This window comes from Phocoena phocoena, chromosome 5, assembly GCF_963924675.1.
Source record: "Phocoena phocoena chromosome 5, mPhoPho1.1, whole genome shotgun sequence".
In the NCBI taxonomy this organism is placed as follows: domain Eukaryota; kingdom Metazoa; phylum Chordata; class Mammalia; order Artiodactyla; family Phocoenidae; genus Phocoena; species Phocoena phocoena.
This window is the reverse complement of record NC_089223.1, coordinates 35,543,632-35,687,810: the sequence shown is the minus strand read 5'-3', so window position 1 is coordinate 35,687,810 and position 144,179 is coordinate 35,543,632. Positions and strand designations below refer to the sequence as shown.

At 38.4% G+C, this 144,179-nt stretch overlaps 1 protein-coding gene across 2 annotated transcripts; it reads left to right on the top strand.

Moving 5' to 3' along the window:
- Positions 1 to 31,731: 31,731 nt before the first annotated feature.
- KLHL2 (kelch like family member 2) lies at positions 31,732 to 142,978 on the top strand. Of its 2 annotated transcripts, XM_065877310.1 has the most exons (15): positions 31,732 to 31,742; positions 33,595 to 33,720; positions 48,215 to 48,321; positions 64,428 to 64,549; positions 92,623 to 92,785; positions 116,730 to 116,839; positions 121,164 to 121,280; positions 122,463 to 122,612; positions 127,617 to 127,734; positions 135,079 to 135,276; positions 135,649 to 135,750; positions 136,921 to 137,049; positions 137,684 to 137,824; positions 140,320 to 140,463; positions 141,869 to 141,897. In XM_065877310.1, the coding sequence occupies exons 2-15, from the start codon at positions 33,683 to 33,685 to the stop codon at positions 141,895 to 141,897; spliced, it is 1,668 nt and encodes a 555-aa protein (XP_065733382.1). In that variant the 5' UTR covers positions 31,732 to 31,742; positions 33,595 to 33,682. The 2 variants fall into 2 exon arrangements, with proteins under 2 accessions (XP_065733382.1, XP_065733381.1); XM_065877309.1 differs by lacking the exons at positions 31,732 to 31,742; positions 64,428 to 64,549 and having other exon boundaries at positions 33,660 to 33,720; positions 141,869 to 142,978.
- Positions 142,979 to 144,179: the final 1,201 nt, after the last annotated feature.

Sequence of the window (144,179 nt, the reverse complement as noted above, 5' to 3'; positions counted from 1 at the left end):
AAAATGTTTTGCAACATGATGCAAAACAGAGGGCTAAAAATAAAAATATATAAATTACACATATGTAGGAGGAAAAAAGACAAAAGAAAGTTGAGAAAAGAACAGGAAATTTACAAAAAGAAGAAATCCAAATGACCAATAAAGCATATGAGATGTTTAACCTTACTAGGTAGGATCAAAACTAGCCAATAAAATATCAATGAAATATAACTTTTTGGCCCAGTTGACAAATATTAAAAGGTTAATGATATTCAGAGTTGGAGATGGTTTCAGGAAATGGATACTTTTATGTCCTATTGGTGGGAATGTCAGTTGATACAATGTTGCTAGAGGATAGTTTGTCAATATGCATAAAAATGACCAGAACCCCTCACATATAGGAATCTATTCAAAAGAAATAAATAAATAAGTGAGAACAGGTGTCACCAAAGGATACTCATTGTGGCTTTGTTTATAGTAGTAGAAATTCAGAAACAGCCTAGATAATTAAGTAAACTATGGTACATGGATTCAAAGGAATATACTGCAGCCTGTCCAACGAGAAAGTAGCTCTATATTGTTGGGTATGGAAGAATGTCTGGGACAAATGGCTGACTGAAAAGAAGTGTGTTTCAGAATAGCCAGTACAGTGTGATTTCCTTCAGGTAAGATAGTATTTGTCTGCAAATGTGTAGATATGCATAGAGAAACATTGGAGGGTGTCACCACACTGTCAGATGCTTCCTCTGGGAATTTTGGTATATTTTAATTTTCTTCTTTGTACCTTTCTCTCACGTTAGAATTTTGTTCATAATGAGCATGTATCATATTTTAAAAACAATAAGCTAGTTTTCATATATTGACCGTAAAGGCAGCTCCTTTCAGCGTGGCAATGCATGTGTTAGCAATGTGGCACAGATATGGGAGCAGTGATCATGTCAAGGACATTTCTCCTTTAAAACACTCTCAGTCTAAAGAAAAGTATAAAAAAGCTCAGAGTGTAGAAGAGATATTGGGAGGGATTTAATACAGGGTGATTTGTACGGAGTCAGATAACTCTGTACCCAACAGTTTTGCCTCAAAGAGTTCACCTAGCATCTGTGTATCCCACTAAAACAGTCTGCCAGCAAAATTTATACTCAGATATACCACATTTATACTCAAAAGTGACATTCACTGTTCAAATTAAATCTCTTGAATTGGTACATATTCCTGTGGTGAAATATCTGAAAACAAGGTCAGGGAAACCATCGCTGACTCTCACGGAGGAAGCTTACATTTGCAGTCAGAACCATCACTGACTCTCATGAAGGAAGCTTACATTTGCAGTCAGAGGACAAATGTATCAAAGGACAAAAAAATAGTATCAGGCAATAGTATTGGGCAAGGCCAAATACATAGCACATTATTGCCAGAAACAAGGGTTGGTAATGGAACTATCAAATATATTTCCAGAGGATATTATGCTCCAGGGGAAATGGAATAGATTTAGAAGTAGATTTGGTCTTCCCTTCCCTGACCTGAAGCATTTCTGAGCACCAGCAACTATTAGGCAAGATCTCCATACTATTGGAATCAATAAACGTGTGTTTTATGTTTCACAAATACTTATTTAGGATTTATTTTTTTCATGTAATTATGCCAACAGGCAACCTCTAAAGAAAATGCTATCTTTAATAAACTTCCTTGACACTGTAGATTGAGTCATATTTCATATTCTACTACAACCTTGAGAAGTTCTAGGTTCTGCTGTCTTGAATTCTATTTCCAGTTGCAGCACTATTTTGCTGTTGCGTTTGGACAAACTCTTTTATTTCTAAGATTTGGTCAGCACAATTTGAAAAAAAAGAGAGCAAGAGCATCTCCTTATTTCACAGGGGGTCAGTAAAGGTTAATGAAATACTATTGATAACCATTTTTAGGAAAAAGGGAGAAAATGCTATGCATATGTTTATTGCATATTGATAACTAAAAGGAAAAATATAGTCCCACAAATAAAAAGCATGTGTAAACTTTAATACCTTCAATGTTTCAAATTCATAGATAAATTCAGTCTCTATGCTTTGCCGAGAAGGTTAAAAAACAAAAAACCCTCAGCTTTAGAAACACCAAAGTTCCCAAGGTCATATAAATGCTAAGAAGGCAAACTTTCCACATTGTTCCACTGTTGCTCAGCCTTATCCCTTAGTCACTGACTTCTGGCTCTCATTGTTTCAGGAATGTGCATAATCCAGTTTGGTATAAAAACTGAAATGCAGAACTACATATTTTGGAAAGTGGGATTGAAAATAGAAAACTCGTTTAGACTAATCAAAAAGTTCTTTAAATTCTGTTTTGCACGATGGGAAACACAAGGATTATCGTGGGCTGCTAGTTTTTATTAGTTAGAACATTGAAAGTCATTACTGCAGGGTTCTAGAAACATCTGTAGAATCTCTAAGAAATCTGAACATTTTCCCCAGGGACCAATTAAGTTCCTATTTTATAAGCAAAGCTCTCAGTTTAATGCAGTTTCGGACACCTACAACAACTTTCCCTTTAGAATTTCTTTTTCAATTTTGGCAGATTTACTAACCAAGCTCCAGGGAGCAGTACAGTTGCACCAGTGATTCTCAAGGGAGGCCATGTGGGAGGGTAGACAGACAGTCAATCCCCACCTTCCTCACTCAGGGCTGGCTGAGAATCTCTAGGTGTATGTAAGTGAGAAAAAAAATTCAATTATAAGTTTACATTTTGGGGGAAATACTCTTTAAGTTAAAGAGAGAGGGTAAAACTCTGGGAAAAAATAGGTGTACAGGTTAAAAAGCTTGAGAAGCATTAATAAATACTGAACATTATTGTAAAAGAAGGAGGGTTAAAAAGAGCTGGTCATTTAGTTGGGATCTGAAGGAAATTTTCTTAGTAAAAGGGGTGACAGAGGGACGGGGAGATCTCCAGCACCCAGTGTTCCAATTTCCTCCCTTCCCACGCCTGTCTGCTCACAGCAAGCTGTGAATTTGGAAGACAGAGCTGCAACTTGATTAGCTTCATTAAAGGCCAAGTTCGGTTGAAATCATGGGCACTGCATTTCAGAACTGAAACAGAGAAACATAACCCTTGCCAAGTGGCAATTACAAAAGGTTAAGGATTTTGATTGGGCCTAAAGGTGACTGGGAAAGTAAAGATAACAAAGTAAGGAGAGGGAGGGAGGGGGACAGAGAGACAGAGAGAGAGACAAAGAGAATCAGAAAGAGACTGGGTGGGGGTGGGGAGAACCCTGTGGGAGAGAGCCCAAGCAAGCTCTAGAAGAGAGGGAGAGAGAAAACTAAGAAAATGTTTTCTTGAATTTTAAGTTTATGAAGAAACACAGAATCTCTAACGATAGGTCATCATACAATTAAGTGTTTAGTAATCAATAAAAAATGCTGTTCACTACAATGCACAGGGATTTAGCATTTTAAGGTAACAAGTCTACTGCTGCCAAAAGCTAGAATTACAAGTAGTGTTCAAAAGCATGTATTATTTGGAGGCAAGCAAGTAGCGTAGCAGGCACACACACATTTTCATACTCTAACCATTTGCTGCACAGTAATTACTCTAAACTGCTAGAGAAATACAGAGTGTCCCTGGAGAACAAATAGGGACACTCCACCTATATCCCATGGAAGAAGACATTTTAAGCGTCACTTCTGGAAGGACAATGCTTGTGTCTTTGGGGTTTCTCATGACCTTTCTTTGCAGGCCATGTGGTACAACTGGGTCACTGTGCAGTGATGCCTGTCAGGGTTGACTTATCTGGGTTAAAATATGGTCCGTTAAAAGTCATCCGTAGGTGGGTAAAGGTGCTTACCACAATTATTCAGAATTATTGTCTGGAAGACTCAAGTGAATCAAAGTCTGATTTATAAAGTTCTTTTTGAGATCTACAAGTTTGTGTTTTAAAGGTCCCCTGGAATATGGGCTAATTCCCACAAAACTTCCAAGGAGAGTGTCTTTGGGACCTTTATAACAGACAGATAAAAATCATTTTTAATTTGTTTTCATTTACATGCAAATAAATGCTGCCACAGAATTTCAAGGGTGCTGGAATGTTCTTCTTGAGGAAGGCTAATAGTCCCCTCTGGATTTTCTTTTATTAATAATTTACTTAACAAACACTTTCTTCCGAAAAAATACAAAGGTGGTGATCTTACCATTGTAGAACTATCCCATCTTCTTAAACACTAAGTTTCTTTAATGAGAAATTTCTGGTATCCTCCTTATTACCTTTATCACACAAGAATGGTAATTGTGTCATGTGTATCAACCTGTGGAAAACAGTCCAGATGGCCGTTCCCTATGGTTTGATTAGCTATTTCTAGAATATTCATTTCAACATTAAACAAGATTTGGGAAAATTCTGTGGGTTTATTTAGCTAATAAATATTTATCTGAATCTTTTTCCACATGAGCAATGTGTTGGGAGATGGTGTAGACAAAGGTAAACATCCAAAACATTCTTTGAAAGTGATAATGAGAACAAAGTAGAACCTAGTAACGTTGGAGGGGGAAGCAGAACCACCCAGCAAAGCCAGGCTGGAGCAGCTCCCCCAGAAGCTTGTGGAGTTGAGAATTAATGTCATGAGGCCCTGAACTGTGGCTAGTTTCTATGCAGCATCCTCACAGCAGTGTTGAAAAATACACTTACATAAGCTGTGATCATTTCATTATTAACTTAAAGAGGATAAATGGGAGCAAATGGAGGAAGACAAAAAGTGGCATAAAAGGGAAGGCGAGTGGGAAAAATCTTGGTCAAGATCCAGAGTTCAGCTGGAATCTGAACAACACACGGGAACAAGAGCTGAGCTGGGGGAAATCTTCTACAGCCTCCAGTCCTTGCTTTTAGAGAGGAAGATACTGGATCTCGGGGAAACGGAGTCACAAGCTCACACCATGACAGAAGCAGGTCTTTTATCTTTCCCCATCCATTATTGCTGGGTGGAAACCCTACCCATCCTTCAAGGCTCAATTCAAAAGCCACCCCTTCCTCGTTTCTCTTAACTAAAATTGTCTCTTTCGCCTCTGAATTTCTACAGATTCCTGAATTCTCTGATTTAAAAGAGCAACAGTTTTGTGTTGCTCTGTGTTGCTTGTCCTGGTGTGCTGTCCTTTCTTTTCTTGTCCTGGGCTGCTTCTCAGCTGAGGCCTGCTGGTGCTGGAGGAGAGAGGCTTACATCTACTTCAGGACACTACTCATGTGTGTGCAGGCAGGAAGGCTGTTTTACATAGAGGGTTGTCTTGCTGGAGGGAAAAAAAGAAAAATAAGGAAATGTGCCTGGCCCCATCCCGTCATCCCTTCTTTTCAGTAAATGACCTTCATAAATTCTGTTTTATGTCTTCCTATTCCTATGAACCCAGGCGCTAGCTTATTTAAGGTTTCCCCTCAGAGCATTCTATTAGCTCTATGCTATGATCCAAAAAAAAAAAAACAAAAACAGAAATCCCAGCACCTGTGGGAGACCAGAAGCCAGATGACTTCAGCTTTTCTCTGTTTCCACTTTGCATGACAGGTAGTAACAGACATGGCATGACATTGCTGGGGTCACAGGGCCACAGTGGTCATGTGTAGTGACTGACAGGGAATTTAAAAGTAAGAAAGAAGCATCTATAACTTTTGCTATTATTATTATGCTAAAAGAGAGCTCATTATGTATCATGTTTGAAGGGAAGACGGTTTATACCTAAAGGAGGAATTAACAGCTCGATAAAAAGAGATGTCATCTCTTGTCAGTGAGCTTTTGTGAATTTAGAAATCCTGATGAGTGAGTCACTCAAAAGTCCCAATGGGTAACATTGTTAATCTGTCTCTTCTTCTCCAGAGAAATCAGATACAAGAGACTTGAAATAAAAACTAAAGTCCACCACCCATCACATATCTGAAGAAACTAGTGGCAGAACAGTGATAGACCAAAACAAAATAAAACAAATAAGCAGGTCCAATTCCAAGAAATAGGGACAGTGTACTTTAGTTGCTGCAAAGTCCTGGAAAGCAAAGCAGATAGTCAAATTGTCACCTCCTTGGGGAAGAAGCTGTGTTTTGTTCACCGGTGAATTCCCTGTTCACTCAGCAGCGCAGAGGAGGAGCTCAGTAGATGTCTGGTGCATTAAAAACTTTTAGGCACACTTGGTCTAGGAAAGGTCAGCACATGCCTGTGTTCTCTCCAGGAGCGAGCCAATCTTTTCTGTTCTGTGCACTTCACCAAATTGGTAACAGGAAAGCAGATGCCCTCCATCTTTTGTACTATCTGTTCCAAGCCTGGGTCTCACAGTAATTTATTTCCCTTTCTTTCTACTGAGTGAAAATTGATGACTTTTCTAGTAAACGATGTATGTCTCCATTGCCACTAAAAATGACAAATCAAAAGGCCAGCAGGGCCCCTATTTTTCATGCCTAGACACTATTATTGGTTGGAATGTGGTCCTTGAGTTTAAGGGTTTCATTCCCAAACCCTGGGGCACCGGGTGTCAGGGGAGCACCCCCTGAACTAAGTACTCATCCCTCCTGTTGCTGCTGTGGACTTCTCTGCCTTTCACACCAGCAGAGCCAGACAGCTCTGTCTAGAGAGCCTATTACTTTTTAAAAAATAAAGTATTCATGTTCAGAAAATCAATATATTTTACTGTTAAAAGTGATGGTAGAGAACTGTATGGAGTAAAAAGGAAGAGTTCCAACCCTTTGCCATTCTGTCATCAATCCATTCACCTGAGGTCACAACAGAAATGTCTTGAAAGATTCAGACAGATTATGTCAGGGCCCGTGTTTGAAGGAAGAAAAACCTTGCATTCAAAATCATTCTGTCGGGCTTCCCTGGTGGTGCAGTGGTTGAGAGTCTGCCTGTCGATGCAAGGGACACGGGTTCGTGCCCTGGTCCAGGAAGATCCCACGTGCCGCGGAGCGGCTGGGCCCGTGAGCCATGGCTGCTGAGCCTGCGCGTCCGGAGCCTGTGCTCTGCAGCGGGAAAGGCCACAGCACTGAGAGGCCCGCGTACCGCAAAACAAAAAACAAAAAACAAAATCATTCTGTCTACAAGGCTTCCAATCATTCATCTTACAGCTCTGTTAAACCCTGATCAGGTACTCTAGAGGATCTTTAAGTGATGATGCCCGGCACGCCCGTGTGGGGTACATCCCACCCATGTACACCTTGTACTCCTCTCCCCACTCGTGGATCCCTGGGAGCGGGTGTGTGGTGTGGGCGTGCTTCGTGTGCTTGACATCTATAAATACACTCAGAGCTGCTCAGAGCCTCTCACTGGTATTTCAGCACATTCACTCTTCCCGGTTTTTACATACATCCGCACCCTCACAAAAAGGAGAAAAGCAGAACTTTATTTCTGCTATGATGACCATGACTCCAGATAAATTGCTACGAAACCAGATATCGCTTTTAAGTGTACCTCATTTGTCTGCAGCCACATAGAGCACACTCTGCTCTCACTCTGTTGCCTCCACCTCTCTCAGTGCCGGCTTCCATTTATGCCTCCACCTGGCTCTACAGTTTAGTTCAGGGTTTATTTTTCTCCCAGCCTGTAGCTCTGACTCCATTTCTTGGCTAAAGCTTTATTCTCTCCTTTTCCCAGGAATCCCACCCAACAAGTCCTCTACCTGCTGCTGCCCAGACCTGCAGTCACAGTCTACACTGACCTGCATAGCGTTCCGGGCCTGTCACCCTCTGTCCCTTCTCACCCTCTGGACTCACTGCCTGGTTCCTCCTCAGTCTGTGGAGAGGGACTGGGTCCAGACCTTGGCTTTGCCTCCTGCTGGGTATGGGCTACTCAACACGTGTTGGCTTCAGTTTCCTCATCTGAAAAATGGGGATATTTCTAGGGCCTACCTCTCGGGGTTTTTATGAAGACTGTGGTAGATTGCTGAAATACTGGCAAACCCAGTGAGTCATGCCTCCCTGAACACATGCCCTTGGGAGATCCCCTCCCACATTGATTTTTTGTTTGACCATGTGGTCTCTTTGGCCAGTGGCAGAAGCAGAGGCTTGATCAGTGCCTGCCCATTGAGTTTTTACACTCTCTGGCTTGCTGCTGTTTTGAACCCAGCCACCACCCAAAGAAGCCTGGGTAGACCTCCTGGATGATGAGAGACACCTGTTCAGCTGACCCCCACCCTACCCCACCTCCCCTTGGTCAACTACTAGACATGTGAATGAGGCCACTTGGGACTAATCAGCCTGGCTAACTTGCCAAGTGATTGCAAAAACATGAATGATTCCAGCTGACACTAAATGGAGCAGAGATGAATTTTACCAACTAAATCCAAATTGCCAACCCACAGAATCTTCAGCAATTAAGTGGTGACTGAGTCATTAATTTTTGGAGTGGTTTGTTATGTGGCAATAGATAGCTGATACAAGACAAATGAGTTTTTCTATGGTACATGAAAGGTATTTAGAAAAGTATCTGGCACAAGGTATGTGCTTGTGTCGGTAGTTGTTTATTATTCTTTATCAGTGGTTCCAGCCATAATGGTGATCTTGGAGACTTGTGAATACGCTAAGCCTTCTTATATTCCTGTACCTTTGCACATGACTAAAACTTTCATGTCTGCATTCATTGACCACCTACCTCCTCCTTGTCCCTTGAGCAGGGGGTTATTAAAAATATTTAAGAACTGGGATGGCATGGGCAGCAAGCAATCAAATGTGAACGACCTGAATGTCAAGTCTGTCTTTGAGTCTCAGTTCAAGCATCCTGCTGCCTGGATTATTAGAGCACCTCATATGATTTCCTTGCTTCTGCTCTCACATTCCCCATCCCATAGTTTGTTCTCAACATAATTAGCTTTTAAAATGTAAATGATCAGTTAAAAACATAAGTCAGATTATGCACCCTCTCTCAAAACTGTGCAGTGGTTCTCGGGTTCACTCCAAGTAAAATCTAAGGTCCTTAAAATGGTCTGAGCCCTCTGTTCCCGCCCCTTACCTCTCCCACCTCCTCTCATCTGCTCGCCCCGCTTACACTCTGCAACAGCCACGCTGGCCCCCTTCTTCAAAGCTTCCTACCTTAGGGACATTTTTCTAGCAGTTCTTTCTGCCTGGAAAGACTGTCCCAAAGGAAGACTTGCGTCCCTGCCTCACCTCTGCCAAGTCTGCTCAGATCTCACTTTCTCAATGAAGCCTAAGCTGACTCTCTTATTTAATACTGCAACCTGCTCTCTCCTGCCACGTTACACTCCCACTCACCCCTGTGCCCTATCATCTTTTGTATCAGTCAGGGATCCACTAGAGAAACAGAACTAGAAGGAGATCTATATCTATGAAGTCGGCTTCTGCAGCTGTGGGGTCTGGCTAGGCAAGTCCAAAACTCACAGGGCAGGCTGTCAGGAAGGGGCAGGCTAGCACTTGTCCACAAGAGCCAAAGCTGCAATCCACAGGGGGAATTTCTTGTTCTTAGGAAAGCCTTAGTTCTACTCTTCAGGTCTTTCAGCTGATTGAATCAGGTCTTCCCAGATTATCTAGGATAACCTTCACAAGAACACTTTAATTAGTGTTTGATTGGATAACTAAGGACTATACCCTAGCCAATAGGCACATAAAATTGACCATCATACCTTCTAACATCCTGTATAATTTTCTAATTTTTACATCAATTGTCTGTCTCCTCTACTAAAAATAAGTCCCATGAAGGTTGGAGGCCTTTGTTTTGCTTGCCGACGTATTCCACAGTAAACATTCAACAGGTACTCATTGGACGAAATAACATCACACCCTCAAGAAGTCTTCTCTGACTACGCACTGTTCCCCCAAGAGACACCCACATCTGCTAAATTAGGTGTTGCTCTTCTTCTCATTTACCTAAAGTTAGTTAAATCCACCCACTTCAATCAGTCCAATTTAACCTTACAGGATAGAGCACCAGAAATAACTAAATATCTTATATTTTATTTGTTTAACTTTTCTCTTTGCTCACATTAGTCTCTTATTTTGCATCTATTCCTTTAGCTTTCTTCTGATTCCTTCTCCTACTCTACTTTGACGGGTTGGGACAAATACAAAGAAGGATTGTTACAGTTAAATGTACATATATAAAGAGCCCTTGAGCACAAGGCCAAAGGCAGTGGCAAGTTGTTAGACATCTTCACCTGCAGAAATAGTCTTTCAATTTAGCAGCATGCATCCATAGTTTTACCAGCATTTCCTAAGCACCAAATATGTCAGACATTGTATAAAACATTGAGACCACAGACAGAAAAGTCAAGGTCTCTGCCTTCAAGTTGTTTATAGTTTAGTGCAGAATGATGAAGTGATGTCCTGGGGATTGAATCTAGCCCTTATTCATTATTATCAACAGTTCAACTCACACATTGTTGGTCTATGTGGTATTTGATATTTTAATTAGTTATTAACATTGGAAAATTAGAAGATTTCACATAAAAATCAGACTTTTGGGCTTCCCTTGAAATATGAGAGGATCTAGCATCATTGGTGCTAGCTGCTCAGATCCAAGGAGGAGCTGTTCATGGAGCACGACTGCTCCATCTTTAGTTCCCCATCTTCCCTACCAGTGCTTTCTCAACATCATGAGCAGATGCCAGTTGCTGTCTGTCATCCTACACCTGGCCTGATCTGGTCATTTAGGTTACCTTCCTGGCTGCCTGTGGGCATCTGGGTTATTTTAGATCTCTAGACTAGTGAGTTGCATTTGATAATACACTACTAAAACACTATTTAACTCTGCAAAATAATTCTGCTTCTATGATATAATTTGATATTCATAGTAAATGTCAGACTTAGGCCAAGTATTAGTTCCATTTTTCACAAGAGGTAATGAAACTTTGGAGAGGTTAATTTACTAGTCTCTACTGTAGAGGTGATTCTAGAAATCAAATTTCCTGGTGAGTCATCCTAAGTCTGAGGGGTATTGAAAAGGGATCTCACCCCTTCCTCAACTTTCTTCCCTACAAGACTTCAGACTGAAGTAGTCAAAGATTGGGGAGGGAAAGAAAAATTAACGCAAAGTTAAGTTTGGAATTTTGACTATTAACTTAAGACTGAGTTGTGGCTTGTTAGGACTATAATTGGCTGAAGGACTTTTTATTATCTAAGAGTTATGGGCCTGACACTTCACCTTAGGGCAGGAAAAGGTAACACCAATGAATACATATTTAAAAGGACAAAAATTGCATTTTCTATACATTTAAATTGTGTCATATTTGTTTAACTTACCCATTATACACAGAGATGCACGCACACACACACACACACACACACACACACACTTTTCTCCTTGTACATGACTAGATCATACCATACAGAATATTTTGTTACTCCCTTTTTCCTTCCAACGGTATCATCTTTTTGTGACGTTAAGTAGTCTTATCATGTAACAATTTTAATATAATATGGTGGTATTATAATAACATTTCTCCAGTTGCCTTTTGATCAATTTAAATTTCCAATTTATTATTGTATGAATATACTGATTTAATATTCTGGCAGCTGACTTATTATATGCATCTATGATTACTTCTTTAGGATAAATTCCTAGAAATGGAATTCCTAGAAGATGTGTCCTGTCACAGGACACATCTAGCTTTATAAATTTTTGATGCATATGTAATGTCTCCTCTATCAATGCCCTTCCTTCTAAAATCTCCCAACAAGCCTGTCCACTTCAGCCAGATAAATCTCACCAAATTCACACTTGCATATTTTACTCCCTTGTTAAAGAGCCTCAGTGTCTTCTAGCTTATTAGATCAGTTTCAAACCACCACTCACTCAGGCTTTGGGGTTCTCCTGGCAAAACACCTTGCCTACCTGTCCAACCTCACTTATTACTTTTCAACTCCAGTTAAAGCAGATCTATAATTTCTCTCAGGTGAACTATTTGTTTTTTCCTTCCCTGTATGAGGAAACTGCTCCCTTTCTTCTCCACTAATGTAGATCCTATAAATCTCCCAAAGCCCAGATCAAATTATACCTCTTCCAGAAAGGGTTTCTGGGATAATCCCACCCCAAAATTATCTTTTTACTCATGAATCTTATTCCCCTATCATTTTAGGTATGTATATCTCATTTCCTCAGGGTGGGCAAGCTCTTCCCAGGCAGGTTAATTTTTGAATCTGTCTCCAAAGCAAACACAGAGCTAGGTGCTGAATCTTAAAAAGGACTGTAAAAGTGTGGATTGAGTTGCTGGAGAAAGTTTTGAAATCTTCCCCAAATGCCTTTAGAATTGGTCATACTCCATATGAAATTGGGTGAATAAACTGGATGAGTTTTCAGAGTGGCTTCAGTCATCCTTTTCTAATAACATGACTATAAAAGTTTTTGATGCAATATAAATAATTTTTAGCTAGTCATCTGAAAGACACTTTTGCTTACTTGCAAAAATTATTTGGCATGAAATTCAGTATATGAGAAAAAAAATCTCTCAAAAATGATTTAATCACCACAATTACAAAGTAGTTAGTGGTGGTCATATGACACAGATTTTGAAAACCACATCAGTGAGATTCCATTGTGTAAAGATGTTTTTATTCACAGATTATAATATAAAATAGAAACAATTAATTTAAAAATTACCCTAGACACTGAACATTAAAAAAACTTTAGTTCATTTAAAAATACGTAAATTATTTTCATTCCACTCCTCCAAAAGTATGGTACTTCACTGTTCCAAAAATACTACACATTCAAATAAACTGTAATTATGAACATATATAGCTTCTCACAGTTAGAACTTTAAAAGTGGATTATGCTAAATAAAATGCATGTTACTGAAATATTTATACATGCTTTAAAGTAAATCATTATAAATAGGCATGTAATTACTACAGTTTTAGGAAGGTTTAATCAGGAACTAAAACATTAAAGAATAAAATTTCAGCAGCTTTTGACCAACATAAAATGCACAGATATTCTTCAAGACCTTCCTCATACCCTGAGTTTCAAAGAGAAAGCCTTCTTCTTAGACGAAGTAATTGGAATAAAAAATTATGGAGAGAAAAAGTACAGATTGAAACAAAAGATATGAAAAAAACAGAAATAGAGAATCTAGAAATACTAAGGATTTCTGGAAATGTAAGTTCAATTTTAAAAAACTAATTTATACTGGGGAAGCAGTGACTTTGAATCTTGCTCCCTCAGGATTAGAGTAAAAATAAGATTTACAAAAGAGTATGTCTGTTTTGGTGAGAGGAGAGGGAAAAATTGTCTGTGGTACTAAGATGCGATGGAGTATCTATTTGGCAGGGTACTGTTTAATGTAATGCAACAGCCAAACTTCTGATGTTCAGAATCTTCCCTGAAATTAGCATCAGTTAAAATTCTGGATGCATTGGCAGCTGGCAGCTCAGCTCCCCCTGCCTGGGTCCCGCAGCTACAGCAAATTGGCAGTAAGGCTTCCTTAGCAGTTACTAACAGGCTAACGGTACAACACAGCATGATTCCTCTTAGGTAAAGCAAACAAATACAAACCCTTGTATTTATATATGTACCTCACATGTTTGTAATTGTGTAGAACAATATTTGAAAAGACACACATAAAACCATTAACATGTGTAATCTCTGTTTACACAGAGGGGATTGGAGGAGAGGCTGATGGATACTTTCATTCTATGGTTTGAATTTTTACTATAAGAAAGTAAGCATGTATTTTTGCACAACTTTAGAACTTAAAATTAAGAAAGCAACACTGGCATGCCAACCTATGTAGAGAGAAATGTGAAGAACGTACAGGAGAGGTTTTTTTTTAATTAATTAATTTATTTGGCTGCGTTGGGTCTGCATTGCTGCCCATGGGCTTCCTCTAGTTGCAGTGAGCAGGGGCTACTCTTCCGTGCTGTGTGCAGGCTTCTCATTGTGGTGGCTTCTCTTGTTGTGGAGCATGGGCTCTAGGTGCGTGGGCTTCAGTAGCTGTGGCACGCAGGCTCAGTAGTTGTGGCTCTTGGGCTCTAGAGCGCAGGCTCAGTAGTTGTGGTGCACAGGCTTAGTTGCTCCACGGCATATGGGATCTTCCTGGACCAGGGCTTGAACCCATGTCCCCTGCCTTGACAGGTGGATTCCTAACCACTGTGCCACCAGGGAAGTCCCCATACAGGAGAGTTTACATCTTTTTTTTTTGAGGTTACATCTTGTAACAAAGAAGCTCCCCACAGAAAGTTGCCCTATCAGTTTCTTTAAGGGTCAATAATTTTATGAGTGATTCTATCTTTGTACCAAGTATCCTTGTCCTGGCTTATCTACAATTTCTTGCTGGACATTCTGCTTGGATATCTTGCCATTACTTACAACTTGGCAGGTCTAAAACCACACACATCCTCATGTACCTCATGTGACTTTCTTCTTTTTATCAATTCTGTCTCCATAGTCTCAGGTTGAAAACCTTAGGATATTTGACTACCTTACCTTCTTTGCCCTCATTTCAAATTAGTTATCATTCTTATTCCGTCTTTGCCATTTGGCCATTCTTTTTTTTTTTTTTTTTTCGGTACGTGGGCCTCCCACTGCTGTGGCCTCCCCCGTTGTGGAGCACAGGCTCCAGACACGCAGGCTCAGCGGCCATGGCTCACAGGCCCAGCCGCTCCGTGGCATGCGGGATCTTCCCAGACTGGGGCACAAACCCGTGTCCCCTGCATCGGCAGGCAGACTTCCAACCACTGCGCCACCAGGGAAGCCCCTGGCCATTCTTTTTCATTTATAGCACGCTATTCTACTTCAAGTTTTATCTACTCTTGCATGAAATCTTGCAGTAGTTTCCCAACTAATCTCTCCTACCTGTCATTAATTTTGCACACCCATGCCAGATTAAAAGTCTTAACAGTAGAGTTTGTTTATTCTGCCTGCACACACACACACACACACACACACACACTCACACACAGACATACTCCTCCAGTACTTGACTATTACTCCACATAAAGCCTAACATCCATTCAAGGATCCCCAGGATCTGACATTAACATTAACATCTTGGCTTTTTCTTAATACCCCACCCTTGGAATCGTTTGCCTAAAATCTCCTTTACTGTCCACTGAACATGCTCTCGTTTCCTACTATGTGCCTTTCTCTTTCTTACGTGCTTAAGTCAGCATTCATCTTATTTGTGAAGACTTTCTTGTCTGGTATTTTTGTTTAATTAATTTGGTTTAAACATTGAACTTACTTCTTGTATCTCAAGTTAGTTACAAATTTCTTAAAGGTAGAATCCTTGCCTTAAGCTTTTTCTTATTTATATCACCCCCTACTACCCACCTATCACAGTGTATTCATCAAAGAAATCATTCAGCAAATGTTGGCCGACTGACTGACTGAAATCAAAGAAAGTTTCTCTGTGTCTTCCTTATTTCCGGGGAGCATTGATTTTATGCTTCCAAAAGTAAAAAGAAATGAAAACTAACATATAGATGTAGTTTATATCTGTTAAAATGCACATTGCGTGAACTTGAGTTAAAACCTATGCTTCTAGAGGTTAACTTTTTGGTTGGTGTACACAGTAAATCATGCCAGTTTGTTCATCCAACAGTATTGCTGTGGGCATACTATTTGCAGTACTTTCTAGGCCCTGAGGGTATGGCAGTAACTAATCAGACAAAATCCATGCTTTCATAGAGTTTACATTCCAAGGGAGAAGACAGACAATAAATGAAAAAATAAGTAGAACACATAGTTTGTCAAGTTGTGATAAGAGCTTTGGGGAAACATAAATCAGGAAAGGAGTTTAGGGAGTGCTGGGGGTGCAGAGGTAGCTGCAACTTGAAATAGGGCTGCCAGTATTTCCCCTATCTGGCACAGAAAAAGGTTGATATAATACCTAAGTATAATACAGTACAATTAAGATTGGCTTGAATCAGTTTGCCTCAGAAAATATGACTAGGAATATTTTTCTCATGATTTACTTTTAGTTGGCTTTTAACAAGGACTTCAAAATGGCAGCTTAGGTTCATTTTTAGTTCAATGAAGAATAGTTCTCATACATATGCAGCCTAGATTCAATCCTTTTCTTGGATTGGATTATTACCAAGATCTTAACAAGAAAAATGAAGAAATATGGATGCCTCAAGAATTGACTAACCACTTATATCCTGCATTAAACGTGCTTCTGTGCATCCAGAAGCTGATTTTTAGTACCAGATCAGGAATGAGAAAGGATTTCTTGGCAAAGTATCTTTACTTGCAAAAATAATTCCAAGACTTGGGCTGAACTCAAATTTTAGGATTTATGTGGAAACTCAAGACTTATCTTTTCACATTAGCATGTGATCAATTTGAACAAATAATACAAACTCCTAGAGGTTTGGTCTCAAAAGGTCTAGACTTTAAGAAGAATATTTTTCATCTTTCTCAGCCTGGTCCTTTATTAAAGCATTCCTTTGACAGTGTTATACAGAAATACCTCTATTAATGAAAAAGACACATTTCAACATCACACTTAGTTGTCAAAAATGTTGTGATTGAAATAATATAGAAGGCATTGGAATGCACTTTAGGAGGAAGGAGAATAGGGGATACGGTATGAAGGTATTATTTGGCTAAAATAATAGCATGAAATAATACCAGTATTGCCCATTGTATTATAGTGTAATCCACTAATCATTCTAACTGATAATTAATCAAACTTAGATAATTTCTAAGTTTGATTAGGGATGAAGAGAGGACAGTGGAGTCCTGCGGATGGTGAGGGTCAGAGGTGATAGATATATCAACACCATAAGGAAAAAAGTGAACACTGGGGGAAAGGAGAATGGCAAAAAACCCCTTATTTCACAATTTAGCTTAGGGTCCATGCTACTAACAGTCATCAGTGATGAACAAACAGAAACTGTGGGTAGAAGTGTGTGTGTGTGTGTGCGCGTAACCTGGGATGAATGACACCAAGCTCATAATGCTTTGCACAATTTATCAAGAACTTTTACTTGCTTTTTCTTCTCCTGGCATTGCTGACTGTGTAGATAGATGTTTAGTCCCAGATAATTCTATAATGAGGTATTACATCACCAGACTACATAAATAGATACCATATAACTATATACAAGTAAAAATAGATTAAGTAAATTTCCTTTTGTTAAAAAAGCACAGAGAAATTGCTTACCTGATATACTGAAGTCTATTTGGGGATACTTCCAACAGATTTCCAATTGAAATTTGCACTAAACAATTTGCTTTCATCTTTCCAGGAACCTCCGATACAGGATAATGGGCAGCTGTGTTGTGCTGGATGTAAGGTTTGTATCTTAAAGTTTACAGAAACAAAGAAGCAAATTTTGTAGAGTAAACTGGACTCATAGAAATGAAGGATTCCTTCAATTAAAGATTTTCTACTGGTCTGAAGCAGAAGACTCACATCACTGCATTTAACACCACAAAGCCTGTAATAAATACCTTCGTGTATTGACAAATCCTTTTGCTAAATAGCAGTCTCACAAGAATAATCTGAAATGCTTCATAATATATTACATACACTAAGCTGCTTCCAAATCAAAAGAATAAAAGCAAAAACCCTGATTTAAAGTTAGAAAAGCAACTCAAGTAATGCATTTTAGACTAACTCTTTAGGATAGAAACTAAAGCTTTTTAGAAGGTCTCCACCTTCTTTAATATGATTTTGTTTTTTTCTTTTTTGCCACGCAGCTTGAGGGATCTTAGTTCCCTGACCAGGGATTGAAGCTGGTACTAATCACTGGACACCCAGGGAATTCCCTAACATCCCATTTTTGAATGAGTGATGCTTTTCATCCTTGCTACCTTTACACTGGATGGAATCACAAAACAGACTCTTTACCATTTTATATATTCTTTGGTGAAATTGTCTTTTCTTTACAGGAGCAATTCTCAGTTCCCAGATTCTTGCCATGTGATATGTTTGTGCTTGCCATGTCATGTCATTAGTTCTACTGCACCATCTGATTTTGACTCAATCTAAGTAATTTTTTCTACCAGCTACTGTCACAGACTTGTTCCTCTGCATGGTTGCATCTTCTTTACCAGTGATGTATTCTAGCTACTTACCTTAGCTTTAGGTTATGGTTACTAATACAGCCAAGGAATTGTTCTATTTCAACAGTATAACAAATGAATGGACTTCTGTAATATCTCATCCCTCTTTGGGGGAGTGAAGAGCTCATCTAAAGAAGAATTGGTAGGTGGTCGGAGCTAATAACCTGAACAGGGAGTGGTCAAACACCTCAGCATGGCTAGTTAGCTCTTAGGCCAATGGGAATGGAGACAGGAAGTCCTTGGTGGCCTTGGGTAGCTACTCCTAATCTTTTACTTCAGAATATGGTGAAACTGACATACAAAGGAAGGCATATTAAAAGTTTTTTCCTCACAGATGGATTTGTGTTCATCCTATCAAGGTTTTTTGTTTATTTTTCTTGTGTTTGATGAGACAGAGTTAACTGTTGGGGCTATATCTGGCCAAGGACCAGTTTTGTGAAGTTACTTGGCCCACACAAAGATGAAAATAGAAAGTCTCGCCTCATAAATTGCTACTGCTCTTAAGCAGGTCTGCCTATGTCTGAAAGCTAAAGGTCCCATCACCGTCTTTTCAGAAAACAACAAAGGTTCAGTGTAAATTAACATTTTCAAATTGCTTCAAGATTCACAGATGAGATGTTGAGCTGTGGACCTAGTTCTTCCACTTCTCTGCATGGAGTGGGGTCAGGGCAGAGAATTGAATTAGGAACGCGAACGTCTTCAAATCTACCTGGTGGCCACCACACTAGGATACCAGATCTTGTGGGGCTGATATTTAACTCCTAGCAAGGTTGAGGGTAAAAAAGTACCCTTTCCCAGGCCTACAAATTTAGGGATGTGTGTGAAAAAGAAAAAGTTTGAGTAGACATTTAGCATGCTAGCTGAACTGGATTCCTTAAGAAGCAGAGAATTGTACCAGACAAAACTAATCCAGGGGAGGATGTGAAAGGGGCTATGGTTTGGAGTTGTGTGCCTATTGGTCAGATTGACATAGCCTCACTTTTCAGTATTCACTTGCATCTATAACACTATTTGGGGTGGGAAGACACAAAAGCATTAGAAGAATTTTATGTTTTTGTTTTGTTTTGTCCTGAAAGATCTCCTGAAATGGCTGATCGAACAGTCCTGCTCACTCTGCTTGCATGCAGAAGAAGGAGGTCAGGCCAAAGGATTGATCAAACTTAAGTTAGTGTGTATCTCTCGGGTTTAGCACTTAACCTCAATTCCTAGCTGAGTCAAGTATAACTGATGGTCATGGAAATATGCAGAAATAACGAAAGCAATGAACATTTATTAAGTGTTTCCCTTATACACTTAGTGCTATATGCTTTACTTTTTTTAATTTTAATTTAATTTAAATTTTTTTTTTGCGGTATGCGGGCCTCTCACTGTCGTGGCCTTCCCCGCCGCGGAGCACAGGCTCCGGATGCGCAGCCCCAGCGGCCATGGCTCACGGGCCTAGCTGCTCTGCGGTATGTGGGATCCTCCCGGACCGGCACACGAACCCGTAACCCCTACATCGGCAGGCGGACCCTCAACCACTGTGCCACCAGGGAAGCCCTAATTTTTAATTTTTAAATTTTATTTATTTTTGGCTGCATTGGGTCTTTGTTGCTGCCCGTGAGCTTTTTCTAGTTGAGGCGAGCGAGGGGGGGGGGGACTACTCTTCGTTGTGGTACACGGGCTTCTCATAGTGGTGGCTTCTCTTGTTGTGGAGCATGAGCTCTAGGGCGCGAGGGCTTCAGTAGTTGTGGCGTGTGGGCTCAGTAGTTGTGGCTCGCAGGCTGTGGAGTGCAGGCTCAGTAGTTGTGGCGCACGGGTTTAGCTGCTCCGTGGCATGTGAGATCTTCCTAGGGATCGAACCCATGTCCCCTGCATCGGCAGGCAGATTCTTAACCACTGCATCACCAGGGAAGTCCGCTATGTTTTAAATAGATTATTTTATTTAATTCTTACAATGACCTTATAAAGTAAGAAGTTTTATTATGGGTCTGAACAAAATCACCACTAACATTTGAGAAATAACTCAATCATGTATGCCCTCCTCATGGTGGGTCAATAATGCCAGGAGGTTATGGAAGGGTGAGTTCATGCTAAGCCTTACTAGATACAGCCCTTTCCTGGAACACGTCAGTAGGCTACCAAGACATTTCTCCTACCTCACTACTGCTCCCTTTTCTGTCTCCTTTGCTGAATCCTCCTTATCTTACTGTTTTAGTGTTGGAGTGCCCCAGGGCTCACTTCTTGGTCTCTTCTTTACTCTAATTACATTATCTAGTTGATCTCAACCAGTCCTTAAATACCACCTGTATGCTGCCAACCCACACATTTATGTCCACCCCAGATACCTAATTGTCTACACCTATCTTCACATGGATGTTTAACAGACACCTCAGACGTAAGCACGTCTAAATCAGAACTGGCAAATATGCTTCTTGCCCCACCAAATCTGTTTCTTCTCTATTTCCTCAATCTCAGTAAATGTCAACTCCACTCTCCCAAGAGCACAGACCAAAACCCTTGGGATCATCTTTCACTCTAGTCTTTCTCTTATATCTAATCTATCAGCAACTCTCGTCTGCTATATCTTCTCTCCATCACTCTGATCATCCCAGCCAGGTAACTCCTTGCTTGCTTTCTTGCTTCCCTAGATCTATGGCTCATATAGCAACATAAAAATCAGTTTTTATTATGAACCTTTTAAAACATACACATAAATATACATAAATGACTACCCCCATGCACTCATCACTCAGCATCAAAAATTAACATTTTGCCCATCTTCTTTCTTCTATTCCCTACCCTCCCTTTTTTTGAGGAGGATTTTAAAACAAATCCCAGCAAAGTCATCCTTTTAATGATCAAATCACGTTGCTCACAACTTTTCATTGTTCCTCTTCTCAGTAAAAGCCAAAACCTTTTTGATGGCCTACCACACCTGTGTGATCTGTTACAATTCCCCGACACCAACCCCTCCAACTGTCCCGTCCTGACTCTGCTTCAGTTACCGCAGAGGTTCTTAACCCTTAGAGGGCACCAGCATCCTCTGGACGTCTTGTCACAGCACAGGCTGCTGGGCCTCACCCCCAGAACTTCTGATTGAGATCTGAAGTGGGCCTCGAGAATTTGCATTTCTAACAAGTTCCCAGATGCTACCGCAGCCCAGCGGCATACTTGGGGAACCATCAGCCACACTGTACTCTTCCCTCTCTTCGATGGCCAGGAGTCTCTGCACTGCTCTTCCCTCTGCCCTGAGAACTCTGATTTACTCAAGGTTCGCTTTCTTCCATCTCTTTTAAATGACATGTTTTGAGAGGCCTTCCTTGACTACCATTTAGCATCCTGTTTCCTCGCCTTGATTATTTGGTATTTTCACGGCAGGCAGGCATCGTCGTTTTTCTGTTTCCCTTGTCACGTCCTGATGGACAGGTGCGCGGGCACGGAGACCTGGTTTTGCTCTGCATTCCATCCCAGCGCCGAGACCTCGCCCAGCAGGTGCAACGAGCGGATCACAGCCTGAGCGGGGAGGCTCCAGTTCCTGCTTGGGACCCTGGACAGGCGAGTCATTCCTTCTTGCCTCAGTTTCACCACCCGTAGAGGAAGGATCGGCTACGCCCACCCCTCCCGCCTCCGTGGCCGCAGGCTGGGAAAGGACAGTGCGAGCGCGCCTGTGGAGCGGGACAGTCAGGGAACGCGGAGCGGAGGGACGCCGTGCTTTCCGGCGAGACCGCACCCTTACGTCTCCAGCTCCAGCCTCTGGGCCGGCGGACCCACCCCGTACTTCGCGGTTGCAGGAAGGGGCGGTGCGGGGCGGGGTCTCGAGGGCCCGTCACACCCGGAAGTGCCCGCCTGCAGCCCCGCCCCCAGCAGCGCCGGCAGGCTGAGCGAGCCAGCCGAGCGGGGCTGGCGGAGCTGGGCTACCTCGGGGGCGGGTGCGGGTGCGGCGCGGGTGTAGCGCGGGTGCGGGGCGGCGGGCGGGCGCCCGGGCGGATGGGACGCGGCGCGGCGGGCGGGCTGGGCAGGCGTCCGCAGCTGGAATGGTGCTGGCGGCGGCGGGTGCCCGCGAGCTGAAGCCTGAGAGGAGCCGCCATGGAGATGCCGCCGCGGCCTCCCGCGTGAGTGAGCTGACGGGCGGCGGGCGGGGCCGCTGCGGCCGGGCAGGGCCGGCGGCGGGCCGGGCGGCGGGCGGAACCCAGCCTGGCTGGCGGGCGGGGCGTCACCGCGCGGTGTGCGGGGAGGGTCCTCCGCCGGTGAGCGGGAGTCTCGGGAGGGCCGAGCATCCGCGGGATGGAGACACAGGATGCGCGCGAGGCCGTCGGAAAAGGAAGCTGCAAAGTACAGACGCCGGTGCCGAGAGGAATTCCACTCAGCTTGCCTGCTTCTCCGAATTCCTAGCAAAATTCTGTCCGAGGAGCTTGCACATCACTCGGAACGAGCCGAGCCGCGGCTGAACAGGGCATGTGACCTCTTTTACCTGGCACTGCAGAAAATCATATCCAGAAATCACAGCATCTTCTGTTTCTTTGGCACCCTGGGCGAATTAGTTAGTGTACGACCTATCAGGCACAGGTGTCTTTTTGCTTAGTACCCAAGTACAGTCAAGACGACCTGCGACAAAATTGTTTCCAGAAATAAGCTGAACAATTATGTGGGAGACATTGAAGATATTGCATTATTCAATACAAGATTTTTTTTAGCATTTTGTTAAAAGTGGACTATAAATCCCCAGGAATTTTCAACATTTCAATTTTGATTTGCTTTCTTTAGTTTAACCTTTATGAAGTAACAAGAGCCCTTTGAATCTGACTTTTCAAACCGCCAAAAAATCTCATTCTAAGAACCGTGTACCTTTTCATGACAGCTCATTCTTGGAGCTTTATTGTTTTTCACTTAGATTTGGCCAGCTTCACTCCAGGGCAGTTGTATCACACCAGCCTCTTGTGGCTATTTGGCAGAATACCAGCCAAAATATAAATATTTGGCTTGGGCTGAAAATTTTTTTGATGTTGAGTCTTTTTAGGAGCGCTCATAGGATTCTGGCACTTTTAAAAAGTGCCTTACAGAAATTTTAGCTTGAGTGGAACAGGTCATGGAAATTTAAGGAGTACCTACGACTGTTCAATTGACCTTCCTGGGCTGGTAGGAATAAGAGCTCAGTTGCTTGGTGATGGCTGTCGCTTTGAAGACTTTGTCATCTGGTCATGTTCTTCAGCAGGTTTGGGAAGGCTCCTGAACCTCTAGGAAACGTGATGGTGGATTGTTAGCATCATGTGTGAGCACAGCATCAGCACATGAGTTCTGCCCAGGCTCAGAGGCACACAAGGCAGGAAATGCTACTTGTCTATAGACAACACATAGTATAGAGGGTATCCCACATAGGATGATATTTGTCGTAAACCTGCCCCCTTTATATCAGTTCCCTGCAGTCCCTGTTTTGCTTCTGGAGCAGAGGGAACTAAAGGAAAGAAAAGGGGGACCTTAGAATGCAGGTGAGGAAAGGGTGTGGAAAAGCAGGCTCTGGAGGGAGGGAGGAGAGATATTAAAAATCATTTAAATAGAGATAATTAAAATGAAATAAATGTGTGCATGCAAATATTGATAAACTGAATCTAAGACATCAACTAATCAGAATTTTGGTGTTCAGCACAGTTCTTTGCTATTGAGACTTCATCAGTAGTGCTGGAACAATGAGACTCTGAGATGTAATGGAAAGCCTGAATGCCAACAGGGATGAAAGAATAGTTAAAACCAAAACCCAAAAAACTCTGTTCAGCCATGGGTGGCTGAAGTTGGTGAGACTTTTGTTTCTGTTCATTTAATGGTAAATACAAATAGGTTTTGTTTTCATTTGGTCTATCTAGGAGTAGCCCTAATTCCAGAACTGTAGTGTTTTTTTACCTTTCTGTGCATCAGAATAGTTTTTCTTCCCACCCCTTGACCTATTTGCCTCTACTCCCAATAATTTTTTTTCCTTCCACACTGAATCATGGGTGCTGGATTTGAGAAATGGCAGTTCTTGGGGAAGGAGCTTTGTCAGGCCTCACTGTGCTAAAGCTTAGCTAGGTCAGAGGCCAGTGCAAGTTATTGGGCTGGCTCAGCTTTTCATAAGGTTAGATTTTTAGCTTGAGCTTAAAGGCAAAGAAAGTTGTTTGAGGTGGGCTTAAAGTGCCTTGGATGATGTGGTGGAAGCAGGGACTCAGATCCTCTTTGCATAAATGTCTGTTTATTAATTCATTTCTTCTGCAAATGTTTGCATGCTAGTTTCTCCCTGGCACTGAGTGTGATACTTTTGCTTGCCCTTCTCTTTTAACAGCCAGTTTTGCATCCTTTTCAAATCCCACCTTGCTCCCTTTCAGCCTGTTAGACATTGTCTTGGAGGGATGCAGGTGACTATTAGTCCAGGCTCCCTAGTTCCTTCAGATGGGCTTGTTGAGATTAGGTTTTTAAAATTTCTTCTGCTCTTTCTACTTCTTGCCTTCACGTTCTTCTCATCCTTTTTGATTCTCATGTTGATTGTCATGGGCTTTATATCTCTCTTATTTTTTGCATCCTTGAGTGTATGTGGCTTTTAGATTCTCCTGCATTTTTGGATCTGGGTGATATTAAGACCATGGGACATTTGCCTGACTGAACCTGAAAAGTGTTCAACTAAAATTATATGTAGGTTAGCAAAGGAGTTGTCTCAGGCAATAAACTGAGATGTGTGAAAGGAATTGTAAACTGATCAGCCCTGACCTCAGGAATGTTTTATACATTCTAGCTTTTATAGTTATTTTTGTAAAGGATTTTCATAATTACTAAGCTGAAGGAAGACTGTGAGTATAGGACAGAGTGCACCCCTTTGACCTCACTGAAAAGTTTTCTTGGCCTTCATTTTCCTACTGGCCCTCTTTCACAAGTTGGCTTTCTCCGTGTAGGCCTTGCTTTCTTGCTTTTCCAAACATGCCTCAGATATACAGCCATGTCTTTTTTCAGTGCATTCCACATCACTGGAAGCTCTTGAGCGTTAGAGGTGTTCAGCATAGGCAGACAAACATCTTGTTGACTGTATTCTGAGGGATTTAGGCAGCAGAAAATTAGTTGGATTAGAGCACAGATTCTCATATTTTTGGATTTCACTGACTGTAAAATTAAAAAAAAACTGAAGTCCAACATAGAATAGCTAAGTTTTTTGTTTAGCCAAGTTAAAAAAAAAAAAGATAAAATTATCAACTATCATCATCTTTTTGTAAAAGAAAGGACATTTTAGTGCCCCTCCCCCAATACAGGGAAGTACATAATCTCAGGCCAAAGGTTAGTTCTTAAATTGAGTACTTTTAGTTTTATGAAAACTTACACATTGTCCTCATTTTGTCACAGATCAATAAAAAGTTCATTGAAACCTGATGTTTGCGATCCACTGGACCAGATGACCTTTAATGTTCATTCTGATTCTAAGATTTAATTACTATGAATTTGGAACCTTGGCATGGGTTACCCCAGTATTCATTTGTTTGCCTTTTATAACCCTTTGGAATGTATTCTTGTTTTTGTTTAACTAGTCCTAAGTATAAATTGGGCACCTCTCTGATCATAGGTGAATCTCCTTAATGATAGACAAAGATGTTTAAAATATTCAGGAACGATAATGGCCCACATGGTGATGTTGAAAGAAGACGTGTGCATCAACATGTGTTGAAGTGTCATATATAAGGAAAAATTTGAGGTGCATTTGGGAACTTGAGAAGTGGATTCTGAAAATAGGTAGCATTTATGTAGTAGTCTCTGATTCTGGGAAATCACTCCTCCCCCTCCCACCAAATAGTCCTAAACCTTTTGTTTCTAATTTACATTTTCTTATGCACATAGTAGGCATCAGTAAATATTAGTAAGTGTGCTTTTGTGAAGGTGATTGTACATCTACTCAGCTGTGGTTGTTACGGAACTGCACAAAGAGTGTTTATGAAAGCAAGTGAAATTCTTTCTTAAGATCAGGCAGGAAGTTCTTTCAAGGTGATACAGAGAATGGAAATTGCCTTTCAGATGCTTTTCTATAGAATTCTACCAAATTCCAGATGTATTTACTGTTTACAATGAGAGAGTTCAGGTTTTTTATTCATATTTATTGGGTGCCTTCGGTGACCAGGCTTTGGGAATATCTCAGAAAACAAAACGAAGTCCCTTTTCCTCATGGTTGAAACTGACAGTAAACAATGGTTGAAACTGACAGTAAACAAATACATGATACAGTTACTGTAGTGGGTGGGTCTGTGTACTTTGTGTTGTGTACTTTTCTGTCTCGAATTTCAGGCTATGGGCATTTGCTAAAGTATTTTTCGACTAGTTCTTTTCACTGATCCTGCCTTGAAAAACACGCCCTTGCTTGCCATGACACTACTTTTTCTTGGTTTCCTGCTCTAGTTTTTAGGTTGTTAAAGGGTGATTTACTTTATTTATTTGATTACTTTATCTCATTTAATCTTGTCAACAGCCTACCTTATGAAGTGTAGGTCTCTTATTATTAGTTTTCAGAGGTTAAGTTACATTCCCAAGCTTATCAAGTAGAGGAGAAACTGGGACTCTAATCTCTCTCTGTTGATTGCTTTTTTGGCTTACATGGCTTCTGTTCGTTGGCAATAGCTGTTTCTCCCAGCTGCAGGCCTTGGCCAGTTCTTCTTTTCAGTCGACTATTAATCACTAAGTTGTGGCTTCATCTGTATCTTAAGCCTGGGCTTTAGATCTGTGCCTCAGTTTTGAATTTTGAGCTTCTTACGGAACATCTACCCTTAGCTCATACATCAGATTCAACATGTCTAAAACTGAGTTTTCATAATCTTTGTTCTCAAACTGACTTCCCTTTATAACATCTCCACTTAGTGGAATAATCATTCTTCTGGTCCTGGATATACAAAGCCTTGTAATGTTCTTTGATTTCTCTTTCTTTCGTCATCCTCCACATTTTATCAGCTCCCAGGAAGTGTACAGTGTTGGTTTCAAGTGTCCATTCTGATTGCTGATACTCTGATGATACTCAAGGTTTCATCCCTTGATACCTGGATTATTTCTCCTGTTGAACTTTTAGGTGTTCTCTCATCACCTTTCAGTCCACCTATTGTTTTTACCCCCCACCCCTCACCCCTGCAACATCGAATCAAGTCAAACACTTAACAAAACCATATATCTCAGCCAGGAAGTCTCAGCCCTCCATCATTTTGGCCTTATCTTATATGTTCAAAATCATTATGTGCCTTAACCTCCCAAGGTAAACTATACCTTATCACAAGCCAGGAGTCTCCAGCCTTTTCCTATCCTGTCCTCAGCTAAAACAACTTAGAATTCCTCCAAGGCTCAGTTGGAGCCCCATCCCCTTCACAAAGTCTTCCTTGTATACATCAACTCATTCTAGCTCCTCTTTGCAATTCCTATACTATTTATAATTGGTAGCACATAATCTTGCACTTGTGTACAGACTTCGTGCCATTCCCTGGTGGTTTCTGAAGTGCCTCCTCAGTTGGCTGGTAACTGGAGAAGGTTTCTGTGTTCAGCATCCTAATCCCTCACCCTGCTTAGTATAGGGCAGCAATGGGCTAGGCAGTGCTTACCTACTTGATTTATTAACAGTGGTGGTGGTCTGGAGTATTGCCAATAACTTTTAATTTAGTGTTGCAATTAAAAATGAAGAAGGCCAAGAAAATTCATAAAAATGTATCTCCATGTTCAGTTTAGCTCCTAACTCCAACATTTTTCTTCTTAACTGTGTTTACATTCACATAGTATTTAGTGCTTATACAGCTCCTGAGGCAAGTAGGTGAGGTATCACTATCTTTGACTTTCATATTACATTTCCTATTAGACAGATCTGTGGAATAACAAAAACCTTATTTTATAAGTACACAGTCTGAAGCCCAGAGAGGCTAAGGGACTAATCCAAGGTCACTTGGTTAGGATCTGCAGGCTAGGACTGCAGTTCATTTCTTGCAGCTGATTTTGCTCCTCTTCCAGTGCCTTTTCATTAAATGCTGGGAAATGTAGCCCAGTCAACTGAATATGCCAAGTCATAGTGCTGCCCCCTTACCAGCCAAGTGATGGTGATAGGAAAAGTGACAAAAGAAAGTTCAGAAACGAGAGTGATAAAAGACGTGGAAATGTTTGAAATGGATCATCAATCTTCTCCTCCCTATTTTAGCACCTCACAGATATCCCACTCTGACAATGCTGTGTTAATTGTTTATAACATATGCTTTAAAATAAGACTGATCTTGCATAAGACATGCTTTTACCCTGGTCGCTTTCCTGGTAGTAATCACTATCAGGGACAAAAAGTGCCAGGTTGTCCTCTGTTTGTCACGTAGGTTAGAGGGAGCGGGGTTGAACTGAAGCAGAGCATTTTACAGCTCTGTTGTTCTAGCATCAGAGAGCTTCGTCACCTCTGCACCTCAGAGTCCCAGCTACCTCCTCCTGCTGGTGTTTCTCTCGAAGGCCACATCCTGGTCCTGGGGGAGGACAGGGTGAAGGCCCCCCTCCATCCTCCGGAAGGTTCAGCACTCCACTTTAAGTGCTAAGCTGTTTTAGTAAAATTGAGCATGGCCAGCTTTTCTAGACTTTTCCTTTCCAGCTCTGGGAAATTGGAAACATAACTTTTAGAATACATGTACTATACTAATGTATTCAGTGGCATTGTTATGATGTTGTCTGTATGGTGGTCTGTGACTGGATAGGAGTTTTTTTATCTCACAAGATGCTTCATACTCAGTTCTAAAGGTCTGTGTACTGAAGGTCTAATTCAAGTTCTTACATGTCTGTAGGGCAGACATTAACATTATTTGGTAATATGACCATATGTTCATTGATTACAGTTAGTCTGCTGGGTCTGTAACTGATGAAAGTGTAAATTCCAAGCAGTTGAAAAAAATTTGCAGAGCAGGTCTTTTTGCATGTAGCTAATTGCAAAGACTGAAAGCACAACTCTACCACAAACCAAAATGTTTCCAGTGGAGAAAGCCTCCCACTTTTACAACCTCTAAGTAATAAGGTGGTTATTTGGGTGAGGTGAAGGATGTGAGTGCATTTTGTTAGGAAACTGTAGAGTGGCACAACAAGTATTAAAGTATGAGTTATGGTTGAATCTCTACTTCTTATATCCTGGACTTGTTATGGGAGCAGTGTTCTTATGATAATCAGCTTCCAAATGCAAGTTTAGCTCGGAAGACAGCAGAGAAAATAGAAGAGATATAAAGTAATGGAGAACTTCATAGCAGTATAACATGGATGGTGACTTTGAAAACATCAGCTGCTGACGTGAACTTGGCAGAAATTTATAAGTAATGGTGGGTGACTCATTGCAAGCAGGGGAGTCTTGCAGCTTTTGAGGTGTACAGGCAAAGGGGAGAGTAGAGATGGTGGCCACCCAGAGGCTGAGTATTTGTCCTGAATGTGAAAATGTCTGGTCCCCTGTTAAATTTTTCAGCTGCATCATTCACATGACTTACAGCATTATTTCCACCAGAAAACCTTGAAAACATAAACAACCTCTATTTCCTAAAGTGTTCGTTCTCTATCTGAGATGATTGTCCTGTGGTGGGAGGTAAGTGGGTGGTGGGGCATATTACATCACCTTCTTTTTTAAAAAATCATACATAGCTGTCTTTTCCCCCTACTCCTCGAGATGCTGTCATTCTGGTATGCCTAGACCTGTAAAAAGGGCTTGCCTGAATCTTCACATGAAGAGGGATGGTTATGGGTAGTTTAGAAAAATTGCTTGGGTCATGTGGTCCTTCTGTCCCCTCCATTGGAAATCACTATTCCAGAGCAAATAATATGCATCTAAAGAAACTGTATGTTATTTCTAAGATGTTCTCAAAATTTTTGCAGGAGGTTTAAACCTTTGGTTGGTTATGGAATCTTGACTGTTGGAAGGAGACAGCCCTTATTAGTGTCTTTGCCTTCTCTCTTGAGAATTCAGTTATTGGCAGTAGTGTGTTCTTAGGCAGAGTTAGAAAGTTACCCGGTCTGAGAAGCCAGCCTTACCTACAGCTAGGAATTTGTAGAAGAGTCGGTCGTGGAAGGAAAGCTTTTGGATTATCTGTTAGCAGTGTTCTGGGATCCAAACCCTTGAACCCTCAATTATTGTAGAATATGTGTTGTAACAACAGGCTATTGGGTAGTTTTAACACTGGTTATGGGATGTAGAGTTGGGGGAAAGACTTAAAAGTGAAAGCACCTTGAAAAAGTATCTCCTCCAGATAGTTTAAAGAAGACGGTTCTCATAGTGAGGAGCTTTTCTGGAAAAGGCTAGCCCTTCGCTTCACAAGGGAAGCAGGGAGGTGTAACTGTACTTACGGTGTAACTTAAAAGGTAAACCTTTCCCTCCCACTTGGTTGCTTTCTAGTGGATGTTCATCTTCCACATCTGTAATTTTGGACATGATGTATCATTTTCTGTTACTCAGTTCTGCTTCTGAAGGAGAGACCATCTGACACAAAACCATATAGGAATTAGAAAATTGTGGAAAGGACTTCAGTGTTGAAAATGAAGTCTGTGGCAGGGTGCTGCATTTGTAAGGGGCTCTCAGTACAGAGAACACTTAAAAGAATGCGGTGTTATTTCTTATTTATTTCTTTAAGCCTTCGAATGGAATCTTTTCTTTGCAGAGTTTCTGGAGTATTAGAGAAGTGGGAGCTGAAAATATTTAGCTTTAAGAAAGAAAGCAGCAATATAAACATTGGTTGTTGTATGGTATCTGTGTTAAAGTTAATTCTTTAATGCAGGAGGTTTTAATTCCCAATTTCTTAAGCAAATACGAACACTCTTGACTCTTAATGATATTCTTTGTAGGGCAGAGTTGCTTTCGTTTCCATTCTGAGCATAGAAAGGCCTTCTATGATAGTTTTGCCAGTCCTCGATACTATATTTTCCCTCTGTTGTAAACTTAAGTAATTAAATTTGAAGCAGATATAAATATCATTAACTTGCTACATATGTGGATATTTGGTGTTACGTGGTCAGAAAGTTTGTGTAGGTTGCATATATCTACATAATTTCCCCTTTTCCTACTGTTTTCTTAATGAAAAGGTGGTGGAAATGGCATTATGAGAATATGTCTTATACTAAAAAGTGTGTCCACACTTCCCTCTGCCAGATCTGGATGTTCTTTCTTTCTTGGCTTCTAGCTCTTTTTCTTAGGCCGGGTGTAACATCCCTCTGTGCATGTGCACGTGCGCACGCGGCCACAAGGAGTAGAGTGCACTGTCCCATTCTCCCACTCCAGCCGTGGACTCACCCACTGGAGGCAGCAATGGCACTAATTTGTTTGTAAGGTCCCTTTAGAAACTCAGTTGGTGGGGTAGCAGCTCTGATGTCCACTTCTAGTGGGTGAGCCCTCAAAGGATCAGGTATCCCTCAATAAGTGTTGATTCTGGGGGAGGGGGAACGAGCGAGGATAGCTTCTGTGGTTAATGCTGGCTTATCTTAATGTTCAAGTACCCGAGTTTCATGGCTTCATGTACTACATTTCTGTCTCCAGCTAGATTTTTTTCTCTCAAATTCTAGACTCCTGTGATCATCTGCCAATTTGAGAACATCTTCACTTGGAAGTCTGATATCTTAAAACCAACATGTGTAAAAACTGAGCCCTTGATCTTCCAACTTCCAGACTGGTTCTATCTGCAGCCTCCTCCATTCAGTTAATGGAAAGTCAATGCTTCTAGCTACTCAGGCTAAAAAACTTGGAGTTATTCAGACTTCACTGACATGGCACGTGCCTTCTGTCAACAGATCTTATTAGCACTCCTTTAAAATATATCCAGAACTCAGACACTTCTCATCACTGCTCCTGCCTCCACTGCTGCTACGCTGTTCTGAGCCACTGTCATCTCCTCCTGCATTACCCTTCTCAGTAGCTTCCCTCTTTTCATCTTTGACCCATAGAGACTATTCGCAACCAGCAGCCAAAATGATCCTTTGAAAACATAAGTTGGGTTGTGTCACTGTTCTGCAGTACCTTGCCATTTCACTCAGGGTAAAAGCTAGTGTACCCAAATTGTTTTCTGCCTCAATCTCTTTATCTGTTATATGGGGATAATAGTAATTAGCTCACTCAGGGTAAAAGCTAGTGTCCTACATGATCTGTACTCCCCCCTCCGGCCCTGCTCTCATGTCCTAGAACACACGAGGTGCATACTGGCCTTTGCTCTAGTTATTCCTTCTGTCTGGGCCTTCTCCCCCCTCCTGGTCCTCATTCTAATCTCAGTTCTCAATTTGGCCTGCCCTGATCACCCTGTTTAATACTGCAAGTTCCATCAGTCCATCACCATCACCCCCATACTCCTCACTCTCTTTACCCGGCCCTCTTTCTTTGTTCCGTAGTTCTTAACTTCTAACATGCCACTTACTCTACTGGTCTGTTGTGTGTATTGTCGATGCCCCCCACCCCCGCCCGCCCCCCGACTCCAAGCTCCCTGAGGACAGGGATTTTTATTTTGTTTATTGATCTACTCCTTGTGCCTAGAATAGTGCTTGGTACATAGTTGGCACTCAAAAATTATTTGCTGAATTAATAATATAATATTTAAAGAATGAATTATTCTTTCAGAAATGGGTCAGGAAAGGAAGAGGTGTGAAAAGAAATGGTGCAATAAATAATGATGTTTGCCTTTTGTTCTTTGTGTGATGTATATACAAGTATGATTTTTTTAGGCTTTATTTGGTATCCTAATTTATTAAACTTTAATAGCTTTATTAAGGTATAATTTACATACCATAAAATTCACCCATTATAATTGTGATCGTAGTAAATTTCTAGAGTTGTGCAACCATCTCCTCAAAAAGTTCCTTTTGTCCATCCATATGCAGTTAACCCTCCCCACAATGGCACCCTGATTTCATTTGTTAATTTTTTCGCTCCCAGACTTCGAAAGAATAATTTATACAGCAATACTAACATAGCTTTGTACTCTTAAAAATTACACATTTAAATATATTAACTATCCATTGCTTAATGTAGGAAATGGTATTGAACATTAGTGAAAAGAATGGCCTTGAGGGTCAGACTAGCTGCACTCTTATCAGCTCTACCATTTACCCAGATTGTTTTCTGCCTCAATCTCTTTATCTTTATATGGGGATAATAATAGTAATTAGCTCACAGAGTTGTTGTGAGGATTAAACAAACAATGAAAGAAAATTTAGTACAGTGTCTGCCTTAAAGTTAATACTCAGTAAACAGTTAAAGTAGGTCCAAAGTATATGGGGTGAATAACCTTGCAGGTAGAAAACAAAATTCAAATCAGATTCTAAGCTTCTGAAGTGTGTATAAAATACGACCCAGTTCCTGTCTTGGTTTGTAAATAGGCCCACTGCAGAATGTAAAAGCAGGTTAATTTCCAACAGAGAAAATCATTTCTCAGCATTTCTTCTGAAGGTATCTGCTAAACCATGTTTACTGAATTTTCTGTGCCCATCTTTGAGAGAGCTTTGAAACCAGGGAGGTAATTATCTACTTTTTTGTTAAAACCACAGTGACCATCAGAAAGTGTTCTGAATTGTTTTAGTCTTGGGTTGAAAAATGCTGTGAGACTTCCTCTAAATGAGTGGGGGAGAAGGGCATTCATTGTATCTCTCCTAGCCTGATAAGTCTGAACTAAGCTATCTTTAATAAGATCTTTTTCTGTGTTTTGTTATTTTCTTTTATGTACAGATGCACAAAGCAGGGTCATCAGAAGCCTCTCGATTCAAAAGATGATAATACCGAAAAACACTGCCCGGTGACAGTGAATCCTTGGCATATGAAGAAAGCTTTTAAAGTCATGAATGAATTAAGAAGGTATTATTACATTAACATACCTTTATTTTTCACTATAAAGTGAATATATTCCCCACACCTCATTTTTGCTTTGTTTGATACAGAGAACATTTAAAGCTTTTTCTGCAAGTTTTTTAAAGGAAGGAAGAAAGCAAAAATTTTATCAGAAGTGTGAATGGTATAAGGCTGCACTGTCCAATATGGTAGCCACTAGCCACATGTGGCTAGTCTGAATTGAGGTGCTCTGTAAGTGGAAAATACATAATGGATTTTCAAGACTAACTACCAAAAAAAAAGTAAAATATTTATTAATAAGTTTTAAAAATAATACATTTTGAAATGATATCAATTCTAATATTGGATATTTTGGGTTAAATAGAATTTTACTTAATTCTATTAAATTAATTTCACTTGTTTTTATTTTTAAATGGGATTACTAGAGAATTCTGACTTACATTATATTTCTATTGGACTGGCTGGTCTAGGGTTTCTAACTTATCATTGCAAAGCATATGAAAACTTTTATTAAATTTTTTTTTATTGAATAGTTAATTTATAACATCATATTAGTTCCAGGTGTACAACATAGAGACTCAACATTTTTATAGATTATACTCCACTTAAAGTCACCACAAAATAATGTATATATATCCTTGTGGCCTATCCATTTTATACATGGTAGTTTGTACCTCTCAGTCAAATCCACTACCCCTATCCTGCCTCTCCCATTCTTCTCCCCACTGGTAACCACCTGTGAGTCTGTTTCTGTTTTGCTATATTCACTAGTTCGTTTTCGTTTTTAGATTCCACATATGAGTTATAACATAGAATATTTTTCTTTCTCTGACTTATTTCATTTAGCATAATACCCTCTAGACCCATCCATGTTGTTGCCAATGGCAGAATCTCATTCTTTTTTATGGCTGAGTAGTATTCCATTGTGTGTATATACCACATCTTCTTTATTCATTCAACTGTTGATGGACACTTAGGTTGCTTCTACATCTTGGCTATTGTAAATAATGCTGCTCTGTACATTCAGATGCGTGTATCTTTTCGAATTAGTGTTTTCATTTTCTTCAGATGTATACCCAGGATTAGAATTGCTGGTAGTTCTATTTTCAGTTTTTTGAGAAACCTCCATAATGTTTTCTGTAGTGGCTGTACCAAGTTATATTCCCACCAACAGTGTAAGAGTGTTTCCTTTTCTCCACATCTTTGTCAACATTTGTTATTTGTAGATTTTTTGATGATAGCCATTCTGACAGGTGTGAGGTGATATCTCATTGTGGTTTTGATTTGCTTTTCTATGAAAATTACAGATGTTGAGCATCTTTTCATGTGTCTGGCCATTTGTATGTCTTCTTTGGAAAATGTCTATTCAGGTCTTCTGCCCATTTTTTAATCAGATTATGTTTTTGATATTGAATTGTATGAACTGTTTGTGTATTTTGGATATTAACAGCTTATCAGGCGTATCATTTGCAAATATTTTCTCCCATTTAGTAGGTTGTCTTATCATTTTGTCAATGATTTCCTTTGCTGTGCAAAAGCTTTTAAGTATAATTAGATCCCATTTGTTTATTTTTGCTTTTGTTTGTTTTGCCTTAGGAGACAGACAAAAAAATATTGCTATGATTTGTGTCAAAGAGTGTTCTGCCTATGTTTTTTTTCTAGGTGCTTTATGGTTTCAGGTCTCTATTTAGGTCTTTAATCCATTTTGAGTTTATTGTTGTATATGGTTTGAGAAAATGTTCTACTTTCATTCTTAACATGTAGCTGTTCAGTTTTCCCAGCACCACTTGTTGAAGAGACTGTCTTTTCTCCCTTGTATATTCCTGCCTCCTTTGTTGTACATTAATTGACCATAGATGGGCAATTCTTTATTCTGTTCCACTGATCTATGTTTCTGTTTTTGTGCCAATACCATGCTGCCTTGATTATGGTACTTTTTAGTCAGGGAGTGTGATACCTCCAGCTTTGTTCTTTTTTTCTCAAGACTGCTTTGGCTGTGCAGGGTCTTTTGTGGTTCCATATAAATTTTGGATTATTTGTTCTAGTTCTGTGAAAAATGTCATGAGTATTTTGATAGGGATTGCATTAAATTTATAGATTGCTTTGGGTAGTGTGGACATTTTAACAATATTAATTCTTCTAATCTATGTACATGGGCTGTCTTTTCATTTCTTTGTATCATCTTCTTTTCCTTCATCAATATTTTATATTTTCAGAGTGTAGGTCTTTCATCTCCTTGGTTAAGTTTATTCTTAGGTATTTTATTTTATTTTGGTGGATTTTGAATGGGATTGTTTTCTTACTTTCTCTGATAGTTCATTATTAGTATATAAAAAAGCAACAGACTTCCATATATTAATTTTGTCTCCTGCAAATTTACTAAATTCATTTGTTAGTTTAATATTTTATTGGTGGAGACCGTTAGGGTTTTCTATATATAGTATCATGTCATCTGCAAGTAGTAACAGTTTTACTTCTTCCCTTCCAATTTAGATTCCTTTTATTTCTCTTTCTTTTCTGATTGCTGTGGCTAGGACTTCCAATACTATGTTAAATAGAAGTGGCAAGAGTGAGCATCCTTGTCTTGTTCCTGATTTTAGAAGAAAAGCTTTCAGCTTTAATCGTTGAGTATTATGTTGGCTAACGGTTTATCATAAATGGCCTTAATTATGTTGAGATATGTTTCCTCTGTACCCACTTTGGTGAGAGTTTTTATCATGAATGGATGTTGAATTTTGTTGAATACTTTTTTTGCATCTATTGAGGTGATAATGTGATCTTTATTCTTCCTTTTGTTAATGTGGTATATCACATTGATTTATGGGTGTTGGACCATCCTTGCATCCCTGAAATAAATTCCACTTGATCGTGGTATGTGATCCTATTTATATATTGTTGAATTCGGCTTGGTAATATTTTGTTGAGGATTTTTGCATCTGTATTCATCAGATATATTGGCCTGTAATTTTCTTTTTTTGTAATATCTTTTTCTGACTTTGGTATCAGGGTAATAATGGTGGCCTTGTAGAATGAATTTGGGAGTGTTCAGTCCTCTTTAATTTTTTGGAATAGTTTGAGAAAGATAGGTATTAGCTCTTCTTTATATGTTTGGTAGAACTACCCTGTGAAGCCATCCTGTCCTGGACTTTTGTTTGCTGAGAGGTTTTTTAATTACAGATTTAATTTCATTACTAGTGATTGGTCTGTTCAAATTGTCTGATTTTTCTTGATTCAGTCTTGACAGTTTGTATGTTTCTGGAAATTTGTCCGTTTCTACTAGGTTGTCTAATTTGTTAGCATATAACTGTTCGTAGTATTCTCTTATGATTTTTTTGTATCTCTGTGGTATAGGTTGTTATTTCTCCTCTTTCAGTTTTTATTTTATTTGAGTCCTCTCTTCTTGCTGGTGAGCCTGGCTGAAAGTTTTATCAGTTTTGTTTATCTTTTAAAAAAGCTCTTGGTTTCATTGTTTTTTGTTTGCTTTTGTTTTGGTTTGTTTAGTCTCTGTTTTACTTATTTTCCCTTTGATCTTTATTATTTCCTCCCTTCTGATGACTTTGGGCTTTGTTAGTTCTTTTTTTTTAATTCCTTTAGATGTAGATTAGGTTGTTTGAGATTTTTCTTTTTTCTTGAGGAAGGCCTGTATCACTATAAACTTCCCTCTTAAAACTGCTTTTGCTGCATTCCATAGATTTTGGAAAGTTGTGTTTTCATTTTCATTTGTCTTGAGGTATTTTCTGATTTTCTCTTTGATTTCTTTATTGACCCATTGGTTTTTTTAGTAGCATGTTTAGTCTCCATGTGTTTGTGCTTTTCGCATTCTTCTTTTTGTATTTGATTTCTTGTTTCACGCTGTTGTGGTTGGAAAAAATGCTTGATATAATTTGTGTCCTCTCAAATTTGTTGAGACTTGTCTGTGGCTTAGCATGTGATCTCTCCTGGAGAACATTCCATGTGTACTTGAAAAGAAAGTACATTCTGCTGTTTTGGATGGAATGTCTTGTCTTGTAGATATCTTTTAAGTCCAACTGGTCCAATGTGGTATTTAAGACACTGTTTCCTTATTGATTTTTGTCTGGATGATCTGTCCATTGATGTCAGTGGGGTGTTAATGTCCCCTCCTATTATTGTATTATTGTCAACATCTCCCTTTATGTCTGTTAATATTTGCTTTATATATTTAGGTGCTCCTGTATTAGGTGCATATATGTTAATGAGTGTTACATCCTCTTCTTGTATTGATCTCTTTATTTATAATGTCCTTCTTTGTCTTTTGTTATAGACTTTGTTTTAAAGTATGCTTTGTCTGACATGAGTATTTCTACTCCTGCTTTCTTTTCATTTCCATTTGCATGAAATATAAGAAAACTTTTAGACAGAGAAAAATGTAAATCCCTCTTTGGTGGTGGTGGTGGTAGTGTTAGTTTTGGGGGAGTAGTGACCTGCCCATTGCTAAGTAATTCTCAAATATGTTAAGAGTCACCGCAGTGAAAGAGTGACTTTAAAAGTTGATTGAAAAACGAGTAGCTTTTTTTTAATTAAAAGACTAATGTATGTATTAACAGGCTTGGTTTTATTCTCTTAGCATTTTGTGAAAGATATATTTTCCCATCATTCCCTTTGTGAAAGTACATATATTTAAAAGCTTGGGCTAAGAAGGGAGTGACTTAAACTTTCCTTTAATCTCTCTATGCTATATCTTCCTGAAAGCTCATCCTTTTTTTTTTGTTCCATCATTTGTTTGTTTCTTCTTTAATTAAAGATTCAGTAAATATTCATCTGCTGGGTGCTGGAGATACAATGGTAAGCAAAACAGACATGGCTGCTACCCTCATGGGGCTTATGATTGACTGCAGGAAGCAGGCATTAATCAAAGAATCACACAAATAATTTACTGTAAATTTTAATGGCAGTAACTGCTACAGGGAGGGCTATGAAGTTAGATAACAGTGGTCAGGGAAAGCTTCCCTGAGAAGATAAGAATAATTGTGCTGAGATCGAAAGGAAAAGAGAAGTAAGGAAATGAAGTCAGGCATAGGGAATGGCAGTGTCCAAGTCTTGTGGTGGGAGTGAGCTAGCCTCCTGGAGGAGCTGAGGGGTAGCTGGAGTGCAGATGGCTGGGGGGTCATGGCAAGAGAGGAGGCTGAGTGAGTAGGTGAGGGCCAGCATTCTTAGAGCCTTCTGCATTTTGGTCTTTATCAGGAGTTGCCGTGGGAGAAGCCATTGGAGAGTTTTAAGCAGGGATGTGACATGATCAGATCAGATTTGTATTTTGAAAAGAACACACTGGCTGCTGGGTGGAGAGTGGATTGGAGAGAGAGAGATAAGAGAAAATTAAACTAAATAATGGATATTAGATTTGTTTCCTAGTGCTGCTCTGACATCAGTTTCAGTAAGTAGGTTTTCATTTAGTTTTGGGGAGAAAATATAGCTGGGATAATCCAGCAGGTCTGCCCATGCTGTTTCAGTTAATCTCGTTGCAAAAGTAGTTATTAGAATGTAAAATGCAGTCGTTATTAAGTGATACTGAAGGAAAAGTAAGAAAAATAGTCTGATTATTTTGAGACATTTTCTTTTTCTTTGAAAAATCTAGAAAGACTGACTTTTAATAGGTCTATTCATGTTACTTTTCCCCCCACTCCCATGGGGCTGGTAGCCAGACCTTCCACTGATGTGTGAGTGGGCCCCTGTTGATGAAGGTCTCAGTCAGTAAACTACAGGGAGGGCTACACCTAGCTCTCCTTCCTGAGGTGAATGACCCTAGTTTTTGGACAAACTCTTTGGCCTTGGGCCAGTTGTTTTACTTTTTTGAGCCTTAACTATAAAATGAGGGGAGTGGATGGAATGCAGTCTAAGGTTCATTGCTGCTCTGACGTTCTTTTGGCCTGTGAGGTTTTTTCCTACTTCCCTGCATGTGGTGCACCTTGTCTCATCCTGGGATTACTTAGCTGTAGCCGTCATTCAGCTGTTTGTACCATTTTGGGGGTGAACTATATGGCTGTGGAACAGTATGTTTTTGATCTTTGTGTTGCACCATTTCAGTAGCTAGCATGTAACCAGGCTAATAGTTAATGTTGATTTTCAGAATGAAGAATGACCTTTGAATAGCTGAGTCTTGGCTGCCACATCCACAACAAGGATTGTTTTAATGAAGTCAACGACTTGCTAGTGTTTTAAAAAATGAACTCTCTTTGAGGCTCATCAGCACTTTTTTTTTTTTTAATGTCACTCCCTTTTCTCTTACCCCTTATTGCCAATTTTATGTAATTCTGTTTTTTTTTTTTTTTTTTTGCGGTACGTGGGCCTCTCACTGTTGTGGCCTCTCCCGTTGCGGAGCATAGGCTCCAGACACGCAGGCTCAGCGGCCATGGCTCACGGGCCCAGCCGCTCTGCAGCATGTGGGATCTTCCTGGACCGGGGCACGAACCCATGTCCGCTGCATCGGCAGGCGGACTCTCAACCACTGCGCCACCAGGGAAGCCCTGTAATTCTGTTTTTTTAAAAATAAATTTATTTATTTATTTTTGGCTGTGTTGGGTCTTCGTTGTTGTGCGCAGGCTTTTCTCTCATTGCGGTTAGTGGGGGCTACTCTTTGTTGCAGTGCGTGGGCTTCTCATTGCAGTGGCTTCTCTTGTTGCGGAGCACGGGCTCTAGGAGTGTGGGCTCCGTAGTTGTGGCTTGCGGGTTCTAGAGCGCAAGCTCGGTAGTTTTGGCACATGGGCTCAGTTGCTCCGTGGCATGTGGGATCTTCCCGGACCAGGAATTGAACCCATGTCTCCTGCATTGGCAGGCAGATTCCTAACCACTGCACCACCAGACAAGTCCCAATAATTCTTAAAACAAACAAACAAACAAACAAACAAAATCTCTGAAGAAACCTACTCCTTGTACAGCTGAAAATCTTTTGTTATTTCCTGTCCTTGTGTCAACTTCCTGCTGCCAGAAATAGGTAGCTGAGAGTGGCTTCCTGACTTCTGGGAAGGGAGAACTTCCTTGTTCTCTCCATTCTGCTCTTGGGCTGTCACCTCTAATAGGTAGAATATCAGCTGTACCCTAGAGAGTGTTGTTATTAACTTTTGGCTAATGAAAGAGAAATTTTAGAAGTAAAAGTCACTTTTCTTTCAATTATACTTGGTGTAAGGTATGGTTATGGGAATAGGAGGGCAGGAGTTTTGTAAAGTTTAAGTTATAGAATTTTTTTTTAATATAAATTTTATTTATTTATTTTTGGCTGCATTGGGTCTTCGTTGCTGCCCATGGGCTTTCTCTAGTTGTGGCAAGTGGGGGCTACTCTTCGTTGCAGTGAGAGGGCTTCTCATTGCGGTGGCTTCTCTTGTTACAGAGCACTGGCTCTAGGCATGCAGGCTTCAATGTTGTGGCCCGTGGGCTTCAGTAGTTGTGGCTTGCCGGCTTTAGAGTGCAGGCTCAGTAGTTGTGGCGCATGGGCTTAGTTGTTCCTCAGCATGTGGGATCTTCCCAGACCAGGGCTCAAACCCATTACCCCTGCATTGGCAGGCAGATTCTTAACCACTGTGCTGCCAGGGAAGCCCCAAGTTATAGAATTATAACTTAAGTTTAACTTAAGAATTATAATTTAAATTTATAGAAATGGAATGTTACATTTTCTTTAAACTAGTTTTTCATTTCTTTTAGACAGGAGGCCCAGATATAGCTCTATGACCCAGTCCAATACGAGTTTGAATAACTTGCAATTATTGGTTTTAAAAACCCTGTGGTCACTTCTAAACAGTGTAGTCAGCAAGTATTTGTAAGTACCTGGTTCTCCTTTGAAGTCAGCTAGCACGCCCAGAGGCTGTGTGGGAGCCAGAGCCAGTGTCTGACGTGGCCCCTGCCTTTCGAGTGACCTGATTGTGCAGGAGATGTAGAGAAGAGGATGAGGTGGTGGAATATCGTGTGCAAAATGTGGGTCCTGAAAAGGATTCTCACAAGAGAAAGTCACAGAGGTGGTTTTGGTTGGGCCTGATAGGGATGCAGTAGGATTCATAAAAAGGACTGGAGAGGAAAGGCAGTTCCTGATCTGGATAATTGTACAAGTTAGGGATGGGCTAAATGTAACGTGTTTGGTAAAGTGAATCAAGAAGAGTTCATGCTAGGGAGTCTGTGGAAAAGGTCAGAATTATGGCAGGCTTAAACAGTGTGATTCATTGGGATTTAATTCCAAGGACAGTGGGAATCAGTGAAGGTTTTTGAGAAAGGGTGTAGCATCATAAGACTAATGATGTTGAGAAACAGCCTGGCAGCATAGTGAAAGGCGAGTCTTGTACAGCAACACATCTCTGGTGGGGAATTCAGCTCTGTACATTTCCTAGGTATGGCTTGGCAGGAGGAGGAGTTTTTCAAAGCACTAACACACTGACATTTTCCAAATCAAAGCAATAGACCTTTACAGAGTGCTTACTCTATGCAACACACTGTATTGGGCCTGTGGAGCAGACAGAGAAGCAGGCTGTACCCCGGACACACATTTGCTTGAGGACATTACACCGTGAGCTTTTTGAGATGACCCAAAAAGGAGCTGTCAGATTTAATGTTTTGTGTTTAAAATAAATTAAAAAAAAAAAAGTCTGTTTTCTAGGATATGGGATAAGACTGGACTTGAGTTTTAAAAGTTCCAATGAGCATTACTGGGGCGGGGCAACCTATTATTTGTTTAGAAGAAAGCTAATATTGATCCTTAAGTTGCATTTAGGAGTTGAAACTTTTCAGCAAGGATAAGTCTTATGAAGCAGTTTGAATGTTTGCCTATATATCACACAGAAGCCATAAACATTTAGTTGCAATAGCATTTCTTACATTCCAGAAGATAATTTAAACAGAAGATCCTGGATCCCTCTCTTAAGGGAATGCTTATTGTATTTTTCCCCCAGGACTTTTAGCCATTGTGGACCCAGATCATTACTAGGATTATATCTGTTGTGCATCTATGAAAACTTTGAGTTTGTGGCTCTTCTTTGGTTGTTTGTACTTCGTTGCTTAGGTAGCAAGTGAATTAAACAACAAACTGAAGTGAGACTACATTTTCATAGCTTTATATTACTGTTTTTGAAAGGGATTTAGGAAATTACACAGGGTGTGAATTTTTTTTAATCACTATGTATATGTATTTCTGTAGTAAAACGTTGTCAGTTTCTTTTGTTTTTATATTGTACTAAAGTAGAATATAAAACATTCCTTGAAGGACAGATAAGTTGGGAAGGGTCCCTAAATCAAGCAAACTTGTTTATTTAAGAAAGTTTAAGAGACATTTTGAAGCTAATGGTCTCAATTTAACTGGTAATCTTCTACAGTGTATCTTAAGTACTTGTGATAGATTTCTTATTAGGTGGTGTTTGTTGAGCATGGATAAAACCATTAAACATTTCAAAGATGTGAAGAATGGATGGTAGTGAATGAATTTGCTTCTGTTTTGTCTTCTCTTTCCTGGTGTGGGGTGCTGTGCTGCCTCAGGGTTTGCCTTCAGCATCCCCTCCTAAGTCAGAAAATCAGAAGATGCTACCTTGGCTGTTTTTCTTTTAAATTATTATAGCTAAGAGTATCTAGCTCATGTTTTGTTTCACCAAGTTTTTTGAAAAGGTAACTTTTAATAAGGAAGTTTTCTTTGTACATATTCTCCACTTTCTACATGTAGTCGAGCTTTTATCACACATGTTCAGAAACCCACTCCTGCCATTTCTGTTTCCCCTCTCTGAAATCCTCATCTCTCCATTTTGCCTCCTCCCCATCATCTTTTCCCTGTCACTCATATCTTCTTTCACTTTATTTCTAATTATTCTTTTCGCCTCCTCTCAACTGTGACCAAGTATTCTTAAAAGTCCTCAAATCTGGAGTTGTTACCTTCCCTTCTCGACAAATACTCAGTAATGTGCTTCCCCCCGACATCTTCCTGTGGCTTGGTTTTGTCACTTTTCCCTGTCATTCTGTTCTCTTGATTCTATGTGAGATTCTCTATTCTGGGATCCTTTTCTAGTTTAAGGCAGTTTCTAAATCACTGACTGTAGTAGGTTTTCATACGAGTTTCCAAGTTGACTGTCATCCTTTCCTGCTTCCTGTTAGAAAATCTCAGCAGGTGCAAATCTGTTGAAGGGGCTGTGCTGTTTTTCAGGGCTCTAATTGTGGTGGTGAGCCTTAGTAAGCCCAACAGCTAGGTTTTCCCTGTGCTTCACTGCCACAGAAATTCAAATTCAAACCATCATTGTTTTAAGATGAAGAAGGTGATGGTGGTGACACTTGTTATGGAGTTGTGTTGCTCTTCAAGATTATTGACATTTTAGCTAGGTTGCGTCTCCCTTGTCTGTAAATGACACTATCAGTTTTTGGAGGTTTGGTTAAATATAACTGATTTAAGTCAGTGATCAGGAAGCCTTTCACCTTTAAAACAGCTTGTTTTCATTCCCCACCTCCCTACTTTCTGAGCAGCCAGAACCTGATAAAGTAGCTGATCAGCAGCTCCGCATCTGGCTCATCCTGTGCTTCCTCACTAGCTTTTAACTTTCTTGGCTTCTGACCTCTTGCCTAACTTCTTTTTCTGTCTTGCTCTTGTTTCTTTATCCTAACACTGATGCTGCTCCAAAGATGCCTTTGGGCACATTCCGAGGCTGTGGCTTGTGTTTGCTCTGTGGAGTCTGGCTGAAGCTCATCTCAGCAGCCTAGCACCTCGGCGGTTATTCTGATTCTGCTCCATGTGGCAGGAGGTGCCTCCAGATCTCACACAGCCTGGCACCTGAGGAAGAAAGGTGGACAGATGCTATCAATGTAATCTCTCCACCACCCCCACTTCCAGTAGAAAGTAAATTCTTGTTTCGTGAAACTACCAATTATTTTAGATATGTCAGAGCCTAATGGCACATTTTACTTTAAGAAGATACACATTAGTCCCCCCTTATCCAAGGTTTTAGTTACTGTAGTCAACCACACTCTGAAAATATTAAATGGAAAATTCCAGAAATACACAATTCATAAGTTTTAAATTGAGTACTGTTCTGAGTAGTGTGATGAAATCTCACTGTCCTGCTCCATTCTGCTTGGGACATGAATCATCCCTCTGTCCAGTGTGTCCCGGCCGTTAGCCCTCTTGGTTATCAGGTTGACTGTTGCAGTATCACAGTGCTTGTGTTCAAGTGACCATTATTTTAACTCATAATGGCCCCAAAGCACAGGAGAAGTGATGCTGGCAATTCAGATGTGCCGAAGATATGCTGTAAAGTACTTCCTTTAAGTGAAAGGGGTGAATGTTCTTGACTTAGTAAGAAAAGAAAAAAAATCATATGCTGAGGTTGCTAAAGATCTATGGTAAGAAGGAATCTTCTATCTGTGAAATAGTGAAAAAGGAAAAAGAAATTTATGCTAGTTTTGCTTTTGCACCTCAAACTATGAAAGTTACAGCCACAGGGCATGATAATTGCTTAGTTAAGATAGAGAAGGCATTAAATTTGTTTAGTAAGATATTTCGAGAGAGAGGTTACATTCACATAACTTTTATTACAGTATAGTTATCATTGTTATATTTTATTACTAGTTACTGTTAATCTCTTACTGTGCCTAATTTATAAATTGAACTTTATAATGGGTATGTATGTGTAGGAAATAACATGGTACATATAGATTTCGGTACTATCTGTGGTTTTAGGGATCCACTGGAGGTCTTGGAATGTATCCACCATGATTAAGGGAGGCTTCTGTATATACAGCAGTGATAGGATTTTCTAGTCTTAGGAATTCATTTGTTTGATATCAGAAAACCAAAGGGTGTCTAGATATATTTGGGTATGATTCATTTTCAAAGCAATTCTTTTCTTGAGAAGGACCGATTTTCATGATGTTTCACTTGGGAGATGAGTGCCTATCTTTTTTTCTGTGTCATTTGAGTTTTACATAAGGCCTGTGTAACTCCTGTTATTCTCCACACTTGAGCTTAGAAGCAGTTTTCTTTCCAAAGCTTTCCTGTATGTTTGGGCTTGACCTGTCTCCTGTGTACTCAAACACCCGACACTTGCCCTAATAGCTATCAATTCATTTTGCAAGTACCTGTCACCTTGTCTTTTTCCCCAGCTCCACTGTAAACTCCTTGTTATCACGGACATTGTCTTGTTTACTGTGGTAAACTGACATAGTCCTTGGTGCCCAGTACGCACTTTAGATATTTGATGAATGAGTGAATAAATTCAGATTTTGCTAAGTAGCAACTTTATTTATACCATTATTCTGAAAGACTTTTTCTTCTATAGTCCATTCCCTCGTTAGATTTCACATAATAGGAATATAAACTCACCATGTAGACTTTGGGTATGGGTTGCTAAAACAAGTTTGTTATTTTTATTGCCGGATTTTATTTGTAGCCCTCCTCACCTAAAGTCATTCAGCTTCTTGTGAACATGCACACTTGGAATGAAGAGGTAAGGGCCAGAGTCAACAGACACACACACTGGCTGAATGATAAGAAGGTTGGTCAAATCTCTCTAGTCTGTGAGTGCTGTTTTAAAAACATGTTATTGCTAGAGACAGAAAGATAAAAAATTGAACACTAAAACTAAGCATGTCCTTGATCTATAATGTGGCATTAGACTCCACGTGACCTAACCCAGGGTGTGGCTGCATACTGGTTTGGCAGTGTTTTTACTCTATTAGTTAACTAACATCAGGTAATAAGCCGAGAAGGCCAAGATAATTATGTGATAGCCAGTGGGTGTTATGCTAGAAGGTTTGGATCAATGAGTAATTATAATTGAAGTTGAATGTAATCAATTATGTGATTTGGAGGCATTCAAGTGTAATTCCAATTATGTTCCATCTTGAAACCAGAACACTAAGAAGGATTATTGACAAAAGGAAAATAGACATAAAGATGCACTTGACTCACGTTTGAACTGTGTCCAGATGACCTGGTCACCGTAGGAAACCTGGATGGCCCTGCTGACCTCAGCATCCCTCTTCTCCTTCTCGCCCATGCTTCTTGTGCCACACACCCCGTTTGTGCTTTGCTGCTTCATGTCTCTGTCCAGCAGCATCTGCTGTTCTCTCTGTGTGGGGTTCTCTTGTCCTTCTCCATCCAGCTAACACTTACTTGTGTTTAGAACTCGGCTAAGGGCAGTAGCTGCAGGACACCTTTTCTGACCCCTAGTCTGATTTAGATGCTCCCCTGTTCCCCTAGCATCTTCACTCTGGCGCTTTCCACTTTGTCCTGTAATCCTTGCATTGTCAGTCCTTTCTGCTAGTCTCCTTAATGGCAGAGATAATCTTGCAGGACTTTGTTGAATTTGATTTTTTCTAACTATTCTTGTAGTGGTAGTGCTAAAAACCCACTAAAACCGGCTCTTTTATAAACTATATATAGAACTTTAAAAAATAGCTTCTAGTATACAGTATGTCAAATAATAATTGGGTGTTGTTTCTTTCTTTATATTCCCTGTTTTATTCAAGCTTTAACAAGTCTTAAAACCACATAGCTTTAGATGGTTTTGTGAGCCAGACTCCATAGATTTGAATCCGGGCATTGCCACTAGTGGTGACTTCAGGCTTCTTATTCATCTTTTCCTTGGTTTCCCCAGCTATACATTTTAAGGGTAAAAATCACAATAACATGGATCCCATAAGGTTTTGGTAGGGTCTAAGTGAAATAATACATGCAGGTGGAGCTCCTGTATAACACCTTCCTGAAAACACCACTGACTTCCCCCTGCTTAACTTGTGAACCCATGGAATTCATAGAATTGCAGAATGATTTTATCTGCGCAGAGCAGACTGTAGACTTTGTCAGTTTTCCACACTGATCTGGAGAAGCTACAGCTGAGTGATGGCCACCTCTTGAGTCTAACACGTGACCTGCCTGATGTCACATATGGCATCGTGACCTGTGCTTCAACTTACAGGGCACAGCATTAAAATTACATTTAATTTTATGTGTGATAATATTTTCTGACCTTGAAGAATGAGATATTTTGCATTGGGAAAATGTTCTGATTAAGTTAGACTTCAAATGCTCAAACGCCTTTCAAGCAGCAGGTGTAGTTGAATGTAATTTTACCTTTGCTTGATGACCTAGGACATTTTCTATGTCTGTATAGTTTTGATACTTTGACCCAATTTAGTTTTCTCCATGTGTTTTATTTTGTCTTTATCTTCGTGTCATACCACCATCTGCCACTTCTGCTGATGCAGTTCTTAATGCAAACAGCCTCCCCTTTTACACCCCATTAATGGTTTGCTGCCAGTAATTTATATTAGGTTGAGAAATCAGTAATCAAGTTTGGAAAGATTTCTCTATTAAACAAAGGCAAGATTCTGAGTGAGGGCCAAGGCATGTTGGCCTATGTCATGACTGTTTTCTATGTTCTTCATGTTTGGGTATCCTGTTTTTAAGGATGGAAATTTTTAGTTAGTTTTAACTTCAGAAAATTGGGCTTTTACTATAAAATTTTTGCATAGGGTGTTCAATACACTTACTCTTGTTATTAAAATTATTCTCTCCCTGTTTTGTTAACAGTCAGAATTTGCTGTGTGATGTCACGATTGTGGCTGAAGACATGGAAATCTCTGCTCACAGAGTGGTGCTGGCCGCCTGTAGTCCTTACTTTCATGCCATGTTTACAGGTATGAAATGTTTTAGTTATGGATGTTTATAAAGTGTATACAGATCTGGGCTTTTCTTTCCATATTTTCTTTCCTTATTAACATTTTATTGTTATGAAGTTAAGCATTGTAATAGAAGAAAATGCTCTTGCTTTGTTTTAAATTACTCCTCATCTTTGTTTTTCATTCTTGTAATGGTGTTGTGTACATACATGTGTCCATTACATACATGTATATGTTACATACAAATACAATTTTATGCTCAGTTTCCCCCCTTTACATTTATATTTGCATATATTGGCTAAGTTTGCCTTCTTGCCATTTATAACAGCCTTTGGCACTTTCTTATTTTGACAAAAGTAAATTGCTTTTACTGTTTCACATTTCTTCAAATGATTTTCACATTTGCCTCATCCAGTGTTTATAGTGAACAAAGAGATGTTTATTTAATGCCTTTTGATTCAGAAATATAAGAAAATAGAGTGGATACTTAGGCAACTGTAAAAATACATAAAATGATTTTAATATTTCTGGCAAAAAAGCAATTTGTGCCTGCCACACTGGAAGCCTTTAAAAATATAGTTGATGTACAATATTATGTTTCAGGAGCACTATATAATGGTTTGACATTTGCGTGCTTTATGAAATGATCACCACGATAAGTCCTTTAACCATCTGTCACCATACAAAGTTACTATAATATTATTGTCCTTATGCTGTTGTATATTACATCCCCATGGCTTATATACGTTATAACTGGAGGTTTGTATCACTTAACTATTCACCTAATTCTCCCACCCGACCCCACCCCCACCATACTCCCTTCTGTGAACTGTTTGTTCTCTGTATCTGTTGAGTGTTTTCATTTTATTTATTTATGTTTTTATTTCACATATGAAATCATTTGATATTTGTATTCTCTGTCTCACTTATTTCACTTAGCATGATACCCTCTAGGTCCATCCATGTTGTTGCAAATGGCAAGATTTCATTCTTTTTTAAGCCTGTTAATCCATTGTATATATATATACCACATCTTCTTTATCCATTTATCTATCAACGGACACAGGTTGCTTGCATTTGTTGGCTATTGTAAATAATGCTTTGGTGAACATAGGGGTGCACATATCTTTCCAATTACTGTTTTTGTTTTCTTCAGAAGTGGAATTTCTGAATCATATGGTAGTTCTATTTTTAATTTTTTGAGGAACCTCCATACTGTTTTCCATAGTGGTTGTACCAGTTTAAAATCCCACAAACAGTACACAAGGGCTTCCTTTTCTTTACATCCTCACCAATATTTGTTATTTATTATCTTCTTGAAAATAGCCATTCTGACAGGTATGAGGTAGTATCTCATTCTGGTTTTGATTTGCATTTCCCTGGTGATTAGTGATGCTGACTATCTTTTCACATGTCTGTTGGCCATCTGTATATCTTCTTTGGAAAAATGTGTATACAAGTACTCCTCCCATTTTTCAATTTTTTTGTTGTTGTTGAGTTGTATGAGTTCTTTGTATATTTTGGATAGAAACTCCTTACTGGGTAGTTCATTTGCAAATACCTCCTTCCATTTGGTAGGCTGCCTTTGTTGATAGTTTCCTTTGCTGTGCAAAAACTTTTTTTTTTTTTTTTTTTTTTTTTTGTGGTACACGGGCCTCTCACTGTGGTGGCCTCTCCCGTTGCAGAGCACAGGCTCCGGATGCACAGGCACAGCGACCACGGCTCACGGGCCCAGCTGCTCCCCGGCATGTGGGATCTTCCCGGACCGGGGCACGAACCCGTGTCCCCTGCATCGGCAGGCAGACTGTCAACCGCTGCGCTACCAGGGAAGCCCCCAAACCTTTTTAGTTTCATGTAGTACCATTTGTTCATTTTTGCTTTTTTGCCCTTGCCTGAGGAGAAAGATCCAAAAAATATTGCTAAGACAATGCTGCCTATGTTTTCTTCTAGGACTTTTATGGTTTCAGGTCTTACATTTAAGTTTTTAATCCATTTTGAGTTTATTTTTGTGCATGGTGCTAGAAAGTAGTCCAGTTTGATTCTTTTGCATGTAGCTGTCCACTTTTCCCAGCATTGTTTATTTAAGAGACTACCTGTTCCCCATTGCCTCCTTTGTTGGAGATTAATTGACCATATAAGTTTGGATTTATTTCTCTACTCTCTATTCTGTTACATTGATCTATGTATCTTTTTTGTGTGTTCCAGTACCAGACTGTTTTGATTACTGAAGCTTTGTAGTATAATTTGAAATCAGGGAACATGATACCTCTAGCTTTGTTCTCCTATCCCAAGATTGCTTTGGCTATTTGGGGTCTTTTGTGTTTCCATACAAATTTTAGAATTATTTGTTCTAGTTCTGTGAAAAATGTCATGGGTATTTTGATAGGGATTGCACTGAATCTGTAGATTACCTTAGGGTTTATGGTCATTTTAACAATATTAATTCTTCCAACCCATGAGCACAGTATATCTTTCCATTTGTTTGTGTCGTCTTCAATTTCTTTCATCAGTGTCTTATAGCTTTCAAAGTACAAGTTTTTTGCCTCTTTGGTTATATTTATTCTTAGGTATTTTATTCTCTGATGAAATTGTTAATAAGATTGTTTAATTTCTCTTTCTGATAGTTTGTTATTAGTGTATAGGAACACAACAGATTTCTGTATTACATTTTTATCCTGGATCTTTACTGAATTCATTTATTAATTCTGATTTTTTTGGTAGCATCATTAGGATTTTCTATATATGGTATCATGTCCTCTGTAGACAGTGACAGTTTTACTTCTTCCTTTCCAATTTGGATTCCTTTTATTTATGTTTCTTCTCTGATTGCTGTGGCCAGGACTTCCAAAACTATGTTGAATAAAAGTGGTGAGAGTGGACATCCTTGTTTTGTTCCTGATCTTAGAGGAAATGCTCTCAGCTTTTCATCATTGAATATGATGTTAACTGTGGGCTTGTCATATATGGCCTTTATTATATTGAGGTAGGTCCCCTCTATGCCTGCTTTCTAGAGAGTTTTTATTATAAATGGATGTTGAATTTTATCAATGGCTTTTTCTGCATCTATTGATATGATCATATCATTTTTATTCTTCAGTTTGTTAATGTGGTGTATCGCATTGATTGATTTGTGGATATTGAACCATCCTTGCATCCCTAGGATAAATTCCACTTGATATGGTATATGATTCTTTTGATGTATTGTTGAATTCAGTTTGCTAATATTTTGAGAATGTTTGCATCTGTGCTCATCAATGATATTGGCCTGTAATTCTACTTTTTTGTGGTGTTTTTGCCTGTTTTTTGTTAGGGTGATGCTGGCCTTATAGAATGTGTTCCAGAGTGTTCCTTCATCTTCAATTTTTGGAATAGTTTGAGAAGAATAGGTGTTAACTCTTTAAATGTTTGGTAGAATTCACATACTGGTCCTGGACTTTTGTTTGTTGGTAGTTTTCTAAATTACTGATTCAATTTCATTACTGGTAACTGGTCTGTTCATATTTTCTGTTTCTTCCTGATTCAGCCTTGGGAGATCATATGTTCCTAGGAATGTATCTATTGTAAATTGTTCATTTTGTTGACATATAATTGTTCGAAGTAATCTCTAATGATCCTGTGTATTTCTGTGGTTTAATTTGTAATTTCTCTTTCATTTCTGGATTATTTATTGGGCCTTCTCTTTTTCTTATGAGTCTGGCTAAAGGTTTATTAATTTTGTGTATCTTTTCAAAGAACCAGATCTTTCATCGATCTTTTCTGTTTTTTTAGTCTTTATTTCATTTATTTCTGTGCTGATATTTATTATTTCTTTCCTTCTACTAACTTTAGGTTTTGTTTATTCTTCTTTTTCTGGTTCCTTCAGGTGTAAGTTTAGATTGTTTTGAGATTTTTCTTATTTCCTGAGGTATGCTTGTATGGCTGTAAACTTTCCTCTTAGAACAGCTTTTGCTGTGTTCCATAGATTTTGGATTGTTGTGTTGTGTTTGGATTGTGTTTCTTTTTCATTTGTCTCCAGATATTTTTTTTATTTCCTTTTAATTTCTTCAGTGACCCATTGGTTGTTCAGTAGCATATTGTTTAGACTTCATGTGTTTGTGTTTTTTCATTTTTTTTCTTGTAGTTGATTTCTCTGCTCATACCATTGATATGATTTCAGTTATCTTAAATATATTCAGATTTAGTTTGTGGCATGTGATCTGTCCTGAAGAATGTTCCATGTGCACTTGAAAAGTATGTGTATTCTGCTGCTTTAGGTTGAAATGTTCTATATATATCAATATTTATGAAATCTGTCTAGTCTAATGTGTCATTTAATGCCATGTTTCCATATTGATTTTTTTTTCTGGATGATTTGTCCATAGATGTAAATGGGGTGTTAAAGTCCCCTACTATTATTGTGTTACTGTCAGTTTCTCCCTTTATGTTTACCTGTATTTGCTTAATGTATTTAGGTGCTCCTATGTTGGGTGCATATACATTTACAGTTGTTGTATCTGCTTCTTGGATTGATTCCTTGATCATTAAATGGTAATGTCCTTCTTTGTCTCTCAGTAATATCTTTGTTTTAAAGTCTGTCTTGTCTATAGAGACACAGATGTAGAGAACAACGTATGGACACCAAGGGGGGAAAGCAGGGGTGGTGGTGGTGGTGGTGGTGGTGGGATGAATTGGGAGATTGGGATTGACATATATACACTAATATGTATAAAATAGATAACTAATAAGAACCAGCTGTATAAAAAAGTAAACTGAAATAAAATTAAAAAAAAATAAAGTCTGTCTTGTCTGATGTACATTTGCTACCCCAGCTTTCTTTTCATTTGCATTTATGTGGAATATTTTTTCCATCCCTTCATTTTTAGTCTGTGTGTGTCTTTAGATTGGAAGTGAGTCTCCTATACGTAGCATATAGATGGGTCTTGTTTTTTAATCCATTCAGCCACTCTGTCTTTTGATCAGAGCAGTTTGTTCATTTACATTTAAAGTAGTTATTGACAAGTATGTACTTATTGCCATTTTGTTAATTGTTTTCTGGTCATTTTTTTGGTTCTCTTTTGTTCATTTTTTCTTTTGCTCTACTCTCTTGTGACTTGATAACTCTTTAGTGTTATGTTTGGACTCCTTTCTTTTTCTCCTTTTTTTTTTGTGTGTGTATACATCTATTAAAGGTTTTTGGTTTATTACCATAAGGTTCATATATAACAACTATGTGTATCTATATACGTGATTACTTTAAGTTGATGATCTCTTCAGTTCTAATGCATTGTAACAACCCTGTATTTTTACTTCCACCTCCCCATATTTAATGTTTTTGATGTCATATTTTACATCTTTTCGTTTTGTGTATTCCTTAATTATTTATTGTGGATATAGATGATTTTACTACTTTTGACTTTTAACCTTCCTTCTATCTTTATAAGTTGTTGATCTACGACTTTTACTATATGTTTGCCTTTACCAGTGAGAATTTTCCTTTCCTAATTTTCATGTTTCTAGTTGTGGTCTTTTCTTTTTCACTTAGAGAGATTCCTTGAACGTTACTTGTAAAGCTGGTTTAGTGGTACTGAATTTTTAAGCTTTTGCTCGTCTGCAAAGCTCTTTCTCTGTCCTTCAAATCTGAATGAGAGTCTTGCAGATAGAGCATTTGTGGTGTACATTTTATCCTTTCATCACTTGAAATATATCATGGCCGTCCTCCTGGCCTGTTAAGTTTCTGCTGAAAAGTAAGTTGACAGTCTGTGGGCATTCTCTTGCTGCTTTTAAGATTTTCTCTTTATCCTTAATTTTTGCCATTTTAATTATAATGTGTTGTGGTGTGGACCTCTTTAAATTCTTCTTGTTTGGGACTCTGTACTTCCTCTACCTGGATGTCTGTTTCCTTCCCTAGGTTAAGGAAGTTTTCACCTGCTATTTCTTCAAGTTAAGTTCTCTGCCCTTTTCTCTCTTCTTCTGGTACCCCTATAATGTGAATGTTAGTACGCTTGATGTTGTCCCAGAGGTCTCTTAAACTACCCTCATTTTATCAAATTCTTTTTTTTTCTGTTCATCTTGGGTGATTTCCACTAGTCTGTCTTCCACTCCTCTGTATCATCTAATATACTGTTCATTACTTCTAGGGTTTTTTTTTTTTTTTTTTCTGGTTATTTTATCTTCGGGTCTGTTTGGGGTGTCTTTGTATTTTCTAACCACTTATCAGTTAAAATTCTCACTGTGTTCATCCAATTCTTCTGCCAAGTTTGTGGAGCATCTTAATGATCATTACCTAGAATTCTTTATCAAGTAGATTGCTTTTCTCCATTTCATTTAGTTCTTTTTCTGAGGTTTTCTCTTGTTCCTTTGTTTAGAACGTATTTTGCTCTCTCATCATTTTGCCCAATTTTCTGTATTTATTTCTATGTATCAGGTAGGTTGGTTAAGTTTCTGGATCTTGGAGAGGTGGCCTTATGCAGTTGACATCCTGTGGGGCCCAGCAGCTCACTCCCCTCCTGTTCAGAGCTGTATGCTCTAGGGGTACCCCCTGTGTGACCCCTTCTGTTGTGGTGGGAAGAGTACTGTGGGCGGTCTGGTAGGCAGGGCTGGCCCCTGGCCTGGTTGGCTGCCAGGCTGTGCCTTGCACAGTGGCTGTGGTCAGACAGGGTGGGGTAGGCTTCCCATGTGGCTGTCTGCATGGTCTGGTTGGGGCACACAGCTGCTGCCAGCCCACTGGTGGGCAGGTAAGCCCCTGGCACTAATAGTCTATAGGGTGGACCCCAAAATGGCACTTGCTAGCACCAGTGTCCTTGTGGTAGAACGAGCTCCCTACAATGGCTGCCACCAGCATCAGTGACCCCAGGGTGAGCTCTTGCCTCTCTGGGAGGCTCTCTGAGATCAGAAGATAGGTCTGACCCAGGCTCCTTTCAAACTACTGCCTCTGTTCTGGGTCTCAGAGTATATGAGGTTTTGCACACACCCTTAACAGATGAGTCTCTGTTTCCTACAGCCCTCTTGCTCTCATGTAGCCAAGCCCTTCTGGCCTTCAAAGCCGGATGTTCTGGGAGCTTGTCTTCTCGGTGTAGGATTCCTAGACTGGGGAACCCAATGTGGGGCTCAGAACCCTTGCTCTTTGGGGAGAATCTCTGTAATTGTGATTATCATCTTGTTTGTGGGTTGCTGACCTGGGTGGGTGGGTCTTGACTAGGTCATGTCATTGCCCCTTCTATCCTTCTCATTGTGGTTCCTTTTCTATGTCTTCAGTTGTAGGAAATCTCGGCTAGTCTTCAGGTCATTCTCATTTATAGTTGCTCTGTGAGTTGTTGTAATTTGGTGTGCCTGTAGGAGCTGGTGAGCTCCAGGTCTTCCTACTCTGCCACCTGGCCACACCCTCCCTTAACCTCATTCTTAAAAAAACAAAATTTAAGCATACAGTACTGTACAAGGATATGAAGTTATTATCTGTTCCAACAATGAGCTTATAATCTTAGATTATTGGTAGGACAAATAAATACTTGTAAATACATATACAGTTATAGAAAAAAAAGCACAAATACAAATCTATTCATACTTTAGAAACTTAAATATATCCTGGGCCTAACGTTTTGCTAGATACTTCAAGGAATACAAAACAATATTAGCGTGCCCCAGTCCGGGAGGGTCCCATGTGCCATGGAGCAGCTGGGCCTGTGGGCCATGGCCGCTGGGCCTGCGCCTCCGGAGCCTGTGCTCCGCAGCGGGAGAGGCCACAGCAGTGAGAGGCCCATGTACCGCCAAAAAAAAAAAAAAAAAATTAGCAGACTTCCTGTCCCAGTAGTTTATTATATCACTGGGGAAATGAGATGTGTACACTTTAAATACATAATAGTTTATGGAAGATCTGTGTGTGCAAAGGAGTAATACAGATGGTGAGGACTGTGATGGGCAGCATTGAGAGAAGGATATCTGACATTTCTTGAAACATAATAAATGTAAAGGTTTACACAGATGAAGAAAAGTGCAAAAAGCAATGTGGAGAGAATGGGCTTAGTGTTTGGGAGTAGAGAGCAGTCTGGAGGCATCTCACTCTTCAGCCTATTACATTCTGGCTGTTCTGAACTGAATTAAATAATCTGGATTCACTTCAGTCTTATGGTTTACATCTTATTTATTACTCCTGGAGTCTTTTCTAAACAGAATCTCTAGTTGGTAAAAGGAGTATTTGATCTGCATTAGCCTAATTTAGGAATTCACTAGTAAAGTGCTGCCCCTGTAAGTGACCTTCTTTCAGGTGACACTGTTACTGCCACTTCCTTGTCAGAGTTACTGGATCTTTGGGATCATTAATCACTTCATCAATCTGGGCTTCAGTTTCCTCTTCTGGAAAATGGGGATGATAATATTTACTTCCTAGGATTCTTATAAAGATTAAGTGAGATCATGTATGTTAGCCCTTTATTTGGCACATAGGAAATGTTCAATTAATGTTGGCAGTAATTATCATGATTATCATTATTATTTTTTACCCTCAATTCCTAAATGTCTTTATATTGTAAGAATATAAGATTGAAAATGTCTTACACACAGACTTTTTTTGATAAATGTTTTATTTTCCAGTTACAAAATATAGTGATTAACTTAAAATTACAAGATCAGGGTTAGTTTCCTTTCCCTTCAAAAGATGATACTTAGAGTCTGCAGACTCCCTGAGCCTTCGACATCCAGAGACGCTGGAGATGGGAGATCTCATTATGTCTCTATTTTTCTTCTCTGTTTACTTAAGAATCTGAACTATATTTCAGCTTCCCTCTTTTCTTTCTTTTCTCTCTTTTTCTTTTTTTTTTTGCCTAATGGTTCTCACCTCTTCATGTTTCAGCTAACATGCAATTTCTGAATAAGTGAGTTTTGCTTAATGATGGGAATGAGGCCCTGAAGATGTCTTGATTCTATAAGTATTCCTAAGTATGTATCTCAGTTAACTGGTGGGTGGGTCCTTGCAGTTCAGCCTGTTTCTGCCTGAGAATACTTGGTCAAATCTTAGATTGCTAGGTGCTAAAGTAGATACAAAATAGGGATTTTGTGTTAATTTCTGACACATATAAAATGTGAATTGAGTACCTCAATTGTGATTTTTTTTTACAACTTTATTGAGGCATATTTTATATTGTAGTGTTCAGTGAGTTTTAGTAAATTTACTGAGTAGTACTTCCATCACCATAAATCAACTTTAGAACATTTTTGTTCCCACATAATAATTTTGAGGTTCATCCATGTCATAGTATGTATCATCAGTCTGTTCCTTTTTATTGCTAAGTAGATTCCATTGTATGAAAATGGCACATTTTGACTATTCATTTACCAGCTGATGGACATTTATGTTGTTTCCAATTTTTGGCTATTAAGAATAATGCTGGGGACTTCCTTGGTGGTGCAGTGGTTAAGAATCCACCTGCCAGTGAAGGGACATGTGTTTGATCCCTGGTCCGGGAAGATCCCACATGCCGCGGAGCAGCTAAGCCTGTGAGCCACAACTACTGAGCCTGTGCTCTAGTGCCTGCAATCCACAACTACTGAGCCTGCGCACCACAGCTACTGAAGCCTGCATGCCTGGAGCCCGTGCTCCGCTACAAGAGAAGCCACTGTAGTGAGAAGCCTGCACACTGCAACGAAGAGTAGCCCCTGCTTGCCACAACTAGAGAAAGCTCATGTGCAGCAATGAAGACCCAATGCAGCCAAAAATGAAATAAAAATTAAAATAAAGAATAATGCTGCTATGAATTCATGTGCAGTTCTTTGTGTGGACAGATGTCTCATGGTGGTAGATACCTATGTGTGGAATTCCTGGGTCATATGGTAAATTTATATTTAACTTTTAAAAAATTGCTATGCTATTTCCCCAATTGGCTGCATCATTTTATATTCCTATGTTATGTATGACTGTTGCCCTTTCTCTACATCCTTGTCAACACTTGCTGCTATCTTTTTTTTTTTCAATTGTGGTCATTCTAATGGGTGTGAAATGGCATCTCTTATAGTTTTAATTTGCACTTCCCTAATGACTAATGATGTTGAGCATCTTTTCATTTGCTTATTAGTAAGCTAGACTTTTATGATTCTTCAGCAATGGATGCTATTTACCTTTCTGGCAATCTTTGTTCATTTTCTTCTTTTGAATCCACTAAATAGTCAGCAGTTTGGCAGAGATTAGATTAGATTTTTTACCTAAAGAAGACATGAAAATCTGGTCTAGGTGGTTTAGTGTACATATATTCATTTAAGATCTGCTAGACTGTGAGCCCATTGTTTATCTGTTTTCCTGGTCTGAAGCCCTATTATGTGTATATTATCTGTCATAAAAAATATGGTGAGGCCCACAAGTAGACCTTGGCATGCTTCCACCCCATCACACACCGTGATGTTTGTGTGCTCTGGCTCAATGATCAGCAGTAAGCAGAAGTGTCTGCAGTGGCACAGGGCTGCCTTGTACTCCTGTTATTCCCTGTGACTCGCCTATTAGGAAATGGGGACTCTACAGGTATTCTTTTTGGCCCTTGTTTTTCATCTCCCCTAAAGCTGTAGGTGAATTTTTCATTCAAATTATATCACCTAAAAAAGAATTCTGTTACTCATTGTAGTTCCAAGTATTTGGGTAGAAGAAGGGAGGTGAAAAGTAATTCTGTGATGTAGTCACAGGTTTTTCTTTTGTGAAATATGGGCCAATTTAGATCAAGGCCAGGTTGTTTAACTGTTACTTGAGAAAGAGTAAATCAAATTGCATTCTTGTGTTTTTATTTATTTATTTTATCATCCTTGTTTGGTTTGGTTTGTTTTGGTTTTTTTTTGGCCATGCCACGTGGCATGCGGGATCTTAGTTACCCTACCAGGGATCGAACCCATGCCCCCTGCGAAGGAAGCATGGTCCCTTAACCATGGACCTCCCGGGAAGTCCTGAGTTCTTGTGTTTTTAAATTACTTGTTTGTGTACAAATGTGACATTTAAAATGCCATTTTTCTTAACAAATATATTTGAGACTTCTGTGTTGCCACAGGCTATAAAATATCTGAAATCTAGTGAGAAATACTGTATTTTTATTTTCACTCTTCTTTTTTGGGGGTGCTTTTTGATCATTTCTTTTGTCACATTGAACATGATTTAGTAAGGTAAATTAGAATAGGAAAAGATAGATTATCATTTGAATGATTAAGATGTGAGATATTTTAAAAGTTGTGTGCATGTTGTATTTGTCAAGATTTGTGCTTTCCTTCATGAAGGAGTACTCATTGAGCATCTTCTGTGTGCTAGGTGTTATCCTAGGCTTTGGGGAGAGGAGGAATGGTTAGAGAGGAAACATAAAGAAAAGGTAATTTCTTATATCGCTGACTGCTGTGAAGAACATTAAATAGGGCATTGCACATAAAGTGCATATAACTTTAGTCTGCATATAACAGAAAACTCCCCTTAAGCTGGTTTAAGTAGCAAGGAAATATATTCTCTCATAACTGGAAAATAGGCTGGGCACCAGGTATGATCGGATCATCAGGGATCCTCTTCCTTCTGTCTCGCCACCCGGCTGTCCTCACTAAAAATTTTATCCTATGGTTGCTTCCCCCATGAATGCAAGATGCCTACGAGAGTGGACCCAACATCTCGAGGAAGGAGAGGGGTTGTCTCTTTCCTATTTTTCTTTTAGGAACTGGGAGACCTGTTCCAAAAGTTACTCAAACTAGAGCCAAACTGGCAGGGTAATGTAGTTACCATGTTTGCCTTAGATTAGTTGTAGAATTGGCGAATTATGTACCATGCCACCATAGCCAGTGCCTGGCAGGGGCATTCGGGTCATCTTGCCAGAATGAAGATACCATTGTGTCAGTAGCTTCTTTGTAACCTGAGACTAATAATGAGCAAAAGGGCAACAATGATTGGAGTAGGTGACAAGTATAACTTGAAGAGTAATAGAATAAAATTTATTTATTAAATGTGGCTGTAAACTTGTCATTCAATTCTTAGGGTTTCAACATAGTATAAAGTGTACTGTATTATATTTTTTTTATTTTTTCAATTTATGTGCTGAGCAATAACTGAAATTAGAGTCACATGAGTTTTTAATTGATCCTAGGGTTTGCCCTCTTAAACCTATTCACTTTTTAGAACTTCAGAATGGGTAAATACAGTCACCAGTTTGTTCTGGGCTTCAGGAGTCCTGATTAAGTTCCTTGTGATGGAGTTGTTTCTATCCATACATGTGTCCATAAGCTTTTACGATTTGGAGGACTTCATTTCTTTTCTCAAAAACAGTAGAGATGGTACAGTGTTCATTAGTGAAAGTGCTTAGCTCGGCCTGTATAGTGGATGTTCAATAAATGTTTGTTGACTGAAATCCTTCAGAGCTAGAATACCCATATTCAAGACTAACTTAAGTGTTAGTAATTGTGTTAAGTAAAGGTGCTACATTTAAAATTGGCACTTGTTTTACTTTTTGCTTTTCTAGTCATTCATTCAAACAGCCATTATTTATTGGGCATCTACCATATGTCAGGCACTGTGGGATACAGAGGTAAGAAAGACATCACCCCTGCTCTCAGGAAGCTCAAGAATCCAGGTGGGGAGAACCAGATATTATTATGACAGAGTGGATTTGCAGGAGGTAACCTAGGGTGAGAACCTAACCCAGCCTTGGGTCATCAGCAGGCAAGGCTGCTTGGAGAGGTTCCAGCTGAATCTCGAAGAATATGTGGGGGTTAGCCTGGGGAATGAGGGCATGAGGAGACAGAGATGAGGAAGCTCGACAGAGGCATCGAGGTAGGAAATTGCTGGGTGTGTATGGGAAACTACACAAAGTTCCTTTCTTATATAAATAAGACTAGAAGTGGGAGAGAGAGAGTGGAGGCTGGATAGTGAGGCAGGGGTGGGACATGGACAGGCCTGCATGCCTGGACTGGGAGTAGCTGAAGGCTTTGGAGTGCCATGGTCAGATGTGTGGAGTCCATCCTGGAGGTGAGGAAGAAGGAAGAGGTGGCACAGCGGCAGTAGGGATGGAGAGGAGGTGAGGGTGGCGATATCTGTGTGGATATCATAGTATAGCTTCAGTTCTATAATACATGATCAAACACAGGGGAAGAACACTAAGACAGGAAGTTAAAAAATGTTAATGAGATTAAACTCTTTATAGTATCACTGGGTATCTTTTTAAAATTCATTATCAGGAATTCCTTGGCGGTCCAGTGGTTATGACTTGGCGTTTTCACTGCTGTGGGCCTGGGTTCAGTCCCTAGTAGGAGAACCAAGATCCCACAAGCCACATGGCACGGCCAAAAAAAGAAAGAAAGAAAAACAAAACTCATTATCAAAAATAAATCTCTATAAACACAGCAAAGGACAGAAGTAAGATAATATTTAACAACTAGAATTAGCTCTAAGTAGCTTTTACAGCTCTCTTTGGTACGTGTTTTGGTTTTTCATAGTTATTGGAATTTTTAAATTATTAACACAGTCTGCAGCAAGCTATTTGTTTTTGTAAATTAATATGAAAAATAAAGATTAAAGCTTTTTTTTTTTTTTTTTTTGCGGTACGTGGGCCTCTCACTGTTGTGGCCTCTCCCGTTGCGGAGCACAGGCTCGGACGAACAGGCCCAGTGGCCACGGCTCACAGGCCCAGCCGCTCCGCAGCATGTGGGATCTTCCCGGACCGGGGCACGAACCCGTGTCCCCTGCATCGGCAGGCGGTCTCTCAACCACTGCGCCACCAGGGAAGCCCCAAGATTAAAGCATTTCTAAGGTAGTATGTGATAGAGATAGAATTTGTTGGAAGTAGATACAGTTTTCTTGGGAGAGAAAGAATTAATATTAAAAATGACACTTAAGGAATGTGAATCAGTACAGTGCATCTTATAGCAATACCTTAAAAACTATAATATTAAAAACTCCTTGGCAGAGAACTGATAATTTTTCAGTCATACATGTAAATTAAAGTCAAACTTGTTTTTGTCTAAATCATGCCTAAGTCCTGAGGAGTGAATTCTTTGAGAACTAAGTACATGGCTTTATGCTTGTGTGGCCCCGGGCCCTGTGGGACTTTGCATATCGCCGGGGCCCTAGAAATGAATTAGAGTGGCCTCTCGCTAAAGTTCAAGTGGGAATTACCAAAGTGTCCTCACTTTACCACAAAAGAGCTTTCAGATGACACAAATCCCATCTAGCTACAAGATCCAGAGAGACTAGGACAGAGGAAGGTGCCTTATATGTACATGAAGAATTATGTTTCCATATTCCTCGACCTTGCGCTTTTTTTACCCTTTTCTTTAAGGGGGAAAAAACATGCTTTCCCCTTTTTCATGAAAGGAAAAAAAAAAAAGAACCCCAAAACGTGCTGAGGCAGCAGATACATAGCCCAATCCCTTGTCTTCCTGCTATATAGACATATAACAGGAGCATATCATCAATTTTCTCTCTTCCCTTGTAATACCAGTGGATGTTTTCCCCCCTGGGAAGTAGCATAATAGTTTTTCAGATATTTTAGCTCTTAGGAGAACAGCTTTTTTTGAGCTTTTGTCAGAGACAATCTCCAGGGAAGCAGGTAGTTACTAATACTTCACTATTATTATTTCTCTCTTCCCAGTGTTTATGTTTGCAAAGGAATTTTCTATAATTATGGATTCCTATAGCCTTTTCTTTTATGGTCACTGACAGTATACTGTACCTGAAAAAGAATGAACTTTCAAGAAATCTTGAGGCCATTGCGTTGTTTTTCTAACAGGTGAGGGATGGTGGCATTGTTTTTCATACTTCCTTTATCTTTGAAACCTGATGAATGTAGAACTAAACCTTTTTGCTAAGGTGTCCCCTAACACTCAACATTATTTTTAGACTGTCTTGTTTTTAATTGAGTTTTCTTTCCCCATTCAATTGCTTATGTTTCCCTATTCTTGGGCCATTTTATGTGCGCACATATGTGCCCAAACCTACTTCTAACTCTCCATGAGTCCCCTGGGTTTAGGGGCCATCCCTTCTCTTTTCTGCTTCCCTGTTTCTTTATACAAGAGAGGATCTTATTTATGATCCCTGAATGCTTAACTAGTTCAGTGGATAGTAAGAGGGAGGTCTTGTACCACTTATTTAGCAGGCAGTGATGTAGAAGGGCATCTGGCTTTAGTAATAAATACTGGTATGGAAATGACTTCAAGATGAAGTTGCTGCAGATGAAAAATAGGAACGGAACTTGGGCTAGAAGGCCCATTGCCATCTGCCTTGGCCATTGACTGACCTCTTTAACACCCCTCTTTTGTCTTTCATTTCCTGGGCATCTTGGCAGGGGCAGGCACTGGCGTGCTTGTGAGTGAGTACCGGGAACTTGGAAGTTAGCCTCACGGGGTAACGCTGTGTTCTAGTCTTGAATAGATATTCAAAAGGAAAAGAAACTGCTCTAAAGCATTGTCAATTAAAAAAATGCACAACCTTGAAGCTGCGAATTATGTTTTATTCAGCGGACTTTCGGAGGACTTCACCCCAAGAGTCAGCCTCTCAGAGCTCTCTGAGGGACTGCTCCAAAGAGGTCAGGGAGGAGCCAGAATATGTAGGAGTTTTTGCAAAAGTACCAGGTAGTCGGAACATCAAAATATTATTGTCAATTAAAGAAAACCAGACAAGTTAATAAATTTAGCACTTTTCTACGAATGGGAAGATAACAAGCTTCTAGACTCATTTCAATGATATCATTCCTTTGATACACACCTTAACTATCTAGGGCCAGTATCCTATTTTTTTTTCCCATTCTGAATCCCCTCATGTGCACAGTCTGGGGTGGCCTGCAATGGCTGATGGCTGCAACATCCTTTGTTTACTGCTATGGCAGGTGACATTCTTTGTCCACACATTGGACCAAAAAAAGGCATGGACCGCATTGGGTCCTGAACCTCTAATTCTACAGGTATTAAGAGTTCATGCAGTTGGACACGTGGCATATTCATCGCCATGATGTGATTTCCAGGTACAAGTAGGTAACAGAAGTACCTTGTATGGTTTCCTCAGGTAAGCTTTTAGGGGAGGTAGGGGAATGTTGTAGGCCTGCTGAAGTGGCTGACCATGTTGCCTCCTGAATACAGTGAGTGCCCGTCTGACTGGGTTTTGGTCTTCCTGCTGGGTGTCTGCTGCAGCGTCAGCCTTGCTCCTTGTGTTTCAGGTGAGATGAGTGAGAGCCGAGCAAAGAGAGTTCGAATCAAGGAGGTGGACGGCTGGACCCTGAGGATGCTGATTGACTATGTTTATACGGCGGAGATTCAGGTGACAGAAGAGAATGTACAGGTAAGGGTGATGCCTCATATCACTTGTTCCTTTACACATGTCAGTGTTCTAATGCAACAGGGCATACCTATACATAGACACTTTGTACCTACTACTTTGTAGTAGGATTTGTTGTTAAAACTGTATTTCTAAGAGACATAATGATTATAGCTTTTTAATAATGTTCCTGATTTCAGTATCTTTTATATTCTCAAAGTTCTAAGATACAAATCCTTTAGTTCTCTGAATGATGCTTGTTCTTTTATGAAGACATGGTCATGTTCATTTATAACTACAGTGCTACCCATATTTTCCTTTATTCCCTAGAAGGTTAAGTCTGTAAAGGGTGTTTTTGGCCGCCAACAGCCTTTACTTCTTTGACTATTTCAGCATCCTCTATTAGTGATTCTAGATTTTAGCTAAAATTTGGCGTCGTACCTCTCTTACTTTCTATAAAGAACAAATGTTTTATATATATGATGTAAATGTTTAACTAATAGAGGTAGATGTGGAGTAGAAAGTGAAAGTCCCTCTTTAAAACTGTACTTCTCTTTGCACTCACCAATCCCACACTCTGTGATTTACTCTCTTTCCCCATAGGGTAGCCTCTGTTATCTGTTTGGTGTTAATCTTTAAGAACATTTTCTATGCAGTTACACACACACACACACACACACACACACACAATTTTCTTGACATAAGTATACTTTTACTATACCTGTTGTTCTGTAACTTTTCTTTTTTCACTGAACAAAGTGTCTTGGAGTTCTTTACATGTGAATACATATGAGTCCAGCTCATTCTTTTGTGTGTGGTGTCCTGTATGTTAATCAGCATATATGATTTTTCACCTTTACAAAAATGTTGCAGTGAATGAACATTTTTATATTTGCATCCAAAAATTTCATGGGATAGATTCCTCAACATGTAATAGCTGGATCAAAAGGTACATTCATGTTTTAATTTCTGATAGGTATGCCATATTGCCATCTAAAAGTTTGTATTTATTTATACTCCTTCCAATAGGTAGACTGTATTTTGAGGACAGCAAAAAGAACTAGGACTAACTTCTTAAGAAATAATCTCTGAATTCTACTTGTACGAATAGGAAATCTTTTGTCCCTTGTAACTAGTTGAAATATGCTGCAAAATATTTGAATTTGGAGACTGAAATCTTTTCACTTTAACTTGTTAGAGCATGCTGTTATTAAATGTTAAATACTGGCAGTGGTAAGGCCTCCTGGTGATCCTTAGATGGCCTCAGTTAACCTCTGCCTGGAAGTCCCATTCATGAGGTAAAGCATTTGAAAAGCCTTGGTTGATCCTGAAGTCACGTACAAAGGTGTGAATCAGATGCTACATGAACCTTTTTTTAACATGGAGGAAAATGTTTGGTACATGTCATCTCATTCTGGTCTTTTCTGTACAGGTGTGCTATTTGCTGGATTCTGGGGCATTGGTTTCAACAAGACCCTTATCTTGGGTTTCGTTTGCTCCTTGTTTTTATTCATTTGAGTGCCTGAGTCTCACTGTACCCTATATCTGACCTTCAGTAAATGAATTACTGATTGGTTTCTTTGATTCACATAATGTGTCACATGGGGGAAAATTGCAAAAGGTGGTTTAGGCCTACAAGACTGGAGTGTGTGAATTCAGCTCTGAATGCTGTTTGTAGTAGCTCTTGTGGTAGAGACATTGGCCTGTGAGGAACTGGGAGAACGCTTCTCATGTTTCTTTTAATAACTGTCATATTCCAGTCCTGAAGTGTTAGTCATCACACCTCTCAGAAAACCTCTTGCCCTGCCAATTTGCCTTTGTGTATATTGCTAGCTCTTACAGGAATACATTGAAAGAGTTGTACTTGGCAGACTCATTAAATGCTTAACATTCACATTATTTTTGTTTTTTTTTTGGAAGAGGGATGTTTCTTCACTGTAGGGGTATCTTGGTATATAAAGCCTTATTTTATACTCCATTGAAAAATACTTGTTTTGCAAAAGTCAGTTTGGAAATAAAATTGATTAAAATAAGCTACCTTTTCCATAACAAGTATTTTAAAAAATTCTTTCTATTATTATTATTTTTAAAATTTATTTTATTATTTTTGGCTGCATTGGGTCTTCATTGCTGCATGTGGGCTTTCTCTAGTTGCGGAAAGCGGGGGCTACTCTTCGTTGTGGTGTGCGGGCTTCTCATTGCGGTGGCTTGTCTTGTTGTGGAGCATGGGCTTTTAGGCACACGAGCTTCAGTAGTTGCGGCACATGGGCTCAGTAGTTGTGGCCAGTGGGTTCTAGAGCGCAGGCTCAGTAGTTGTGATGCATGGGCTTAGTTGCTTTGCGGCATGGGGGATCTTCCCGGACCAGAGCTTGAACCTGTGTCCTCTGCATTGGTAGGTGGATTCTTAACCACTGTGCAACCAGGGAAGCCCCATAACAAGTATTTTTTATTGAAATACAGAGTAAGGGCTTACCTATCAAGACACACTAAACTGCTCTTTCCTCTATTTTGTATATTTTTGTCTGTCTGTACTTTGTTAAATCTTTCTTCTAAGTGCTGTTCACCTTAAGGAAAGGAGCAGTTCTGGGGAGGTATCTGTTATTCTTATTAATGTGAAGCTAAAGTTTTAAATGGCCCCAACTAGAAGCTCTGCTCTGAGTATATCTGCTCTGAGAGTGTTGACAGTGGGGACGGAACTTTCTGTAATTCAAAGGTTTATTGTTGTCGGTATATTTTCTCATTAGACCTAGAATCAAATCTCTTGTCAGGTAACCTCCCTTTTGTACATTTCTGTTTTAGTAATAAAGTAGTCTTAGGATAGCAGGTATCTGAGTCTTCTACTTTGGGACTGCATGTTTTTATGTAGAAGCATAGTGCCATAGAATGCTGAGGTCCAGCTGTCTTAGAGTCAGTTGGTGACAGAACAGGACCATAACCCTGGTTTCCCTGATTCCTAATTAAGGGTCCCTTCTGCGATACTATGCAATCTCCTTATTACACAGATTTAAAATATATATAATAACTGTTTGAAGTGAATGTTGTTAACTTTGAGTCAAAATGAAGGAATGAAGTAGTTTGAAAGATTAACTCTAAAGAAGGGACAATTGTCATTTTATTATATAAGTAATAGGGTTTTAATTCTGGCTGTTTAGGGTTTCCTGATTATTTTTTCTTTTGTTATTGCTGTTGTTTTTTTGTTTTGGTTTTCAAACTTTGATTTTGAGTTTGGATGGTTGCTTTTAATTATGGTAACGTTGGGGAATAATTTGAGCCAAATGAATTTTTTTTTTTAAAGAGAAATAAAAGGAGAATACATATTTTACCATGACCACACTTTTAATTGAATTTTTTTGCTGTTGAATAATTTAAATTACTTGTGTTTAAAGTATCCAATCAGATTTTATAAACTTTATATATATGGGACCAGAGAAAATAAAGCCAAAGCCTACTATAAAAGGAGGTAAACTTTTTTGGGGTCATGGACTCCTTTGAGAAGCTAATGAAAAACTGAACTCTTTCCCAAGTAAAGGGCACTAAAGTATATATGCATGAAGTTTCACATACATGTTCAGAGAATGCATGTACTTTGTCTCCTCCCACCTTCCCCATTAAGAATACTTGACTTTTTGTGTATGTTTGTGTGTGTGTGTATTTGAAGGGTTTTCACATGAGTTTATCTTCAGCTGTGCGCTAGGCATTTTACATATGTCTTAGTTGATATTCACCAGCATATTAGATAGGTATTACTCTATTTTGCAAATGAGGAAGCTCAGAAAGGTTAAGTAATTAGTTCAGCATCACACAGCAACTATTAAGCTGTCATTAACTACTAGTGTTATTGAAAAAGAGAGTTTGTATATTCAAAAATAGAAGTACATTTATAACTGAAAAACATTTTTTCAGTATCACCAAAATTATTGAAGGTTTATTATTCTTCATTTGATGTGTTGATGAACATTTTGGAGAATCCTAAAGGATCTTGAGTTTTTTAAAACATTTACTTTATTGCTAAATTTGTGGTTTTGTTACATATGTTTTTACTTCTCAGCTTTTGGGCATTTGTTTTGGCTTGCTAAAAGTAGATAAGAGTTTTTCACCTGATGAAAGTGTGAAAAACTAAGGTAAGGCTATTAATAGTACCAATGTAAGTAAATGATCTTATTCCCAAATTAATATTATAAGTGTTCATCTATAGGTTCTGTCTACATTAGAACTTTTATCATCTCAGAATTGAAGAAGCATCTGATAATTTTGAATGGATGTGTTTTAAACAGTTCATGAACTGTTTAAACTTTTATGTTGCATAAACTGGAATTATTTGAGATAGAGAGTCTCATCTCTTTAAAAAAAGAGCAGAATTTGTTTATTTTTTAATATCTTTGTTGGAGTATAATTGCTTTACAATTTAGTTTCTGATGTACAACAAAGTGAATCAGCTATACATATACATATATCCCCATATCCCCTCCCTCTTGAGCCTCCCTCCTATCTTTTCTGTCCCACCCCTCTAGGTGGTCACAAAGCATTGAGCTGATCTCCCTGTGCCATGCAGCAGTTTCCCACTAGCTATCTGTTTTACATTTGGTAGTGTATGTATGTCAGTGCTACTCTGTCACTTCATCCCAGCTTCCCCTACCTGCCCTGTGTCCTCAAGTCCATTCTCTACGTCTGCCTCTTTATTCCTACCCTGCCACTAGGTTCATCAGTACCGTCTTTTAGATTCCATATATGTGCATTAGCATATGGCATTTGTTTTTCTCTTTCTGACTTACTTTACTCTGTATGACAGATTCTGGCTCCATCCACCTCATTACAGATAACTCACTTTCGTTTGAAAAAGGAACAGAATTTAAACAAGAGTTTTTCAAGAGATAATTAAAATTAATTATTGGTAATAAACACACTAGAGTGTTTAACACAACCTCAGTACAGTAGAAAATCGGAGGTCGTGTGTCCATTTCCTTGGTGGTGTAGGGCAGGGTGTTTGTTGTTTGAGATGGGACCAGAAGTGACAGCAGTGTGTCATTGTGGAGCCTTCTACCCCTGAGGGCTCCTGAAAGGAGGGCATCGTAGGAGGGGCTTCCATGATAGGAATCCTGTTGATATGGTTGACCACTTAATCAAAAAAAGGCTGAAGGGGAGAAATGGTTAAAAAAGAGTACTTGTATACCCTAAATATTTTGTTTTAACCCCAAACATGTAACTGTATGGTCTTTCGTTGTAAATGTAAATGCTAGTCTTTCGTTGTAAAACTAAGTATGGCCCGCTGCTTGGAGAGCCACACGCTTGTTCTTGCACATACCACACCACACTGATACATCAGCTCTAACTACCCAGCGCTTTTAAAGTGCAGCGAGAGCTCAGACACTTGAAAAGAAATCTCAGTGCAAAGTCATCTTCAGACTATACACTTTCTCTGACATTTCTCACACATCTAATTTGATTGAGAAAATTTTTTGTGGTAACACATTGATCAAATCATTCTTAGAAAAGCTCTCTTTTTACATGCACATGTCATTGGATTACATATACTTATTCAAGTTATATAATTTCAGTAACAAGTGCAAGTGTTCCAAACAAATTGGGAGCAAACCTAACATGCATGAGTTGGTAAGTTGCATCTCAGGTGGAGAGGAGCAGTAGAAGTATGCAAGCCTGTTAGAGTGTACAGAGGGCGTGGGAGAGTTGGTTAGTCAGGCCAGTAGGTTAATAAACAGGAAGGTTGGTAAAGGGTGCTTTTGCTGTATTTCTGCATTGTGCAAATAAACATTGAAATGAGATTCCTGTTGATGGATATTTATTTTAAAAATGGACATTGAAGACACCCTATGAGTTAAACAGACATTGACGGAATATTTGCTCCGTAGTCAGGCCTATGCTGATGATTGTCCTGATGCTACAAAAAATGAACAAGGAACAAAACGTAATGGATAGAGTATAGACTTAAACTGAATTTGAATCTTGGCTTTGCTATTTAAATGCCATGTGACCTTGTCCATATTCCTTAACCTCTCTGAGCCTGATTTTCTTGTCTGAAAAAGGGGGATGATTCTGTTCTTTCTTATATAAGACCTTGTGGAACACTGTGATTAGATAACTGGTTTATATAGAGGTGAGACATGCTGGGACTTCATTAAGAGCCCGGCTGGGATTGAGGCTTGAGCCAGAAATAAATGGGGCTAGGAATAATGGCATAATTTGGGGCAGGGCGGGTGGCAAGCACTCAATAAATATTTTTAAAATTGAGGGTGGCATGCATTCCAAATTAAAATGTTCAAGGATGAGTGACAAATTCAGGTATGAATGAGGTGCTTCAGGATGCATGGCAGCAGGGTCTTGTGATGGTGCCTACTGTTAGGCTGATGACAATGTCTTTGATTCAGGAAGAGCTCCCCTGAGTGAACAGTGATCCGAACGTACAGCTCCTGTGTTCTGGCTTGTCTGGAAAGAGACTTGGTAAGGGCTAGGCAGTTGTAATGACCAGAGCTAAGTAAGTTTGGGATTGTGGTGTCTGTTAGGGAACGGACAGCAAACCCAGAATCTGGGGTCATGCTCAGTTCTGTGGGGCTTTAGGGTTCACATTGTGGCTTGGTAAGCATGGGGGTGCTTTGGGGGAGCATACCACATTTAGCACAGCAGGATTAATGATGGACCATAATCATTGATTAGGCTCCTAATAAACTTTGCAGTCTTGGTCAGGATCCGTTTAGGACTGAATTGGACTGAACTTGAAGATTTAAGGCTTTTAAGGTCTGCAGCTAGACCAGGCTAGTTCACATAAAAATTAATAACGATTTTACTGCTTTTTATACATGGCTTGCTCTTTCCCTTTCATACTTCTAAGCTATTGAGCTTGCCTGTTTTTCCACTGCCAGTATTGGTCCTGATAAATTCCAATTTTCAATAATAGTTCATTAAAAATTTATGGAGCATCCATTTTGTGCCAGACAGTGTTCCAGCTGTTGGTGATGCAATATCAAACAAGACAGGCAAGGCTTCTGTCCTGAGAAATGTAAAGCCTCTTACTTTGCATGTAATTGGGTGTTTCTAGTGACTGTATATATGTGTACATTAGCCAGTGTGCATCATTCTTAGGATCTAGGTATCTAAGTGATATAATTAGTAATCAGAGGATTGTGTGGTTAGTGTGGAGTCACAGAGAAAGGGGTTTGCTTCAAATGGATAAGAGAGGGCTCTAATGGACTATCAAACACACATTTCTAGTGACTAGAATATTGATTGAGTGCCATCAAATCCAGTGTCTCTCCACACTGTGTGGTATCCAGAAAAACTCTGACAAATAACTGCTCTTCAGATAACCCATTTCTGAACATTTGATATTCAGTAGTTGTCTTTTCTACCCTCAGTCACTTGAGCATGTGACAAACTGTACCAGCCACAGTGCTTGTTGAGGCCAGAATTCCAACCAGAGGGTAGAGGGCTGTAGTATTTTTGAACTATCCATCTGTCTCCATATGGAAATTGAATAACATGGACCATTTTGCACCATATGTTAAAAATAATTTTTTCTGACAGAGACTGTAACTGTACACTTGATTATGGTTTAAGCTTGGTTACAGTCATGTTCTGGATCTGCCCTTTAGTTATCCTGATTGAATGACCATTCTCCATTCTCAGCCACGCATTTAGAAGTTGCCCAAGTACCAAAGGAGTTCAGTAGAAGGAAGGCTCATCTTCAAGGTGAACAAAACATCTACTGAACAGTTTTACAAATTTTTACAGTGGCATCTTAGCATAAAATTATTTAAGTGAGTATATAATACTGTATATTTAAATTATTGTTGAACAACTCAACATAATAAGGAGCCCTTAGATTGGCTGTCTGCTAGAAACTTCATGGGCCGGTGGACTCTGGCTAGTTGTCCTATTAGAATTCAAAGCTCAAATCTTGAACTTACTATTGACTTCACTAATGGCCTTGAGTAAGACATTAACCTTTCTGTCTGTTTTACAGCTATTAAATGAGGCTAATGATGCTTTGACACCTCATAGAAATGTTGTAAAATATACTAGTTAAAGCTTCTAAAAATATTAAAGTGCTTTATGAACGTTAGCCAGAAAATGGAACAGCAATAAAAAGACTTGAGGCTGTGGGGAAGAAGAACTCATTTGAGATTCTTTGGGATTGCTGGATAAAAAGTGCTCATGTAATCTTTCCCTTACTCTATATTCTCAGTCTTTATAACCAGGATGTATTATTTGTGACCAAAAAAAAAAAAGATTCTTAATTTGCTATTGATTTCTCTCCACCCAACAAGTCTTGTGTATTTGGATTAGTGTGGAGACAGCACTCTGGAGTGATGGCAGTACTGTTTCGTATCTTCGATTTATAACAGCCTTTTCCATTGGTTTGACTGTGGTGGCTGCAGATATTTCTCATAGCAGAGTCTACAGAAAGCTTACTGTTTTTCCACTTGAGTTCTGTTTCTCTTATGAGGTAGAGCATTAAGTCCTTTGTGTCTAAAAGGGTTTTGGCAGAGGATGTGCTTGGAAAACACTTGTTAAAACTTAAAAAAAAAATGCCTTGAATCAAACCTTTAGGATTAGTGGTTGTTTATGGTATAGCAATGAAAATCCTATCATGGGAGTGAATTTATCTGACATTCTAATACCTAGAGATCTGTTAACTTAGTATTTTATCACTTTACCAGAATAGTGATAATTTTAGTTTATTGTTATTATCCAGAGGCAAAAATGATGACTTTCTTTTACATTAATAATTACTGTAAAATTTTAAATTATTTACAATTGAGTTTTGATCTTAACTGTATTTTATTATGTTTTAAGTTAGAACTCTGTAAGCCTCATAATTTTAGCCAAAATATTTGACCAATGAGAACATCCATTTTTAATCATGCCAGTTAAATTATGTTTTACTCTATATAAGTTAAGAGTATAGAACAGATGAAGAACTTATTTAAAATTTAATATGGAAGAAGCCATTGAGGTCAGCTAGTTTGAGATAATCTAGTAGCTTTATTATAAGAATATCCTATAGAACTAGATGGACATCACACTTGAAGTGGTTTTTTAAGTTCTTGTTTGGAGAAAAGCTAGTTACTCCAGAAGCATTAGTAATTATGTTATTTACTGTAACTTCATATCATTAAAATACATAATCTTTGAAGATGTCCAGATGGTTGAGTCATTTTGGAGTCCATGTTTTAAGGCGCTGCATGTGGTATATAAAAGGTATTTATCTTGATGAACAAAAAATGACTCTATCCTGATTATGACTTAGCATCTTATAAGCAACATTGAATAATTTGTGCAAGGATGAGAAAAATTAGAAATAAATCCTTATCAGGTGGATTATTTTTTCTTGATCTTTGATCTTTGCCTCATGTTTAGGTATGGAGCCTGTGTGGGAGATAGGACGTTTGCATCTGGCATGTGGCCAGTGTTAAGGGTCTGTCCGTCCAAACCAGTTTAGGTGGTTAGAGTCTAGAGCTGTTAATTTATCTGTGACTCTGGCATATGTGGTTTGAGATAAGCCAAAGGTTTTATAAGCCCTAGCATTATTGACATACAATTTTTAAAAATTACTACCTTTTGAACCTTGATGTATTAATCCCATTGTCAGGTTAGTAAAATTAATGCACTTCTGATCATCTGTTTTTTTTTTTTTAATATTTATTTATTTATTTTTGGCTGCGTTGGGTCTTTGTTGCTGCACGAGGGCTTTCTCTAGTTGCAGCAAACGGGGGCTACTCTTCCTTGCAGTGAGCAGGCTTCTCATTGCAGTGGCTTCTCTTGTTGCGGAGCATGGGCTCTAGGTGCGCGGGCTCAGTAGTTGTGGCTTGCGGGCTGTAGAGCGCAGGCTCAGTAGTTGTGGCGCACGGGCTTAGTTGCTCCACGGCATGTGGGATCTTCCCGGACCAGGGATCAAACCCGTTTCGCCTGCCAATGCAGGCGGGTTCTTAACCACTGCGCCACCAGGGAAGCCCTGATCATCTGGTTTAAGTGTACTTGTGCCTTTCCTGAGGACATATAATTTATGATAACTTTACTTTGTGAAAGTATAGCTGTACCACTAACATGTATTCAGAAGCTTTATGATGACTAGTGTAGAAATTTGGTCATGTAAGTACATTGATTTTGGGGGGGGGGTTAGTTTCTTATTTAGGATTCTATCAGATAGGATTATTATTTTCCATTAAATATTTTGTTTCATAATTTATAAAGTCCTTCCACTGACCTCTGGTTAATCTCAGTGGTGGCTTAAAGCAATTGTTTCCCCCCACCTGGTGGGCTGTAGATTACATTCCATAGATTTTAACTGTTCAATTTGCTGTTCAATTTGCTAAGTGTTAACAAATGCATACACCTGTTAAACCCACCCAAATCAAGATATTGAACATTTATAACTTCAGGCCCCTTCCCTGTAAATCCCTCACCCTAACTCGAGGGTGATATGATCTCCATTATAATATATTAATTTTGCCTCTTGAACTTCGTATAAATAGAACCACATAGAATGTATTCTTCTGAGGCTGACTTTTTTGGCACAACGTAACATTTGTGAGATTCACGTATGTTACCACATGTTCCAGTAGTTTGTTCTCCCTTATAAATATGCTGAGTACTCCTTTGTGTGGATTTACTGCAGTTTACCATGTTGAGGAACATGTGTTTAAAGTTTTTGGCTGTTATGAAGAAAACTTAAAGCACTTTGGTAAGGGACATTAACAATAGCACACTATAATTAAGCTCTAGTTGGGGTCAGGTAGAGGCTGTTATTAAGATGGATGAACTTATTTAATTGCCTATTTTATATGATTTTATTTTTTTCTTTGTTTTGCTTAACATGTGTTTTCTTATCATGTATTTTCTCACTTGTCATTCTCCAGAAATAATTTGATTTTATCTTACAATCTCTTTTTTATGTTAAGTCTAGGCTTTGAGAAACAAAGCTGAGAGATGATGTATGAATATTGATTGCAGACAAGGTCGAGATGAGAGAACACAGAATAATTTCTGATGAAAAATAACATGTACCTGAAAAGAGCTATTTGTCTAAGGAGTAAGCGTGTATGACGTGTGTGTGTGTGTTTGTGTGTATGAGAGAGAGAGAGAGAGAATGTGTGTGCACATATGCACATGTATATATGTCTGTTTTGATTTAGCATTATATTTACAAAAAAACAAAAAAAATCTTCAAAAATTATTAGCAGTCTCTTCAGCCTTGAAAAAATCCCATTGAAGTAAATTTGGTAATCTATGGGGTCCTCTGAATAATATAAAGCAACTTAGAAAGAAGATGGAAAAGGAATAGGCATGGACAAAAAGGGCGAGAGGAAGGAGAGGACAGAACGAGAAAGAGAGGAAGAGGAGGATGTAGGATGTAACTGAGTCATACTGTGCCCTCACATGACCCAATTTTTTTCTTTAAAATACAGATCTTGCTTAAGGCCTTACTCATTTTATTACACATGTAAAGTTGTTCCCCATTAACTATTCTATGATACCTACTGAACACTGATGGTTAGATAAAGACTCTCCCATTTTTATCAACATTACAGATTTTGGAACAAGGAAGAAATATTTGTTGATGGAAGAATAATGAACCCTTGGTAAAGGATCTCTTAAATTGATCATATTAGGAATTTTCTTTTTTCCTTCATTTAAAAAATTTCTGGTTTTCAGACATGTTTGAATGAAAGTTTAATCCAATCCTATTTGTGCTTAGACCAGATGACTGACACAAAAGGGAGATAATGAATATGAACTACTTTGACAATTATATTTGGCAGTTAATTTGGTGATTATCATCCATAGTTGTAAATATATCCATGCAACACCTTTGAAAAGTCAGAGGTGTCCTTAGTCCCCTGTATTAAGAGATGTATATCTTACTTCTGTTCTTTGAGTTAACTGATAATCTTGGCCCTTTAAACTTGCCTGTTTTTATTTTAATTAAAAAAATATATATTTTTGAGGCCCACTGATGGCACTTGTCAGTGTCTATTTTCTTCTTTAGACAGTAGGTCGATGCCTTAACCTCACAACCCTGATCTAACCGGCTTAAATTCTGGTTATGAAGGTAGTTGTTTGTGAAATTCTGAGGTTGTGAAAAGGAAGAATCTTAGAGGATCTGATGGAGATACAGAAGAGAATTTTGACCTATAGAAGTAAAATGTATGTTCAGTTTGTCGAGAGACCAGCAGTCATGTTTTTTGATTTGTAGTAATTATAGAGAGGAGAGACTAAAGGAGAAGAGATTAAAATGGATTAATTCTGATTAATGATAGGAGAAATAGAATAAAATATTCTTCTTGGAAGAAGGGACTACCTGCCTTCTGTGTTTCAGTTACTTTGCTAAATGCTGACCTCACTTAGTCTTTGTAACATCCTGGACAGAGGATGTTTATTTTTTTTTTACAAATCAGAGAATTCCAGCTCTGAGGGGCTAAGTGACTATGGTGATACAGTGAGTATGGAGCTTATCCAGCCTTCAAGGCCAGAGCTCTCTAACTCTAGAGCTTGTGGTAGAGTTTCCATTCTCCATTCTTTACACACTAACTCCATTCTGCCCCTGAGGCTTTACAGGAGCTCAGTGACAGATTGGGGATTAATATCAACAGCTCCTGAGTACTCTCATGCCTGTGAACTTTAGACTTTGTGATCCAGAGACCACTGTGAAGGGCAGGAGCACTCGGATGATGGAAACTCCACATGCCCCTACCAAATGTAAGCACTGCCTTTTAGAATCCAGGCTCTAGGATGACTGGTATATTTGTTCATTTTGTTCACTCCCAAATCCCCAGAACCTAGACTAGTGGTTGGTATTAATTAGAAGCTCAATAAACGTTTTTCAAATGAATAATGAGGGAATGCCCATAGGATAGGTTGGCCCTGTTTGATGAATCGAGGCTGAGCCAGGCAAGAGGTCCTGGCAGGACAGGAGGAAGGGGACCTGGGAACAGACATTTGTACTTTCTGGGCAGGGACTCAGGGTCATGATTTTGGTTTCTCAGAGAAGTGGCCAGTACACAGTACAGTAGGGTCCACTGGGAGAAGGGACCTAGTTAGGGGAGCATGTGGGCCGGAACTGGGTCTGGGGAGCAGAGCATCACAGTGCCCAGGGCCACATCAGTGTGGGGATAAATTAGTGCCCACTGGGTTGAGCTGCTTAATTAGAGCCCCAACGTTCTCTCTGCTTAGAGATAAGATTAGATTTAGATCTAAAGCTTCCAGCTATGGAACTGATGGATGCAAGGGCAGGGAGGCGAGCTGTCATTGAAGGACCCATGGACCACTTTCTTTACTTATGTCCACAATGTGTTAGGAAAAATGAATCCTGTGGGAATGTTCAGGTGTTTTGTTTGTTCAACATTGTCTTACTAATCAAGTTCCTTGAGATCAAAGGAACGTGATTGATGTCCATTAAACTTTTTCTAGTATGATTATAGGTTAAAGCTGTGTATTCACTTAATTTTATAATATGATTGTATCTTATTGCAAATATTTAAGAAATATTAGTTTTTCAACCATTATTAGTTTTCATTGTCATTGATTATAATATTTCATTATGTGAGTGTAACATAATTTAGTTAATTGTCATACTGTTCAATCTTTAGTTGTTTCTGGTTTTTCCCCTACTCTTATAAGTAATGCTAAAGTAGAATTCATGGATGTAGCCTGTTTCATTTTTTGAACTATTTTCTCAAGGTACATTCCCAGAACATACTTTCAGGGTCAAAGGCTTTAAACTTTTATATTTTTTGGTAGCTCTTTATGAATGTTGCCTGTTTCCTTTCTAAGAGAGCTGACTAGTTTACAGCGACAGCAAAAATGTGCTAGGGGCCAAGGTCTACTATACCTTGACCTGAATGTTTGATGTTAATTTTTTTAATCAGTAGTCATAAAATGCTCTTATTTTAATTTATATTTAATTGATAATTAGTGAGGTATCAAATATATTTTCTATTTTTGTATGTTGTGTTTGTTCTTTTCCAAATTGTCCCTGATTATATCTTTTACTTTTAGAATATTTGATGCAAAAAGAAAGCAACCTTATGCTTATTGTGAATGATCTGGCATAGAACGTCATCTTGTGAGGGAGAAAGGAAATCGTGGCATTTCATTGTAATGGGATTGAATGTTCAAACTAAGAACAAAAGCCTTGAATTAGCGCTAATGTGCTACTCTGGTCATGTGCCAGGCACTGTGTTGAATGGTTGACCAACTTTTTAAATTTTTTCAACAACTCTGCAAGGTAGGTGCTGTCTTCATTGTACATTTGAGTCACTGTTGACTAAGTTGGAGACTTTAGAGAAAACTTGGGTTAAAAATAATGGAAGAAACAGCTGTAAAAAGGGTAGTATAGGAGAGGGGGCTTTCATCCTGCCTGAAAACCATATTGCCCCCATATTTCTTCTTTCAGTGCTACCTTTGCCTTTCTCCTTCATTTATTATATCATTGGAAATCACATCAATTACAGATGTGTTCTGCTTAAGAGTCAGCCTCTTTTAAAACTTTAAATACCTCTGGAAGGAATTTGTCCTGGAAGGTGATGTGTTATTAACTCTTAATATGAATTAATAATACGATGGCTTTCCTTTTGACCCTGTTGGCAGTAGCTATCCCAAGGAATGGAGCTTGGGTTGGGGGGGAGGATGTTCGGAGGGGGAGGTAAGGTAGGTGTATTTAGAGGATGAAACACTTAGCAGGAAAGGCAGATCTGGGTGGAGAATCATAGCTGGGTACACAGCACAGAGAACTGGCTGCCTGTGGCCCAGCTTTAGAGCTTTGAGATGTAGAAGTGCGAATGAGGTGGCAGGATGCCAACGACAAACACTTCCTATTTCAAAACTCTGTCCCTGGCCAGGCCTACATCCCAGAAAGAGGAAGGAAACTTTCTTCTTCCTTCTCTGTACCCACTGCCCCCTGAGGTCATAGCAGTCAAGTAGTAATATTATGTTCATTGCTATTGTGGTTTATAACTATTTTTAATACTGTTTCTATGAGTAAATGTGCAATGAGTTTCATGTAGCCAGTTGAAAAAATAAACTTGTGGAACATGACTTATTTATAAATTGGGGACTAAATGCAGATTTTAGAAGACATATGCTAATGAAAGTTATAGGTTATATTTCATAATGAGGCTTTTTTAGTCTAACAACATACAGCTTCTTTAGCTTTGGGGATAATTTCTACCCTCTGCTCTTGCCCTTCGGACAGCTGTTTACATGTTTTCATGTCATTCCTGGCACACAAGGCCCTGGCACTTTAAATAAACAGGTGCTTCTGTTATGACTATAAGATGGCTGGGAAATTAATAAAAATTTGCTTTTTAGCAGTACACTGACTGTAACGTTAATAGGGACTGAGCTGTGAGCATCGTGTTTGCATGTTTTCCTAGACATCTGGAAATCTTACATCTATGGAATAATCAGACCCCATGGTGGTATCTTCTAATAAACACCCTGCTAATGGCTCAGGATTTAAAAGATTTACTACATAAATTATTTCCCCCTATGGAATAAGTACCCAAGCTGAAAATAAACTACAGATCCTAATAGCCAAGCAGAAGGAGTGTACTTGTCTAAGTGAAACATCTTATATGTAATTTGGCTTGTCAGACAATGTGAAGTAGGATGAAAGCTTCTTACTTTAAAATGTGCAGCTGGTATAAGAGTGTCATATGGGTGCTCATTGTTTGGCCCGGGTGTCTTCCGTGCCAAGTGTTCTACTTGTCTTCAGGAGCCAGCGGTAGCTTTCCTCCCACTTCTTTGTTTATTGCAGAAAATATCTCCACAGTATAAAGTGTTTAGGCTTTATGTGTCTCCATACGTTGGAAATCAACATATCTAGATGGGAATTTTTTTTTCTGTTTAACAAAATGATAGCATATGGAGTTAAGTTTATTTAATCAGCTGGCATGTTCTTTTACTTCATGTTTCTCCGAGCACTTAAAGAGATTGCTATTCACATGAACAAGAAGAGGAATGTGTAGAACATCTTACTGTTCTACACAACACTAGCTTTATGACTAAAGGCCTTTCAGCTTCATGGTACTCAGAGGACAGGCCAAACTGAGGCAGTTTATGGTGAGTGGTGGGTGATAGTCACTAAATAAACAGCTCACTTACCACTGCTATATTGGCTAGAATTCTAGAGGTCCAGAAAGGCATTTCTTTACTTGCTTCTTCCTGACTTTCTTTAGAATAATATGTGACCATTTAAATGGTGCATATTCATGATTGAAAATTTAGAAAATACAAATAAAAAGAAGAAAATAGAAAGCCTCCATACTGCTGTTAACCAGAGATAACATCCCCATTAACAATTGTGGAATATTCCTCTAGTACTGTCTCTGTGTTTATATGTATGTGTACTTACAAAAAAGGGGACTGTTTAGAAATTAGCTTTTTATACTAAATATATTAGGAACATTCTTCCTAGTCATTAACTATTTATCTACTATATCTCTTTTAATTCAGTGGGCCCACCATATCTTCAGGTTCCACATGTGCGAATTCAACAAACCAGAGGTTAAAAATATTTTTTAAAAAAATTCCAGGAAGTTCCAAAAAGCTGTGTGCTGATAACTATTCACATAGCATTTAAACTGTATTTACAACTATTTACATAACATTTACATTTTATTAGGTATTATAATTAATCTATAGATGATTTGAAGTATATGGGAGGATATGTGTAGGTTATACGCAAATACTACACCATTTTATGTAAGGGGCTTGAGCATCTGTGGACTTTGGTATCCTTGGAGGATCCTGAAACCAGTCCCCAGTGGAAACCGAGGGACATCTTTGCTTACAAAGTATTCAATTTTATTGATAATATAGAATTTGCATAATCTATGCATTGTTATTGGACATGTAAGTTCTTTTCAATAGTCGATATTGTAAACAGCACTGTAGTTAATATTATAACTAAATATATCCACATCCACAGTTTGTTCCATGTGTAGTATAATAGACTGGGGTTCCCCCGAAAGCAAAGCTTTTGGGCAGTTAGTTTAGTTAGAAAGTGATCCAAGAGAGTGACAGTGAGTATATGGGGGATTTGAATTGAAAAGGAGGGAAAACCATTTCAAAATGTGGTATAGATATAAATGTGGCATGTTTATTTTCACCAGGACCTTTTCAGGAGCCTTATGAAATGTGTCTCAGAGCTATCTGCTTGGGGAAGAAAATGGGGAAGCATTTATCTGTCATCTTCCTTTGAACCATTCTCCACTGGTCCAGGGTGGTCCCACAAGCATTGTTTCCCCTGTGCTTCCAGGTTGTGCAGGTGTGGGTCCCTAAGTGCACCCCCAGTAGGCAGCCACAGACAGGTATGGTAGGGGCTGGGGTGAGGCACTGGTAAGTTACATCTTCACAAAGGTGATCAAGTCGTACTTGCACTTGGTTGTTGCAGTGGTAGCTTGACCAAGAGGTGGGACTGAGAGGATTTGCAGTAGGACACAAGTGTCCCATATACATTTTAGAATAGTATTTCTGGGTCAAAAAACATCCAAAATTGTATCTCTTAAAATACAAATACCCACCAGAGTAACAAATTAATTTACTTTCAGGTTGATATATTAAGCACCTATATATTCTCCTGCTACCTGAGGATACAATAGAGGGTAGAACAGATGTGACTACTGTCTCAGAGTATATGTTCTTTTGCAGGGATAGAGAGAGTCAATGTGGGAACAGATACGTAAAGATTGATTCTGACAGTGCTGAGTTTTACAAAGCAAATGAAATGGAGCGATGCTGGTAGTAGTGACCTGTAGGAGCTGAGACCCTGGTGAGAGCACCAGGGTCTGAGTGGAGAGCATCAGAGTTGATGGAATAGAACTAAGGGGGAAACGTAGGGGGAGTCTGTAGGAAGGAGTGGTGAGGGCCAGCCCCAAGACAAACTGCCTACTTTACATTTTTTCGTAGGGCTTGGCATACCCAAGAGAGATGTTTTAGCTTTTGGAATGTGGTCCTCTCTCAATATATACACTAAGTGGGAATTAATCACTTTTAGATTATTAGAATATATCATTAATATTCAGACTATATTAACAATATAATTGCTTTTTCTTTGACATTTTGTAATACACTTCAGGATCTTAGAGTGCCTTAGGATTTTAAAAATCAGTCTCAGAGTTAATACTAGTGAAGCATATTGAAAAGGAAGCAAATGAAAATTTTCCATTAGATCATAGTGCTTTGTGGCTATAGAGGTTTATTGTATCAATATACTTCCATTTCGACCTGAATCAAGATGATGGAGTAGAAGGACGTGCTCTCACTCCCTCTGGTGAGAACACCAGAATCACAACCAGCTGCTGGACAATCATCGACAGGAAGACACTGGAACTCACCAAAAAAGATGCCCCACATCCAAAGACAAAGGAGAAGCAACAATAAGATGGTAGGAGTGGCACAATCACAGTAAAATCAAATCCCATAACTGTTGAGTGGGTGACACACAGACTGGAAAAATCATATACCACAGAAGTACACCCACTGGAGTGAAGGTTCTGAGCCCCACGTCAGGCTTCCCAAACTGGGGGTCTGGCAACGGGAGGAGGAATTCCTAGAGAAACAGACTTAGAAGCCTAGTGGGATTTGATTGCAGGACTTCAGCAGGACTGGGGGAAACAGAGACTCCACTCTTGGAGGGCACACACAAAGTAGTGTGCGCATTGGGACCCAGGGAAAGGAGCAGTGAACCCAGGGGAGACTGAACCAGACCTAACTGCTAGTGTTGGAGGCTCTCCTGCAGAGGTGGGGGTTGACTGTGGCTCACTGTGGGGACAACGACACTGTCAGCAGAAATTCTGGGAAGTACTCCTTGGTGTGAGCCCTCCCAGAGTCTGCCATTAGCCCCAACAAAGAGCCCAGGTAGGCTCCAGTGCTGGGTTGCCTCAGGCCAAACAACCAACAGGCAGGGAACCCAGCCGCACCCATCAGCAGTCAAGTGGATTAAAGTTGAGCTCTGCCCACCAGAGCAGCAGTCAGCTCTACCCACCACCAGTCCATCTCATCAGGAAACTTGCACAATCCCCTTAGATAGCCTCATCCACCACAGGGCAGAGGGCAGAAGCAAGAAGAACTACAATCCTGCAGCCTGTGGAACAAAAACCACATTCACAGAAAGACAGACAAGATGAAAAGGCAGAGGGCTATATACCAGATGAAGGAACAAGATAAAACCCCAGAATAACAACTAAATGAAGTGGAGATAGGCAACCTTTCAGAAAAAGAATTAAGAATAATAATAGTGAAGGGGATCCAGGACCTCAGAAAAAGAATGGAGGCAAAGATCGAGAAGGTGCAAGAAATGTTTAACAAAGACCTAGAAGAATTAAAGAACAAACAAACAGAGATGAACAATACAATAACTGAAATGAAAACTACACTAGAAGGAATCAATAGCAGAATAACTGAGGCAGAAGAACGGATAAGTGACCTGGAAAACAGAATGGTGGAATTCACTGCTGCAGAACAGAATAAAGAAAAAAGAATGAAAAGAAATGAAGACAGCCTAAAAGACCTCTTGGACAACATTAAACGAACCAACATTCGCATTATAGGGGTCCCAGAAGAAGAGAGAGAGAGGAAGGACCTGAGAAAGTATTTGAAGAGATTATAGTCGAAAACTTCCCAAACATGGGAAAGGAAATAGCCACCTAAGTCCAGGAAGCGCAGTAAGTCCCATACAGGATAAACCCAAGGAGAAACACGCTGAGACACATAGTAATCAAATTAGCAAAAATTAAAGACAAAGAAAAATTATTGAAAGCAACAAGGGAAAAACAACAAGTAACACACAAAGGAATTCCCATAAGGTTAACAGCTGATTTCTCAGCAGAAACTCTACAAGCCAGAAGGGAGTGGCAAGATATACTTAAAGTGATGAAAGGGAAGAACCTACAACCAAGATTACTCTACCCGGCAAGGATCTCATTCAGATTCGATGGAGAAATCAAAAGCTTTACAGACAAGCAAAACCTAAGAGAATTTAGCACCACCAAACCAGCTCTACAACAGATGCTAAAGGAACTTCTCTAAGTGGGAAACACAGGAGAAGAAAAGGACCTACAAACACAAACACAAAACAATTAAGAAAATGGTAATAGGAGCATACATATCAAAAATTACCTTAAACGTGAAAGGATTAAATGCTCCAACCAAAAGACATAGGCTTGCTGAATGGATACAAAAACAAGACCCATATATATGCTGTCTACAAGAGACCCACTTCAGACCTAGGGACACAGACAGACTGAAAGTGAGGGGATAGAAAAAGATATTCCATGCAAATGGAAATCAAAAGAAAGCTGGAGTAACAATAATCATATCAGATAAAATAGACTTTAAAATAAAGAATGTTACAAGAGACAAGGAAGGACACTACATAATGATCAAGGGCTCAATCCAAGAAGAAGATATAACAATTATAAAGATATATGCACCCAACATAGGAGCACCTCAATATATAAGGCAACAGCTAACAGCTATAAAAGAGGAAATCGACAGTAACAGAATAATAGTGGGGGACTTTAACACCTCACTTACACCAATGGACAGATCATCCAAACAGAAAATTAATAAGGAAACAGAAAAATGACACAATAGACCAGGATTTAATTGATATTTACAGGACATTCCATCCAAAAACAGCAGATTACACTTTCTTCTCAAGTATACATGGAACATCCTCCAGGATAGATCACATCTTGGGTCACAAATCAAGCCTCAGTAAATTTAAGAAAATTGAAATCATATCAAGCATCTTTTCTGACTACAATGCTCTGAGATTAGAAATGAATTACAGGGGAAAAAATGTAAACAACACAAACACATGGAGGCTAAACAGTACATTACTAAATAACCAAGAGATCACTGAAGAAATCAAAGAGGAAATCAAAATATACCTAGGGACAAATGACAATGAAAACATGACAATCCAAAACCTATGGGATGAAGTGAAAGCAGTTCAAAGAGGGAAGTTTATAGCTATACAAGCCTACCTCAAGAAACAAGAAAAATCTGAAACAAACAATCTAACCTTACACCTAAAGGAACTAGAGAAAGAAGAACAAACAAAACCCAAAGTTAGCAGAAGGATGAAATCATAAAGATCAGAGCAGAAATAAATGTAATAGAAACAAAGAAAACAATAGCAAAGATCAGTAAAACTAAAAGCTGGTTCTTTGAGAAGATAAACAAAATTGATAAACCATTAGCCAGACTCATCAAGAAAAAGATGGAGAGGACTCAAATCAATAAAATTAGAAATTAAAAAGGAAACGTTACAATAGACACCACAGAAATACAAAGCATCATATGAGACTACTACAAGCAAATCTCTGCCAATAAAATGGACAACCTGGAAGAAATGGACAAATTCTTAGAAAGGTATAACCTTCCAAGACTGAACCAGGAAGAAATAGAAAATATAAACAGATCAATCACAAGTAATGAAATTGAAACTGTGATTAAAAATCTTCCAACAAACAAAAGTCCAGGACCAGATGGCTTCACAGGTGAATTCTATCAAACATTTAGAGAAGTGCTAACACCCATCCTTCTCAAACTCTTACAGAAAATTGCGGAGGAAGGAACACTCCCAAACTCATTCTGTGAGGCCACCATCACACTGATACCAAAACCAGAGAAAGATACTAGAAGAAAATAAAATTATAGACCAATATCACTGATGAATATAGATGCAAAAATCCTCAACAAAATGCTAGCAAACAGAATCCAACAACGCATCAAAGGATCATACACCATGATCAAGTGGGATTTATCCCAGGGATGCAGGGATTCTTCAGTATATGCAAATCAATCAATGTGATACACCGTATTAAGAAACTGAAGAATAAAAACCATATGATCATCTCAATAGATGCAGTAAAAGCTTTTGACAAAATTCAACACCCATTTATGGTAAAAACTCTCCAGAAAATGGGCATAGAGGGAACCTACCTCAACATAATAAAGGTCATACATGACAGACCCACAGCAAACATCATTCTCAATGGTGAAAAACTGAAAGAGTTTCCTCTAAGATCATGAACAAGAAAAGGATGTCCACTCTCACCATTATTATTCAACATAGTTTTGGAAGTCCTAGCCACAGCAGTCAGAGAAGAAAAAGAAATAAAAGGAATATAAAATGGAAAAGAATAAGTGAAACTGTCACTGTTTGCAGACAGCATGATACTATACATGGAGAATCCTAAAGATGCCACCAGAAAACTGCTAGAGCTAATCAATGAATTTGGTGAAGTAGCAGGATACACAATTAATGCACAGAAATCTCTTGCATTCCTACACACTAATGATGAAAAATCTGAAAGAGAAGTTAAGGAAACACTCCCATTTACCACTGCAACAAAAAGAATAAAATACCTAGAAATAAACCTACCAAGGGAGACAAAAGACCTGTATGCAGAAAACTGTAAGACACTGATGAAAGAAATTAAAGATGATACTAACAGATGGAGAGATACACCATGTTCTTGGTTTGGAAGAATCAATATTGTTAAAATGACTATACTACTCAAAGCAATCTACAGATTCAAAGCAATCCCTATCAAATTACCAATGGCATTTTTTAAGGAAGTAGAATAAAAAATCTTAAAATTTGTATGGAGACACAAAAGACCCCAAATAGCCAAAGCAGTCTTGAGGGAAATAAACGGAGCTGGAGGAATCAGACCCTGACTTCAGACTATACTACAAAGCTACAGTAATCAAGACAATATGGTACTGGCACAAAAACAGAGATATAGGTTAATGGAACAGGATAGAAAGCCCAGAGATAAACCCACACACCTATGTTCAACTAATCTATGGCAAAGGCGGCAAGGATATACAATGGAGAAAAGACAGTCTCTTCAATAAGTGGTGCTGGGAAAACTGGAGAGCTACATGTAAAAGAATGAAATTAGAGCACTCCCCAACACCATACACAAAAATAAAGTCAAAATGGATTAGAGACCTAAATGTAAGAGCAGACACTATAAAACTCTTAGAGGCAAACATAGGAAGAACACTCTTTGAGATAAATCACAACAAGATCTTTTTTGATCCACCTCCTACAGTAATGGAAAAAAAACCAAAAATAAATAAATGGGACCTAATGTAACTTCAGAGCATTTGCACAGCAAAGGAAACCATAAACTAGAAAAAAGGATAACCCTCAGAATGGGAGAAAATATTTTCAAATGAATCAACGGGCAAAGCATTAATCTCCAAAATATATAAACAGCTCATGTAGCTCAATATTAGAAAAACCAACAATCCAATCCAAAAATGGGCAGAAGACCTAAATAGACATTTCTCCAATGAAGACATACAGATGGCCAAGAAGCACGTGAAAAGCTGCTCAACATCACTAATTATTAGAGAAATGCAAATCAAAACTACAATGAGGTATTACCTCAGACCAGTTAGAATGGGCATCATCAGAAAATGTACAAACAAGAAATGCTGGAGAAGGTGTGGAGAAAAGGGAACCGTGTTGCACTGTTGGTGGGAATGTAAATTGATACAGCCACTATGGAGAACAGTATGCAGGTTTCTCAAAAAACTAAAAATAGAATTACTGTATGATCCAGCAATCCCACTACTGGGCATATACCCAGAGAAAACCATAATTCAAAAAGGCGCATGCAGCCCAATGTTCATTGCAGCACTGTTTACAATAGCCAGGTTATGGAAGCAACCTAAATGCCCATCGACTGATGAATGGTTAAAGAAGATGTGGTACATATATACAACGGAATATTACTCAGCTGTAAAACGGAATTAAATTGGGTCATTTGTTGAGACGTGGATGGATCTGGAGACTGTCATACAGAGTGCAGTAAGTCAGAAAGGGAAAAACAAATATCGTATATTAACGCATATATGGAACCTAGAAAAATGGTATAGATGAACCAGTTTGCAGGGCAGAAATTGAGACACAGATGTAGAGAACAAACATATGGACACCAAGTGGGGAAAGCCGCAGTGGGGTGTCGGTGGTGGTGTGATGAATTGGGTGATTGGGATTGACATGTATACAGTGATGTGAATAAAATTGATGACTAAGAAGAACCTGCTGTATAAAAAAATAAACTAAATTTAAAAATTAGAAAAAAAAGATTAGGAGACCAAGGACCTGAGACCCTGCACACACCGTAATCTTGTCAGCAACCCATCCCTTGGGAAGTACTGTTATAAAACGCCTTATCAAATCCTCCTGGGTTGGAACACATAGGTTTTTGAGGCAGGAGGCTGCTGTGTCCCCCTTTGCCTGGCAAAGTAATAAAGCTATTCTTTTAAAAAAAAATTATATATATATATATATATATATATATATATATATATATACTTCCATTTCATATATGAAGCAGCACTATTCAATTACTTCTTTAGAGAGCTCAGGAAAATTAGTTTTAGAGACATAAATTTATTCTTCAGATCTCTTAATTATAATGCCCAAGATATTTTTGTGACCTGAATAGCACATTAAGAAACCACCTCTTCACAATATAGGTGTTTCCCACATTTGTTACTAACTGTACAGTTAATCCACTTTGTAGAAAATAAACCATGGGATTATGATCCCCCCAGATTAAAAAGCACATCTTCCTTTTCAGCGATATGTAAAAACCACAGAAGCCAGAATGATATCCGATATTGAAAGATTAGGATACTAAATCTGATCTCCCAAATCAGTAATTTGTGTGCCACCTTCATGATTTGCTATATTCTGTAGTGCTCATACTATTAAATACGTAATGTTTTTATCTTCATGACTCAGTTTTTGCTTAAATTTCCTTAAGAATTTATTTTATTGAAATAAATAGACAGTAACTTTAAAGATGTATTCCCAACTATTAACATGAGAATGTTCGTCTGTGCCATCTAAAAGCATTATACCCACTTTGGTTAATACCTCTCTCCTAGCAGATTCAAGCTATCCCATCCAGGGCAACTTACTTGCTTCTCCCAGCCTCTGTATTCATTGTGTCTAATGGGGGTAATGAGGTGTTGTTGCCTGTCAAGTGCTTAAGACAGTGCCCGACACAATAATTAGTCAGTAAACGGAAGCAAACTGCATGAATTTGGTTGAAGTGATTTTCGTCTTTATTACTCTTCTGAGAAGAGCAACATTGCAGATTTAGAAATTAGACAAGCACTTCCATTCTGCATCTACAGGTGGGGCTCAAGGTAGTGGAAAGAGTAATAGACCAAAGAGTTGGTGAATTTTATATCACTATCTCTGTGCAACTTGTTTAGATCTTTTGGCCTCTCTAGGATTTGGTTTCTTCATCAGACAAATCAGCCTTGATTTGACTTGATCCCAAGGCATCTAGCTCATAGACTGCCAGCTGTTTGATTCTGATTGTGGGATGTGGTTCATCTGTAATTTGAGCATGTTTTGTTTGTTTGGTTTTTTAGCTGGTTGTCTGATACATAGAGTAATATGGGCATTTGGTGTGGTCCCAGCTGCTTTCCTGTTTTCATCATGTTAGTAAGCCTGGGCCAGTTATTAATTGGTTTTGAAGCATATATAATTATTTAATAATTATGAGCTATTGAAGTTTAATCCTAGTAAAATTACATCATAAAGCTGAGGCATTTTTGAAGGATTTACTGATAAAAGGAAAATATAAATAAATTCATTTTACACATGTTACTAACATTTAAGGTGTACTTAATATATGTTTGCCAGGCATGGAACCACTTGGCCCATCATTGCCATCAATAAAAAATTATATGTGAATCTCTAGCCATGTGGCCTACAATTAAAATAACTTTTATATCTCTGGCCTACATGACTTGCCATATCCTTTCCAGATCTGGGATTCTGCAGTTTTATGAATTTCAGTCTCCTGATAAGGTAGGTCTACACTTGGTAGTAGTGATGAAGTTGAAGTCAAGGAAGCAAAATAAATTTTTAAAAGTCTGATATAGCTGCTTTTTTTAGATGGATATGTATATAAATATGGGTGTGTATGTGTATGTCAGCATAGTATGAACCAATTGCTGATCTTTTCCGCTTAAGAATATATCTTAGAAATTTTCCCATTCATATAGTTTCCTCATTCTTTTGAATGGTTGCAGTGTTCCATCGAATGGATGATCACCAGTCTTTAACCAGTCTCCTTACGGTGGACATTTAGGCTTTTTTCTAACTTCTGCTATTACCCACAATAATGCTGTAATGAATGTCTTGTGTGTGTGAGCTTTTGTGCATATGTTAGTGTATCTGTAGGTTAACTTTCTGGGTTGGAGGATATGTGCATTTGTAATTTTGATTAAGTAGACAAATTGCTCTTCATGGAGGTTGAACCAGTGTACACACTCACCAACAATGTGTGAGTGAACCTGCTTCTGCTTGGCTGCTTTCCCCCTCAAGGATCCGTGTCTTTCTGTATTACGAAGCAATTTGAGTACTACTATATTATACTTTGTTGTCTGTGGGAAGATGCTGATTAGGTGGGTGATCATTACTACTGATATTTGTGCAAATTTCACAGAGATTGAATCTTATGCTGAAGACCACTTAACTATATGTATTTGCTGAATTAAATGGCTGCACAGTTAAGCATCTTGGAATGTACTCTACGTTACTTCAGAGCACAATTATACCAGTGTAGAAAAACTCCAACTTGCAAATTGTCAGCAACTAAAGCCTTCCATGGAGATTCATTCCCATAACATAATGAAACACACTATATATATTATACAAAAGATTCGGCTATAAACAGAATTATTTACACTTTATTTTTGTTAAATTTAGAAGGAAAAGACATTATCACCAGGTACTGTTTCCTTGTTTTCAGAGAAAACTAATATTAGTTGTTGGAGTTGGACTAAAACACAAAGAGTTGTCCTCTTAGTCCTTGCTTCATAACCATTTGATTGTGTACATGCGGGCCCACAGCCTTTAGATCTGAGAGTTAAAGCTGCTGTGGTTCCTTTAAGAAAATAGAGTAGTTTGTGTTACAGAAAGATACGAATGCACTCTTTCTCTTCCACATTTAGGACTTACTACATACATTTAGGGAAATTGTAAAGGATATTCAAAACTACTATCTCTTTTCTCTTTTTCTCTTTGGGCTGCAGCTTGGCATATATGGAAGTCAGTTCTGGAAGGAACTTAGATCTTATTTATTTTTTATGCTAATATGCCAATGTGACCTTTTCTTAAATTGACTATTCTGATAGTTTTTTTTTCCCCTTTGGCTTTTATAGAAGGACTTGCAAACTTCTTTTTTATGAAGTTTTATGAAGTTTTTTTTAAGAAGTTTTCCAGTTTGATTTTCAAATATGGTCCTTTACATAGCATCATACTAATTCACTTACAAGGAAGAATTTTTCCATCATTGACCTATTTGAAAAGCAGTTGTAGTGTTGGATGTAGTATTTCTAGTAAAGATACTGGTTAAATCCAAAAGAATAACCTAATTAATACAAAATCTCTTGGAGTTATTGAAATAAAAATACAAATTAAAAAGTTATTATTAGGCAATTACTCTTTATGGGTTTTTTTTAGCACATATATTACATTTCAGAGAAACTGCTTGATTGTAGTTAGACTGTGGAGTTTTAAATTGTTCTATCCCCCTAAGGAAAGCAGTTTGTGGTGTTACTCAGAGACAGTGGAAAAACAGAATGAGGCTTTGTTGTGGCATATATTACTCTGTGCTCACCCCTTCCCCACAAATTCACTGAAGCTCATGACTGCCTGAACTAAGGGAAGAAAACCATTTTCACTGAACCATAGCACCCCCTAACAGCCTAATAATTTATGTTTTTAAAATTCAAAGGAACATTTTGTTTCTGCTTATGAAAAGAGTCATTAATCTAATATGATCTGGTATCTCTTATATTCTTGTGACCAAGAAGAGATCTTTGAAAGATTCCATAGAAATTATGGGGAATGGAAGGAGGCATCACCCTTTTTGCAAATAATTGTTACATTACTCTTCTATGGGATGCTGGGGTCTGGATGCAGATCTTGAGCTGTGGCTGGACCCCTAAGCCCTCTATAGACACAGTGAACAGTGAAACTTTTTCTAGCCAGTTGCCTAACCATGCTTACTTGTGTGTTATAGGTACTTCTCCCAGCAGCTGGTCTGTTACAGTTACAGGATGTGAAGAAGACTTGCTGTGAATTTTTGGAATCTCAGCTTCACCCTGTCAACTGCTTAGGAATCCGGGCTTTCGCTGATATGCACGCATGCACAGACCTCCTGAACAAGGCCAACACCTATGCAGGCAAGTGGAATAAACGTCGGCTGAGTTTGAGACAGGGAAGAATCTGCAACTCTTGATTTCTGATATGATTCTATAGTGAATCTGGAAAGTTGTGTCATATTTATGGACCTGGACTTTATAAAAATACATTTACAATCTTATAATGGTATGGTAGCACTGCATAATTGAAGGATGTTCATGGAGTTCTGAATTTAAAAGAAAAAAGAAGAAACTGTATGTGGTATTAGGCCTAGTAGTTTTATGTAAATATTGAATCTCTATGTATTTTTCTTTCAAATTATCAAATTAATAGGCATATAAGAAAGTGTTTACATATGAAATTAAGTCATTTTATCTCTGTGGCTTTTTACACCTTTTTCTTGTATCCAAGAAAACATTCTGTGGCATAAAAATATTCAAAGCAAAGAAACCTAGTTGCCTTGGAGTGGGGCAGAAAAGTTGATCCCAAATAGAGGCATCCCTCTCCTTAGATTAAACACTCATTTCCAGGACCTCCTGCTGGCATCCTCTCCCTGTGGTGGGTGGAGGGAGGCCTGTGTCTGTCCAGTCGGGGAGAAGAGATTATTGTTATAGCTTAGGATGCAGCTAAAGTACATAAACATAACCTATAATTTATTTTGCTCTGAGTTTATAAACATTTAAAAATTCATATTAAAAGTGATTATTAGGAAGTGTCTAATTTTTTAAAAAACAATTTTCTAGAAGATAAACGTTGTGAAAGGTATAATCCCCCATCTCTGCCCTATATCTGTGACACCCAGTAGGAACAGTTACCATAGAACCTCCCAAGACTACTGCCTCTTAGTAAGCTCTAGAACCCCAACTTCCTGCAGCCTTCAAATGCAAGAGCCCCTCATCTAAACTCTGCTCCACTCTGCATACTCTGATAACTAAGGAACATTTTGGCACATAAACCCAGGTAAGGGGTGTGTGCGTATGTGTACACAGAGCCTCTGACAAGAGAAGTATTCCTAGAATCCCTATTGCATTTATCAAAGAAATAGTCGTACAAGGTGGTTAGTTGGAAAAAAAAAAAAGCCCACAGCGCTGCAGTAAAATGTAATAGGTCCAGTAAGTTTAACTTTATAGATTTCTGTGGGGTGGCCTGATTGACCTAACTACCTTTTATAAAATTGTTTCAGTGGAAAAATGTGATATGAGTCCCAAAGTGCTTATTTACAGATAAACTTTTAGAACATAACCCTTCTGTAAGTTGGGGAATGCATATAATATGTAATCTGCATTTAATATATCTCTCTAGGGCTGCTGGTTATCTCATGGTACTTGATAAATATTACTGAATCTTAAGAGATAGAGAGGGAATGAATAAAATAGAATTAATGCAAAACATGTCCATACATAGTTATGATATACTAGAACTATTAGTTTCACTCATATCAGAACCAACTTATTGACTGTGTCTTTAGGAGACAGATTTTATTATTTCTTTCTCTTATTTACAATCATAAATTTATTGTAGTATATGACAGAATGTGAACAATTTTCCACAAGAATTACTACACCTATACATCATAGTTTATAGAGTCTTCCTTCATAATTATGACAAGAATTTTTTGTGGAAAAATTGTCAGTTTCAACAAAATTGCAAAGAAAATTTGATTTTTCATTTTTAATGCACTAAACCTTAAATCAAAGTCTTATTTAAAAGATATACTGCTTTTATACCATGCATCTGAATCTTACAGTTGCTCAAGTTTCTAAAGTAACATTTTATAGCATCTTTTATTATGAAAAGTTGCAACACATACAAAAATAGAATAGTACTCACCACCCACCTCACCATGAGTTGTCAATTCATGGATAATCTTGTTTTAACTACACCCTTCTTAACTTCTCCTCCTCTGTTATTATTTTTTATATGTAAACTTTTTAATAAAGTCTAATGGACATATAAAAAAGTATGCAAATCATACATCTACAGCTTCATGAATTTTTGTATCCTCTTGTGCATTATTATTATTTTTAAACATCTTTATTGGAGTATAATTGCTTTCCAATGGTGTGTTAGTTTCTACCTTATAACAAAGTGAATCAGCTATACATATACATAAATCCTCATATCTTCTCCCTCTTGCATCTCCCTCACACCTTCCCTAGCCTGCCCCTCTAGATGGACACAAAGCACCGAGCTGATCTCCCTGTGCTAGGTGGCTGCTTCCCACTAGCTATCTGTTTTACATTTGGTAGTGTATATGTCATGCCACTCTCTCACTTCATCCCTGCTTACCCTTCCCCATTCCTGTGTCCTCAAGTCCATTCTCTATGTCTGCGTCTTTATTCCTGTCCTGCCCCTAGGTTCTTCAGAACCTTTTTTTTTTTCTTTAGATTCCATATATATGGGTTAGCCTGTGGTATTTGTTTTTCTCTTTGACTTACTTCCTCCATATGACAGTCTCTAGGTCCATCCACCTCACTACAAATAACCCAATTTCGTTTCTTTTTATGGCTGAGTAATATTCCATTGTATATATGTGCCACATCTTCTTTATCCATTCATCTGTCGATGGACACTTAGGTTGTTTCCATGTCCTGGCTGTTGTAAATTGAGCTGCAATGAACATTGTGGTACATGCCTCTTTTTGAATTATGGTTTTCTCAGGGTATATGCCCAGTAGTGGGATTGCTGGGTCGTATGGTAGTTCTATTTTCATTTTTTTGAGGAACCTCCATACCGTTCTCCGTAGTGGCTGTATCAACTTACATTCCCACCAACAGGGCAAGAGGGTTCCCTTTTCTCCACACCCTCTCCAGCATTTATTGTTTGTAGGTTTTTTGATGATGGCCATTCTGACTGGTGTGAAGTAATACCTCATTGTAGTTTTGATTTGCATTTCTCTAATGATTAGTGATGTTGAGCATCCTTTCATGTGTTTGTTGGCAATATGTATATCTTCTTTGAGGAAATGTCTATTTAGGTCTTCTGCCCTTTTTTTTTTTTTTTTTTTTTTGCGGTACATGGGCCTCTCACTGTTGTGGCTTCTCCTGTTGCAGAGCACGGGTTCCGGACATGAAGGTTCAGCGGCCATGTCCCACAGGCCTAGCCGCTCCGCAGCATGTGGGATCTTCCCAGACCGGGACACAAACCCGTGTCCCCTGCATCGGCAGGCGGACTCTCAACCACTGCGCCACCAGGGAAGCCCTTCTGCCCATTTTTTGATTGGGTTGTTTGTTGTCTTGATATTGAGCTTCATGAGCTGCTTGTATATTTTGGAGATTAATCCTTTGTCAGTTGCTTCATTTGCAAATATTTCCTCCCATTCTGAGGGTTCTCTTTTCGTCTTGTTTGTGGTTTCCTTTGCTGTTCAAAAGCTTTTAAATTTCATTAGGTCCCATTTGTTTATTTTTGTATTTATTTCCATTTCTCTAGGAGGTGGGTCAAAAAGGACCTTGCTGTGATATATGTCATGGAGTGTTCTGCCTGTGTTTTCCTCTAAGAGTTTTGTAATATCTGGCCTTATATTTAGGTCTTTAATCCATTTTGAATTTATTTTTGTGTATGGTGTTAGGGAGTGTTCTGATTTTATTCTTTTACATGTAGCTCTCCAGTTTTCCCAGCACCACTTACTGAAGAGACTGTCTTTTCTCCATTGTATATTCTCGCCTCCTTTATCAAAGATAAGGTGACCATATGTGCATCGGTTTATCTCTGGGCTTTCTATCCTGTTCCATTGATATATATTTCTGTTTCTGTGCCAGTACCATATTGTCTGGATTACTGTAGCTTTGTAGTATAGTCTGAAGTCCGGGAGCTTGATTCCTCCAGCTCTGTTTTTCTTTCTCAAGATGGCTTGGGCTATTCAGGGTCTTTTGTGTTTCCATGCAAATTGTAAAATTTTTTATTCTAGTTCTGTGAAAAATGTCTTTGGTAGTTCGATAGGGATTGCATTGAATCTGTAGATTGCTTTGGATAGTATAGTCAGTTCCACAATGTTGATTCTTCCAATCCAAGAACATGGTGTATCTCTCCATCTGTTTATATCATCTTTAATTTCTTTCATAAGTGTCTTACAGTTTTCTGCATACAGGTCTTTTGTCTCCTTAGGTAGGTTTATTCCTAGGTATTTTATTCTTTTTGTTCCAATGGTAAATGGGAGTGTTTCCTTAATTTCTCTTTTAATTTTTCATCATTAGTGTATAGGAATGCAAGATATTTCTGTGCATTAATTTTATATCTGGCTACTCTACCAAAGTCATTGTTTAGCTCTAGCAGTTTTCTGGTAGCTTCTTTAGGATTCTCTATGTATAGTATCATATCATCTGCAAACAGTGACAGTTTTACTTCTTCTTTTCCAATTTGGATTCCTTTTATTTATTTTTCTTCTGATTGCTGTGGGTGAAACTTCCAAAACTATGTTGAATAATAGTGGTGAGAATGGGCAACCTTGTCTTGTTCCTGATCTTAGTGGAAATGGTTTCAGTTTTTCAACATTGAGAACAATGTTGGCTGTGGGTTTGTCATATATGGCCTTTATTATGTTGAGGTAAGTTCCCTCTATGCCTACTTTCGGCAGGGTTTTTATCATAAATGGGTGTTGAAATTTGTCGAAAGCTTTTTCTGCATCTTTTGACATGATCATATGGTTTTTCTCCTTCAGTTTGTTAATATGGTGTATCACATTAATTGATTTGTGTATATTGAAGAAACCTTGCGTTCCTGGGATAAACCCCACTTCATGATGGTGTATGATCCTTTTAATGTGCTGACACTGCTTGCTAGTATTTTGTTGAGGATTTTTGCATCTATGTTCATCAGCGATATTGGCCTGTAGTTTTCTTTCTTTATGGCATCTTTCTCTGGTTTTTGTATCAGGGTGATGGTGGCCCCCTAGAATGAGTTTCGGAGTGTTTCTCCCACTGCTATATTTTGGAAGAGTTTGAGAAGGATGGCTGTTAGTTCTTCTGTAAATGTTTGATAGAATTCGCCTGTGAAGCCATCTGGTCCTGGGCTTTTGTTTGTTGGAAGATTTTTAATGACAGTTTCAATTTCAGTGCTTGTGATTGGTCTGGTTATATTTTCTATTTCTTCCTAGTTCAGTCTCAGAAGGTTGTGCTTTTTAAGAATGTGTCCATTTCTTCCAGGTTGTACATTTTATTGGCATATAGTTGCTTGTAGTAATCTCTCATGATCCTTTGTATTTCTGTAGTGTCAGTTGTTACTTCTCCTGTTTCAATTCTAATTCTATTGATTTGAGTCTTCTCCCTTTTTAGCTTTTTTTTTTTTTTTTTGTTTGCGGTACACGGGCCTCTCACTGTTGTGGCCTCTCGTGTTGTGGAGCACAGGCTCCAGACACGCAGGCTTAGTGGCCAAGGCTCATGGACCCAGCCACTCTGTGGCATGTGGGATCTTCCTGGACCAGGGCACAAACCCGTGTCCCCTGCATTGGCAGGTGGACTCTCAACCACTGTGCCTCCAGGGAAGCCCTCCCTTTTTTTCTTGATGAGTCTGGCTAAAGGTTTATCAATTTTGTTTATGTTCTCAAAGGATCAGCTTTTAGTTTTATTGATCTTTGCTATTGTTTTCTTTGTTTCTATTTCATTTATTTGTGCTCTGAAATTTATGATTTCTTTCCTTCTGCTAACTTTGGGTTTTGTTTGTTGTTCTTTCTCTGGTTCATTTAGGTGTAAGGTTAGATTGTTTGTTTGAGATTTTTCTTGTTTCTTGAGGTAGGCTTGTATAGCTATAAACTTCCCTCTTTGAACTGCTTTTGCTGGATCCCATAGGTTTTGGATCGTCGTGTTTTCATTGTCATTTGTCCTTAGGTATATTTTGATTTCCTCTTTGATTTCTTCAGTGATCTCTTGGTTAGTTAGTAACGTACTGTTTAGCCTCCATGTGTTTGTGTTTTTTACGTTTTTTCCTCTGTAATTCATTTCTAATCTCATAGCATTGTGGTCAGAAAAGATGCTTGATATGATTTCAATTTTCTTAAATTTACTGAGGCTTGATTTGTGACCCAAGGTGTGATCTATCCTGGAGGATGTTCCATGCGCACTTGAGAAGAAAGTGTAATCTGCTGTTTTTGGATGGAATGTCCTATAAATATCAATTAAATCTGTCTGGCCTATTGTGTCATTTAAATCTTCTGTTTCCTTATTAATTTTCTGTTTGGATGATCTGTCCATTGGTGTAAGTGAGGTGTTAAAGTCCCCCACTATTATTCTGTTACTGTTGATTTCCTCTTTTATAGCTGTTAGCAGTTGCCTTATGTATTGAGGTGCTCCTGTATTGGGTTATATAATATATATATAATTGTTATATCTTCTTGGATTGATCCCTTGATCATTATGTAGTGTCCTTCCTTGTCTCTTGTAACATTCTCTATTTTAAAGTCTATTTTATCTAATATGAGAATTGCTACTCCAATTTTCTTTCGATTTCCATTTGCATGGAATATCTTTTTCCATCCCCTCACTTTCAGTCTGTATGTGTCCCTAGGTCTGAAGTGGGTCTCTTGTAGACAGCATATATATGGGTCTTGTTTTTGTATCCATTCAGCCAATATGTGTCTTTTGGTGGGAGCATTTAATCCATTTACATTTAAGGTAGTCATCAATATGTATTTTCCTATTACCATTTTCTTTATTGCTTTGGGTTTGTTACTGTAGGTCTTTTCCTTCTCTTATGTTTCCTGCCTAGAGAAGTTCCTTTAGCCTTTGTTGTAGAGCTGGTTTGGTGGTGCTGAATTCTCTTAACTTTTGCTTATCTGTAAAGGTTTTAATTTCTCCGTCGAATCTGAATGAGATCCTTGCTGGGTAGAGTAATGTTGGTTGTACGTTTTTCCCTGTCATCACTTTAAATATGTCCGGCGACTCCCTTCTGGTTTGCAGAGTTTCTGCTGAAAGATTAGCTGTTAACCTTATGGGAATCCTTATGCAGATTCCCTTGTATTTTAATTGTTGCTTTTCCCTTGCTGCTTTTAATATTTTTTCTTTGCATTTAATATTTGAGAGTTTGATAAATATGTGTCTTGGTGTGTTTCTCCTTAGATTTATCCTGTATGGGACTCTCTGTGTTTCCTGGACTTGATTGACTATTTCCTTTCCCGTATTAGGGAAGTTTTCAAGTATAATCTCTTCAAATATTTTCTCAGTCCCTTTTCTTTTTTCTCTTCTTCTTCTGGGACCCCTGTAATTCTAATGTTTGTGAGTTTAATGTTGTCCCAGAGGTCTCTGAGATTGTCCTTAATTCTTTTCATTCTTTTTTCTTTATTCTGTTCTGCAGTAGTTATTTTCACTATTTTATCTTCCAGGTCACTTATCCCGTCCTCTGCCTCAGTTATTCTGCTATTGATTCCTTCTAGAGGATTTTTAATTTCATTTATTGTGTTGTTCATCATTGTTTGTTTGCTCTTTGGTTCTTCTAGGTCCTTATTAAACATTTCTTGTATTTTCTCCATTCTATTTCCAAGATTTTGGATCATCTTTACTATCATTACTTTGAATTGTTTTTCAGGTAGACTGCATACTTCCTCTTCATTGTTTGGTCTGGTGGGTTTTTACCTTGCTCCTTCATCTGTTGTGTGTTTCTCTGTCTTCTCATTTTGCTTAACTTACTGTGTTTGGGTTCTCCTTTTTGCTGGGTGCAGGGTCATAGTTCCTGTCGTTTTTGTTACCTGCGTCCAGTGGGTAAGTTTGTTTCAGTGGGTTGGGTAGGCTTCCTGGTGCAGGGGCCTGGTGCCTGTGTTCTGGTGGATCTTGTAATTGTGTCTAGAAAGGTGTAAGGTGTGTTCTGCCTAGGTCAGACCATATCTATGGAATTGAGTTCATTTAATTTCTGTTTTAAAATTATTTATTTATTTATTTGGCTGCATTAGTTCTTTGTTGCGGCACGCGGCCTTCTCTCTAGTTGTGGCTCGTGGGCTCTAGAGCCCACTGACAGTAGTTCCAGCGCATGGGCTTAGTTGCCCCGCGGCATGTGGGATCTTGGTTCCCCGACCAGGGATTGAACCCGCATACCCTGCATTGGAAGGCAGATTCTTAACCACTGGATCACCAGGGAAGTCCCGAATTCATTTTCAGTTATTGTTTTCAGAGAGAGTGATGAACTGAAGCACTGAATTCACAGCCAGGATGATGATGAAGACCCCAAACCATGTTGTAGAAGTAGTTGTCAAAAGACTTAGGAATTTATAAACCATAGAAGGAAAATTCAGGAGAATATAATGCTCTCTGTAAAAGTTCGAAGGAATTTCATGAGAGAAAGAACTTAATCTTGTTCTGTGGTGGGCATAAGTAGTATCAATGTTACAAAATAAGGAGAAAAAGAAGCTTATAGTAAACGCTCAAGGGTGACTGCTTTGCTCTCTGCTGATGTGTACAAACTGTAGCTAGATATCCATTGAATGTAAACATTATAGAGGTTCCTCTTACATACGAAAGTTGTGGTCAGGTGACCTTTCAGATCCCTTATACCACTAGATCTTATGATTTCTTGTGGCACTATAGAGAAAGGTCCCAGGATTTGTGAAACAATTTATTTTAGGGTTTATAGAGAGGAAGGGATAGAGGAGGAGGAAGAGGAGAGTTGTTTAGCAGGTATAGAGTTTTAGATTTTCCAGTGTGAGCATATTTAACACTACTGAACTATATGTATACTTAAAAATGGTTAAGGTGGTAAATTACCTTATGTCTTTACCACAGTAAAAAGAGATAGAGGGAGTGGGGAATCAATTGTGACTGAGACTTTATTTAGCCTTGGAGTCAGTGTGGATAACAGAGCCATTAATACCCAAAAGAAACATGGGAGGTCAGGAGGCAGGTGTCTGGAGGAAGGTGTAGGTAGGTCTTAGTCTTGATTGCTCAAGGGACAACCAGCAGTGAAGTGCAGTATCACTTTAGAGGTTCTCAGACTCAGCAGGATTATTAGCAGTAGCCAAAGACAGCTTGGCCAGCAGAAGACATTAATTTGTTTTGAGGAGATAATCGGCACATTCAGTCAGAGAATCTTTGCTGAGCATCAAGCCAAGAAGTGAAGCAAAGCCATCAATGGAAAGATGTATGATGATTAAAAAGTCAGACCACAGAGTGCAAAAGAAGCCAAAGTAAGTGACCTATGGCAATGAATAATGTGAGTTTTAGAGGACTGCTTGTATGTGTTGCAGGTGAATGGTGTTGGGGTGGATCTGTTTGTTTAAAATAGCTATGACGGTTAGACAGAGCATATGGAGACTAACAGATAGCTGGAAATTCAGTTATTGGGGTTTGGGAAAGAGGTTGACTCTGGAATTGTCAACTGTTGACAGTAACTAGGGACACACAAATGTGGATGAAATGGTTAAAGGAGAACAAGCAGAAAATGAAAAGGGGACTTGGGGCAGGCAGGACTATAGGCAATACCTAGCTTTAGGGAGCTGATAGAGACACACTGAGTAGTTAGAAAGGTAGAAAAAAGTGTTATAGAATCCAAGCTAGGAGAGAGTGTTCTTAGGGTGAAACACTGCACAGGGGTTAAGAAATAGTAATCTTAAGAAAAGAACTTCCAAAGAACAATTTGAGGGGAAAGTGAGCCAGAGCCTGTGTTTCAACAGATAAAGATGTGTGTGCATCAGTATGTAGAGGCTTCAGTATTAAGGTCTGCTCTAAAGAACTTTAGAGACCAGCAAGTAAAGGCCAGCAAGGTAGAGCAGTGGCCCAAGTAGGAGAGGATAGCAGATGATTGTTCCCAGAAGTCAAGACAATAAAATGCATTGACTGTTTATAGTAACACTTTTCTTTCTCACTGGGGACAAAAACTAGTTAGGCTTAGTTTGGGGATATTTTGTTACTGTTTGTGTTTTTAAAATTTCAATCACTGATGTTTTCACATGGTTATAAACGTTTTCTGGCCATGGGTATAAGACATCCCTCATTCTTGCCTTCCCTCCCTGCACAACAAATATCCTGTATCCATCCACAAATGAAGGTACCTTTGTGGGAGCTGTGGGATCCAGCATCAAACCCTAAAGGACCCAGAAGGAGCCTTGCCCACTGTACATTAGGCAATAGGCAGGCAGACCTTGGTACTGGCTGTAGATCCTGAAGTGATCTGTGAACTGGTTCCAGTCCCTCTTGACTGCAGTCTGGGAGCCCCCAGAGAACACTGAGCCAGACTGACCCCCACAGATGAGAGAGCCTTCTTGGAAGTCCAGGTTTCCAGAGGAGATGATACAGCATTACACTGGAGCAAAAACAACAATACCAGCACAAGTTTGGACACGCTGGAGAGGGTGAGAGGAGCAGTTTGACCTCACCTGTGTCACCCCTCCCACATGGCAACACAGCTTAGTGCCAGGAGTGCCCTTTCTTAGTCCGTGATTCAGAAATGAAGGAGAGATAAAGCCTTTCCCAGACGCAAAGGCTGAGGGAGTTCATCACCACTAGTTCTGCCATAAAAGAAATGCTGAAAGGAGTTCTTCAAGCTGAAATAAAAGGGCTGCTATTAATAACATGAAAACGTATGAAAATATACAACACACTGGTAAAGGTAAGCATATAATCAAATTAAGAATACTCTAATACTCTAAAATAGTGGTATAAGGTTGAAGGATAAGAGTATTAAAAAAAAACTATAGCTACAATAATTTGTTCATGAATTTACAATGTAAAAAGAGGTACATTATACATCAAAACCCATAAAAGGTAGGGGGGGGAGTAAAAGGGTAAAGTTTTTATATATGATTAAAGTGAAGTTGTTATCAGCATAAAATACATTGTTATATCTATAAGATATTTTATGTAAGCCTCATGGTAACCACAAAGCAAAAACCTAAAGTAGATACACAAAAGGTAAAAAAAGGGACTCAAAGCACACCACTATAGAAAATCATGTTTACTAAGGAAGACAGTGAGAGAGGAAGAGAACAAGGGAACTGCAAAAATAGCCAGAAAACTGTAAGATGGAATTAGTAATATCTTACCTATCAATAATCATGCTAAATGTAAATGGATTTGATTGGAGAATCAAAAGGCATAGATTGGTTGGATAGATTTAAAAAAACAAAAAAATAATATATGGTGCCTACCAGTGTCTCACTTCAGTTTTGAGGTCACACATGGGCTCAAAGTGAAGAGATGGAAAAGATATTCCATGCAAGTGGAAACCAAAAGAGTACAGGGTACCTATACTGATGTCAGACAAAATAGATGTTAAGCCAAAAATGGTAACTAGAGACAGAGAAGGTCATTATATAATGATAAATGGTTCAATTCATCAAGAAGATATAACAATCATAGATATATATGCACGCAACATTGGAGCACCTAAATGTATTAAGAAATACTAAAAGATCTGGAAGGAGAAATAGACAATAATAAAATAATCTTCAGGAACATCAATACCCCACCTTTAATCAACAATGGATAATCATCCGGACAGAATATCAACAAGAAAACATTGGACTTGAGCCATACTTTAGACCCAGTGGACCTAACAGACATATTCAGAACATTCTATCCGAAAATAGCAGAATACACGTTATTCTCAAGCACACACAGAACTTCTCCAGGATAGACCATATGGTAGGTCACACAACAAGTCTTAACAAATTTAAGAAAATTAAAATCATACCAAGTATATTTTTTGACCACAGTGGTATAACACTATAAATCAGTAACAGGAGGAAATTCAAAAATTCACAAATGTGTGGAAATTAAACAACACAGTCCTGAAGAACCAATGGGTCAAAAAAAGAAATTAAAAAAAAAGAAAAGAAAACAACTGAAAAGAAATCAAAAAGGAAATTTAAAAATATCTTGAAACAAACAAAAATGAAAACACACCATACCAAAATCTACGAGATGCTGCAAAACCAGTTCTAAGAGGGAAGTTAACAGTGATAAATGCCTATATTAAGAAAAAAGACCTCAAACAACCTAATTTTGTATCTCAGGGAACTAGAAAAAGAAGAACAAACTAAGCCCAACGATAGCAGAAGGAAGGAAACAACAAAGATCAGAGTAGAAATAAATGAAATAGAGACCAGAAAAACAATAGAAAAAGATAAGTGAAATTAAGGCCTGGTTTTTTGAAAAGATAAACGAAATGGACAAACCTTTAGTTAGACTAGGGAAAAAAGAAGGTTAAAGTGAATTAAAATTAATAATGAAAGCAGAGACATTACACCTTATACCACAGAAATGCAAAGGATTGTAAGAGACTATGATGGATGTTTATATGCCAATATAACCTCGAAGAAATGGGTAAATCCCTAGAAACATACAATCTATGAAGACTGATTCATGAAACAGAAAATCTGAGCAGACCAATAACAAATAAGGAGATTGAATCAGAAATCAAAAACCTCAGCAAAGCAAAGTCAAGGACCAAGTTGGCTTCACTGGTGAATTCCATCAAACGTTTAAAGAAGAATTAACACTAATCCTTCTCAAACTCTTACAAAACGTCAAAGAGGAGCAAAACTCTCAAACTCATTTTACAAGGCCATCATTACCCTGATACCAAAGCCAGATAAAGACATTACAAGAAAAGATAATAGGCCAGTATCCTTGATGAATACAGATGCAAAAATTTTCAACCAAATATTAGCAAACTGACATTAACAGCACATTAAATGGGTCATACACCATGATCAAGTGGAGTTTATGCATAGGATTCAACATATGCAAATCAGTTAGTAAGGTACACCACTTAATAGAATGAAAGATAAAAATCATACAATCATCTTAGTAGATGCAGAAAAACCATTTGACAAAGTATAGCATCCTTTCATGAGAAAAACTCTCAGCAAATTGCGTATAGAAGGAACATACCGTAACATAATAAAGGCCATATATGGCAAGCCCACAGCTAATGTCATACTCAAAAAGCAAAATGTTGAAAGCTTTTCCTTTAAGATCAGATATTAGACAGGGGTGCCCACCATTACCACTCCTATTCAACATAGTAGTGGAAGTCCTAGCCAGAGCAGTCAGGCAAGAGAAAGAAATAAAAGGTACCCAGTCAGAAAGGAAGGAGTAAAATTGTTTGTTTGCAGATAGGATCTTATATGATATGATCTCCACCAAAAAAAAAAGAACCTGTTGAAACTAATCAACAAATTTATTAAAGTTGCATGATGCAAAATCAGCACATAAATCAGTTGAATTTATATATAGTAACAATGAAATATATGAAAAAGAAATAAAACAGCCCCATACACAATAGCATCAAAAACAATAAAATACTTAGGAGTAAATTTAACCAAGGAGGAGAAAGATCTGTACATTGAAAACTACAAGACTTAGATGAAAGAAATTGAAAAAGATGCAAATAAATAGATATCCTGCATTGATGGATTGGAAGAATTAATATTGTTAAAATGTCCATATTACCCAAAGCCATCTATGGATCCAATGCAATCCCTATCAAAATTTCAGTGGTATTTTTCACAGAAATAGAAAAAAGATCCTGAAATTTTAGTGGAACCACAAAAGAACCCAAATAGCCAAAGCAGTCCTGAGAGAGAAGAACAAAGCTGAAGGCATCACACTTCCTGATTTAAAACTATATTACAAAGGTACAATAATCAAAACAGGGTGGGTACTGGCATTAAAACAGACACATAGACCAATGGAACAGAATTGGGAGCCTGGTAAGAACCCTCTTGTGGACAACCAACTAGTATTTGGCAAGGAAGTCGAGAATATTCAGTGGGGGGAGTACAATCTCTTCAGTAAGTGGTGTTGGAAAAACTGGATAACCACATACAGAAGAATGAAATTGGACCCCTATCTTACAACACTTAACTAAAATTAACTCAAATAGATTAAAAACTTAAACATAAGACCGGAAACCATAAAACTCCTAGATGAAAACAGCTCCTTGACATTGGTAATGATTTTTCAGATATGACACCAAAAGCACAAGCAACAAAAGCAAAAGTTAATAAGTAGGACTTCATCAAGCTAAGAAAAAGCTTCTGCACAGCAAAAGAAATAATAAATAAAGTGAAAAAGCAGCCTACAAAGTGGGAGAAAATATTTGCAAATCATAGATCTGATAAGGGATTGATATCTAAAATATATAATGAACTCACACAATTGAATAACAAAACATAATTACTATTACTTTTTTGTGGTGAGAACATTTAAGATTTACTCTCCTAGAAACTTTCAACTGTGTAATGCATTACTGTTGATGGTAGTCACCATGCTGTATGTTAGATCCCCAGAACTTATTCATCTTGTTACTGGCAGATTATCCCCTTTGACCTAACCCCTCCAAGCCTTGGTAACTGCCACAGTCTACTCTGTTTCTATGACTTTGGCTGTTTTAGATTTCACATATAAGTGATATCATATAATATTTGTCTTTATCTGACTTACTTCACTTAGCATAAGGCCCTCAAGGTCCATCCATGTTGTTACAAATGGCCCAATTTTCTTCTTTTTCTATTGAGTGTGTGTGTATCATTTTTCATTCATTTGTTAATGGACACTTAGGTTGTTTCCATATGTTGGCTATTATGAATAATGCTGCAGTGAACATGATAATACAGATATCTCTTCAAGATAGTGATTTCATTTCCTTCAAATATATACCAGCAGTGGGATTTCTGGATCATACAGTAGTTTTATTTTTAGTTTTTTTGAGGAACCTGCATACTGTTTTCCATAGTGGCTGCACCAGTTTATATTTCCACCAACAGTGCAGGAGGGTTCCCTTTCTCCACATCCTCACCAATACTTGTCTCTTGTCTTTTTGATGAGCCATTCTAATAGTTGTCAGGTGATGTCTCATTGTGGTTTTGATTTGCATTTTCTGATGATAAGTGATGTTACAGAGCATCTTTTCATATGCTTTTTTGGCCATTTGTATGTCTTTGGAAAAATGTCTATGCAGATTCTCTGCCCATTTGTTAATCGGATTGTTCGTTTTCTTGCTATTTATTAGGTGTAGGAGTTATTTTTATATTCTTGATAGTTACACCTAATCAGATATATGATCTGTAAATATTTTTCTCCAGTTCCCATAAGTTGCTTTTGCACTCTGTTTTTTGTGTCCTTTGATGCACAAAGTTTTTAAGTTTGATGTAGTCCCATTTATCTATTTTTGTTTTGGTTGCCTGTGCTTTTGGTGTCATATCTAAGAAAAAATTGCCAAATCAAACATCATGAAGTTTTTCCCCTGTGTTTTCTTTTAGAGTTTTATAATTTGGGATTTTAGGTTTAGGTCTTTAGTCCGTTTTGAATTAATTTTTGTGTATGGTATAAGACCAGAGCCCACCCTCATTCTTTTGCAGGTGGGTATCCAGTTTTACCAACCCATTTTTTTTTTTTTTTTGGCGGCACGCGGGCCTCTCACTGCTGTGGCCTCTCCCGTTGCGGAGCACAGGCTCCAGACGCGCAGGATCAGTGGCCATGGCTCACAGGCGCAGACGCTCCGCGGCACGTGGGATCTTCTCGGACGGTGGCATGAACCCGTGTCCCCTGCATCGGCAGGCGGACTCTCAACCACTGCGCCACCAGGGAAGCCCCCAACCCTGTTTTTTGAAGAGACTGTTCTTTCCTCTTTCAGTGGTCTTGGCATCCTTATCAAAGATCATTTGACTGTATATACAAGGGTGTTGAAAGGTGTATATTGAAGAAGTCTCCCTTTCACCCTTGTCCGTCATTCCCCCTTACCCCCCGTCTCCCGACAAATGTAGTTACTAGTATTAGTTTTGGGGGTTTTTTTGTTTTGTGGGGGTGAGGGAGGCTAGGTAATCTATTCACATGGTTCATATAACAATAATATGTACCAAGCTATCCACTGAAAACATTTTTTCCACATCTGTCCTACTTCTCTCCTCCTTAGGTATGCCCTCCTCTATAGGGAAGTGTTTTTATTAGTTCCTTTTATACTTTTCCAGTGTACATGAATCTATAGTGTTATCCTTCCCCTTTCTTTACACAAAAGGTAGCTAATATTCTGTGTACTCCTTCAGTAGTACCTTTTCTCCCCTCAAACTGGCAACATTTCCTGAAACTCTCTTCGTAGCATGAACTTTCTTATTCTTTTTTATAGATGCAGAATATTGTGTAATTGTACCATTTTTAATCAATGCTAACCAATTAACTCTTTTGCAGTTATTAAAAACAATGCTGCAGTGAATAACTTGGAACCTGTTATTTCATAACTGGTCAAGTGTATTTGTAGGATGAGATTTCAATATTGATGTCTATAGAGCTTGTACTAATTTATACTCCTACCGGCAGTATGAAATAGTACACAGTTTCATAGTAGGGATATGTTTTGGGGTTTTTTGTTTGTTTTTAATTTTGATCTTCATGGTTTTGTAGCTTGAGGCCAGGGAAGAAATGTTCATATATCATTTTTATTAGCAGTAATGGTAATATTAGAGCATTTAACAACAGGAACTAAGCAGCAGAGAGGCAAATAATGATTTGTATAAAGAACACATAAAATGACAGGTAGCACTAACCTTCTTGCCTTTCTTCCTACAGAGTTCCTGTGAACAAATTTCTATCTAAACATGTTTTCAGTTGCTTTTGGTGCCTAGAAATTTGAATATACATATAGGAATCGTAAAATTGAGAACTGCCACTGTCAGTCATTACAGGTTCATGTTATTTTAATGTTTTAGAAACACATGCAAGATTTTACCAATTCATTAAAGGTATTGTTAGGAGTCCATGCTTTTTTTTTTAATATGTATTGGAGAAATGCGTTGCCGTATTGTAAGTGTCTTGCATTAGTTGACTAAAATTTGTGATCTCATCACACCCAAAGCTCTTCCTTCTGAGATGGCCTAGCGATTCCCTTTATAAATGTGGTTTGAATTTTATATGTTCCCATAACAACTTTGTAAAGCTCCTTTTGCCCTTACAGGTTTGACAACAGGGTTTTTTTCCTCCAACAGATACAGAATTATACTTCTTCCCATTCAAATGACAAGACTTGCTTTATTTTAGTTCAAGAGAATTGGTTATAGGTACTGTAAAACAAACCGCTTCCCATTCTCCTTACCCCAAAGCATTCTGAGGCATAAAACTGAATGGAGGTGGTAGCTAACAGACCCATTTCAGTATGCACATGTCTGTTCACCTGCACAGATGTGCAGTGGTTCCTCTTGATAGTGGATCCTGTCCATGTGGTAATACTACTCTGTATTTCTCACAGTTGTTCCATTTCTAGCCCACAATCAAAAAGCAGGATGGTTTGATGGCAACAGTGGAACTGTCATCTTCAGCATAAGGTTTGAGAATGACCATTGTGAAGGTAGCAGATTAAACTACACTCTAATGTCACTTAGAGAAGAGTTTATTAGTATATTATTTAGATGTGCTATATGTGTTCTCTTGGCCATTCATTAAAACTATCTCATTAACTGAGTAATAATTCCTCCTCTATTCTCAGTTTCCAGTAGTACTTGCCAGAAGCTTAAATCACCAAAGTGTTTTTCACTAAAATATTTTTTTTTCTTATAGCACAAGGGTTACAAAGAAGAAAAGAGAAATGTTATATGCTTTTGAAAATAATGTAATAGGTTTGGATGCTACTGTTTTTGTAGATATTAAAAACATTTTTTTTAATTGAATGAAAGATTCTTTACATTCTGTAGTGCTTTGCAATTTCCAAAAGTTTTCCTGCCGTAACAAAATACCACAGACTGGGTGACTTAAACAACAGAAATTTACCTCCTCTCCAGTTCTGGAGACTGGGAGTCCAAGATCAAGCTGCCAGTAAGGTTGGTTTCTGGTGAGACCTCTCTTCCCAGCTTATAGATGACCACCTTCTCACTGTGTCCGCACATGGCATTTTCTCTGTGCATGCACACCACTGGTGTCTTTTTATAAGGACACCAGTCCTATTGGATTAGGGCTCTCTTATGACCTCATTTAAATTTAATTACCTCCTTGAAGGATCTGTCTCCAAATACAACCACATTAACGGTTGTCTTCAAAATGTAAATTTTGGGGGAACACAATTCAGTCCACAGTAGTAATCCATAATGTCCAACAATGAGCAAAGAGGTATCCTAGGAGAGATATCCTAGGAGTAGTACTTTGATAGAGACTTAGAACAGGCAACTGAAACTTTTGTTGTCTAAAACTGGGGGAGGTAAAGGCATGAAGGGCTGGCTTACACGTCTTCACAAGCGTGTGCTCACACTCAACATGGGGTAAGGATACCCCATGTGGGTGTGACCAAGGGAGGGTCTTCAACAGATAGATTCCTTCACTTTTCAGAAGAATCTGGGGAAGAGGAGGTGGGAGAAGATGCTGGTATGACTATACAGTTTACCCCACAACACCTCAACTTCCTTTTATTCCTACCTGATTCAGTGGTTCCAGGACCAGGGCTGCAGTTGCAGGGGCCAGAAGCAGGGGTGATTCCTAAGCAAGAAACCTTAACTGTACTTCTAAACTTCTACTTCAGGATTCCTAAAGGCCTAATGTGATAGACTGTGCGTTCACCCCATCTGGCAAACTTGGGTTTGACAGTGAATACAGCTGTATTACCTAGTGGTTGAGATAGACCACTAGTTCTATACCTATGGAATGATACCCTATGTAAATGGGAGTGGGCTGAAGGGGAAGCATTTGCTAGATGGTATTGCTGCTGGCAATCTGGACCAGCACAGTAGCCAAACCTATTGTCCCTTCCTGTCACTTCCAAAGGTGGAAAAGTTAAAATTCAATGAGAAATGGAGAGAAGCTCCCAAGACTGAACCAGGAAGAAATAGAAGATATGAACAGACCAAGTAATGAAATTGAATAAGTAATTTAAAAACTCCCAGAAAACAGAAGTCCAGAATCAGATGGCTTTACAGGTGAATTCTATGAAACATTTAGAGAAGAGTTAATACCTATCCTTCTCAAACTATTCCAAAAATTGCGGAGGAAGGAACACTTCCAAAGTTGTCCTGTGAGGGCACCAACACCCTGAAACCAAAATCAGACAAAGATATCACAAAAAAAGAAAATTACAGACCAATATCACTGATGAACACAGGTACAAAAATCCTCAACAAAATACTAGCCAGTCGAATCCAACAGTACATTAAAGGATCATACACCATGATCAAAAGGGATTTGTCTCAGGGATGCAAGGATTTTTCAGTATCCACAAATCAGTCAGATACACCACATTAACAAATTGAAGAATAAAAACCATATGATCATCTCAGTAGATGCCAAAACCGATTTTGATAAAATTCAATATCCATTTATGGTAAAAACTCTCGAGAAAGTGGACATAGAGTGAACGAACATACCTCAACATAATAAAGGCCAAGTATGACAAACCCACAGCTAACATCATACTCAATGGTGAAAAGCTGAAAGCATTCCCTCTGAGATCAGGAACAAGACAAGGATGTCCTTCTCACCACTTTTATTCAACATAGTTTTGGAAGTCTTAGCCACAGCATTCAGAGAAGAAAAAGAAATATAAGGAATCCAAACTGGAAGTAAAACTGTCACTGTTTGTTTGTGGGGTGTTTTTTGGCTGCGTTGGGTCTTCGTTGCTGCGCTAAGGCTTTCTCTAGTTACAGCAAGTGGGGGCTACTCTTGGTTGCAGTGCATGGGCGTCTCATTGCGGTGGCTTCTCTTGTTGAGGAGCATGGGCTCTAGGCACATGGGCTTCAGTAGTTGTGGCACATGGGCTCAGTAGTTGTGACTCGCAGGTTCTAGAGCACAGGCTCAGTAGTTGTGGTGCACAGGATTAGTTGCTCCACGGCATGTGGGATCTTCTCAGAGCAGATATCGAACCTGTGTCCCCTGCGTTGGCAGGCAGATTCTTAACCACTGCGCCACCAGGGAAGTCCCAAAACTGTCACTGTCTGCAGATGACATGATACTGTACATAGAAAGTCCTAAAGGCTACCCGAGAACTATTAGAGCTCAGTAATGAATTTGGTAAAGTATCAGGATACAAAATTAATATACAGAAATCTGTTGCATTTCTATACACTAACAACAAAGTATCAGAAAGAGAGATTAAGGAAATAATCCTATTTACCATCACATCAAAAAGAATGGATGCTACTTTTAATGTTTTTAGTTTGATACTGAGTGAATTGGTTAAAGTTTTAAGGTTGGTAGGATCGTGCAGAGCAAGCATGGACTGGTAAGAAACAATAGGATCTGGAGACCAAGGCTTCAGAACATATAAAATAACAGACAATTGGCAGTGTCAAGCGTAAGCTGTTCTGGAAACAGAGAGGGTTGGGCCAGGGATAGTGGCCCTAGGATAACCGTGAGTTCTGCTGGTGTGTGGGTTGAAGTCAGGCCATATAAATTATGTGAATTGTTGTAGGTAGGTAGGTAGGTGGAATCTTCAAGTTTAGTGGGAAGGATCAGTAAATGCTCAAGTTAGGTGACATTAAATTAAGAATATTATTCACAGGACAAACCTGTGTAACCAAAGACATTTAAAATATCACTCGTGCCCCAGAGTGCCTTACAGTGACTGAGCCAGTCATCTGGTGTGTCTGGGTGCCTGGGGTGTATTAACCAGCAAGAGTCCTGCCAAATTGCCTGTCAGTTAATACAGCAGAACATTTGAAGATTCATACTGTTCATATAAATAGAGAAAAGGCAGGCCTTACAGTAAACTAATTTACTCCTGATGTTGCCAGATACTGCCCTCCATATTTAGTGATGCTCTACATAATTGCCAAAACCTTTCCAAGAAAGCTTAATGTGAAGGGGTAAACATTAGATACCAATACCGAAAGATTTTACTGAGGAGGAGAGGTTGTTCAGGTAGAAAGTAGAACATATGTGAGGGTTGGAACTATTTAAAAATATGTATATGACTTTCTACAATGAAAGTTCCCTTGAACATTTCATCTTTCTCCACTTTTCATTTAGACTAGTTTTTTTGTAATTGGTGAGGGTCCTCAGGTTCATTTGTTTGAATAACAGCTATGTTATGGTTTTCGCAATGCCATTATCCCTGTGTATCCTTGGGGGACTGGTTCCAGGAGACCCGCTGATACCAACATCTGTCTATACTCAGGTCCCCTGTATAAAATGATGTAGGATGAATACAGTTGAGTTTCACAGCCCTGGATATAGGAAGGTCGACAGTACAGTTGTAGTAGTTGACTACTTTTCCTGCCCTCTTAACCTCCTTTGATCACTAGTAAAGAGTACACAATGAATTTAGAGCCCAAACTTGACTTTGGATAAAGTTTACTAATGCCCTTACTTACAGATTTAAGTAATTGATTATTTTTAAAACGTTACCAGGTTTGTTTTTCAGTAAGTCCATTTTTCTGATTAATGAGGCAAGAGTCTAGGGTAACTTACACAGTCATGATATAGAAAAGTTACTTTCTCTCTGTTGTGTTTGTTACCACTAGAGATTTTTTTCCCCCATGAAAAGTATAGGGAGGCCAGTAATCTCTTTCTTTGATTCAGATTTTAAAACTGTATAAGAAGCTTGGTGCAAAATCATTATAGGCCTATGTTTGGAAGTGAAAATATTTATGTATAAAAACTTCTGAAATGATTTTTTTGTGTAAACTTCTTGTGAGGTCAGGAACTATTATTCAGTTACAAATTAATCATTTATGTTGTTCTTTATCAGTGCATTCTTTTTTAACTAGTAATATTTGTTAGAGCAGTTGTAGTTTTATAGACAAATTGAGTGGGCGGTGCAGAGAGTTCTTCCTGTTCTTCCTACAGTTTCTGCTATTATTAACATATTGCTTTAGTGTGGTACATTTGTTACAGATTATGAGCCAATATTGATACATTATTATTAACTGAAGACCATAGTATATATGGTTCACTGCTTGTGTTGTATATTCTGTGGGTTTTGACAATGTATAATGACATGTATCCACCATTTTCCTCAAACTCAGAGGCTGCTTCCTCAGCCGTGTCCAGTCTACTAATCAGCCCATCAAAGACGTTCTTCATTTTTCTTATCGTGTTTTTGATCTCTAGCATTTCTTTTTACTTTTTTCTTAGAATTTTCCATCTCTCTGTTTACATTGCCCATCTGTTCCTGCATGCTGTCTGCTTTATCCGTTAGAGCTCTGAGCATATTTATCATAGTTGTTTTAAATTCCCAGTTTGATAAATCCAGCATCCCTGCCATGTCTGGTTTGGATGCTTGCTCTGTCTCTTCAAGTTGTGTTTTTTGCCTTTTAGAATGCCTTGTAATTTTTTTCTTGGTAGCCAGACATGATGTACCCAGTGAAAGGAACTGCTGTAAACAGGCCTTTAGAGATGTGGCAGTGAGATGTGGGGAGGGAAGCCTTCTGTATTCCTATGATTAGGTCTCAGTTTGTTAGTGAGCCTATGGCTCTGGACTGTGAACTTGACAAATGTTTCTCAGGTTTCTTTCTCCCTCCCTAGGTGGGACAGGATGGCTGGAGTGGGCTGGAGTTGGGTGTTTCCCTTCCTTGGGTCAGTTAGGCTCTGGTTAACTAGTTTCTCCTGAGGGCAGGCCTTATTAAAAACAGACTGCTTTGGGTATTTCAAATTGTTGAAATTCATTTCTCCTCCCCCTACCAGAAGCCAGAGGGGATTCTTCTCTCATATTTACTGTGGAAACCTGGTCAAGCTCCTGGAGGAAATCTCACAATATTGAGGGGATCCCCCTATGACTGGGTCCCCCTGGAGTTTTTAACTCTCAGAGTTGTCCACGCTGAGATTTTCCTACCCTCGCACTGATTCACATGCGGTTTCCATTTGTGAGTCTCTGTTTCAATCAGCTGCAGCTCCCTGTGTTCTCCTGTTGATCTCTCCAGTCCTGGGGGCATTGCTTTGCTCTGTCTTCTCTGCAAGGGAAGCCAACTAACCCTTTTTATGGTATGTTGAAACATACATTTGAAATGAATCTTTTATTTCACCTTAGAAAAAAAGGCTTTGAAAAAAATTACTATTAGAATATAGTTAATTGTAAAGACCTAGAAAATACCTAGAATTCCTAGCAGATTTTTACTTTAGAATATAGGGATCACAATACAATAAGAGCTAAATTATTGAGTCTTTACCGTTTACCACACACAGTTCTAGATGCTTACAAGCCATTAATTTATTTAATCCTCACAGCAATCTTGTTATGTAAGGTATTTTTATTATCCCCATTTTATAGATGAGGAAGCCAAGGGTTAGAGAAATTACAAAACTTTCCCAAGGTTTTACAAACCAGCACGTGGCAGAGCTGGGATTTGACCACCATATTTCCTTGTGAGTTCACGCTTTAAAATGAGAGCTAGATTTGGAGGAAAGGATACTTTGTAAATGATTAGTTTTCTTTTTTTTTTAAGTTTTTAAGTCATTGATTATACTAATAGTACCCCCTCCCCCCCCTTTGGAGGAGTGGGTATATTTGTGAAATCAAAGAAAGGGTTTCTTTTTCAGTTTTAAGAATTACTAATTTCACTGGTTTCTGGAAAGAAATTGAGGGTATAAAATAGTGTAACTTGATCCGCAAGTTACATAGAATAGTGTGCTTACATAGAATTCAGAGTTATCTATTCAGACTGACCAGCATTTAAGATTTCCTTGTTTAGTCTTTAGTTTTCAATTAAAGCAGCTTCCCCTCCTTACCCCATTATGTCCTAAAGCCCTCTAATGTTTTACATAATACATTTAAGTGTGTGAATAATAATACCATGTACTTTATCTGATTTATGTAATCAAAAGGTTTTACAAATTTCAACACTGATAGTCTTATTACCAGATAAGGAATATATAGGTGTTTAACTCTAAAACACCCCCTTATAAAAACAGAAGTGATTCAGCCGAGTGTACAGTAAGGCTGCCTTCCTGCCTGTGCTTCCACTTTGTCACTCAAGTACAGACCACTTCCCCAGGAGAGTTTGTTTGGGTTTGTCTTGTTAGTTCTTGCCTTAAGGAAGTACACTTGGTTTTCTCCTTCATAGGTTAGATTAGGAAAAACCCTCTTCTTTTTTAAGCAGTTTGAAACTATGGTAACAGAATGTGGCGTTAATGGGTTTTCTTTGTAACCTCCAAACAGAGCAACATTTTGCAGATGTCGTACTTAGTGAAGAATTTCTCAACCTCGGCATTGAACAAGTGTGCAGCTTAATCTCGAGTGACAAACTTACCATTTCTTCAGAAGAGAAAGTAAGTGTATTTTTCTTTTCCCAGTGTACAGTGATATAGTAGTTTTCCTTTCTTTCACTTTGTTTTGTAACTTTGTGATCCTGTATGTGTAGTGCCAGCCAGTGATCTTTGATCTGGAAGTTGAGAAACTCCGCTAGTTGACTTGTTGGTTGTGTAAATAACTGTGTTCTCACCCCTTAGGAGCTTCCCTAAATGGTTAGACACCAGGGTTTTGTGCTTGACCCCACAGCAAGAGCTTGCATACATTGAACTATCTGAAACAAAGGGCCTTTGGGGAACTGGGTTTCTTCTCACAGCTAGATACCAGGGAAAATTGTGATCTAAACATAATATTCTCAGACCTCCCTGGTGGCACAGTGGTTAAGAATCCACCTGCCAATGCAGGGGACATGGGTTCAAGCCCTGGTCCGGGAAGATCCCACATGCCGTGGAGCAACTAGCCCGTGCGCCACAACTACTGAGCCTGTGCTCAAGAGCCCATGAGCCAAAACTACTGAGCCTGTGTGCCACAACTACTGAAGCCTGCATGCCTAGAGCCCATGCTCCTCAACAAGAGAAGCCACCGCAATGAGAAGCCTGTGCACAGCGACAAAGAGTAGCCCCCGCTCACGCTCAACACAACTAGAGAAAGGCCGTGTGCAACAACGAAGACCCAATGCAGCCAAAAATAAATAAATAAATTAATTAATTAATAAAAAGAAGCCACTTCAAAAATAAATAAATAAATAAACATAATATTCACAAACCAAAGTAATTTCACCATCATGTGAGTTGGACGAAGTCACCCAGGTGGCAAAGTTTAGCTAGTTCCAGACTGACCTCTTCCTTCAGAATGGCCCCTGCAGCTTACACCCCACCCTCTCCATGTGTCCTTCCCCCTTTCCAGAGCCCTGTGCAGCTGCTTTGTCTGGTTGTAACCTGTCTCTCCGAAGTTGGGGTTGCCTTTTTCAGACACCTGTACCTTTTGTATTGGTGGAGGGAGAAGCTTCTCAGTGGGTTTTATTATTTGGGTAGGTTTTGTAGCTTGTGGGAATCAGGGGGCAAAAGCTTATGAACCTGCAGTGTTTGGAGGAAGTGAAACTTGAGTTTTTCCTTTGTGTGATTTGTTGTATAAACTTTGTTGTTCTTTTCCTCAAGGATATTCATACTGCTTGGGGCAAAAAGACACATTTCTTATAATATTTACCAAATAAAAACATATGTGAAAGTGGTTGTGAAATGTATAATCTTAACACCCCAGAAATATAGAGGAGAGGAAGACACTGCTATTCATGTTTAATAGATGTGTGTTGAGTGCATACTGTGTACCAGACACTGCCATGGAGTCCTCCATACAAGAAGATTGCAAAATAAAATCCTTTACTCATGACTAGAGGGACAACCAGTGGGGTAATAAATGATCACAGAATGCTGTAGAGGGTCCAGAAGGAGCCTTTAATCATTCCTTGGATACAGATTGGAGTTAAGTGTGGCTCAGATGTATGATCCAAATTTTTAAAAGTGCGTATGAGTTTGCCAGGGAAACAGGGATGGGTGGGAAGGAGAAGGGCAGACCAGGTAGAGGGAACAGAATATGTAAGTGTAAAGAGGTGTGAAAGAATGATTGCATTCTTTTAGTTCAGTACAATTAGAGTTTACAGTATATTTGGCACAGTGGTAGGAGATAAGGTGGGAAGATGACATAAAATACCATCTCAGCCATGTTAAAGAAAATTGACTTGGACTTCCCTGGTGGCACAGTGAATAGGAATCTGCCTGCCAGTGCAGGGGACACTGATTCAAGCCCTAGTTCGGGAAGATCCCACATGCAGCAGAGCAGCTAAGCCCGTGCACCACGACTACTAAGCCTGCTTTCTAGACCCCGCATGACACAACTACTGAGCCCGTGTGCCGCAACTACTGAAGCCCGCGCACCTAGAGCCCATGCTCCACAACAAGAGAAGCCACAACAAGAAGCCTATGCACTGCAATGAAGCCTAAGCCCCCACTCACCACAGCTAGAGAAAGCCCGCGCACAGCAACGAGGGCCCAACACAGCCAAAAATAAATAAAATTTTTTTTTAAAAAATTGACTTTATCCTGGTGATGAGGAGCCTCTGAAGGGTTCTAATCAGTAGAAGAGTGCTATGATAATGCCTTCACTGTAGAAATGTCACGGAGGCTGTTCTGGTTTTCTACTGCTGCATAACAACCACCCCAAAATGCAGTGACATAAAACAACCATGTCGTTATGCTCACAGTCTGTGGGCAGAATTCATGCAGGGCACATAGGGACAGCTTGTCTCTGCTCTGCAGTGCCTGGGGCTTCAGCTGGGTTGGCTTGATGGGTGGCATTATTCTACTGGAGCCACATACCCAAGGCTTCAGTCCCTCTGCACATGGCATCTTATGTTTCTGGAACACCCAGGATGGTTCCTTCACTCGCTTGTCTGGCTCCTGGGCCAGGTATTGGTTGGTAGCTCACCCTCCCCACCTCCCTTCCTCTCTATGACTGGCTTGGGTCTCATAGCATCTCATCTCCAGTAATCAGACTTTTTACATGACACCTGGCTTCCCCCAAATGAGCATTTCAAGAGACCAGAGGCATCTTATGACCCAGCTTCAGAAGCCCCACAGCACTGCCTCCACAACCTTCTGTTGGTTACACAGGGCCAGCTTAGATTCCTGTGGGAGGTTACTACATAAGGTGTAGATACCAGAGAAGTGGTTTATTAGGGACCATTTTTGGAGACTAGCTCCAAAGTGGTGGTGTGCAGAATGGACCAAAAGTGGGGTGAGGGTCATATAGAAGGATGTTGAAGTTACCAGTGAGCAATAGGATCTGACATAGGGTGGTAGAAAGAGGGGTGGAGAAGAGAAGACAGAGCTGAGAAATAGCAGATAGAATTGACAGTACCCTGTCTGGCACATAGAGGTACTTGGTGACTGAATGAATTAAAGAGGCTCATTAATTATAATGTAGATTATTTTTAGCTTCTTGCTCTATACCTGCATCAAAATAACCTATTTTTTGTTTCCTAGTTATTCATTTACATATCATCAAACATTTTCTACAACCCGTTAAAGATTACTGGGTTGTATATTCATCAGTCTGGAAGGAAATTATGTAGTCAAATACTGTCTTCATAATAGCTTATTAGCTTTCTCATACATATATGTTGTAATGCCCTTATTATTTTGATTATTTTTAATATAAAATATTATATTTTAATTCATTCTACTGTTGTGACAAAAGAGAGTTAATCTATTCTGCAGATCCTTGATTTAGAAGTATATGGTCCAGCATTTGTTTGTAAACCCAAAGAAAAAGCCAAAAAATGAGTTGTTGCTAAGAGTACATGATTTTCATTCCAAATATCACTTTGCTTTATTATTTTGGGTGCTTTATTCAAAAGGGACTTTAGATTTAAATCTAAGTAAGTAGAACCAAATTCAATTTGGAGAGGTTGTCAACAATGAATTAGATCATATATCATCAAATTATCACTGCTGCCACTCAAGTTCAAGAAGATTAGATAATGTACTTGATGAAATATGTAGTAAATACCCAGCAAAAAGTACTCACTAAATACATAAAAGTACTCGAGTACTTATTAAAGTATCTAGTAAATTAAAAGTAGATCTACCATATGATCCAGCAGTCCCACTTCTGAGTATGTATCCAAAGGAAATAAAAACAGAATCTTGAAGAGATATCTGTATTGCTGTGTTGGCTGCAGCATTTTTCACAATAACCAAGATGTGGAAACAACCTGAATGAATGGATAGAGAGGTGCTATATACACACAATGGATTATTACTCAGCCATAAAAAGAAGGAAATGCTGCCTTTTGTGACAACATGGATGGACCTTGAGGGCATTATGCTAAGTGAAATAAGTCAGAGAAAGACAAATACTGTATCATCTCACTTATATGCAGACTCAAAAGTCAAACTCATAGAGAGTTGAGTGGTGGTTACCAGGGGCTGAGAGTAGGGGAATCTGGGAGATGTTGGTCAAAGGGTACAAACTTCTAGTTATAAGATGAAAAAGTTCTAGAGACCTAATGTGACTAACAATACTGTATTATCTAAAAGTTCCTGAGAGTACCTCTTAAATTAAGTACATACTAAGTACCAAATGAAAAAAATAAAAAGCAAAGAAAGAAATGGAGTGGATGTACTTTTCAAGTGCATCATAAGTCAGGATTTGAAAAACTTGAGCCATGGATTAAACTTGGATGTCTTAGCAAGAGTTGTATACAAAATGTAATATTGTATTTTATTCAGATGCCTTGGTACATAACTCATTACTTATTTTTCTTTCCCCCATATTTTCGGCAAGGTATTTGAAGCAGTAATAGCTTGGGTGAACCATGACAAGGATGTAAGGCAAGAATTTATGGCTCGGCTGATGGAACATGTACGGTTACCTTTACTTCCTCGGGAATATTTAGTTCAGGTAAAAGCATTTGCAAAACACATGAGTACACCTGCTCCATGTCACTGGGCTGACAGCATGTAGATTCCTGTTACACAGTGGTAACTAGGCAGAGGGCAGTAAACGCACCTGCTGTCCTTGGCAGCTGCTAACTCTTGGGGCAGTTCCCAGTCTTAGAGGTTTGCTTCTTCCCTATTTCTGATTTGAGTAAGCAAGTACTAGAGCTTATGGAGGCAGTGTTTGTGGTGACTTAAGTACATGTAAATAAATGCATTTGTGGCTCTGTGTCACTGCTCTGCATCTCCTTTGCTTTCCTTTTGATAGCCTGCTCTGACGGCTCTGTAGAAATGGAATTTTGATGTTCAACTCAAATACTTTTTAATTTTCCTTCACAGTTTCAGTGGCTTGCATTTGGTTTCCGTCTTTACTTCTAAACTGAGGAAAACCAGGTTATTTGAAATAAATAGCAATAAATGGATCTTTAGTAGTCTCTGAACAATTTTAAATTTATTGTTTTATTAATATTCTACTAGGAACATTTCAACATTTTAATTTATAATTGAAACCATGTAATGAAACATTTCTTTATTAGGAGATTAGATCTGATCATTTTAGAATTTCTTGAAGCCTCATTATTTGTTGTAATTTGTGTAATCATTGGTACTCTGCCTTTAAGAAAATGAACAGAAAAAAATCTGTCCTGCACTTGGCGTCAGGGATAGCAAGGACAAGTTTTATTTGTGGTGTAGGCACATTGTTTTAAAGTATTTTGAATTCCTTTTCCGGGTATTTAGTTTGTGCTTTAAAAAAGACATCTTTAATTTATAAATATTTCCTCCCCCACCTGAAGGACTCATTATCTAAATTTTCTTATTTTTCTTACTATTTGGCTTAATGTTTAAAGATAACAAATAGGTGAACATAATATTATCCAAAGATTATTCTGTAGCTGACATTGAAGTATATAATTTTCATTGCAATTCTTCTTTATTACCTATAAATATTTTGCTCTGCAGACCAGATACTTGAGCATTTGGGGGCATCATTTACTTTTCTTTTAGTGATATTTATAAACTTTCCTCTGTAACTTTTAGACTGAACCAGGGAGGATAGTTATTGCTTTTTTCCTCTACTTTGTTTCTTTGTCAATCTTATCATGAAGTAGCTATCCCCTCATGGGGTGGGTCTGATTTCTTCTTCCAGAGGGTTGAGGAAGAAGCACTGGTGAAGAACAGCAGTGCTTGCAAAGATTACCTCATTGAAGCTATGAAGTATCATCTGCTACCAACAGAGCAGCGTATATTAATGAAGAGTGTCCGGACCCGACTGAGGACACCCATGAACCTTCCCAAAGTAGGATCTGCTGTTCATACTTGTTACTACCTCATCTGAAAGGCCCATAGTGAGGCTGTTAATATTTTACTCATCTGATTTTCCATGTGCCCAGGAATTCATTGAAGTGTATATAATTCAACTTCTCTATTGATTTTGTCTGTGGAGGGTGGGGATTGTTTGACTCACTTAATCTTTATAAACTACATGATGTCACTCTTCTGGAACAGAGGCAACTGGTATTTGTCCCTTCTGAGTTTTTTTTAGTTCTTTACAAAGGTTTCTTTGTAAGCTACATGTTTGGATAGTAACTGAAAACCGACTAGTTTCACAGAATTGCTAAGAACTTAGGATGCTAGCTTGTTCCTTTTGTTCCTTCCTATTGTCTGTTGTGTACTATTTAATGGTTCACTCACACATCATACATAGTCATTTCAGTGTAGATTTTCCATATGTTTTCCCAGATCTCCAGTGTTCATGTAATTCCTCTGTGAAAGTTCATATTCTACCTTTATCTTTTTAGTTGAAGCCATTCATGTCTTACTGATTTAATTTTCCTTACGAATAACCCCTCATTTCTGTCTCTCTGTTTGCAATTCCTTCTGCTCTGTTTGCATCTTTACAGTACTAGGAGACCAGCACTTTAAGCACCATTTTGTGTATGGTCTAATCAGAATGACCCATAATATAATGCTTTTATTTATGTATTGATTTTTAGCTCTCATGTGTGTTTGGGGCAATGATGAATTAAGAAATAAGAATTAATCTGTTATCCACTGTTTTCTTATATCACCTTTAGTTATTACTTTACCTTTTCATTAAATTAAATCTTTTAAATTCTTTCACTTTAATGCTTTTATTTAGTGTTTTTTCAATTTTATTTTATTTTTTTGGAGTCTACATTTTAATTGCTTCAAATCCATATTAGTAGTGTTTTTCTGTTTTGCCCGGTGTTAACAAGAGTTCTCAATTTAGAACCAACTGTATTTTGCCAGTGTGCTACTCCCTCCTTTTTTCTAGATCATTAGTAAATATTTTAATTTAAAATGGACTTCAGTACTCTCCCTGGTGATACCTCATTAGAAATGCCCACTTACCAACATAGTCCGTTTGTAGGGAAGTTTCAGTCTATATGATTATGTTTATTATCTAAGCCAAAAAGTAAATAATTTGGCACATAACATCTATTGAGATTCAGGATCATATAGATTCAAATTTGGCAGGTTTTTTTTTTAAACATCCCTCTGCGTGTTACTCATCGTTTCATAGGCTCCTGGAAGTTCAAATGCTTTTCTCAAAATATTCTAAATTTTTACTGAGAATTATTATCACTTAAAAAGTATTTACAAGGCACTCACTTCCTACCCTATTTTGAAAATTGGTATTTGCCGTTTTTAAATTTTCTGATCTCTCCTCAGTTCTCCAAGATTTTTCAAAAATAATTGTAAGTGGCTCAGTAAGTACATTAGCTAGTTCCCTTAACACCTTAGTATGCATGCCATCTGGGTCTGCTGATTTTATAAGTGTTCACATTTTCCAAATACCCTTTTACCTCCTTTTATAAGTAGCCGTCTCTATAAGTCTTCATTACTTCATATTTGTCCATATTATTTGGTGTCAGTTTTTGTTCTTACAAAAAAAATAGATTTATAAAAGTTGTTCATAGGCTTAGCCCATTCGAATTATTATTTCTTTTATGCTGGTCTCTTTAACTTCCTTCTAAATAGCTTGTTTTATCTTCAATACTTTTTAAACATTTCATATTTATAAAAGATCTCTTCTTAACTTGCATATTCCCTCTGCTGGCATCTTTAGCTTTGCTATCTTTAGCTATGCCTTAACCTTTAGAGAGAAAACTAATTCTCTTCTAATTTCTGTAATAAGCATGTCGCTTTTGAAAACATTCTAAAGAGTCTTTGGTAAAATCCTATCAAGTATTTTCTCTTATGTAGAGTTGTGATCATCTGTTCAGTTAACACTCTCTGGGCTTCTCTGGTTGTGGCTTTGGAGTGAGCCTCCTAACTGTATTAAACTTTCGGTTTCTCAGTTCTTTAGCTCTGATTTTGTGGTGGGTATGCTGATCCATGATGGTTTTCTTCTGTTCTCTCAGGGTGGCTGGGGAGGAGGGTTGCAGACCTGACAGGTAGCAGGGAGCTACTCAGCTCCTGATTTTGCATTTGCATAGTCTCTCCTCAAAGTTTATTTATCTGCACATGTTTTTGCAAAATTGCTTGTGTTGGACACGTTTTTCAGTAGCACTGTTTGTCATTTTAGAGTGGTTGTACTCAAGATTAATTCTAAATAGGTAGGTAAGAATGAGGCAAAGATTAATTTCTCTTGCTGACATATCATAATCATGGTAAGACCTATGAGACAAAATGTGGTAGCAATGCTGGAATAATAGATAATGTTTCTACCATGACAGTGACTAATTAGGCTCTGATTCTGTGGACGCATACTAATTTGCATCAAAGATCTTTTTATATCTCAGATATTATTTTATATCTCAGATATTATTTATATGACGATATTTTGTATCGTCAGTAAACCGTCTTGGGATTGTGTAAGGCACTCTTGGATTTGGACAGTATAATGAAAAACTGTATATGTTTTGCTACTGTGCTTTGTTGTTAGCTTCTTTTTATCTTTGGAATCTGTATTTTTACAAATGCAATCTTATTATTTCTATATATTTATTTTTCTTTTTTTTACCCAGGATATCTATTAAGATTTCCAGTTGGAAAATTATGAAACTTGGTATTTCAGGAGGCAAAACTAATATTTAATAGGTGAAGAAAATGAAAGAACAAAGTTTAATTGATCTACATTTCAGGATGGTCACTTGAATTTGTGTAACTCCCGACCCCTTGCCTTCCTTAAATACGTCACATTTAACTTTTCCATACAGATGTCTTCCCAGTTTTCTATTCCTTTGCATTAGCATAAACTAGTATGATGTTTCTCAGATCAGGCGTCACAAATAATTGGGGTGTCAGAGTCATGACACCTCTTTTGATGCTAGTAGCACAGTGGTTTTTATCACCGTCTCTTGATCTCATACAAATATCCCTGCTCTCCTGCTCTTGTCTTCCCATGATACATTCTTCCTTTCCCCATTATCTCTGATTCCTGGAGTTCCAAGTCCTCACCCCATTTTACTTCTCTTGGGTGAGTAAAGAACAGATATTACTACCTTTCTCTATATTCGGCAGCACATATTCCCTTCCATCCTCATTTTGATCTACAAGAAGTGAACTATTGTGTGGAAATCACAAGATTCATAGTTGAGAATCATGAAATCTAATAAACCGTATTGTTTCTCAAGGATTATTTGAAAAGTATTCCCTTTAGAGATTTTTTAAACTGATCTTCATCAGAGATGTTAACCAAACCTCTTTCAACTGTTGTCTAACTGCCAGGAGGAGTTTAAAAGTTAAGCACAGGTAGGTCTTCTATAGACCTCTAGATACAGGATTGATCTTACTGTCTGTTTCACCTCTGTGATTTCATAACCTTGCCCCTCCCTTTTTTCCCTTTGGGATTAGGAGGGAAGGGTATTGCAGATTTTCTTTGTTAATTCTTTCTTTTATTTATTTGTATTCAACACTAGAGGAATGGCAGGTCAGAAAAAAAATTATATAACTGTGCTACATTCAGTCTTCTTTTTAAAACCTTTAAAATTCTTTATACTTTCCAGTAAATAAATTACTAAAATAGGCTTCTTTTAGGAAACAAGATTTATTCTGATTTCTGTGTACCCATCTTTCTATAGTTCCAAGTACAGGTAGGTCGTTGCTCAGTCAAGGTTGCAAACCTTCCCTTTTTGTATGCATGAGTCATTCCATCTTCTGTTTGTTTTGATTTTTTGTTTCTTTTGAACATCCGTTTTTCCTGTCATCTCACTTTTCCCTTGACAGGTCCTTGCCATTCTTTACAGTGTTACACACGTGACATTATTAACTTATACGTTCTTCTGAATTGACAGCTGTGTTTTCAGTGTTTCCAAAGAGTGCCCAGTGTGCCCACTTATACTCATTAAAAGACAAATACATTGATTGCTAAATCCCATCTATCTCTCAAGGTTCTACTCCCTCCAGGAAGCTTTCACTAAATTATGGCTATGTTTCATTTTCTGATCAGGAATAGCAATTAATGTATATAACTAATCATAGCTTTCTGGTCACATATAATTGTATATAGTTCTTGAAGTACTTTAGAGTCTTGTCTCCTTAGTGATATCTAATAGTTCTTGGGGGTAGAGACCCTGTCTTACATTTCTTATGTAGAACATCTTAGCACAGTTCTGATCAAATATGGAAGATAGGCACTTAATAAATAGTTGTTGGATTGAATTGAACTGAAGAAGTTTATGGACCTCACTTATTCTCAGTGCTGGACTATTCTTCATTCATTCGTTATGATTTCTAGTATCTCCATTATCTGTCCTCTTGGTTGTTTTATTTGTGGGGCATCCAGGGAGGTCTCTTTACTTGACATCTGGGAATCTGTGCTCTCTTGTGAACTCCAATTCAATTAGTCCTCCTTTTTCAAGAGGTTATTTTTTCCTTCTTCCATCTTTCTTTAATACCTTATTGTCCTTTTCATCTCACCTACCCACTAACATAAATTTCACTTCTGTCTGCTTTCCTAGATTGTGGAGATCTAATCCCTGGTCATTACAAAGCTGGGATCTAGTTTATAGCAAGCCCTATGACACTGCAGCCTTGCCAGTGCTGACTGCCTGCTGTTTTTGGCTTAAATACTGCTTTTGCTTGAAGGATCAGAAACTTAGTTTCTGATATCCTTATTTTTGACTAAATGTGCTAGAAAATAGAATTGTAGTTCTAACATACATGTGTCCCCTTTGTTGATGTTTATTAAATGTTGATGAGGTGGTTGTTTTCCCCCAGCTCCCCCTACCATCTTCATCCTAATATTCTCCATGTCATTGTCTTTGTAAGACATTTTAAATCCCTGAACATGCAGTAGTTGTTGGTTCAAGTGCCTCTACTTCTGCCCTTGCAGTTAATGGTGGTAGTTGGGGGCCAAGCACCAAAGGCTATCCGCAGTGTGGAATGCTATGACTTCAAAGAAGAACGATGGCACCAAGTAGCAGAATTGCCTTCCAGGAGATGTAGGGCAGGTAAGCATCATGCATTGTGGTCATTTCCCTATTGCTGGGTCATTGGGAGCTTCTCTCTCAGGTCTTATTTTATTAACTAGAAAAATCTTTATTGGAAAAGCTTTGATTAAAATAACCATGTGATTACAGAGTGATTGAGGAGCCCCGTGCAACTCATAAGACATCGATGGGGATAGCTGCTCTGTCTTCAATTTACATATTCTTTATACTAGATTCTCTAGTATAAAGTGGAGTAGCTAGCAATTTGCTGGATATTTTCCTACTTACCTTTGCTGAAGTGTTGAGAATTCTTTAGGTTGGGACCCTTGGTTCTAAGAGATTCCTGACTTAGCTAATAAGCCACAGTTTCCTTCTTCCAAGCATTCATTTTACAAACATTTGTTGAAATAGACTTTATTTATCCAAAACTGTAATCAGAAGAGGCAGTTGCAAATTCTAAGGATTCTTCCTGTGACTCAAACCTGGATCCATAAATCATAGCTCCCATAGCAAATGAGTTCTAAGTGTAACAGAGCATTTCTACCATGGTAGTCCTTTAACAGTATATCCTAGAAATTGTTACATAACAGCATAAAGTTAACCCATTCCTTTCAAGCTGTCTAGTATGTTGGACAGGGATTGGATGTAGTATAATTTTTCCTAGTTTTTAATTGAACATTAAAATTGTTTTTAATCTTACGTTATAAATAGTACTGCAACGAATTCCTTATACATATATTATTATGTATGTATGCTAATATATTTTAGTGGGATAAAACTCTAGAATTAATGATTCAAAGAGTATGCAAGGAAGATATACCAATTATTACTTCCACTAACAGTAAAATATGAAGGTACAAATACCCTATAACACCTTATAATTAAATTGAGTTTTGCAATCTGGTAGGTGAAAAATGCTATCTCATTATCTACTTTGCACTTTTATTATGAGGAAAGTTAAACATCTTTCTGAATGGTCAGTTCATGATTCTTGCCATTTTTTATTATACTATTTTATTGATTTAATACATTAAGGGAAGTAGCTTTTTTGTCTGTCATTTGTGGTGTGAATGTTTATTTGTATTAATCTTTTATCTTCTGACTTTACTTGCATTATTTTTGTGTTATTTTGGCCATTTAACAATGTTACTTTTTATGAATTCCTGTACATCAGAATTTTGTCCTTGGACTTAAAGATTTGTTTCTTTTGTAGAAAAGTGTTACTCACAAATTATTTGTGTGTGTGTAATTCCCTAATATTAATATCTTAAAAAACTGTGATGCAGTTATCAAAACTAAGAAATTAGCATTGGCATATTACTATTACTTAGTATGATATTCTCTGGGTCCACCCATGTTGCTGCAAATGGCAGTATTTCATTCTTTGTTATGGCTGAGTAATATTCCATTATATATATAACACATCTTCTTAAACCAATCATCTGTTGACGGGCAGTTGGGTTGTTTCCATGTCTTGGCTATTGTATTGGGCTGGCCAAAAAGTTCATACAGGTTTTTCCATAAGGTTACAGAAAAACCCAAACGAACTTTTTGGCCAACCCAATAAATAGTGCTACTCTGAACACTGAGGTGCATGTATCTTTTCAAATTATAGTTTTCATCCTTTCCAGATATATGCCCAGGAGTGGGATTGCTGGATCATATCATAGTTATATTTTCAGTTTTTTTTTAAGGAAACTCCATACCATTTTCCATACTGGCTGCACCAATTTACATTCCCACCAACAGCAGGGTTCCCTTTTCTTCACATCCTCTCCACCATTTATTATTTGTAGACTTTTTGATAATAGCCATTCTGACCACTGTGAGGTGAGACCTCATTGTGGTTTTGATTTGCATTTCTCTAATAGAGATGTTGAGCATCTTTTTCATGTGCCTGTTGGCTATCTATATATCTTCTTTGGAGAAATGTCTATTTAGGTTTTTGCCTATTTCCTGATTGGGTTGTTTGGGGTTCTTTTTTGAATAGTATGAGCTATTTGTATATCTGGGTTATTAACCCCTTGTCAGTCACATCGTTTGCAAATATTTTCTCCATTCTGTAGGTTGTCTTTTATTTTGTTGATGGTTTCCTTTGCTCTGCAAAAGCTTTTAAGTTTGATTAGGTCCTATTGTTTATTTTTGCCTTTATTTCTTTTGCCTTGGGAAACTTCTCTAAGAAAATAATGCTGTGATTTATTTCCAAGAATGTTTCACCTATGTTCTCTCCTAGGAGTTTTATGGTATCATGTCTTACATTTAAGTCTTTAAACCATTTTATGTTTACTTTTATATATGGTGTGAGGGAGTGTTCTAATTTCATTGATTTACATGCAGCTGTCCAGCTTTCCCAACACTATTTGTTGAAGAGACTGTCTTTTCTCCATTATATAGTTTTGTCTCCTTTGTCGTGGATTAATTGACCATAGGTGTGTGGGTTTATTTCTGGGCTCTCTGTTCACTTCCATTTATCTATATGTCTGTTTTTGTGCCAATACCATGCTGCTTTGATTACTGTAGCTTTGTAGTACTGTCTAAGTCTGGAAGAGTTATGCCTCCAGCTTTGTTCTTTTTCCTCAGGATTTCTTTGGCATTTCTGGGTCTTTTGTGGTTCCATATAAGTTTTAGTATTATTTGTTCTAGTTCTTTGAAAAATATCATGGATATTCTGATAAGGATTGCATTTAATCTGTAAATTGTATGGTCATTTTAACAATATTAATTTTTCCAAGAGCATGAGATTTCTTTCCAGTTCTTTGAATTATCTTCATCTTCCTTTATCATTGTTTTATAGTTTTCAATGTATAGGTCTTTCATCTCCTTGGTTAAGTTTATTCTTAGGTTGTTGGGATTTTTTTTTTTTTTTTACTTTCTGATATTTTGTTGTTGTGTAAAGGAATGCAACAGATTTCTGTATATTAATCTTGTATCCTGCCACCATGCTGAATTTATTAGTTCTAATACTTTTTGTGTGGAGTCTTTAGGGTTCTCTATGTAGCGTGTCACGTCATCTGCAAATAGTGACAGTTTTACCTCTTCACTTCCATTTGGATACATTTTATTTCTCTTTCTTGTCTGATTTCTGTGGCTAGGACTTCCAATACAATATTGAATAGAAGTGGTAATAGTGGACATCCTTGTCCTGTTCCTGAATTTAGCGGGAAGTTTTTCAGCTTTTCGCCATTGAGTATTATGTTGGCTGTGGCTTTGTCATAAATGGCTTTTATTATGTTGAGATATGTTCCCTTTATACCCACTTTGGTGAGAGTTTTCGTCATGAGTGGATGTTGAATTTTATCAAATGCTTATTCTGTATCTATTGATATGATCATGTGGTTTTTTTCTTTTCTTTTGTTAAGGTGGTGTATTATAGTGATTGATTTGCATATGTTGAACCACCCTTTTTACCCTGGAATGAATCCAGCTTGATCATGAGATATGATCCTTTCTCTGTATTGTTGGATTTGGTTTGCTAATATTTTGTTGAGGAATTTTGCATGTATATTCTTCAGAGATATTGGCCTGTAATTTTCTTTTTCTGTAGTGTCTTTGTTTGGTTTTGGTATCAGGATGATGGTGCCCTCATACGATGACTTTAGAAGTGTTCCTTACTCTGTAATTTTTTGGAATGGTTTGAGAAGGATAGGTAAGCTGTATGGTCCTGGTCTTTTGTTTGCAGGGAGTTGTTTTCATTACAGATTATATTTCACTTCTAATAATCAGTCTGTTCAAATTATCTGTTCCTTCTTGACTCAGTTTTGGCCGGTTATATGTTTCTTGAAACTTTTCCATTTCTTCTAGGAGGTCCAGTTTGTCATTATATAACTGTTCTCAGTATTCTCTTCTGATTTTTTGTATTTCTGTGGTTGTTATTTCTCCTCTTTCATTTCTTATTTTGTTTATTTGGATCTGCTCTCTTTTCTTCTTGGTGAGCCTAGCTAGAGGTTTGTCAATTTTGTTTATCTTCTCTAAAAACCAGCTCTTCGTTTTATTGATCTTTCCTGTTGTTTTTTTGATCTTCATTTTCTTTATTTCCTCTTTTATCCTTATTATTTTTCCTTCTGCTGACCTTGGTTTTGTTTGTTCTTGTTCTGATTCTTTTAGGTGGTAGGTTAGGTTGTTTATTTGAGTTTTTTTCTTGAGGAAGGCCTGTGTGGCTATGACCTTCTCTCTTAGAACTGCTTTTGCTGCATCCCGTAGTTTTTGTAAGGTTGTGTTTTTCATTGTCATTTGTCTCAAAGCATTTTCTGATTTCTTATTTGATTGCATCAGTGACCATTGGTTTTTTAGTAGCATGTTGTTTAGTCTCCATGTGTTCAGTTTTTTCCCATTTTTCTTTTTGTGGTTGATTTCTAGTTTTATACTGTTGTGGAAGGAAAAGATGCTTGAAATAATTTCTATCCTCTTAAATTTGTTGAGGCTTGTTTTTTGACCTAGTATCTCTTTTGCCATTTTAATTATGAAATGTGTTGGTGTGGGTGTGATTGGGTTCATCTTGTTTGGGACCCTCTGTGCTTCCTCGACCTGGATATCTGTTTCCTTCTTAAGTTAGGGAGGTTTTCAGCCATAATTTCTTCAAATACATTTTTGAGCCCTTTTTCTCTTTCTGTAACCCCCCTATTTTGCATAGGTATGCTTTATATTATCCCATAGATCTTGTATGTTACTTTGGGGTTTTTTTGTTTGTTTGTTTTTTTCATTTGTCTTTCTGTCTGCTGCTCTGATTGGATGATTTCCATCATTCTATCTTCCAGATCACTTATTTATTCTTCTGCATTATTTAGTCTACAATTCATTGCCTCTGGATTTGTTTTTATCTCTGCAATTGAGTTGTCTAGTTTTGACTGGTTCATTTTATAGTTTCTAGTTCCTTGTTATAGTGATCTGCATTTCTATCAGTAATCTTTAATCCCTTCAGCATCTTTATTACCTCCTTTTTGAACTAGAAGTCTGGTAGACAGGAGAGGTCTGTTTCATTATTTGTTCTTTCAGGGGATTTCTCTTGTTCTTTTAATTGGGAGTAGTTCCCCTGCTTTCTTATTTTACTTGACTTTGTCTGTCTCTATGAATTTAGGAGAAACAGTTGTCTATTGTGGTCTGAAAGGGCTGTTTTTATATGGGAGCATCCCTGTATAGACTGTGTAAGTCCAGTATTTTTTGGTGCAAGGGCTGTGTGCCAACCATATCTTTCCTCAGAGTGTGCTGGCCATTATCCCCTTGATAAGGGGGCGTGATTGGAGTTGTGGTGTCTAGAGCCTGCCCTGAATATTGGGCACAGCCTCCTCTTTTCTCTGTGGATGTCACAGCCTTGTCAGGGGCAAGGTCTGCTCCCCATTTGTTTGAGTAGAAACCCTGAGTCTCAGATTTGATATGGCTCCATTGCCCTTGCTCTGTTGCAAAGGAGGTGAAGTGAGGCCTCTGTTGCAAAGGAGGTGAAGTGAAGCAAGTGAGGCCCATGTGGTCACAGTGAACCTATGCACTGCCTCTGCAATCATCTGCAGTTCTGCCCAGAAGCAGCCCAAGGTCGTGTCCCTTTCTCCACTGTGTTTGTCCCAGATCTAGTGCTAGGCTATGGTGTGTGGTGTGGACTGGGCTGGTGCTGGGGGCTGGGGTGCTGTGGCTGCAGGAGTCAAGGTGGTTGTGCTGCCACCTGGGACCTGGGCTGCCTCTGTGGCAGGCCTCTCCCAGGACCTATCTGCACTAGATCTGGCTCCAAGCTTCAGTGTGGGCTGGGCAGAACTAGAGTGCTCCAGACAGAAAAGGAACCCCTGTATACTCCTCCCAAGGGGTTTGCCACCCAAAACATGCATTTCTGTGTTGTGTGCACCAACAATGTCCACTGGATCTGGACCCTCCCTCATGGTGTGAATGCTGACAGTGGGCTCTGAGGTTTGATAAGGCCATACCCCAGGCCCTCCAAGCTGTCTCCATGCAGGTAGACAGAGTCCTCTTCCTGGGCCCATCTGCCCAAGACTCAGCATCTAGCCGCTGTGCATACTAGCATCCCTGCCCATCATGCATTTCAGACTGGGAAGCGTGGTGAGGTTACAGCTATCAGCTCTGCTCTGATTGCTAGTAAACCAGCACCCACACACTCCTTGAGAGCAGAGACCAGGCCCCTCTGAGACAGGCTGGGACCTGGGACTTGGGACCCTTTACTGCAGTGCTTGCACCTGGACAAACATCTCCTTGAGCAACAGAATACAAAGGAACTCTAAGGGACTAAAAATAACTGTGCACATGTGTAGTCAGGGTAATTATGAATAATAAGGCCAAAACCCAGCTGCCACTTCTGAAGTGGTAGGAGCAAAAGCAGGGTACTGGGCATGATCCCTGCACACACCACCACCAAGGGGTGGGCAGACCACTTAAGCCACGCCTCCAGCCCGAGCCACCTATGTGCCCCCACTCTCACCCCATTTAAGGAAACAGCTCCCCTCTCCTCAGGGAGCAAGAAAGGGAACCTGTTACTTGTTTTTGCTCCCTCATGCTAAGCACAAGTCCCAATAAAGCCTTGCCTGAATTCCTCATCTGGCCTCTTATCAATTTCTGTTGCTTAAAGAGTCCAAGAACCCACGTCTGTAACACCTCCAGTCCCTCTATCTGTCCTGGCAGACTTCGTAGCAGGCAGAGGGGCTCCCCAGGGCGAGGTCCTGCCTGTGTGGACCTTCCCTCCTTCACAGATCCCTCCCAGGGGTGCCAGTCCTGTTCTGAATGCCTTTTTCCCCCAATCCTGCTGGGTTATGTGGAGATCTTTCTTGCAGCTTTGGTTGTAAAAGAGATCTTCTGCCAGTTTCCAGTTGGTTTTCTGTGAGAATTGTTCTATACGTAGATGTATGTTTGATGCGTTTGTGGGTGAGGTGAGCTCCATGTCCTCCTACTCTGCCATCTTGATCCTCCCTTGTTATATTGCATTTAGTTGTCATGTTTTCTTAGTCTCTTCTGATCTGTGACAGTTCCATAGTCTTTCCTTATCTTTCATGCCCTTGATTCTTTTGAAGAGCACTTGGTCTGATATATTTGAGTAGAAGGTCCAAAATTGAAAGCCATGGGAGATGTATACAGGTTCAAGTAGTTGGAAAATATTGGCTCATTGTTTACGTCTGTAAGTAAGTCTGAAGAAGCCAAGAGTCAAAATAGTACCTCAGCCCATGCCATTGCATTTTTCAGTAGTAGTAAGGAGCACAGTCTATTCATTCTATATTCTCGCTAATGAATAGCGTTTCTTAGGACCTATTCAGCCAGGCTTCTCCTGAGGGGGACTTCTGTTCTGACAACAGCTGTAGACTGTTTGGAATGCAGTCTTCAGATGTTGGTAGCAGTTGGGTTGCACATGCATCATTAACTGCTGTATTTCTTTTTCAGGGATGGTCTACATGGCTGGACTCGTTTTTGCTGTTGGTGGCTTTAATGGCTCCTTAAGGGTCCGCACTGTGGATTCCTATGACCCCGTGAAAGATCAGTGGACCAGTGTTGCTAACATGCGAGACCGGAGAAGCACCCTGGGGGCTGCTGTGTTGAACGGACTGTTATATGCCGTAGGAGGCTTTGACGGGAGTACAGGCAATTTTCTTTTATCTTTCCTTCATTGCTGTTAGAATTAACATAGCGATCACATTTATGGAACAAGGCCTAGCAAAATTAGGAGGCATTTGAATGTTTTAACAGGTATTGTGAAGATAAGTTTAAAATTTCCATCCAGAATTCCTTTAAATGATGTTAAGAGTGCTCAGTATGTAAATTTTCTTTCTCATGCTTCAGTGTCAGTCATCTTCCCAAGTTTAAAAAGCCAGTAAATGTCAGTAGCTTGCGTAGGAGCTCGCTCTTCCTCTTCGACACATAATTGGATTTTGGCCCACTTTAATGCAGCTGAAGTATTTCCCCTACTAATACATATAAGGAACCTGAGGTGCAGTGCGTTGTGCTTTATTACAGGGCTGTCCTCGGTGGAGGCTTACAACATCAAGTCTAACGAGTGGTTCCACGTGGCCCCCATGAACACGAGGAGGAGCAGCGTGGGTGTTGCCGTAGTTGGAGGTGGGTCGGCTTCCCGGTGGTTGTGAGTGGTTCTTCCTGTAACCCGGACTCTGGTTTTCTAAATGGGCAACCAAAGGGCCATTTAAAAGGGAAATAGTGGCTATTGGAAAACGCTAGTTATCCCTTTTTAAAATAAGGCACGCCTGCCCTCTGGTCCCCTTCCCTCTCTCTGTCCCCCTCCTTCTCCCTCTCTCTGTGTCACCTGTGTAATATTACTAACTGACTTTAATACCGTCATCTGGGGAACAAACCAGATGGCATGGTATGAAATTTTACATCTGGAGAAGGGCTGTTTAACATTTAAGGGATGGGTTGCCACAGTTATTTATTTATATCCTACTTTGTCCCCCAAAAGAGTTTAATTAGTATGATTTTTTTTTTTACTTGGTTGGGCGAATTTGTGGGTTCCCACCCCCTCCCCATGGTGGGTATAATCCTCTGCACCAACTTTTCTTTTACCAGCTTTACTGAGATAGAATTCACATACCATACAATTCATGCATTTAAAGTATACAATCCAGTGTGCATCTGTCATAACAGTTCATTTTAGAACATTTTTATTACCCCCCAAAGCAGTCCTACTCCCCTTGGCTATCATCCCCATCCTCCCAGCTCTCAGCAAACACTATCTACTTTTCTGTCTCTCTGTAGATTTTCCACTTACAGACATTTCATATTAATGAAATCATACATTGCAGTATGTGGTCCTTTGTGACTGGCTTCTTTGACTTGGCATAATGTTCAAGGTTTGTTCATGCTGTAGCGTTTTACCAGTATTTCATTTCTTTTTATTGCCAAATAATATTCCATTGTATACTGGTACTGACTCTTGATTCAACTTTTTTTTCAATTTACTAAGATAACTTTGATATTTAATTTGGTTTTCCATGATGTTCACTTACCAAATAGTGTTTATCCAAAGGTATACTGAGTGTACTTTCTTGTTCTATCAGTCAGATTATTGATGAAAGTGTTAAATTAATATCATATATATTCTGCAGATCTTAATAATATGATTTGGTAAGTCCACCTATCACCATTAGGCAAGATTTTAAATAGTTCCTAATACTTTAAAGGTAAACTCTGCTACCAAGGAGGAAAATGTATTATTTCCTGACTTGAAAAAATAGCTTTTTATGAATTTGGCTTTCTCTGTGATTCCATGTTTAGGTCTGCTTTATGCTGTCGGGGGTTATGATGGAGCTTCACGTCAGTGTCTCAGCACAGTAGAATGCTACAGCGCCACAGCAAACGAGTGGACCTATATAGCAGAAATGAGTACCAGACGGAGTGGAGCAGGTGAATAGGAACCTCATTTAGTAATTGAAGCATGGAAATGATGGAAAAGAATTAAACAAGTGAAATGATGGCATCTCTTTATATTATCAGAAAATATATGCTGATTCTAGTGACACTTAAAATGTCTTTTGCATTATGCAGGTAGAGTTGGTAGGTAGCTGCACTTAAATTTCACTTTGTAAAATTTCTAAAGTGTTATATTAAAGGCTTCTGTTTTGTTTAATTATTTACATTGTTTGGCATTACTTTTAGGTTTTTGTTTTTAGTGCTTATTGGAGAACTTGCTTAATAATCAACTCCATATCCATTGCTTACAGATTTTATGCTCTAATATTGGTTTGCTTTTATCATGAAAGTTGTTTTCAAAAGATTCGTGTAAAGGACTTCCCTCTCTGTGTTTCACCTCCATATTATTTTTATTGTATTTGACATGCTTTTTTAGAACAATAGTTCTGAGATTCTCATTTGTAATTCTATTTGTTTCTACTTCTTAGGCTGTATGCTTTAATATTGACTTTTAATATGAATAATCATTTCAGAAGTTTTATTTACAAGTCATTTGAAGAAACCCTAATATATTATAAATTTCTTGTCCCTTTTACTCTACTATTGTTTGGTTCTTTGTGTTTTACAGGTGTTGGTGTGCTAAACAACTTATTGTATGCTGTCGGGGGTCATGATGGCCCTTTAGTACGAAAAAGTGTTGAAGTGTATGATCCTGCCACCAACACATGGAGACAGGTTGCAGATATGAACATGTGTAGAAGAAATGCAGGTATCTATCTAGTTTATGATTACAAAATTTATACTGAATTGTATTCAGAGTATCACTGTGTATTTCCATTGTTCTTTTACTGATCTGAGTTCCCTAATAGACTTGCTCTTTAAAGGCAGAAACTTTTGTAATAATCCTATATAGTGAATGCCTAGTATAGTGTCTGGACATAACAGGTTGATGTGATCCTTCTGTTAACTTATAATATCTGTCAAAGTTTACTTTTTGGTGATGAATGTAGAGACTTAATTAGAGGAAGAACCCTCTTTATTTGATACTTGAATTCATTCATTCTTACCACAGACATTTTTGAGTGTCTACCTGTATCACATTCTGGAGCCCAGTTCTCAGGGAATTTAGTCTAGTTGAGTAAATATTTATACCAGATAAAAAAACTAGTTATTTATCTGAATCTGGAGGGGAAGCCTGAAGAAGCAACCTCAATTTAATACAGTTCAGGGTTTCTAGAAAATGGAAAAGCTAAAATAACAACAACAATAATTTTAAGAAAGCTGAGGTCTTCAAGATCTCTTTAAGTAGGTACAGAACTACCTACTTAAAAAGAAGATCTGTAGAAGGGAAATAGAAATGGAAAATAGATTCAGGGTACCTGGGTAGTCTTTTTGGGAAATTCTCATTTTTTTAAAAATGCCATTGTCTTCATGCCAGTTCCCATAATCCAAAATAAGTTCCTGATGATTCTCAAACTCACTGTATACCACTGGATGATGCTGCAAGATGCACCCTCCATCCCCCCAGAAATGTTCTTCTTAATTTCTCTTTAATTTAAATGTGATCACTAAGGGAGATAAGTATATGTGACTGCAAGAACTTGCTCAACAGAGCAAAATATAAAATTAATTTACTTGACCTTTTACCTCATCCAACTGGTACAACTGGTACTTGGTGAAGTACTAAAACTCTCTCAGCTATGGATAGTCCAGAACTATTAATAGTAAGACCCACAAATCTGGAGCCCAGCACATATGAAGTTAGAAAAGCATACGTGCATGTGCTTCCTGGATTAGGAAATTCATTTGCAATTTGAACTTTTGTTATTATTTTCCTAAAGATTATTCTAATCTTATTTTTTCTCTACCCTTGTTTTATTGTTTTCAAATCAAAATTAGCTCATTTCTTCTAGCCAGAAGAATAAGGAGACACTTTGTGTATGTAGAGCTATTGTCATCCTGCTCTTGCTTTTCAGGTATTTGAACTACTTTAAAATGATATGAGTTTGCTTCCTGTCGAGAGACTATCATAGTAACACAACAGAGTTTGAGTAAAGGGGATCCACTCCATTTGCACAGAAGATACTATTGCTTTTAAATGCTGTGTAGAGATTTGGGCTCATTATTTTGTTACGTTAAAAATCTACAAGCACCTATTAATTGTGTTAGCAAAACTGTCTGTAAAGAGACCAGTGTGCGGGCAGCACCCTTCTGGATGTTTTGATGCCCTGTAGTACCAGTTCATAAAAGCTCTGAATCGTGTTTAAAATTATTAAATATGCTTTTAAAAAATAAATTGAAATAAAGAGCTTTTAAAATGTGTTTATCTTTTCACTCAGCAGTTTTCTTTGTAAACATTTATATTAAGAAAATTATTGCACAAGTATGCAAAATGTGCAAGAGATCCTTGTTCATTGTAACATTATTGATAAGAGCAAAAAAGCTGAAAATAACTTAAAATCCATCAGTAAAAGACAAATTATGGTATTATCATACATGGAATACTATGCAGCCATTAAAAATTATGTAGATCTGTATTTATTAACTTGGGGAAATGTCCAAGGTATATATTGTTTGGTGGGAGTGAGTAAAAAGTAGCATGTGTAGTATGAGCTACTTTGGGGTTAAAAAAAGGAGTGTCTGAGTATATACATGTAGAAAAGAGCCAGAATTTCGATGATCAGGATTCTAAGCGGTATAGGATTAGTGGTGGACTTTTTTTCTTTATACTTTTCTAGATGTTTTGAATTTCGCAAAAATCCAAAAAATATTTTATTCTCATAATAATTAAATAAATAATACTGTTTTCCCTTTTAAAGGAGATAAAATAGTTGACCAGTCAGTATAATAATTAAAATTCAGAATCATTTTTACTTTCTACTAATATATATATTTATTTTTCCTTTATCCTTAGGATTTCCTTAGAAGCTGACTTTGGGAGAGTTCTTTGACCTTTAATTTCCTACTGTTTTTAATAAAATGGGAATTAAAATAGTTTCTAACCTGTAAAGTAAGGTTATTGTGAAGGTTAAATGAAATAATGCATATATAAAGCATCTACTGCATAAGTAACATGAGTAGGAGCTTACAGTTAGTATTAGATTCTCAGATATAAAGGAATTCTTTTCGGGTTCCCCCATCTTCTCTCCTTGCCTCTTTCCAGGAAGTACGTGTCTCTGGATCACCTCACCAGACACATTCAGGGATACTTATATTCATCCAAATTTTTAAAATAATTGTTTTCTCTCTGTAATTTTTTTAAAGGAGTTTGTGCAGTTAACGGTCTGTTATATGTAGTTGGAGGGGATGATGGTTCCTGTAACTTGGCATCAGTAGAATATTATAACCCAACAACTGATAAATGGACAGTTGTGTCATCTTGTATGAGCACAGGGAGAAGTTACGCAGGTAATAATTGTTCAGTTTTCTTATAGTCTTCTATTATAATACGAAAGGATTACATCATTATGATTTTTACATTAAGAATGTTTTTCTCGGGGCTTCCCTGGTGGCACAGTGGTTGAGAGTCCGCCTGCCGATGCAGGGGACACAGGTTTGTGCCCCGGTCTGGGAAGATCCCACATGCCGCGGGTGGCTGGGCCCGTGAGCCATGGCTGCTGAGGCTGCGCGTCCGGAGCCTGTGCTCCGTAACAGGAGAGGCCACAACAGTGAGAGGCCCGTGTACCGCAAAAAAAAAAAAGAATGTTTTTCTCCTATATAAGAAGGAAGTCTTTTCTCAAAGTATATCTTATTTCTTATTCTCAAAATAATTAATATCAGATATGTATATTCTGAAATAAAGCACTAGTATCCTTTTGTCATTCTGTAGTCACTTGTATTCAAAATTACAAATCTTTCCAGTGTGGCATCATAAAATTTAATATGGCTACATCTGTATGCAGTGTCATGGAATTCACAATGTAGCAAGGCTTTAATTACTCAAATATCCAAAAGATATGAGCCCTATAACATCTCCCCTGGCAGGGCTCCATGTGATACTATTACAGTGAGGCTACAGAGTAATTTTCTTACTTAAGCACAGCACTGATTGAATTATAAAATATCAGTTTGGTCCATTCTCTTCGTAAGAGAAATGGTAATGCTCTTTAATAAATATAATGATGAGTCTTTAAAAGTATATGTTGCATGTAGTTTATTCTGATATTTATATTGCTTTAAATATTAGAATGTTTCAGTAACATTCTAATATAGATTTAACAGTGGGGAAAAAAGAAATTTATACTAATTAACCATCACTGTTACTTGTCATCTAAAACAACACCTAATAGAACTATTGATATATAGAGTAGGATCCCAGGATAGCATTCCTCAAAATTACGTGAAATTTTTTTAAATGGCTTTATTGAGATATATCTGACATAGAATAAATAGCATATATTTAAAGTGTACAGTTTTATTAGTTTTGACATATGTATATAACCACAAAACCACCACAATCAAGGTAATGAAAATATTCATCACTCTTAAAAGTCTGTTTGTGCCCCTTTGAGTATTAAGTGGATCTTAGTATTTCTTGAGTAAAATTATTTTCCCTTAATTGTAACTGTGAAGAGCAAAAGACGAGCTCTGGATTAAATAGTCTTAGGTAGTTTTGGTCCCTAATTTTTAAACAAAGATTTCACTGTCATTTAGATTAAAATGATAGTAATACTAAAGTTTCTAAGAAAGAGATTTTGAAACATCATGATCTGTTCAGTCCCTCTTAAGTAATAATATAAAAACTTCAGTATTTTCTCAGAGATACAGAATGATTCCTGTGACTTCTGTTTTATTTCTTCGTTTCTTTGTTCAGGGGTCACAGTTATTGATAAACCATTATGAGCCTGAAGGACATTTTCAGCACATTTACACATGAGAAGAAGCAGACTTCAACAAGTACTTCTGAAGTGACTGAGAGTCTAGCACTTCTCCACTTGTAGCTGCACTTTAAGTCTCCGCAGAAGATAAGATCATCTGCCTTTATAGGCGTCAGATATTGAAGATTATTTTTGGTAGATGCACCGTGTAAGCTTTTCTGCAGTGAGCAGCAGCTGACTGAATTTTAATAAGAAACTTGGACTGCAGTATTATTCTGTAGTCTTTGGACAATAGTTGCTTTCACAAAGACTAGTTACCAATCTTGAATGACTGGATTATTTTGTGAAGCGGGATAAATATGTGTTCTTGTAAAATTAAGTTTCATCTTTATTCCTTCTCCTGAAAATCTGTATACACAAGAACTGAAAATCTTTGAACAGGTATTAAACTCTGTGTAAGTATACAAACTAGTTGAGGGATAAAACTGTTTGCTTTTATAAAATATGTTTGATTACATGAATATAATAAATTGTGTGCATATAAATGTGTGTCTATTTGCTTTCCTTTAAATATGTTTGAAAAGATGTTTGAAACTTGATTATACTATTTATAATTGGCACAGTACTTTGAATTATGCCAGTACTACATTGTAAAACAGAGTTGTATTTTTTGATATTTAACAATGCTTAACACTTTAAAATGCCACTTCTGAGGAACGAACTGGTGTAACACACTTGAATACATGTGTGATGCCAAACTTTTTAAAATAAAATATAAATTATGCTTATTTATTATTTTCTTTGGTTTAATCTTGGTCATGTTTTGGTGTATATTTCAAATTTTTTTCTTAACGGTTTGGCATGAACATTACTGCAGGTTTTTGATGAATATAATGAATGTATGGAATTGAACTGAATTTGCATGGTCTTAAGAATTTTTTCTGTGTGTATAAATTTAGCTGCTATTAACAGAAAAGACAACTTTCTGTGAGTAGCCATCTGTGTTGATCAGATAGAATTTTTCTGAGATCTTCAATTAATCTTACTTTAAAAATGACCAAAATATGTCTTTCTTGAATTAACTTTGAATAAAAGTTTGTATATTATTTGATTCACATTGTCCTTGATTTTTATCTATTTAGTTTGCTACTAAGAAAGTTGCCTGTTCACTTTTTGTATTCTTTTATAAAATTTGCATTTTCTAACTTCATAAATCAATATTTAAAATTAGTTGCCAAAGAAACCTACAAGGCAAGTCTGTTAAGTTCAACAACTGAAGTCATGGAAAACTGTTCTCCAAGAAAAAGCTACCTTAATAATCAAGGAAAAAGTCTCACAAGGATTGGTGAAATTTAAAGTTTTATATTCTTCTGTCCCTAATATGGGCAGGGCACAAGATAAAGATAAAACAGATAGCACTGGACCAAAAAGAAAGTCAAAGAAAAAATACCTACTTTAAAACAACTGAGAAATAAATTGTGGTTTTGATACCAAATAAAAGGAATTGAGGAAATGGGCATGGGGGAGTGGGGTGGACAGCTGAGGTGCTGGGACAGAAGGAGGAGGAGATGGAAGGGGGTGATGGGGTATAGTGGCTGTTTCTCAGAAATTTAAAAGGTAGGCATGAGCTCTTGCCAGAACAGTCAATAATCAAGAGGAAAGAATTATACCTGTGATAAAATTTGTTTAGTTAATATAGAGTATTCACATTTAAACATAGAACCACATTTATTACCAACTTAGTTGAATTTTCCGTTGTAAGTGGAAATATGAAGACTTTAATCAGAAAAAGAAAAAGCCTGTGTTCACCTTATGAAAACATGAATTTCTGCATTAGTGTGGCTCCAAGCACATCCATTGTCAACAAACATGTTGAGGATCTAATGAACTTGGAGCAATGCTAGCTGCTTCTGACAGTGGCACCAAGAAAAGTGTGTCATTACGTTTCCTGATCACTTCTAAACACTAATTTTCCATGAAACGCTCCATGAATCTGTCAAAGATTTATCTAAAAATCTTTAAAGCTTTTCTTAAAATATAATCTATTAGGGTGACAGTCTTAAAAAACTTAGCATGTCAGATACGTCTTTGTCTTTTCTTTCTTTGAAGCTTTAATAGCTATACCATAAAACTGTTTGCCAAGGTTTGTCAGTAGCTAGATTCATAACTCCATGATTTCAGAGAATTTGAATGTACTCCCCCCACCCCCCGCCAGCCTTTGTCTCTCCAATTTGAAACATCTTGTTTTGTTTTGTTTAGGCTTATAAAAATGTTCCTGGCTTGTTCAGATTATTGTACAAAAAAGAG

Bases quoted from the DNA above. Each gene is read 5' to 3' on its own strand.
- KLHL2 (XM_065877310.1), top strand. From the start codon at position 33,683: ATGAAGAAAGCTTTTAAAGTCATGAATGAATTAAGAAG. The intron at 121,281-122,462 runs GTAAAAGCATTT...TTCTTCTTCCAG, and splicing joins CTCGGGAATATTTAGTTCAG to AGGGTTGAGGAAGAAGCACT. The intron at 140,464-141,868 runs GTAATAATTGTT...TTCTTTGTTCAG, and splicing joins CACAGGGAGAAGTTACGCAG to GGGTCACAGTTATTGATAAA.